General features: G+C 40.9%; 1 protein-coding gene, 1 long non-coding RNA gene and 2 pseudogenes across 3 annotated transcripts; all 4 read right to left on the bottom strand.

Annotated features, from left to right (window-relative positions):
• Positions 1–4,058: 4,058 nt before the first annotated feature.
• LOC141574850 (olfactory receptor 4C16-like) lies at positions 4,059–5,055 on the bottom strand (annotated as a pseudogene).
• A 9,972-nt stretch (positions 5,056–15,027) lies between these two features.
• On the bottom strand, positions 15,028–15,957 carry LOC105076402 (olfactory receptor 4C11). The gene is given in 3 exon segments (XM_010964501.2): positions 15,028–15,189; positions 15,191–15,441; positions 15,444–15,957. Coding segments are annotated over 3 exon segments (927 nt in total).
• Positions 15,958–46,237: 30,280 nt separating this feature from the next.
• Positions 46,238–105,289, bottom strand: LOC141574815 (anoctamin-6-like; annotated as a pseudogene).
• Positions 105,290–116,542: 11,253 nt separating this feature from the next.
• Positions 116,543–136,283, bottom strand: LOC141574788 (uncharacterized). 2 transcript variants are annotated; one of them, XR_012501936.1, is made up of 3 exons: positions 136,142–136,283; positions 134,454–134,704; positions 116,543–118,015 (listed from the first exon to the last, which is right to left on the bottom strand). It is a non-coding gene; the product is annotated as an uncharacterized LOC141574788 (long non-coding RNA). The 2 variants fall into 2 exon arrangements; XR_012501935.1 differs by having other exon boundaries at positions 136,096–136,279.
• Positions 136,284–144,179: the final 7,896 nt, after the last annotated feature.

The following is a 144,179-nucleotide window of genomic DNA, read 5'->3' as shown; positions in this document are numbered from 1 at the left end:
ATGCAGGTTATTTCCTTTCACATTCAGAGCTTCCTTTGCATTATGCTGATCTTTGAGTCATTTATTGGTCTGGAGATAATGAAGATTATGCCATCTAATTTTGAAAAGCAAACATCAATCTTTTGAGGATCCTGTTTCAGGTGAATTTCTTGTGTATTCTCCAGTCAAAGGGACACTATTATTTTGGAGCATGGGTAAGGGAATGACTCTCTCAGCCCAAAGGCTCAGAGAAGTGGAAGGTTCAAGATCTCAGGTTTTTACACCCTGAGGCACCTCAGTCAATGGGACTCCAGCAGCATGTAGGACATTTGTTCCCACTGGGCACCACTGTGCTCTGCACTTGGCTGCTGAAGCAGATGTCCATGGTGTTGCTCACAGGCCACTATTTCCAGATTAGAAACAAGTGGCCTTTTCTCATGCTACATGCTATTTGTTTCCCAATAATAAAATTTCTGAATCTTTCTGTATGAATTGTATAAATTAAATTATATAGCATAATGTTGATTATTTGAAATCTTAATCATGATAATTAGGAATTAAAAGTCACTCATGTATTGATTTTAATAGAATCAATTTGTGGGAAGGAAATTTTTATGATAGCTTCTATATGGTCTTTTATTCTGTAGAAATGATCACTAGATTTAGCATTTGTTTATTTTTAACAGCTTTATTGGTATATAATTTACATACTATGTAATTCACTCATTTAAAGTATAATATTTAATGGTGTTTTAGTATACATCAACATTATTTAATTTTGCAACATTATTGTCACCCCCAAAAGAAAGTCCCTACCCATTAGCAGTCACTCATTTTTCCTTTACACCACCATCACCAGCAACCTTAACCAAACAATCTATATAGATTTTCTTTTCTGGACATTTTGTGTAAAAGGAATCACCTACTTTTTCCACTTAGCATAATGTTCCTAAAGTTTCATCCCTGTTGTGTTAAGAATCAGTACTTCTTTCCTTTTTATCACAAGTAAGATTTCATTGTATGGATATGACATTTATCCGTTCATCGGTTGATTGATGTATGGATTGTTTCTCCATTTTGGCTATTATGAACAATGTTGCTATGAACATTGATGTGCAGGTATTTTTGTGAATATATACTTTCCTTTCTCTTGGGTAAATATCTCTTGGGTAAAGTGGACATGCAGGGTCATTGGTCATTATATTTTTATCCATTTGAGAAGCTGCCAAACCTTTTTCCAAAGTGACTGCATCATTTTACATTACCCCCAGCAATATAGAAAACTCCACTTTCTTTACATCTTCACCAACACTTATGATTGTCTGTAATTTTTTATTCTAGACATCCTAGTGGGTACAAGGTAGTATCTCATTATGGCTTACATTTACATTTCCTAATGAGTAAAGATGTTGACATCTTTTAATGTAGTTTTGGCCATTTGTATGTATTCTGTGGACATATGTTTATTCATATATTTTGCCAAATTTTTGATCAGGTTATCATCTTTTTATTATTAAGTGGTAGGAATTCTTTATATAGTCTGGAGACAAGTTCCTTATTAGGTATATGATTTGCAGTTATTTTCTCCAAAACTGTGGGATGGCTTTTTACTTTGTTGATAGCACAAATTTCAGCACAAAATTTTTCATTTTGATGAAGTCCAGTGTAACTATTAAAAGTTGTTATCATGTACCAATTTAAACATAGCTATACATATTTTATTCATGGGAATGAAATTCTTAATGACACTTGCTGTTCTGGTTTTTTTTTTTTTTTTCCTATAGAAATGATCACTAGATTTGATAAACATTTTTATTGGGACTTAGAGATAGTAATTTTATTTTGTATTACTTTTTCTGGGATAGATTTTACATACAATGTAATACAGAGATTTTAAGCATATGATTGATATTTATATTCATCAATATTGATAAATTCATATATTCATGTAACCATCAACAAATTCAAGATCCAGAATACTTTCAGTAACCCTGAAAGTTCTGCCATCCCAATATTCAGTCAATCCCCCAAGATGCAACCACAGCTCTTGTGTGTGTCACTGTTCAGTTTTGCCTGTTCTAGAACTGCATACAAATTGAATCACAGCACTTACTAATTTGTATAGTCTGTTTCTGAGAGTAATCATGTTGATGTGTTATCATTAGTCCACTACTTTTCTTTGCTGAAGATTATCCTATTATATCTAGTCTGACAACTTCTGTCTTTTAATGTCATGTATTTTCATTTAATGCAATTGTTAAAATTTTTGGATTTAAAATTCTTATTGCAGTTTACATTTTCTTTGTCCCCTTTATGACTTATTTTCTTTCTTTCCTGTGTTCTTTTAAGCTGAGTAGATGATTTTTGTTTAGTATTAAATTTTATCTTCTCTATTGACATTTTTTAAAACTTTATATTTTTAGAGCAGTTTTAGGTTCACAGCAAAATTTAACAGAAGATATAGAGGTATCCCATGTACCCCCTGTCCCACTCATGCATTGCCTTCTCCATTGTTAATGTCCCACAGGAGTGGTACATTTGTTCAATTGATAAAGCTACCCTGGCACTTCATTATCACTGGAAGTCCAGAGTTTACATTAGAGTTCACTCTTGGAGTCGTATGTCATACAGATACAGACAAATATATAATGGCATGCATCCACCATTGCAGTACCACACAGAGTAGTTTCATGGTTCTAGAAGTCCTTTGTTCTCCACCTATTGATTCTTCCTTCCACTTTAACTCTTGGCAAAAACTGAACTTTCTGCTGTCTCCATAGTTTTGTCGTTTGCAGAATGTTACATAATTGCAATCATACCGTATGTAACCTTTTCAGATTGGCTTCTTTGACTTAATAACATGCGTCTAAGTTTTCATCATGTTTTTTTATGGCTTGATAGCTCATTTCTTTTTAGCACTGAATAATATTCATATGGATATACCAGTTTATCTATTCACCCACTAAAGGATATCTTGATTATTTCTAAGTTTCAGAAATTAAGAATAAAGCTGTTATAAATGTGAGTGCAGATTTTTATGTGGACATAAGATTTCAACTTCTTTTGGTAAATACCAAGAAGTGTGACTGCTGAATGGAGTTTATAATTCATATTCATCATATAAATATTAGTGTTTCAAAGCATAAGATCCTCCTCTATTTCATTATTTGTTTTAATCTATCAATATGTTAATATTCATCAACGTCAACTGCTTACAGTCTCTACTTCTGGACCATATCAATATATCACCCTTAATTTGGGCCATCAGTTTTACAGTTACAATAAATCAACATTGAAACAAAATACTAACATTTGTATAATTCAAGAGAAAATATATACCTCCTAAATTTAGAAGGAGTCAAATTAGAAACATACATTTTTCCAAAGGAATATCATTATAAGTATAAACTCAGTAGTCAAAGCCTTCCTATGGTCAAAGAAGTTCTTCAAAGGTGGACTTTTATCTCCATATTCTGTAGCTGTTAGAAGGATCTCAGTAAACACATGGTAGGAATTCAAAGTATAACACCAAGAAATGAAAGGGAGACTATCTAGATTTTATACTATTCTTACTATTCTTTATAACATTACAATTCTGTATTATTTGAATCTAGTGCTTTCTGCTGAGTCAGGAAGAGCCACCAAGTTGAAGGTCTATGATGAGGCAGATGTGACTAAAATATTTAATAAAACCATTTAAAAGAGGGAAAGTCTGCCAGGCTGTGGATATGAGCATTTAAATGTATAACTATACACAGAGGAGACCAGAAGTTAGAATGAAGGAGGGCATGGAAAATATTAAATAAATAGCAATGTAATATTAGGCAGGCAACAGAGGCAGAAACAAAGCAGTGGAAAACATCTGTGGCAATGGACCTTGTATACATGTTTACAGCTGGTGCTGTCTCATCTTGTACATAACACTGACTGAACACTAATCAGTGTATGTGTTTACTATGCTTATTTTCCTGAATTAAACTAATGCTAATGCCCTATGACAGGATTACATTAATGCCACAATAAGAGATAATATTCTCTAGGGGCTTCTTCTAGATCAATCTAAACTATGAAGCTTCCATTTATCTTTTGTCATCTGAGATCAACTTCTTTCTCCATAACATCCTCATGGCATTTTTTGCTTCTGCATTCCTTAGTGTATAAATCAAAGGGTTAAGAAAAGGTGCCCCAATTGTATAAAACACAGCTATCATCTTATCCATGGGGAAGGTGGTTGCAGGGCATGTGTATATAAATATATAAGGACCAAAGAACAGGATGACCATGATGATGTGGGAGATGCAGGTGGAGAGGGCTTTTCTCCTCCCGTCAGCACTGTGGTTTCTCAGAGAATGCAGGATAACAACAGAGGAGACCATCAGCACAAAAAAGCTCCCTGTGCATATGGCCCCACTGTTGGACACCAGGAGTAGGTTGGTCACATAGGTGTCTGTACAGGCAAACTTTAACAAAGGCTGCAGGTCACAAAAATAATGATCAATCACATTGGGACCACAGAAAGGCAAACTTAAGGACAGAAAAATCTGAGCTGAAGAATGCACACAGGCCCCCACCCAGGCCAGGGCCATCAGCCCACCACAGACTCAATGGCTCATGTTGGTCATGTAGTGAAGGGGCTTACAGACAGCCACATAGCAGTCAACAGCCATGAGGATAAGGATGAAGATCTCCAGGCAGCCAAAGAAATGGGATGAAAAGTCTTGAATCATGCACTCACTGAAAGAGATTGTGGTCTTCTTCAAAAGGGCATCCACATTCACTCTAGGGGCTGTTGAAGTAGAGAGAAAGGTATCAGATAAGGATAAGTGGAAAAGGAAGAAGTACATTGGACTCCCAAGTGCTTGGCTGGTCTTGATAGTAGTAATAATCAGAAAGTTACCCAACAGTGTCCCCAGATATAAAAGCAAGAAAGTGACAAATACTATTTTCTTCCTTCCAGGATTCTGGGTCATCCCAAGCAGAATAAACTCAGTCACATTATTCTTCAACTTCATGATTTCATGAATGAGAAGATGGGATGAGTGTAAAATGGATTATCTGAAAAAGTAAAGAAATTAATATATGGTGTGTTATTTGATATTATGGAATATTTTAAGTAAAAATAAGTACTGCTTATCAGGGATGTTCCAGCTGGAGTTTCCTAATAATGTATATTATATGTTGGTTTCTTAGTAATAACACTTTGTTTTCAATTTGCAATGATGACTTCATAGGATCATTATGAGTCTCATATAAGCTTGTGAATGTTAAACTTTCCTATAAAATTCTTCAAATATAATACCTTGATAGATGTGATGTGATTCTGACTAAATTTATGAATATATAGTTAATATATAGACTCCATTTTGTTACTTCCTTTGTTATTTTTGGCCATATTTAATATGGCTTTGATTTGCATGTTTGACATTGTGTATTACTCATAATTACAGATATATTTGACTGCCCTTGGTGGTTTATGATATAAATATAAAGTCATACAGCACACTTAACATCTTAAAGAATATCATATTTGCCCATGCATTTCTACTTCTCATATTTGTTATACATATTTATAAAAAGTATTTTATTTATAAATTTATATAATTTCATATAAATATGTATACTCATACATTCAGCACAAACTCTCTGCAGGATTCTCCAGTCTGTAAAATGAAATGTTGCCTTTAAATAATCTGTTGCAAACTTCAAGCATGTTTATATTTAGTCCTTGACATATGTGATGAACAGAATGAATGTTCTCAGTTATTTAATGTCTCAAAAGTGCCCATTACTATTTTTTCTTTCTCCAATGTGAAAAGCACATTTTAGAGTACTCAGATTTCTTTGTTACATTTCTAAATGAAAGGAACTTTGCTTATTTATTAATAAATAGTTCATGTTTTCTAAATTCAAGGTTTTACTTAAGAATGTTAGATCTGGGCTGGTTTTTTGGGGGGGGAAGATGTCACTCAGCAGTTGGTATAGGACCTGATCATGGTTATATTCCCAGGAGAGTTTGTAATATTCAAGTATTTGAAAACCCCACATACACAGAACAGAGCAGAAAGTCAGAAAAGGGAGGCCAATGTAGGTTTCAAAAAGAATCATAGAAGATAGTAACTGACTTCTTCATTTAATTTGTTTTTGTCCTGGCAAATAATTATTCAACTTGAAATAATGATAATTTCTTTCAATGAAGGCTTTTTCTCCCCTCTCACATTTGGAAAGAAATATTATCATGGGGTTATTCCAACAAACAAACTTTTTCTTTAGTTCTTTCTTGTGAGAATGATGCTGGCAGTGGTGCTATATACAAGTAAAAATATAAACTGAAATGTAATGCATTTAAATATAAGCTGAAAGACTTACTTATTCCATTGTATTTCTCCTAAATGCCATCTAGTCTTCAGTACATTGCCTTGAAAGTTGTAAGCAGCCAGAGCACAGATTATGATTGATCACATGGGCACAAGGTTTCCCTTCAATATGTTTTCCTCTCCTGTGGTGAATTGTCTTCCCTTCAACAGAGATGAAATATCCTTCATTTCTGCAAACAAACAAAAACTCTTGAGCAAACATCTAGTGAATTTTTCAGTTTGGGTTTCCAAGTATTAAAAAATAAAATCTCTAGATTTGTGCATAATCCTAATCTATAAGGAAACTGAGTCTTATTAATCATCACAATGAGATCCTTTCATTTATTAATTTAAAAGAGTGATGTATTATAAAGTATTGACACTTGAAAATATGCCAGGCATTGGAAGCAATTTGATGTAAAAGTCTGTGTCACTTCAGTATTTCATGATGTTGGCCACTGCATTGAGTGTACAGTTTTGGTTTGTATGTTATCAAGTCTAATTTCCTATCACTTTCCAGGACAAACTTACTTTTTTTTTAATTTTGGACTTTCAGATTTAAGATAAATTAAGAATTATAAACACATATGGTCATATTGGCTCATTAATAATTGTGTGTCCTTATCAAATATTTAATCAGTGGGTTCAAAAATACATTAAATGTCTCCACCCAAATCTGCAGCCATAAAGCCCATTTTTATGTATTGATGTTCCAAATAATTCAGACTACTTTAGTATTAAGTAATTTATTTGAAAAACATTTCCTGTGCCCTCAAGTACATTTCAGGGATGCACATTGTATTTTGAAAGAGGGGTTATTAACCTATTTTGTAATCTGCAGTACTTCACAATCTAGAAAAGGAAGACTGTAGTTCTCAAGTGAACCATGTGGAAGTCTTTGTGTAACCAGGGTGTGTTCATGATGCCATGTGAGCATGTAAAGATTAGCAGGTGTATTAGGTGGGGTCTCCATGATGGAAGTAATGTTGTAGCCAGGGATTAAAAATAAATACATGCAGAGTATCCAAACTCAGCCTGCCTTCTTCTTTCTTCCTGAAATGCCTTTCCATATCTAGTTGATTCAACCTTCCAGGAAATTGAGAACCACACTTCTAAGAAATGTCCTCTGGATGGCTTTCAGTTATTGCCTATGAGAAATTAAATTCACACCTCTGCTCTCTAAAGTCTTTCTCTGTAACTTTTCTTATAGTAGTCTGTATTGTTGTTTATAACAAGAATGTGTATGCTTCTTTTAGCTTCTTTTTTGGAATAAGTATGTCAGAAAACTATGTGCTATTCAGATGTTATTCTCCACAGTTCCAACCCAATGCCTTGTACAGTGTAGATGCTCAGTAAAATCTTTTAACTTAAATATTTCCTGTAACCCCATAAAAGGTAATATTTATCTCACTTTTTTAGCATTATGCTGACTATAATCCACATTAGTATCATTAATTTACTGGGATCTCCTATCCATAGTGCACGGTAAGTAGACAAATATGCCCCAATTTCATATAGCCAAAATAAAAAAAATATAAAGATGAAAATAATCTATTACTTACTGTTAGAAGACTCTCTGAATTAGCATCAAGTCTGCCTATCCTTTTTTGTTACTAGCTTTCATACAGAACACTGGGGAAAAAAACAGATTCCTTTTTGCATTCCAAAGGGAATATTTTAAGACTTAATGCTGTAAGGTACTAGCATAATAGAAAGTTAATTCCCCAAAGTTTCTCCCTAGTTAGCTTCATCCCAGATGTAATAACTCAACTTCTATTTGTCCAGTTAGCCTGTAAGAATAGCAAGTTAATCCATCACATACTCAGGAACCAGATACAAAGATTTTGTTTGTAATTACTATTTTCCTCTGTCTGAAAAAAAAAGTATCAGGGAAAAAGGAAAAAGAGAGGTGGAGAATAGGAAGAAGAAAAAATTATATCACTGGTAGAGGAGAAAATAGATCACCAAGAAACTATTATGCTTCCACCCAGGGCCCTAAGTTATGCACCCCTGCATTAGGAAAAAAACTTTTCAGGCCTTTATATCTTTGTCTTCCTAGTTCCAATTTTTTTTGTGCAGGTACAATCCAGAGATGGCACTATGATGTCTAAAACCTGAGACATCCCCCACCAAGGAACAATAGATGAATAGCAACTGGTCTGATGATTAATATGTATATCAAGCTATTTTTGCAAACTGAATATATATCTTATATTTTTCAAGTTTATTTTTATGTTAGTAAAAAGACATATTAAAGGAAATAACTTATTGAAATAATTGTTTTCATCAAATATTTATTGACTAGCTTTCGTAAAATAGGCCTTGTGTTGTTTTCATATGCTGAGTATTGTAAATAATGCCACAATAAAAATAAGAATATAGCTAACTCTTTGCATTCCCGGTATCAATGCAATTGTATATACAGACCCAGAGATGGAAAGTTGAATCATATGCTAATATTATTTTTCAATTTTTGGAGGAACCACCATACTGTTTTTCTTAATGTTGTATTATTTTACATTGCCACCAGCAGTGTACAAGGGTTCTGGTTTTTTGACATGTGTGCCAACACTTGATCTTTGTTATTTTGATACATCCATACTACTACAAGTGAGGTGATATTTCATTGTAGTTTGGATTGCATTTCCCTGACAATTAATTATGTTGACTATGTATTCATATACCAGTTGGCAGTTTTTTGTGTCTTCTTTGGAGAATAGTCTATTCAAGTTCTCTGTTCATTTATTAATTCATTTGTTAATTCTTTGCTGTTGAGTTGTGGGATTTTTTGGGTATATTTTCAGTTTTAATCTGTTATTGTGTATGTGATTTACAAATAGTGTCCCCCATCCTGTAGGCTGATTTTCCGCCGGGCTTGTGGTTTCCTTTATGATGGTTAGTGATACCTCACTTGCCTAAATTTGACTTTGTTCCTTTTGCTTTTGTGTCTTTTCCAGAAATGACTGCCAAGCCTAATGTCATGAAGGTTTTCACCTCTGTTTTCCTCGGGGAGTTTTGTGGTTCCAGTTCCTACATTGGAGTCTTTAATCCACTTTGAATATGGTGTAACATAAGGATTCAATTTCTTTCATATGATTTCCTTATCCAGTTTCTCAGTGAATTTGTTAAAGAGATTCTCCTTTCCCCAGTGTGTATTCTTAGCTTACTTGTCAAAGAGCTGTTTATGGTGTATGCTTGGGTTTTTGGGTATCTATTGTGTGCCATTGGTTTGTGCATTTGTTTTTATGCCTCTATCATACTGCTTTAATTGTTGTAGCTTTTTAATAAATTTTGAAATCAGGAAACATGATAGCTCTATTTTTATTTTTTCCTCAATGCAGCATTGGCCAACTGGGGACATTGGTAGTTTCATATGATTTTTAGGGTTTTTTTAATTTCTATGAAAAATGGCATCAAAATGTTGATAGGGAGTGCATTAACTCTGCAGATCAGTTTGGAAAGCACAGGCATTTTAACAATAGTAAGTCTTCCAAAGTATGAGCACATGTGCCTATTTATTTTGTCTTTTTATTTCATTATTTATTTTATTTCATTAATTATTTTCATTAATGACTTGCTGTTTTCAGTGTAATAATAATAATATTTTACCTTGTTTGACAGGTTTATTTTTTAAGTGTTATTTCCATGCTATTGTAATGGGATTGTTTTCTTAACTTCATTTTCAGAAAATTTGCTGTCAGTGTATATCAAAGCAATTATTATTTTTTATATTGATTTTAAATATAAAAATTGTTGTATTCTTTAGTAGTTCCAATAATTGTTTCTTGTAGAATGTTTTGGATTTTCTGCATATGAGATCATGTCATCTGTAAGCAGGTGTAATTTTTTTCTTCTTTGGTGGTTAAGAAGCCTTTTATTTCTTGCCTAATTGCTCTGGTTTGGACTTATAGTACTATATTGAATGAAAGTAGTGAACATGGGAACCTTGGCCTTATTCCTGATCTTGGAAGAAAAGGTCTCAGTTTTTCACCATTGAGTATGATGTGAGCTATGGGCTTTTAATTTATGACCTTCACTGTAGCAAGTTCAGTTCTTACTATTCCTATTTTGGTGAGAATTTTTATCATAAAGTTAATGTTGAATATTATCAATTATTATTGCTACATCTGTTTAGATGATAATGAGGTCTTTAACTTCTATTCTGTTAACGTGCTGTAACACACTAATTAATTGGCCTGTGATGAACCAATCTTACATTCCAGGGATTAGTTCCAATCGGTCATGGGGTATACTCTCAGTGTGCTGTGTCTTTCAGCTAGCTAGTGATTTGTTTAGGATTTTGTGCCTACTTTCACCAGGGATATAGGTCTGTAATTTTCCTTTCTTATGATGCCTTTGTCTGCCTTTGGAAACAGGGTGATATTGGCCTCATAAAGAAGAGTTTGCAATTGTTTCCTCTATTTTTGGAAGAATTGTATTAATTCTTCTTTAAGTGTTTGGTAGAATTCACCTGTGAAGCTATCTAGTTCTGGGCTTTTCTCTGTTGAAAGGTTTTGATTCACTAATTCAATTGATTCACAAATTCAATGTCCAATTGTTATTGTTTTGTTGTCTTCTTATTTCTTCTTTATTTAGTTTCGGTAAGTTGCTATCATCTAGAGAATTAGACATTTCTTCTGGATTATTTACTGGTTAGTAGTTGTTCACAGTAGCCTTGTGATCTTTTTTTTTTTTTAATTTCTGTGGCATTGGCTGTAACATCGCTTCTTCCTTTTATTTTTTTTATCTGATTTGATTTTTCTTTTTAAATTTGTTAATCTCTTTAAGGGTCTGTTGATTTGTCTGACTTTTCAAAGAATCAACTCTCTTTTTTTGGGGGGGTTGTAATGCTCTGAAAATATCCACCAAATCTAGTTTTTCTATTGTATTATTTAATTTCTCTGTTGCCTTGTTTATCTTCTGCCTGGAAGATCTTTCTAGTGATGTTAATGCCGTGTTAAAATCTCTAACTATGATTGTATTCCCATCAATATCCCCCTTTATCTCTGTTAGTAATTCTTGTATGTACTTAGGTGCTCCTATATTGGGTGCATATATATTAATGAGTGTAATATCATTATAAAATTTCCTTCTTTATCTTTCTTTATGGCCTTTGCTTTAAAGTCTATTTTGTCTGAAATCAGTACTGCAACACCTGCTTTTTTGGCTTTTCCATTTGCATGGAATATCCTTTTCCATCCTTTCACTCTCAATCTATATGTGTCCTTCTCCCTAAAGTGGGTCTCTTGTATGCAGCATATTGAAGGTTCTTCCTTTATTAACCAGTCTGCCACTCTATGTCTTTTGACTGGAGCATTTAGTCCATTAACATTTAGAGTAGTTAATGATAGATGTGTGTTTATTGTCATTTTGAACTTATCTTTGCAGTTGAATTGGTATATCCTCTTTGTTCCTTTCTTCTTCCTTTTGTGGTTTGTTATTTTCCTTTGTATTATCATGGGTTTTATTTAATTTTTGTGAATCCCTTGTAAGTTTTTGGCTTATGGTTACCTTTTTTTGTAAATCTATTAGCCCATTACTATAACTATCACCACTCCTATTCAACATAGTCCTGGAAGTCCTAGCCACAGCAATCAGGCAAGAGAAAGAAATAAAAGGGATCCAAATTGGAAAAGAAGAGGTAAAAGTGTCACTATATGCTGATGACATGTTACTATATATAGAAAACCCTAAAAGGTCCACACAAAAGCTACTAGAACTGATTGAAGAATTCAGCAAGGTAGCAGGTTACAAAATTAACATTCAAAAATCAGTTGCATTTCTTTACACTAATGATGAATCAACAGAAAAAGAAAGTAAAGAAACAATCCCCTTTAAAATAGCACCCAAAGTAATAAAACATCTGGGAGTAAATCTAACCAAGGAGGTGAAAGAATTATACACAGAAAACTATAAACCATTGATGAAGGAAATTAAAGAAGACTTTAAAAAATGGAAAGATATCCCAAGCTCTTGGATTGGAAGAATCAATATTGTTAAAATGGTCACACTGCCCACAGCAATCTACAGATTTAATGCAATCCCTATCCAATTACCCAGGACATATTTCACAGAACTAGAACAAATCATAATAAAATTTATATGGAACCATCAAAGACCTAGAATTGCCAAAGCATTACTGAAGAGAAAGAAAGAGGCTGGAGGAATAACTCTCCCAGACTTCAGATAATACTTTAGAGCTACAGTCATCAAGACAGCATGGTATTGGTACAAAAACAGACATATAGACCAATGGAACAGAATAGAGAGCCCAGAAATGAACCCACACACTTCTGGTCAACTCATCTTCGACAAAGGAGGCAAGAATATACAATGGAATAAAGACAGTCTCTTCAGCAAATGGTGTTGGGAAAACTGGACAGCAGCATGTAAAGCAATGAAGCTAGAACACTCCCTTACACCATATACAAAAATCAAGTCAAAATGGATCAAAGACTTAGACATAAGACAAGATACAATAAACCTCCTAGAGGAAAACATAGGCAAAACATTATCTGACATACATTTCAAAAATTTTCTAGAAGAAATAAAAGCAAAAATAAACAAATGGGACCCAATGAAACTTACAAGCTTCTACACAGCAAAGCAAACCAGAAGTAATAGAAGAAGAAAACCTACAGAATGGGAGAAAATTTTTACAAATGAAACTGACAAAGGCTTGATCTCCATAATATATAAGCAGCTCATTTGACTCAATAAGAAAAAAATAAACAACCCATTCCAAAATTGGGCAGAAGACCTAAACAAGCAATTCTCTAAGGAAGACATACAAATGATCAAAAAGTACATGAAAAAAATGCTCAATATCACTAATTATCAGAGAAATGCAAATCAAAACTACAATGAGGTATCACCTCACACCAGTCAGAATGGCCATCATTCAAAAATCCACAAATGACAAATGCTGGAGAGGCTGTGGAGAAAGGGGAACCCTCCTACACTGCTGGTGGGAATGCAGTTTGGTGCAGCCACTATGAAAAACAGTGTGGAGATTCCTCAAAAGACTAGGAATAGACTTACCATATGACCCAGGAATCTCACTCCTGGGCTTGTATCCAGAAGGAACCCTACTTCAGGATGACACCTGCACCCCAATGTTCATAGCAGCACTGTTTACAATAGCCAAAACATGGAAACAGCCTAAATGTCCATCAACAGGTTACTGGATAAAGAAGAGGTGGTATATTTATACAATGGAATACTACTCAGCTATAAAAACTGACCACATAATGGCATTTGCAGCAACATGGATGCTCCTGGAGAATGTCATTCTAAGTGAAGTAAGCCAGAAAGAGAAAGAAAAATACCATATGAGGTCGCTCATATGTGGAATCTAAAAAACAAAAACAAACAAAAACAGCATAAATACAGGGCAAAAATAGACTCATAGACAGAGAATACAGACTTGTGGTTGCCACGGGGGTGGAGGGTGGGAAGGGATAGACTGGGATTTCAAAATTGTAGAATAGATAAAGAAGATTATACTGTATAGCACAGGGAAATATACACAAAATGTTATGATAACTCACAGAGAAAAAAATGAGACAATGAGTGTGTATTTGTCCATGAATGAATGAAAAATTGTACTGAACACTGGAATTTGACACAACATTGTAAAAAGATTATAAATCAATAAAAAATGTTAAAAAAAAGAAAGCAGCTTCTTGCTGCAGAAATGGGTCTTTTCTAAGTCCACTAACTAGAGACAAGCACAGTGAGTATTTCCAGAATGCCTTGTGTGCTTTCTTATATTTAACCGATATAACCCAACTTTAAATAAAATAACATAATACACTTTTTTCTTCATACCATGTTCTACCTTTCAGTACTTCAGTTTCAGAAAATATGTTGCATGTTCCCTATATTTTTAAGTTTTTTTAGTCGACATAAATTATTTTACTTTTTAGCCTCATTGAGTTATAAACTTCTATTATTGTAGTTTATTTTCAGATGTATGATCATCCATAAATAAAATGTGGCTAGTGTTCTATAATTTGTGTCATATCAGTCACATAATTTATAAAGATCTCAAGGTGTTTGTAACACTATGTTTATAGATACATAAGTATATTCATATATATATATATATATATATATATATATATATATATATATGTATAGTCTCAGTTATCTTAATAACCAAAGGAAACAATAAGAAAATTATTTTAAAATGCCATTATATATAAAATAGCATTTGATTCAATAATATTCAATATTTCAAAAATAAAATGATGTCATAATGAAGTTGATTGATACATAAAGTTAATTTTCTTGCTCTGGAAGTATTCAAGAGAAAACAAGAGACCTAATTTGAAATGCATGATAGTGGGGATTGCAAATTATAGAGTACTAGCTACATTTTCTTTGTGGATGATCATGTGTTTGCAAGGTTGTGATTATATAAATGTATTTTTTCTTATCAAGCATAGTGTAGACCGTGTTGTGAGTTGTATTTTACAACCAGTCATGCCAGAACTCTCAGGCAATGCAAGAGTCAGGCTGAAAATGTGAGGGAAGCTACTAATCTGAGGACAGAGGTACAAAAAGAAGTAAGAAAATCTGGTGCAGTGTAAAAGATTGTATGGAGGAGTGACGAGATACACTATTATGTTTTTTTATCTGTACAGATTCAGCCAAACTATGACTTAATAACTAATCAAACAAAGCCCTCAATTCATCTTTTTCTTTCTGATGTGATTTTGACATGCCATAACTTTCTCATGGCGCTTTTCACTTCTGCATTCCTCAGTGTGTAGATGATCGAATTGAGAAAGGGTGTTCCGATAGTATAAAATACTGCCACCATCTTGTCCATGGGGAAAGTGGTTGGGGGGGCGTGTATACATAAATATACGTGGACCAAAGAATAAGATGACTGCAATGATGTGTGAAGTGCAATTGGAGAGAGCTTTCTTCCTCTCTTCTGCACTGTGGTTTTGCAGGGAATGCAGAATAAGAATGTAAGAGGTCATCAGAATTACAAAACTGCTGGAGCAAATGGCCCCACTGTTAGTTGCCAACAGCAGATTGATCACATAGGTGTCCATGCAGGCAAGTTTCAACAAAGGCTGCAAGTCACAGCAATAGCGATCAGATTGGGTCCACAGAAGGGCAGTCTCAAGGCCAAGACAATCTGAGCCATGGAATGTATAAAAGACCCTATCCATGCAAGAGTGATCAGGATAATGCAGACCTGGCGGCTCATGATAGTTGTGTAACGCAAGGGTTTGCAGATGGCCATGTAACGGGCAACAGCCACGAGGATGAGAACAAAGATCTCCATGCAGCCAAAGAAATGTAGTGCAAAGCCTTGGGTCATGCACTCATTGTAAGATATGACTTTTTTGGCAGACAGGGCATCCACAATTAGTCCGGGGGCTGTGGAAGTTGAAAAGCAGTTATCAGCCAAGGACAAATAAAATAGGAAGAAGTACGTGGGGCTCCCAAGTATCTGGCTGGACTTGATGGTCACGATAATAAACAAATTCCCCACCAAGGTTCCCACATAGAAAATGAAGAAGATTACAGACACCATTTTCTGCCTCATAGGATCTGGTGTCAATCCTAAGAGTATGAACTCAGTTACACTGTTATTTGGCTGCATTGTTTCAATCAAAGTGGAGAAAGTACAGATTAAAAGTAATAAATCTGCAAAGGAAAAAAAATTAAGACATGAATACTATAGTTGGAGGTCAAATGCATGTGCTCATTCATGGAACTGCCACTTTCCAGTGGGTAATCACTTACTTTCCATGTTGTTTATTCCTGAATAAAATGAAAATCATGACATTTATTCTGTCTACTTAACTGATTGCTTATGAAAACAGTGATACATTTAAATAATGAGAAAATAAATGATTCTTCAGGTATAATAAACATGACTTTAGGGGATTTGGCATGTGGATAATTTCCTGGGCAGAATTTTTTTTCCCAGTTTTCAGCAAAGACCTAGTAAGATAACATGTTGCAAAAAAAGGGAAAATTTATGCATGACTTACCCTAATATGCTTTCGCATTACTTGAACCTGCTAGGCCATTTATAAAATAACTTCTAGTAAATATTCTGAACATTCAAAGAATTATGTTTTAATATTTGATAGTTGATTAAGCTTCCTTAATTAAACCTGAAGATACACACTCACATACACACACACACACACACACACACACAAGTGGGTGGAGGGGGCGAGAGGGAGAAGTAAGTGAACGGAAGAGAAACATAGTTTTAGCAATGAACACTCAGTTGGTTCAGCACATCTTGCAATTTACTTTAATCTTTTGCCTTTGACTAAGCTGATTTCTTTTTACTTTACCTCTCAAACATTTCCAGTTGTTTACTGTTACAAATTCAGCTTTTATCATTAAACTTTGTACTTTTAAAATCATACTGTTTTGTTCAAAGTTAAATTCTTCCCCTTATTCATTATTTTTCTGAGTCTGTCAACATTTTCTTAAAACAAAAGGAGATGCTACGGCACAAAGATGAATAAAGTGAGAACATTTGTCATACATCTGAATAGTTTTTCAACTTTTATTCCTGTTAAGCACCAGAAAATATGGAAAATTAGCTCAGGATGCCCCAAGTTATAGAAACTTCAATAGAATTGTTTGGATCTATATTCTTGAGTGTCCCAAACCCTGACTTCAGTAAGAGAAGATAGAAAAAGGAAAGAAATTATTATTTATTCATATATACCAAATGATGGGCAAATGTTTTTATGTACTTCATCACAAATGTTTTCCAAATAATAGTGCAGTTAAGAGCATAGCATAAGTGTCAAACTGGTAAAATATATTTATGGCATAAATACCAGAAAAAAGCATAATTTACTCAAATATAAGTGAATTTCAGAGATCAGTCTTTTAAAACACAGCACACGTGAATTAAAGCAAAATAACTAATTTCAAAAGAAACATTATTAAAAATAATTAAGCATATGAAAATATGCTCAACTTCATTCTAGTTAAATAAGTTCAAATTTAAATCCCAAACAGATATCTTTCTACACATTGAACTAGCAAAATGATCCTCTAATAAGAGTCTTTTAAATAGTGCTGAAAATGATGTGGAAAAAATCTCAAGACTTTTTTGCTAGATATTTAAGTGGGAGCAGTCTTTATGAAGTGATTTCCAACATTGATGATATTACAACTGTATACAGTCATAGGTCTAGTGATTCTATTTGCTATAGATAACCTCATTCACAGGCACAAAGGTAATCACTGCAGCCGCTTTTGTGGTAGCAAAAGATAGGAAACAACTTCAGTGCCTATCAGAAGTGAGCTGAATAAATCAGGGACCAACTCATCGCTGAATCAATCATCAACCAAAATGAAGCAGATATATATGCAACAGTTTCTAAAATACACTGTAAAGTGGAAGAGTTCAAAACTGTGCTTAGGATGGTAATATTTGTATCAACAGCAGAATAATGTAGATCACATACAGATACATTCATATAAATTACTTTTAGTTAGGAGCGCATCAAAATAGCATGAAATTTGTGGTCTCTGAATGGGAAAATTGCATCTTGGTATCAAAGTTGGGGGATGACCCACCTTTTAAAATATTCCCTTTGGTAATATTTTAATACATGTCATAATTATGCTGCATTAAAAATAAAACTTTCAAAAACTTTATCTTAGTAAATAATTTGTTTATATTTGCATATTACTACAACAGCTATCTTCTAATGTAGGCAGTAGGGATAGTGAAATTCTTAGAGCAATATTAAGATCTAGGAATTTGAATGAGAGATGGTGAGTCAGCTCAACAAATTTCAAAAAGTTTTCAAAATACGTGTTTTTCACAACTCTTCAGCAATCAGAAATGAAAACTAGTTTGCAGTTTCTAACAACTATTATGCCGTAATTGTCTTTATATTTATCCATATATCTATCTGTATCCAGATACAGATGGACACTGACACACTTGTATATTTAACTAACTTATATGTATATGAATGATAATGTAAGAATGGCATAACTTAGAATGAAGTAACACAAGGAAAGAGAGTTTTATCTCTTTACTGCCAAATTTAAGATTTTACAAAAAAGTAGGTGTTTAATAGTAAATATTTGTTGCGTGAATGAATTGAGAATTTCCCATAGATACAATTCAATCGTGTTTGACACCATTCTGTACTCAGTTACCCACTGATAAAGGAGAATTCTGTTCTGCTATATATACAGCAAAATCATCATATTCATGGAGCATTTCCTGAAACGCTCAAGTAGCAATATTTCTATTTGGTTATCTCTCACACCACGTCTACCAGTAGTAGTGCCTATTTCCATCAGGTGCTGTGTGCACCTTTTTATTCCCATCTGCTCATTCGAGATTGTAAAACACTTTTAGGTTCCCTAAAACTACACGTCTGCAAGTGCCTTAGAAAACTTACCAGTTATGATAAGAGCTTATGTAGAAGTTAGGATGTTCACTGGGAGCCAGGATCTCTATGATCTCACAAAGGGGCTTAGCTTCTGACCTGCATGCCAATCTGAGTTGATCCCAGATTCATTGCAAACTTTCTGAAATCCACTCTCACACGAGATTTTGACTGAAAAAAAAAATGCTTCTCTTTTGTATTCCCTGAAGGACTATTTAAGTATGAATGATGCAAAATATAGGAGTCTGGGGAAAGTCATTCCCTAAAGTGTGCCTCCCATTCCAATTGAAAAACAGATGTTATAAAGAACTTAACATTTATTATACATTATTAGATTATGAAAAAATAAAGGTGGACTATGCTTGCAGTCAAAGATGTTCATTTGTGCCATAAATGACATCTTTTGACTAAAATCAAAAACAATTGTCTTCTAGTACCCAGGTCTTGTTTCCTAATACTGTCCTCCAATAAAATAAACTAGGACCTCTTAAAGAAATGGCTGATTCTAGGTCTGGGGTAGTGAATGGACAAGATGACATGGAGCATCTTGTAGTGCTAGACAGTAAGGAATAATGAAAAGACACAAACAGTGATGAGAATATGCCAGTGTGACACAGGAGCTGAGTGAATGTACCTCCAGTGGACAAAGATAGAAAGATAATTCAGCAGCAAAATAACAATGAATTGAACTGTAACTCACAGTATAAAAGTCCATGAGTTCATAATGACATAAATAATTGAATAAATAACTAAATGATAGGGGAGTATAGACAAATCTCACATCAAAAATAATTCCTAATAATTATGTAGATACTCTGCTCTCAAAGAGTCATCTCTTTTTTTATGGATGGTACATAGTGACTAATTTCTAAAAGGTAGAGTGTGGAATGTGGGGAAAAAGTAACTATGGAGGAGAAACATGACAAACACTGTCTCAGCCAGGTGATCAAGGTTAGCAACAGTGGTGGTAAGTCACACTGAGAGTATGTAGCTACTGGTGTGTGGTGAAAAGAGTGATTTACCCCTGCAGTTTTTCTCCCAATAACCTATAACGCCGGTGTGATCTTGAATAAAATATCAAACCCCAATGTAAGATTTCTGTATAAAATGTATGATTAGTATTTCTCAAAACTGTCAAGATCGTCAAAGATAAGAAAAGTCAGAGAAACTGTCACCGTTTGGAGCAGCTGAAGGAAATATGACAACTAAAAGTAATGTGGTATCCTGGATAGATTCTGGAGAAGAAAAACAGAATTATTAGTTGAAATTTATATTTTTTACTTTTAATACAATACTTTTTAAATACTTTTAATGTATTTAATGTACAAATGTGTTGACATCAATGAATTAGGTGTGACAAATATACCATATGATGCAAGATTATATATATTATATATTACATATATATATATATCACATTTTTTAATCCATTGGCTGATACTTAGGTTGTTTCCATATCTTGACTATTTTGAACAGTGCTGTAATCAACATGGCAGTGCAGATATTCATTTAATTTCCTTGGATATACACCCTGAACTTGATAACTGTATCATATTGCAGTTGAAGTTTTAATTCCTTGAGGAAACTACATACTATTTTTAAAAGTGGCTGCATCCACTTACATTCCCACCAACAGTGCACATGGACGGGGCTACCTTTTCTCTGTATCTTCACCAACACCTGTTACTGCTTGTCTTCTTGAAGATAGACGTTCTAACAGGTGTGAGGTGGAATCTTATTTTAATTTGCATTTTCCTGATTATTGAGGTTGAACATCTGTTTTACCTGCATGTTGGCCATTTTGATGCCTTCCTTGGAAGAAATATCTTTTCAGGTCCTCTGCTCAGTCTTTAATTGGTTTGTTTGTTTGTTATTGAGTTTCTGTCTTTATATATTTTGGATACAAACCTCTTATCAGATACATGGTTTGTAAATATTTTCTCCCATTTTATAGGTTTTCTTTTCATTCTTTTTATTGTTTCTCTTGCTGTGCATAAGCTTTTTAGTGGATATATTCCCTATTGTTTATTTTCACTTTTGCTGCTTGTGTTTTAATATATCCAAAAAATCATTCTCAGGACCAATGTCCAGGGGCCTCTTTCCTATGTTCACTTCTAGGAGTTTATGGTGATTTGCCTTATGTTTAAATGTCTGGTCTATTTTGAGTTAATATTTGTGAGTAGTGTGGGTTGGGTGAAGGCAAATTTATTTTTCTGCCTGTGGTTAACCAGTTTTCCCAATACCATATATTGAAGAGACATTAATTTCCCAAGTAAGCATTCTTGACTTCCTAAATGTGATATACCACATTTATATAATAAAATATAAAAATGATGTTATCAGATCAATAAATGCAGAAAAGACATTTGACAAAATACAACATCCTTTCATGAAAAGAAAAAAACCACTTAGAATATAGGGTGTAGAAAGCACATACCTCAACATAAGAAAAGTACTGTTAGTATGTATATATAAGATGGCTGTTATTATAAAAATACAAATTTCAGTAAATATTCATGAAAATGCATTTTCTAATGAAAATACATAGCACATGCTATGTTGTCTCATTTATTCAACGTTCTTTATGTGTGCCATCATTTTTAACCTCATGACAAGCCAATGAAATATGGATTATTTTCATTTCTAATTTGCACAGAAAAATTGAGGGCCAAAATTTCATCTGTATTTCCTGATGTTACAGGGCTACAAGGTTGCAGAGCCAAGATTTGGATCCATCCAGTCTGAGTCTAGAGCTCATATTCTTAATCTTTATGTTCTGCTACCCATCTTGAAGCTAAAACAAGGACAGTGATCACTGCATCAATTCCTGTGATATTTGTGATCACTGCATCAATTCTTAAAGTTTCCTGTGTTTTAGGCCATTTTGCAGATGTTTGAATTATGGGATAAAGTCGAGTAGAGGTGTATATTACTGACTTGGAAGACATATGGAAGTGGTTTAAAACCTTGCTTTGGTACTTAGCAAAATAACCTCAAAGATTCATTTACTTCTCTGGACTTTGGAGTTTTAATCTGTATACTTTCAATAGATGTACCTAACTTTGTCCTTTTTTTTTTTTTTTTTTTTGAGTTGAAAGCATGATAACAAAAAAGCACTTGACACATATCAGTTACTCTACTTCTTCCTAAAATGAAAAGATATTTAGAATTTATAGTTTCTCTTTTAGGTAAATCACTTTGGAACATAAGTGATAACTGCAAAATTATACATTGGATGGACATTGTGTCCCAGATATTTTTAAAAAATCATGTAATGCTCCCAGTTTTAATTTGATTTCAAGTACTTTGAACCACACAAACTCCTAGGTTTTCTTTACCTTTATGACTTCTTCTTACTCTATTATTTTAATTTTATATATACAATAACAGATTAGCTTATTTTATTTTCTTCTATGTATCTTACCTTCATTCATTCATTTCTCTGGAATGCAAATAATCATAAACCACTGTATTGTGTGTGTGTGCATGTGGTGTAATGGAGGTATAGTTAAATGAATTTATGACCAAATCATGGTATGTCCATTCTTTTTTATATATTTGACTCTACATATGCATGACATGCCAATTTTGTGACACCAGTTTGACACTGAACTTTGTAATGTCCCAGAAGGAAAAAAGAATTGATAATAAGAAAATTTAATGCCATTTTTCTGAATTTATTTGAATAAACTTTGACTGGAGACACAGTTTGAATTGGTAAGTTTGGGCCACTTAAAGTATAAGAAGACTTACACAACATTATAAACTGAGTATAACTCCATAAAATTTTTTTAAAAAAAGGAAAAAAGTAACTATAAGAAGACTTGTCATTCATTTTGCATGTAGACTCAAAAAGATAACAACTCACAATCATATATGATTATATGTCCTTCCCACAATAATCAGACACCCTCATGTTTGATATCTGTACAGATTCAGTCAAACTATGTTTCAATTCATCTTTTGTTTTCTGATGAAATTTTGATATGCCATAACTTTCTCATGGCATTTTTCACTTCTGCATTCCTTAGCGTGTAGATGAGTGAATGAGAAAGGATGTTGCAATAGTATAAAATATTGCCACCATCTTTCCTGTGGGGAATGTGGTTGGGGGAGTGGATATATATAAATGTACATGGACCAAAAATAAGACAACTACAGTGATGTGGGACGTGCAAGTGGAGAGAGCTTTTATCCTCCCTTCTGCACTGTGGTTTTGCACTAAATGCAAGATAACTGTGTATTAAATTATCAGAATTACAAAATTGCTTGTGCAAATGACCCCACTGTTAAACACCACCAACAGTTTCATCACATAAATATCCATGCCTGCAAGTTTATACAAGGGCTGCATATCACAGAATTCATCAATCAAATTGGGCCCACAAAAAGGTAATCTCAAGACCAGGTTAATCTGAGTCATGGAATGTGTAAAAGACCCTATCCATACAAGAACAATCAGGATGATGCAGACCTGGAAGCTCATGATACCTGGGTAACACAAGGGCTTGCAGATGGGTAAATAGTGATCCATGGCCATGAGGAGGAGAACAAAGACCTCCATGATGCCAAATAAATGCAGTGAAAAGACTTAAGTCATGCACTCATTGTAGGACATGATTTTCTTTGCAGATGTCATCCACAATTAGTTTGGGGTCTGAGGAAGTTGAAAAGCAGGTATCAATCAAAGACAAAATAGGAAGAAGTACATGAGGAATCCCAAGTGTCCAGCTGGACTTGCTGGTCACAGTAATAAGCAAATTTCCCACCATGGTTCCCACATAGAAAATGAAGATTACAAACACCATTTTTTGCTTCTTAGAATCCTATTCACATTCATAAAATGAAGAAATCTGGCTAAGAGCAGGGAGAATATCAAAGCAACCAATTTGTTCATATGATGACATCCTCAGTTTCAATTTCTTTCTTATTCATACTTTAAGCAGGAGGTGAAACAAATTGTGGTTTCTCAAAGAAATATAGCTAGAATTCTTCTTAGAGTCTGAAAAAGATAAAGGTAGAAAAAGTGTCCTAGTCTCCAGCAGTAATTTTTTGCTCTGTATTTTTTTAAATTGAGGTCTCATCAGTATACAATGTGTCAATTTCTGGTGTACAGCATATTTCAATCATACATATACATATACATATATATATATATATTTGTTATCTTATTCTTTTTCATTATAGGTTACTGTAAGATATTGAATATAGTTCCTTGCTCTTAGACAGTAGAAACTTAACTTTATTTTTTATGTATTTATTAGTATCTGCAAATCTTGAACTCCCAATTTATCCCTTCTCACTGCCTTTCCTCCACTGGTAACCCTAAGTTTGTTTTCTGTATCTGTAGTCTGTTTCTGTTTTGTAAATAAGTTCATTTGTGTCTTTTTTCTTTTTTTTAGATTCCATATATGAGTGACATCATATGGTATTTTTCTTTCTCTATCTTACTTAGAATGTATTTTATTAAATTTGTTCATCATGCATTATATCTGCCTTTGTTAATTCAGCATTTTTTGTGAACCAGACATTGTGCTACTTGTAGAAACTACTATTATCAAGTAGGTAAGTACTTTATGGAGTATGACTATTTATTTATGTTATAAATTTAAATTCATGCCTGGTATTAAAATATTATTTTATTGAATCACTACTTTTTCTGATGGGTTATCAGCATAAGATGGTGAAACGAGTGATAGAAAATGATTCTGAATGCTACAAAGAAATTTGGAAATGTGGTGTAATATGCTTTACTACCCCTTGGAGGTTAAATGGTCCATTGCATTTATACTCCTAAAGTGGTTACAGTCAACACATGACTGTCAACTACAATATATTAAAATGGGCAAAGTTATTAATATAAAGTTTTAGAATTTAGTTATATGTAATAAATAATTTGTATATAATAGTATAATAATAATACATACAATTATATAACATATACATGCATACATTATATATTCCAGCACAGTCCTGTCTCAATAAATGGTAAATAGTATAATTGCACTACCTTTCTATCATATTGTCTGGCAGTGTATGACAGTGACATAAGAACATGGTCTGAGAGGTCGGTTAGATTCTGGTTACTGGTTCTTTAATATTTCTGTTCTGGAACTTTCCCCCTTGTGTTTGTTTCCTGACCTGCAAAATGTAGATAATAGCAGTGCCTACTTTGGATTGTTATAAAGATTATTGTTCAATAACAAGATGTTTTTATTTTATTTTATTACAATGAAAGCTTACTAATCAATGTACATTAAAGAAACAAGTAATATTAAGCCCCAATCTGCTAGAATGTTTCAAGCAAAGTTTAGTCCTGGGCTAGGTGTTTCTCCCTTTTCTTGCATCCATTTCTTATCCCCTCTGTGCGGAATCAATGATTTGTAGTGGTTAATTTTTGTCTTTATCTCATAGGTATTCTTTGCTGAAATCCCCAATAACATCCTTTTGATCTTTTCATCAGTTGAGTGAACATTGGACTCCACACACATTTTATTGATAACCTGAAATTACTTTCCTACTACATAATTTCCTAGTGGCATTTTACATCTGGCCATTTCTCAAGGTATAGATTAAGGGATTTAACATGGGAGTTATCATCGTGTAGAACACAGCAACTGCTTTATCAATAGGCAAAGTAGCTGCAGGTCTCAGATACACAAATATGCAGGGCACAAAAAAGAAGACAACTGCTGTGATGTGGGAGACAAAGGTAGAGAGGGCTTTGCATCTCGGCTCCAAGCTATTTGTACTTAGGGAGTACAGAATGACTACATAGGAACCAATCAAGAGAAGGAAGTTTCACAGACACATGAACCCACTGTTTGCAGCAATAAAGAGTCCTAAAACGTGGCTATAAAAGCAGATGAGATTGAACAAAGGATTCAAATCACATGTTCTGAACAAGCTAGCTAAAGGACTGTTTCCACACACATTCAGATCTCAGAAGTGAGCATGTGGAGAGGCGTTCATTCATCCAGCATAAATGGCCTGGGTACAACTAGAAACAGTGACTCTGATTTCTCAGCATGTTTCCTAGATCTGGTTTCCAAGTAAAGGCAGTTTGCATTGGAAAACCAAGTTGAAATGAGTGCCTCCCCATAGATATATAAGTAGTGTACTTCCCCTAACCCAGAAACTCTGCATTCCCAACAAGCCAGCTGAAGGATGGCTTCCACACACCTTCAGATCTCAGAAGTGAGAATGTGGAGAGGCATTTATTAATGCAGCATAAAGGGCCTGAGTACATCCAGAAACACTGACTGATTTCTCAGCATATTTCGTAGAACCGGTTTCCAAGTAAAGGCGATTTGCACTGCAAAACTGAGTTGGAGCAAGTGCCTCCCCATAGATATGTAAGTAGTGAAGTTCTCCTTACCCAGAAGCTCTGTGTTGCCAACAAGCTAGCTGAAAGATGGCTTCCACACACATTCTGTTCCAAGAATGGAACACTTGGAGAGGCATTCTTTTATCTAGCAGTAGGATCATGGGTACATCTATAAACAATTACTCTGATTTATCAGCCTGTTTCCTAGAGCCAGATTCAAAGGAAAGGCACTTTGGGCTGGAAAACCAACCTAGAGCCAGAGCCTCACCATAGATAGCTAAGTAGCATAGTTCCACCAACCCGGAAACTCTGTGTTGCCATAAATCTGGCTGAAGGATGGCTTCCACAAACATTTGGGTCCCAGAATGGAACAAGTGGAGAGGCGTTCTTTCATCTAGCATAAGGGACATGGGTACATCAAGAAATACTTACTCTTAATTATCAGCATGTTTCCTAAAGCCGATTTCAAGGGAAAGGCCCTTTGCACTGGGAAACTGAGCTGGAGCCAGTGCCTCCACGTAGATATGAAAGTAGAATATTACCCCAACACAGAAATTCTGTTGCCAACAATCTAGCTCAAGGACGGTGTCCACACACATTTGGATCCCGGAATGGAGCATGTGGATAGGTGTTCTTTCATCAAGCATAAGGGGCATGGGTACATCTAGAAGCAGTTACTTTGATTTCTCAGCAAGTTTCCTAGAGCCAGTTTCAAGGGAGAGGCCCTTTATGCTGGAAAATATAGCTGGAGCATCTGCCACCCAATAGATATATAAGTATCAAAGTTCCCTTAACCCAGAAGCTCTGTGTTGCCAAGTTAGCTGAAGGACGGCTTCCACACACATTCAGGTCAAAGAATGGAGCACGTGGAGAGGCATTCTTTCATCTAGCATAAAGAACCTGAGTATATCTATAAACAATTATTCTGACACCTCACCATATTACCTAGAGCTGGTTTTATGGGAAAGGCACGTTGCACTGGAAAATCAAGCTGGAGCAACTGCATCCTCATAGATATGAAAGTAGCGTAGTGCCCCTTACCAAGAAACTTTGTGTTGTTAACAAGCTAGCTAGGAGAGTTTCCACACACATTTGGATCCCAGAATGCAGCATGTGGAGAGGCGTTCTTTCATCTTTTATAATGGCATGTGTACATATAGAAAAACTTAATCTGATTTCTCAGCATGTTTTCTAGAACCCATTTGACGGGAAAGGCACTTTGCTTGGGAAAACGGGACTGGAATGAGTGCTTCCACACATATATGTAAGTAGCGTATTTCTCCTAACCCGGAAACTCTGGGTTGCCATTACATGTCTATGGGGAGGCACTCGCTCCAACTGGGTTTTCCAGCGCAAACTGCCTTTATTTTGAAACTGGACCTAGGAACCATGCTGAGAAATCAGAGTAAGTGTCCCTAGGTGAAACCAAGCTCTTTATGATGTATGAAAGAATGCCTCTCCACGTGACCACATCTGAGATATGAATGTGTGTGGAAGCCGTCATGCATGTAGCCTGTTGGGAACACAAAGTTTCGTGGTGAGGGGAACTACGTTACTTCCATGTCTATGGGGAGGCACTAAACCAACTGGGTTTTCAAGCACAAACTGCATTTATTTCAAAACTGGCTCAAGGAATCGTGCTGAGAAATCAGAGTAAGGGTTCCTAGATGTAAGCAAGCCCTATATGATGGATGAAAGAACGCCTCTCCACATGCTCACAGCTGAGATCTTAATGTGTGTGGAAGCCATCATGCACGTAGTGTGTTGGGAACACAGTTTCATTGTGAGGTGAACTATGCTACTTCCATGTCTATGGGGAGGCACAGGCTTCAACTGGGTTTTCCAGCACAAACTTCCTTTATTTGGAAACTGAGTCAAGGAACCATGTTGGGAAATCAGAGTAACTATTCCTAGATGTAACATTACACTTTATGATGGATGAAAGAATGCCTCTCCACATACTCACATCTCAGATCTGAATGTGTGTGGAAGCAGTCATGCATGTTGTTTGATGGGAACACAGAGTTTCATGGTGAGGGGAACTAAACTACTTATATGTCTATGGGGAGGCACACTTCCAACTGGGTTTTCCAGCAGAAACTCCCTGTATTTTGAAACTGATTCTAGGAACCATGCCGAGAAATCTGTATAAGTGTTCCTAGGTGTAAGCATGCTTTTTATGATGGATGGAAGAACGGCTTTCCATGTGACAACATCTCACATCTGAATGTTTGTCGAAGCTGTCATGCATGTGGTGTGATGGGAACAGAGTTTGGTGGTGAGGGTACTATGCTACTTACATGTTTATGAGGAGAGACTCACTCCAACTGGCTTTTCCAGCACAAACTGCCTTTATTTCAAACCTGGCTCTAGGAACCATGCTAAGAAATCAAAGTGTTCCTAGGTAAAACCATCTCCTTTATGCTGGATGGAAATTCGTCTATCCACATACTTACATCTCAGATCTGAATGTGTGTCGAAACCATCATGCATGTAACATGTGGGAACACACTGTTTCGTGTTGAGGGTAACTGTGGAACTAACATGTTCATGGGAAAGCACTCCCTCCAACTGGGTATTCCAGTGCTAACTGCCTTTATTCCAAAAGTGGCTCTAGGAACCATGCTGAGAAATCAGCATAAGTATTCCTAGGTATAAACATACTATTTATGCTGGATGAGAAAACAGCTCTCCACATGCTCACATCTGGGATCTGAATGTGTGTCGGTGCCATCACGCATGTGGTGTGTTGGGTACACAGAGTTTCATGGTGAGGGGTACTATTACATGTCCTTGTGGAAGCACTCCCTCTAACTTGGTATTCCAGCACAAACTGCCTTTATTTTGAAAGTGGCTTTAGAAAAAATGCTGAGAAATCAGAGCAAGTGTTCCTAGTTTTAGCCATGGCTTTATGTTGGATGAAAGAACAGCTCTCAACATGCTCACATCTCAGATCTGATTGTGTGTTGAAGCCATCATGCATGTAGCATGTTGGGAACAGAATTTTGTGGAGAGGGGTAGTATCAAAATTAGATGTCTATGGCGAAGCAGTTGTTCCAACTGTGTATTTCAGCACAAAGTGCCTTAATTTCATAACTGACTCTAGGAACCATGCTGAGAAATCAGATTAAGAGTTCCTAGGTGTAACCATGCCCTTTATGCTGGATGGGAGAACGGCTTTCCAAATGCTCACATCTCAGATCTGAATGCACTTGGAAGCCAACATGGATGTAGTGTATTGTGAACACAGATTTTCATGGTGAGGGGAACTATGCTACTAAAATGTCTAAGGGAAGACACTCAGTGCAAATGTGTTTTCCAGCACTAAATGCCTATTACTTGGAAACTGGCTCTAAGAACCATGTTGAGAAATCAGAGTAAGTGTTCCCAGGTATAACCATGCCCTTTATGCTGAATGAAAGAATGGCTCGCCACATGCTCATATCAGATATGAATGTGTGTTGAAGCAGTCATGTATGTGGCGTGTAAGGAACACAGAGTTTCATGGTGACAAGTACTATGTAACTTACATGTCCATGGGGAAGCACTTCCTCCAACTAGGTATTCTAGTTCAAACTGCTTTTATTTCAAAACTGGCTATAGGTTTCATCCTGAGGAATTAAAGTGATCCTAGTTGTAACCATGTCCTTTATGCTGGATGAAAGAATGGCTCTCCACATGCTCACATCTCAGACCTGAATCTCTGTCAAAGCTGTCATGAATGAGGCCTGTTGGGAACACAGATTTTCATGGTGTGTGGTTCTGTGTAATATACATGTCTATGGGGAAGCACTCGCTCCAACTATGTATTCTAGGACAAAGTGCCTTAATTTCAAAGCTGACTCTAGGAACCATGCTGAGAAATCAGTGTAAGAGTTCCTAGGTTTAACCATGCCCTTTGTACTGGATGAAAGAACGACTCTCCACATGCTCACATCTCAGATCTGAATGGGTATGGAAGCTGTCATGCATGTAGCGTGTTGGGAAAACAGAGTTTCATTGTGAGGGAAACAATGTAGCTTACTTGTCTATGGGGAAGCACTCCCTCCAACTGGGTATTCCAGCACAAACTACCTTTATTTCAAAACTGGCTCTGGGAAACATGCTGAGAAACAATACTAAGTGTTCCTTCATATAACCGTGCCATTTATTCTGGATGAAAGAACGGCTCTCCATATGATCACATCTTAGATCTGAATGTTTGTCTAATTAGTCATGCATGTGGCGTATTGGGTACACAGAATTTCGTGGCAATGGGTACTATGTAACTTACAAGTCCTGGAGGAAGCACTCCCTCTAACTGGGCATACCAGTTAAAACTTCCTTTATTTGAAAGTGGCTCTAGGAAACATGCTGAGATATCAGTGTAAGTGTTCCTAGGTATAAACAAGCCATTTATTCTGGATGAAAATAACAGTTCTCTGCATGCTGACATCTTAGATCTGAATTGTATCGAAGCCATCATGCATGTAGCGTGTTGGGAACAGAGTTTCATGGAGAGGAGTAATATGAAAATTACATTTCTTTGGGGCAGCACTCCCTCCAACTGGGTATTCCAGTGCAAGCTGCCTTTATGCCGCAATTGGCTCTAGGAACCATGCTGAGAAATTAAAGTAAGTGTTCTTTGGGGTAACCATGCCCTTTATGCTGGATGAAAGAATGGCTCTCCACATGCTTGCATTTGAGATCTGAATGTGTGTGGAAGCGGTAATTCATGTAGCATGTTGGGAACACAGAGTTTCGTGGTGAGGGTACTACGCTACTTACATGTCTATGGGGAGGCATTCACTCCAACTGGGTTTTCCTGTGCAAACTGCCTTTATTTCAAAAGTGGCTCTAGGGACTATGCTGAGAATTCAGTGTAAGTGTTCCTATGCGTAACCATTCCCTTTATGATGGATGAAAGAACACCTGTCCACATACATCTGAGACCTTAATGTGTGTGGAAACCATCATGCATGTAGCGTGTTGGAAACACAGAGTTTGTGGTGAAGGGTACTAGCTACTTACATGTGTAAGGGGAGGCACTCGCTCCAACTTGGTTTTCCAGTGCAAACTGAATTTATTTGAAATCTGGCTCTGGGAAACATGCTGAGATATCAGAGTCAGTGTTTCTAGATGTACCCAGGCCCTTTATGCTGGATGAATGAACGGATCTCCACATGCTTCTGAGTTCTGAATGTGTGTTGAAGCCATCCTTCAGCTAGCTTGTTGGGAACATAGATTTTCTGGCTTAGAGGAAGTATGCTACCTACATATCTATGGAGAGGCACTTGTTCCAACTCGGTTTTCCAGCACAAACTGCCTTTAGTTCGAAACCGGCTCTAGGAAGCATGCTGAGAAATCAGAGTCAGTGTTTCTAGGTGTGCCCACACCCTTTATGCTTGATGAATGCACGCCTCTCCACATGCTCACTTCTGAGATCTGAATGTGTGTGCAAGCTGTCCTTCAGCTAGCTTGCTGGGAATACAGAGTTTCTGACTAAGAGGAACAACGCTACTTACAATTCAATGCAGAGGCACTCACTCCAACTCCATTTTATGGCGCAAACTCCCTTGGAAACTGGCTCTAGGAAACATGCTGAAAAATCAAAGTAGATGTTTCTGTATGTACCCAAGCCCTTTATGCTGGATGTATGCACTCCTCTCCACATGCTCACTTCTGAGGTCTGAATGTGTATGGAAGTCGTTCTTCAGCTAGATTTTTGAGAACACAGAGTTTCTGGCTTTGGAGATCTACGTTAGTTATATATCTATGTGAAGGCACTCACTCCAACATGGTTTTCCACACAAACTGCCTTTACTTGGAAACCGGCTCTAGAAAGCATGCTAAGAAATCAGTGTAAGTGTTTTTAGATGTACCCAGGTCGTTTTTACTGGCTGAATGAATGTCTCTCCACATGCTCACTTCTCAGATGTGAATCTGTGTGGAAGCTGTCCTTCAGCTAGCTTGTTGGGAACATAGAGTTCTGGCTTAGTGGAACTATGCTACTTATATATCTACGGGGAGGCAGTCCCTTCAACTTGGTTTTCCAGTGCAAACTGCCTTTACTTGGAAACCGGCTCTAGGAAACCTGCTGAGAATTGAGTCAGTGTTTCTAGATTTCCAGCGGCCCTTTATGCTGGATAAAAGAACGCCTGTACACATGGTCACTTCTGAGTTCTGAATGTGTATGGAAGCCGTACTTCAGTTGGCTTGTTGGGAACACAGAGTTTCTGACTTAGAGGAACTATGCTACTTAGATATGTATGGAGAGGCTCTCGCCTCTCTGTGGTTTTCCACGCCAAACTGCCATTACTTGGAAACTGGCTCTAGGAAACACGCTGAGAAATCAAAGACAGTGTTTCTACATGTACTCAGCCCGTTTATGCTGGATGAATGAACGCCTCTCCACATGCTCACTTCTGCGATCTGAATATGTGTGGAAGCAATCCTTCAGCTAGGTTGTTGGGAACAGAGACTTTCTGACTTAGGGGACCTACGCTACTTACATATATATGGGGAGGCCCTTGCTCCAACTCAGTTTTCTAGAGCAAACTGCATTTACTTGGAATCCGGCTCTTGGAAACATGCTGAGAAGTCAGAGACAGTGTTTCTAGATGCAACCAGGCCCTTTATGCTGGACGAATGAATGCCTCTCCACATGCTCACTTCTGAGATCTGAATGTGCGTGGAAGCCGTCCTTCAGCTAGCTTGTTGGTAACAGAGTTTCTGGCTTAGGGGATCTATGCTACTTACATATCTATGGGGAGGTACTCTCTCCAACTAGGTTTTCCATTGCAAAAGTCCTTTACCTTGAACAGGCTCTAGGATCCATGCTCTGAAATCAAGATTACTGTGTCTAGATGTACCCTGGCCATTTGTGTTATATGAAAGTACGCTTCTCCACATATTCCATTCTGGAATCTGAATGTGTGTGGAAGCTCTTCTTCAACTACTTTGTTGGGAACACAAACTTTCCGGATTAGGGGCCCTATAAAACTATATATATAAGGGGAGGCCCTCTTTCCAACTCGGTTTTTAAGCGCAAGCTATCTTTATCTTGAAACTGTCTTTAGGAAACATACTGAGAAATCAGGGTAAATGTTTCTAGATATACCCTTGATCTTTGTTCTAGGTGAATGTACGCTTCTCCACATATTTCACTATATGATCCAAATGTATGTGCAAGCAGGTCTTCACCTACCTTGTGGGGAACAGAGTTACTGGGTTAGGGACACTGGCCTACCTATATATATTTAAGGAGAGGACTCACTCCAACTCGATTTTCCAGCACAAAATGCCTTTACCATGAAACCTGTCATAGAAAATATATTGAGAAATCAGGGTAAGTGTTTCTAGATGTATCTTTGACCTTTGTCCTAGATCAATAAATGCTTCTCCACGTGTTCCATTTTGGGATCCGAATATGTGTGTAAGCCAATCTTCACCTGCCTTGTTGGGAACACAGAGTTCCTGGCTTAGGGGCATGGTCCTTCCTATATATATTAGGGGTGGCACTCACTCCAAATCAGTTTTGCTGTGCAAACTTCCTTTACCTTGAAAGCGGCTCCATGATACATGCTGAGAAATCAGTGTGTTTCTATATGTACCATTTACCTTTGTGCTAGATGAATGAATGCTTTTCCAGATGTTTCATTCTGGGATCCAAGTTTGTGTGGAAGCCATCCTTCATGTACATTGTTGGAAACACGGAGTTTTTGGGTTAGTGGCACTGGCCTACCTTTACATATAAGGGGAGGCACTCACTCAAACTCGGTTTTACAGAGCAATCTGGCTTTATTTTGAAAGCGGGTCTAGGAAACTTGCTGCGAAATCAAGGTAATTGTTTCTAGATGTACCCACGTGCTTTGGGCTAGATGAATGAAAGCTTCTCCACATGTTACTTTCTGGGTTCCGAATGTGTGTGGAGACAGTCCTTCACATACTTGGTTGGGAACATGGAGTTTCTAGGTTAGGGTCATTGGCCTACCTGTATACATAAAGGGAAGCAATTGCTCCAAGTAAGATTTCCAGCATAAAATGCCTTTACCATGAAACCTGTTCCAGGAATCATGCTGAGCAATCAGGATAAGGGTTTCACTTGCCCCTTGTGCTAGATGAATGAATGCTTATCCACTTGTTCCATTCAGGAATTTGAATGTGTGTGAAAGCCGTCCTTACCTACCTTGTTGGGAACACGGAGTTTCTAGGTTAGGGGCACTGGGCTACCTATATATATAAGGGGAGGTACTCACTCCACCTAGGTTTTCCAGCACAAAGTGCTTTTACCTTGAGAGCAGGTCTAGAAAACTTGCTTACAAATTAGGATAAGTGTTCCTAGATGTACTCTAGCTTTTTGTGCTAAATCAATGAAAGCTTCTGCACATGTTCCATTCTGGGATCCAAATGTGTGTGGAAATGGTCCTTCACTTACCTTGTTGGGAACAAAGAGTTTCTAGGTTAGGGGCACTACCTACCTATATATATAAGTGAAGGCACTTGCTCCAACTCAGTTTTTTAGTGCAAACTTTTGTTACCTTGAAACAGGATGTAGAAAACATGCTAAGAAATCAGGGTAAGTATTTCAAGATGTAAACTTGTCCTTTGTGCTAGATGAATGAAAGCTTTTGCACATATTCCATTCTTGGATCTGAATGTGTGTGGAAGCCATCCTTCATCTACCTTGTTGGAAACACAGTTTCTGGGTTAGGGGCACTGAGCTACCTGTATATATAAGTTGAGGCACTGGCCCCAACTCGGTTTTTCAGAGCAAACTGCCTTTACCTTGAAACCGGCATGAGGAAACATGCTGACAAAACAGGGTAAGGGTTTCTAGATATAACACTGACCATTCTGTTGATTAAGGAACCCTTCTGCACATGTTCCTTTCGAGGATCCGAATGTGTGTGGAAGCCTACCTTCCACTACCTTGTTGGGAATACAGAGTTTCTGGGTTAGTGGCACTGGCCTGTTTATATATATATATGGGGAGGCACTCATTCCAACTTGGTTTTCCAAAGCATTCTGCCTTTACCTTGAAACCGGCTCTAGGAAACATGCTGAGAAATCAGGGTAAGTGTTGCTAGATTTACATTACCCTTTGTGCTAGATGAATGAACGCTTCTGCACATTAGCTATTCTGGGATCTGAATGTGTGTGGAAGCCGTCCTTCATCTACCTTGATGGCAACAGAGTTTCTGGGTAAGTGGCACTGGCCTACCTATATATATAAGTTGAGGCACTGGCCCCAACTCGGTTTTCTGGAGCAAACTGCCTTTACCTTGAAACCGGCTCTAGGAAACATGCTGAGAAAACAGGGTAAATGTTTCTAAATTGCCCTTTCTGCTTGATTAAGGAACGCTTCCTCAGATGTTCCATTCTGGGATCCAAATATGTGTGGAAGCTGTCCATCAACTACCCTGTTGGGAATACAGAGTTTCTGGATTAGTGGCACTGGCTTACTTATATATATATAAGAGGAGGCACTAGCTCCAACTCGGTTTTCTAGCACAAACAGCCTTTACCTTGAAACCAGCTCTAGGAAACATGCAGAGAAATCAGGGTATGTGTTGCTAGATGTATATTACCCTTTGTGTTAGATGATTGAACACTTCTTCACATTATCCATTCTGGGATCCAAATGTGTTTGGAAGCAGTCCTTCACCTACCTTGTTAACACAGAGTTTCTGGGATAGGGGCACTGGCCAACCTGTATATATAAGGGAAGTCTCTCGATCCAACTCGATTTACAGCACAAACTGCTTTTACATTGAAACCGGCTCAAAGAAACATTCTGAGAAAAGAGGGTATGTATTTCAAGATATATCTTTCCCCTTTGAGCTAGATTAGAGAACGCTTCTCATCATGTTCCATTCTGGGATCCGAATGTTTGTGTAAGCCAACCTTCACAAACCTTGTTGTGAACACAGAGTTACTGGGTTAGAGTCACTGGCCTACCTATATATATTAGGGGCGATCCTCGCTCCAAGTCATTTATTAGCACAAACTGCCTTTACCTTGAAACTGACTATAGGAAACATGCTGAGAAATCAGGGTAATTGTTTCTAGATGTACACTTTCTCTTTGTGCTAAATAAATGAATGTTTCTCCACACTTTCCATTATAAGATCCAAATGTGTGTGCAAGCCATCCTCACCTACTTTGTTCAGATAACAGAGTTTGTTTGTTAGGAGCACTGGCCTAGCTATATAAAAGGGGAGGCACTCGCTCCAACTCAGTTTTCCAGAGCAAACTGCCTTTACCTTGAAACCGGCTCTAGGAAACATGCTTAGAAATCAGGCTAAGTGTTTCTAAATGTACCATTGTGCATTGTGCTATATGAGTGAATGCTTTTCCAAATGTTCCATTCTAAGTCTGAGTGTGTGTATAAGCCACCCTTCACCTACCTTGTTGGGAACACAGAGTTTCTGGGTTAGGGTCAGTGCCCTACCTATATACATAAGGAAAGACACCTGCTCCAAATCGCTTTTCCATCACAAACTGGCTTCACCTTGCAACTGGTTGCAGGAAACATGCTGAGAAATCAGGGTGTTTCTAGATGTATCTTTGCCCTTTGTGCTAGATGAATGAATGCTTTTCCACATGCTCCATTGTGGGATCAGAATGTTTGTTGAATCTGCCCTACACCTACCTTGTTGGGAACACAGAATTTTGGGTTAGAGGCACTAGCCCACCTATATATATAAGGGAAGGCACCCACTCAAACTTGGTTTTCCAGCACAAACTGCCTTTACCTTGAAACTGACTCTAGGAAAAATGCTTAAAAATCAGGCTGTTTCTAGATGTGCCCTTGCCATTTGTACTAAATGAATGAACTCTTCTCCAATGTTCAATTCTTGGACTGACAGACTGTGGAAGTTGTCCTTCTCCTACTTTGTTGGTAGAACAGTGTTTCTGGGTTAGTGACACTGGCCTACCTATATATATATATATATAATGGGAGGCACTCTCTCCAACTCGGTTTTTTAGCATAAACTGCCTTTAAGTTGAAATTGATGCAAGAAAACATGCTGAGAAATCTCGGTAAGTATTTCTGAAGTACCATTGCCCTTTCTTCTACATAAATGAATTCTACACATGGTCCATTCTGGACGTGAATGGGTGTGACAGCTTCTTTCACCTACCTTGTTCAGAACACAGAGTTTCTGTGTTAAGGGCACTGGGCTACCTACATATATATAAGGGGAGGCACTCACTCCAACTCAGTTTTCCAGCACAAACAGCCTCTAGCTTGAAACAAGCTCAATGAAACATGCTGAGAAATCAGGGAAAGTATTTCCATGTGTACCCTTGCCCACTCTGCTAGATGAAAGAATGCTTCAGCAGATGTTCCATTCTGTGATCCTAATGTGTGTGGAAACCATCATTTACCTACCTTGTTCCAAACACAGAGTTTCTGGTTTAGGGGAACTGGCCTACCTATATATATTAGGGGATGTACTCACTCCAACATGTTTTATTAGCACAAACTGCCTTTTCCTTGAAACCAGCAGTAGGAAACATGCTGAGTAATCAGGGTAATTCTTTCTAGATGTATCCCTGCTCTTTGTGCTAGAAGAATGAAAGCTTTTTCACATGTTCAATTCTGGGATCTGAATGTGTGTAGCAACCATTCTTCAACTGCATTGTTGGGAACACAGAGTTTCTGGGTTAGGGGCACTTGCCTAACTGTATGTAAGTTCAGGCACTGGCCACAACTTGGTTTTCCAGTGAAAACTGCCTTTACCTTAAACCTGCTCTAAGAAACATGTTGAAAAATCAGAATAAGTGTTTCTAAATGCACCCTTGCCCATTATGCTAGATGAATGAATGCTTCTCCAAATGTTCCATTCTGGAATCCGAATGTGTAAGCAAGCAGTCCTTCCCCTTCCTTGTTGGGAACACAGAGATTATGGATTACGGGAACTTGCCTATCTATACATATAATAGGAGGCACTCTCTCCAAATCAGTTTTCCAGAGCAAACATCTTTTACCTTGAAACCGGCTCTAGGTAACATGTTGTGATATGAGGGTTCGTGTTCCTAGATGTACCCTTGCTCTTTGTGCTAAATGAATGAACGCTTCTGCACATGTTCAATTCTGGGATCTGAATGTGTGTATAAGCCATCCTTCACATACAATGTTAGGAACATGGAGTTTCTGGGTTGGGGGTCCTGGCCTACCAATATATATATTAGGGGAGGCTCTCACTACAGCTCAGTTTTCCAAAGCATTTTATCTTTACCTTGAAACTGGCTCTATGAAACATGCTGAGAAATCAGGGTAAGTGTTGATAGATGTACACTGCCCTTTGTGCTAGGTGAATGAAAGCTTCTCCATATTTTCCGTTCTGGGATCCGAATGTGTGTGGAAGCCCTCTTTCACCTACCTTGCTGGGAACACAGAGTTTGTGGGTTAGGGACACTGGCCTACCTATATATATTAGGGGACCCACTTGCTCCAACTCAGTTTTTTAATGCAAATTGCCTTTACCTTTAAACTGGCTCTAGGAAACATGCTGAGATATCAGAGTACGTGTTTCTAGATGTACCCTTGCCCATTGTGCTAGATGAATGAACACTTCTCCACAAGTTCCATTCTGGGATTCAAATGTGTGTGGAACGCATCCTACCCTTATGTTGCTGGTAACACAGAGTTTCTGGGTATAGGTCACTCCTATATAAATAGAGAGAGAGGCACTCCCTACAACTTGATATTCCAGTGAAAACTGCCTTTATGTTGAAACCACACTAGGAAACATACTGAGAAATCAGAATAAGTGTTTATAGATTTACCATTGCCCTTTCTTCTAGATAATTGATCATTTCTGCACATGTTCCATTCTGGGATCCGAATGTGTGTGGAAGCCATTGTTCACCTATTTTGTTTGTAGCACAGAGTTTTTCGGTTAGTGGCACTGGCCTACCTATATACGTAAGGGGAGGCAATCGCTCCAACTCGGTTTTCCAGTGCAAAAGCCTTTACCTTAAAAGCTGCTCTAGGAAATATGTTGAAAAATCAGGGTTAGTATTTCAAGAAGTATCCTTGCTCTTTGTGCTAGCTCAATGAACGCTTCTCCACCTTTCACATTCTGGGATCTGAATATGTGTGTAAGCCACCCTTCACCTACCTTGTTGGGAACACAGAGTTTCTGGGTTAGGGGTAATGGTCTACCTGTAATAAAAGTGGAGTAAATTGCTCCAAATCAGTTTTCCAGCACAAACTGCTTTTAACTTGAAACCGGCTCTAGGAAGCATGCTGAGAAACCAGGGTAAGTGTTTCTAGGGAGTGTCTTTTTCCAGCCTAATTCACATAAATATTTCCTTTCTGAAATCCATAAGACCAGCACCATTTACTGTAGAGGAATTCAGTAACATTATCTCATGTATCACCTTTCTGTGAAACTTTAAATACATAATTCCTTGATATATCTCCCATGTAATACCTTATTCTCTTAAAGATGTAAAAAACTTACTTTTTATAAACTTGTCAAGTTTCCTCTTGATATTTATGGCAAAAGAAGAAGAGTGACTGTATTACTTAATTCCTAAGACCTAACAGATTGCATGCAGTGGCTACTTATTAATGTCACTGGACTATCACCTTATTCTTTGAATACCCTAGGTGACTTAGCTTGTGAATACCCTAAGGTTCTTACAAGAAAAATCTCCAGTGGGCAATATGTTTACCTAGAAGCTAGTTTGTGACTGTCTGCTTTACCTTCCACTTCTAGATTCACTCTCAAGTAGCTGGCATAAAATTTGACTAATTAGGCAACTTAGGACCATAAAGAAGTGGAATAAAAATATTGGTCAGGAAAAACAGTGTATAAATAAATAAATCAAGAACCACGCTGTATCTGCAGCTAGTATTCCATGGGACAAAATCTTTCCAATGTTAGTATGTTCCTACTCTTCTTACTTACTTACAGAGTAATAAGAATTTTTATTCTGGAAATTGGAAATTGGATTATTTTCCATTGTATCTTTAGCACAGAGAATCCAGCACATACAGGCACTCAATGAAGTAGAAAAGTAAATTCAAAGTGATATTTTAGACACACAAACATACACCAAACAAGTGAGCTATAGTCACTTTTGTGAAAGACACATCAAGTTTATTGAAGTAAACCTGGAGGTAAACTTAGAGGTAACTTAGACTACTTAAAAAAAGAAAAAGAAAAGAAAAGAAAGAAAGAAACCTCTGAATTTAATGATTGGGTAAATTGGCTTGATTCACGTCCAAAACTCTTAGGCTCCCAAAATGCACATTTTTCAACTCTCATCTGTGGACCTATGATTTTATTGAAAACCTTAGCATCTCTCCTTCTTGTGCCACTCTTTACTTCCAACCTTAGAACATTGCTCTGCATTCAGTAGTATCTTTTATCTCAATACTTATTGACAGGCAAACTATTCTCATCCAATTCGAATAGTTCTGTCAACAAAATATTTCTGTGCAGGGCTGCTGATCTGCTTGACTCCTGCATAAAACTGCCTGGCCAAAAGAGCTGGAAATCTAGTGTCTTGGTGGTCGCAGGGAGCCTCAGCATCCCTCTAACCAATCACCCTCCTCTCCTCCTGTTGTGACTTCTCTCCCACACTGACCAGCACAGCCGCCTCAGCTGAATTCTGTAACTTATTTGCTCAGTTGACTCCCACAGACTTGGACCTTTTTCCATATTTCTTTGTTCAAAAACTTAAGAAAGATTTCCAGTTTCTAGTTCCACATGCCAGGAGACTGGAAGTAACTACTTCATTCTAACAATAAGTAAAAAGTTTAATGGATTGAAAAATCAGCAACTCTTCTAGGATCCATAAGAAAAGAGAGGACACATGGCAAGCTGCTACCTCCAAGTTTGGAGAGACATACAGGGAAATATAGGGAGACATGGCTCACTAGAGCAGAGACACATCAGCAGAAACTGCCACAGGAACCAGTGCTGGAGCAAGAAAATGTGGTCTGTAATGGATAGATATTAACCCAGCTATATCAGAGATCACTTTGAACATCAATATTCTAAGTGCATCCGTTCAGGCTGGGGGACATAGCTCAGTGATTCAGCACGTTCTTAGCATGCATGAGGTCCCAGGTTCAATTCCCAGTCCCTCCATTTGAAAAAAAAATCGAATAATGACTGAAAATATAAATCCATCACTAGGGGCAGTACTGTTTTGTTTTTAATTTACAAACAACATTCTTTTCAGTCATCTCAGGAGTAAATAAAAGAAGTGTCTTAATGGGGACCCATCCCTATCTTTCACAAATTTCCCTGGCATTTTGTTTTAGATAAGACCAGAGACTGTCCCAAAGACAGTTTCTTATCTACCTAGCGCCAAGTTAGGATAAGTTTTGTGATCTTTTTGTTTTCTAAAAAGTGCATCATTAATTTCACATTTTAAAGAAGACACTGAGCCCTAGTGGTTATGAATATAATTAAGTGTATTTTCAAAGACTCAAATTTCAGGAACTGAGCCCAAGGTAAATTCATTCTTCTGGATCATTGTTGAATATTTCCACTATGTAATTTTCCCAACTCTGTTGTTATGCCTTAAAAAAAAAAGTATATCTGGTGGATGAGCCAGTGCATTTGGATTATTTTATTTTCTTTTAAAAAAGAATCATAATATCTGGATCACATTGTGGACAAGAAGTTCGAGTTTAGCTTCATCAATATGTTTTATGTGTTTCTCTTTCTGTACATTTCTAGCAATATTTGAGCCTTCTTAAAGTTTTACACACTTGCAAACTTTCTATAATGTATAATCCACTGATTAAAGGGATTAATTATAAATAGCAATCATGAATTTCACTGTCATTGTATCTAATTTAAAAATATGTTCATTGTGCAAATCTCAACATCTGTAAAGTTAAAATAGAAAATTCTCTTTCCTTCTCTCCAATTTTACATGCAAGAGATAACCATGGGTAACATTTTGACATGTATCTTTTCAGATTTTATTTTCCTATTCACATAGAAATATGCATGTACATATATTTTAATTTAGTTTAATCTTTATTGTAGAAAATTTCAAAGTTGTGGAAATTAGAATATTATAATGAGCCAATATATACCTTTCAGCCAACTTGAACTCTTTCAATTTTTCCACAGTCTTGCTTCATCCACACTCCCACACACTTTCTTCCATCCCTCACTGGGTTATTTAAAAAAGGCATAATATTTTATTAGACAATACTTTAGTATTTGTTTATCTCTAAAACATAAGACATTTAAAAACCATTACCATATGTAAAATTTTCTAAGTAAATAACTTCAAATAAAATGAAATACTGTTCAAGTATTCCTAAATAACTGAAAAAATATATAAACTATGTACATATATATAACAGAACTATACTAGATATAATGCTAGTTTATTGCAGAAAAATTTAAACTTTAAAAGAAAATGGTAGATGAAAGAACATTATTGGGATCCATTGGGATCTTTGAGCTTATGTTTTACACTCCTATTAATTTATGAAATTCTATCTGAGGTCAGGCTTAAAGCTCACTTCCTCCATAAATGGCTACTAATATAACCTATCTTTAAATCTGTGTGTTTTCCAATCCTATATCATTAGTGAAATGCCTTTTAATGCCTTTTGCCCATTTTTTGAATTGAATTGTCTTTATTTCTTTATTTGACTTTGGAGTTTTGATATGGACTTAAGAGATGAATCCTTGGTCAGATGTGTGGTTATCAAATATTTTCTCCCTTGCTCTAGCTTGTCTTTTTATCCTCTCAACAGGCTCTTTCATATAGCAAAAAAAATTTCATTTTGATGAAGTCCAATATGCTGATTTCTTTTCCTTTATAGGTCATGCTTTTGGTGTCAAGTCTAAGAAGTCACCACTCAGCATCAGCTCCCCATGTTTTCTCCTATGAAATCATCTAAAAGTTTTGTAGTTTATGTTTTACATGAAGGTCTATGATTCATTTTGAGTTAATTTTTGCTTAAGGTGTAAGACTTAGGTCAAGGTTCACTTTTTTCTATGCATATCCAATTGTCCCAGTACCATTGTTTGAAAAGACTTTTCAAAAATTGCTTTTTGTATATTTGTCAAAAATCAGTTGTCTGTTCTTGGGTGGGGGCTATTTCTGGCTTTTCTATTCTGTTCCATTAACTTATGTGTCTATTGACAAATATAAATCTTATGTAATGGTTCTAAATATTTCCTACTATACAATCTAGTCACCTGTCTACTTTAGTCTCCTGCTCATTGTTGTCCTCAACCAGGGACACTTATCATTATTTTCCTGGTGTAAGCTTTTTGTTTTGGGGGTGTTTTTTTTTGGTCTATAAAGAAGATATAGAGAATCTTGAATATTATTCTATATAACGGTATTTTGTGAATTTCCTTGTGAAGAATTTAGTTTTTTTATTAACCTTTCTTAGAGGGAAAGCTCTCAGCTTCACCACTGAGTATGTTAGCTGTGAGCTTTTCATATGTAGCATTTATTATGTTGAAGTAGTTATCTTTTATTCCTAGTTTGTTGAGGGTTTACATCATTAAAAGTTGTTAAATTATGTCAAATGCTCTTTCTGCATAAATTGAGATGATCATGGGTTCCCTTCACCTTTATTCTGCTACTGTGGTATATTAAATTGATTAATATTTGTATGTTGAACCATTCTTGCATTCCAATAATAAATTCCACTTGTTCACAGTGTATAATACTTAAATGTGCTGTTAAATTCTGTCTGCTGATACTTTCTTGAGAATTTTCATCAGGGATATTGGTCTGCAATTTTTATAGTGTCCTTGTCAGGATTTGGTATCAGTGTAATGCTGACAACATAAAATGAATCTGGAAATGTTCCCTCCTCTTCAATTTTTTGGAAGAGTTTGGGGGAGAATTAGTGTTAATTCTTCTGTAAATGTTTGGTAGACCTCACAAGTGAAGTCTTCTGCTCCTGAGCTTTTATTTGTTGAAAGATTTTGATGACTGATTCAATCTCCTAACCAATTTTGGATGTTTAGATTTTCTATTTCTTTATGGTTCAGTCTTGGTAGGTTTTGTGATTCTAGGAATTTGTCCATTTCATCTGAGATATGCTATTTGTTGGTGTACAATTTTTCATAATGCTCTAATAATACTTTTTATTTCTGTAAAATTTATTGTAATATCCCTTCTTTCATTTATGATTTTAGTTATTTGAGTCTGTCTCTTTTTTCCATAGTCAATCTAGCAAAACGTTTGTCAATTTTGTTTATGTGTTAAATAAAGCAACTCTTAGTTTTATTGATTTTTCTCTGTAGCTTTTCTTTTCTCATTTTGAATATCTCTGCTTGAATCTTTATTAACTTCCTGCCACTAGTTTTGCATTTAGTTTTTTCTTTTTTAGTTCTTTAATGTGTGAATTGTTGAGTTGGGAATCTTTCTTTTTTTAATATAAGCATTTGCAGGTATAAATTTCCTTCTTAGTACTACTTTTACAGAATCCCTAAGTTTTATATGCTAGGTTTTCATTTTCATTTGACTCAGTTTTCCTAAATTTTCTTATGATTCTTTCTCTGGCTCATGGGTTGTTTAAGGGTGTTAATTCCTCACATTAGTGTATCTTCCTGGGTTTTTTTTTTTTCTGCTATTGATATCTAGTTTCATTCCATTTTGATTTAAAAGATTATTTGCATGATTTCAATCTTTTTAAATTTATTGAGACATTTTTGTGGCCTGACATATAGTGTAACCTGGAGAATATTCCATATGTACTAGAGAAAAATGTGTTTTGCTGTTGTGAAGTGGAGTTTTCTATATATATCTCTTAAGTTCAACTGATCTGTAATGTTGTTCAAGCCCCCTATTTCCTAATTGACCATCTGTCTTGTTCTACCTGTTATTGAAAGTGTGTTATTGATGTCTCCTACTATTATTGTAGAGCTGTCTACTTCTCCCTTCAATTGTGTCAATGTTTGCTTCATATATTTAGGAGCTTTAATGTCTGCTACATATATCATTATAAACTATATTTGCATAAAAACTCAAGTGAAAAATAGGCAGGAGACCTGAATAGACATTTTGCCAAATAAGACATACAGATGGACAACAAGCACATGAAAAGATGCTCAACATCACTAATAATCAGAGAAATGCAAATCAAACCCACAATGAGGCATCACCTCACACCTGTCAGAATGGTCATCTAAAAGAACACAAATAACAAATGTTGGCAGGGATATGGAGAAAAGGAATCCCTCATATGCTGTTGGTGAGAATGTAAATTGGTGTAGCCACTGTAGAAAACAGTATGGAGGTTCCTCAAAAAGCTAAAAATGGAACTACCATATGATCCTTGGTGTATATCTATATATATATATATACAAATATACACGCACACATACATACAATGGAATACTAATCAGGCATAAAAAATGAAAATTTGCCATTTACAACAACATGGATGGACTCGCAGGGTATTATGCTTGGTGAAATAAGTCAGACAAAGACAAATACTGTATGATATCACTTGTATGTGGAATCTAAAAATTACAACAAATTATAAACTGGTGAATATAACAAAAAAGAAACAGACTTATAGAGAACAAACTAGTGGTTACCAGGTTACATTGTCTTTGTGTTGCTTTGTTAAGTGACTGTGCTAGTTTGTCATCATTCAGGATCATCAGGGTGTGCTTAAATAACACATTACTCATATCAACTGAATTATCTTACTTTTTGGAACTCTTAAGAGTTTCTTCATTTCTAACATATGAGAGTTTTCTCCTGCATGGTGAAAAAAAAAAAAAGTGAAAATGAATATACGTATGTTCATGTATAACTGAAAAAATTGTGTTCTATACTGGAATTTGACACAACATTGTAAAACAACTATTACTCAATAAAAAATTTAAAAAGAGAAAAAGAAGAAAAAAAGAAACATTTTTAACACAAAGTAAAGCACTCAGATATAAAACAGAAAAAAAAAATAGAGTTTTCTCCTGGATCCATCTCAATGTACCCACTTGAAACTCTCATTATAAAATGTTGCTTTATGGTTTGGTTTGAAGATTCTAACCCTAGTCTCTATTAACTTTTATATCTTTTCCTTTTTTAAGTTTAATTGAAAAGAAAACTAGGAAAAAAAAAAAACACTTCTGGCAGCTGTGATACCAAACAGAATTATATTACAATAAACATCCTATAAATGATGAAATGCATTTTTAAACACCTGTAAACAGAATTTACCTGCATGAGGTATGGTTATGAAGCCTAATGTATGGATGTTCCTTGCTTCTGCTTTTGAAGTCCATGATGCTGAACTAGCAGAGGGTTTTGTTGATGTGTCCCTCCATGGTGTCATGCAGGTGGACCCCTAGGGTGGGACGAAGAAGGACCAGTAATACACCAGGCAGGATATTGTGCCTGGTGTGAAAGCGGTGATCATGGCCTATGCTGGGAGGAAAACAGTAAGGGGAGCATTAATTTACAGCCTTTATAGTTATGGTCAACAGACATGACAGAACTTCATTTTCAGCAGTAGATTTTTTTTTTTTTTTAAGATTCAGAAAACTTAATTCTTTCCTGTAAACTGGATATAGATATTGAATGTCTTAAAATCTTTGAGCAACTGCTTTAAAGTAGAATAGTTACTTTGCTTTTGGTCTTTAACCTAACGGAATATCTAGGAGTCCAGTGGCAGTTCAAAAGCAAGGGTCTGATCCTTGCCTATTACATTTTTTAAGTACAGTAAGGTTAACTGTATACTAGGTCACTGTGGATAACTCAAGAGTTGCTTGGATATGTTATATGTAAGTTATATTTTCAAAAATTAGAAATATCATGAAAATCAATCAACCTTGGAGATCTATTTGGTATAATTTAATCTTTAATAATGTAGATTTAGATAGACCTTTTGTATATGTAACACTTATGAAAATAAGTTGGCATTATATAACTCCTTTGTAGATAAATGATTAAAAAATTTTTATCATTTGCTTCTTAAAAATAGAATATTAATTGCATAAAATATATTTTCCTTCAAATTCATACTTTTTTCCCTATACTATCTTGACTTGTTTAGATAAGTCAACCCATAGTCTGATTTATTTGAAACACTCAGTATTGCTTTTGTCTTTTGCTTTATTAGAGAACAAGAATTCTTTATTATTTTTAATAAAATACACTAGCAGGAAGCTATACTGGGATTGTTCCATTCACAGAGTCAAGCAATGATACCTGCTTTGTTAGATCAAGTGTCTAAGCCTCTCAACTTCCAAAAGATTACATGGACAAAGTTAAAAACGTCATAAATGATTGACTAACAAAGTTTAGTGTGTTCCTTGATTAAAAGTATAAATATGGGTCAGTCTTAAATTCAGAAGTAAAGCTCTTATGAATTATATGAGTTTTCTCCAAAATTCTTTAATTTGGGCTTTAAACCCTCCAGTAAAAAACTGGTTTGAAGGAAGAAGAAAGTCGAGAATAGATTCAATCCAAATTCTATGGGAATAAACAAAGCTAAATATTTCAGTCATTTTTTGAAGCAGAACAGGTATGTTTTCTGCACCATATGATTTTAATAGTATTCATCTGAATACACAGTTTAGACACCGTGAGACCACAAGCCAACAAACGAAATCTCAGGCAAAGCAAGAAAAACAGCTAAGGGGATTTTTTATTGCAAAACTTCCCCAAATGGAAGTGTAATAGAGGAGAACAAATCTGACGCCATATTGGATCTGTTCATTTACTTTTAAGCACTGTGTCCTGTTTTCCAGGCTTAATCTTGATGGCTCTGCCCCTTTTGTAAAACAACGTTGCCTTTAGCCTGAAGGCTACAGGAGAGCATATTCTCGGGTCTCTGACCTTTAAGGATGTTAGCACTTCTGCACTTATGCAGAGATGGCAAGTTGCAAAATAGAGAATAACCTTTGTTTTGTTGGAGGTTTACAGGGACACCATAGCCTGACCCACATGGATGGCTGCAAGTACAAAGAATGCCTGCAGCAAAAAGTCTGCACAACCAACCACACCCCCTCCCCTTTTTAGTTTAAAAGGAGCCTGAATTCTGACTTGGGCAAGATGGTTCTCCAGGACATTAGTCCCCCATCTTCTTGGTCTGCCAGCTTTCTGAATAAAGTTACTATTCCTTGCCCCAAAACCTTGTCTCCTGATTTATTTATGTATCACTGTTGTGCGGTGAGCAGAACAAGTTTGGCCTCGGTAATAGAACCAGCTTTGTCATCCCCTCTGATGTGAAATCTCTCTGGGTGTTCACGTGCTTGCCTGGTGGTGGTGGTTGTGGTGGTGGTGGTAGGCAAAACTATTTCACTTCTCCTAGATTTCAATAGGCTAAAATTTTCTGCTATTTAAGTCAACTCTAGACTTTTACAGAATCACCTGCAGATGTGCTTCTGGAAACTACAAAAATTCCAACAATGAAAATAAGTCTGTTGTCTCCTGACAAGATAGTTTTTCTCAAAACTGAGCAGCTCTGAGAAACACTTCAGGAGTACAGATAGATGCAATGTGCTTCATTTCCCATGCTGTTCTGACACAATTTTCCACTTATATCAAAGTAAGTTAAAATCGGTCTTCAATAGCAGATGCTCTGGCATGATACAACAATGTCAATTCCACTTATTTATTGAGCCAGAGCAGCTTTATAATAAATGATTTTATACCAAACTCCTGCTTGATGTCCTGTCTTCTCCCTGGTGGCTAATTCCTTCTTCTTTCTTCCTAAAAGTTCTCTTGTTATGGGAAGTTAGCCTTTACTGTGCACATTCAATTGTGAAGGCACAAATTAACTATGTGAGGGGATGACATACATATTTAATTCTTACTTATACATATATGCTAGCACACAGGACCTGTGTCTTGGAAGATGTCACTTCCTAATGTGGGCAAGAGGATGGTCTATAGTTCAATCAATGATCTAAAAGCAGTTTTCTAGGGTATAATAAAGCAATGCCTGAGTTATAAGACAGAACAACTCCTGGATATGAATCAGTGGCACCAATCAGTGGGTGCACATGTGTGCACGCACATGCCCATGCACACGGAGCAGCCTTGGAGACACTCCATCTGTGCTGATGAGCAAAGTCATGCTGGGGAGATGAGGAAAAAGTGCCTAATACTCTCAAACCAGGACACCTGAGTAATGGGTAATAGGAGTCAACTGAATTTTCTGGTTAGCTGAAGGTCAAACAAAAACACTTTTAGTTTTGAACATCGTTGCTAAAAATTTCCTTAAAGCACAGGAGCCTGTTTTCTTGCCTTGCTTAGTGTCATATGACTTATTAAACATGACAGATTCATACTTCTCTGACTGTGGAACGGGAAAGGCCTTGCTGTCATATTTCTGAACATTAGTCTATGTTTTGCAGCACAGTGGATACTGAAAATGGGGCAATTTGAGTGGATGGGAATGGACATAACCTAGCAGTCATTGACTGTGTGTGATTTGCCAACTTTCTCCAAAAAGTAGGGGTAGAAGGAAATCAGATAAATTGAGGGTTCTTGGGGTGGGGAGTCGGGTGGGCTGACAGCTGGGTGGTCCCAGGTAGCTTGTTTTACTGTGTAAAATTGTGACTATGATCCAGACAGTGACACATTGTCAAATTCTTGTGCCTGCAGCTTTGATACCTGGGCAAGTCTGTGCAGCCAATTTTATCAATGGTTCATAATGAAGATAACTAACATTCCCTGAGGACCAGGCTGTGTGACTTCCATGTATTGACTCACTGAATTCCCTAAGCACCCTTTGTGGTACATAACAGTCTTAAAATATGCAGCATGGAATTATTCTGTTTGCAGATGATAAAATGAAGCTCTGAACTGTTGAAGCCTGGCCCGAAATCATGCAGATGGGAAGACGCCGTGCTGGGAGCTAAGCTCGGGCCAGACTGCAGAACCTGAAGGACCCAGCAAGTCCCCTCACCCAGGAACCTGGCCAGCAGCCACTGCCAGGCCCTGTTCTGTCTCTATGAGTGCTCATAGGAAAATGCCAGGTACTCAGGGTCAATGTGACTTGGTTAAGAAATTCAAACTGGGATAGCCTTTTGTTGGGGACTGTAACCTGGGAGTGAAACTGGCAGTGAAGTGAGGGAGGAAGCAGCCCTGGTTGTAAGAATATTTCTAGGGAAGAAGGTGCCCTGATGGGCTGGCATGGGAATCGCTGTGGTTGTGAGCCCCCTGTTGCCCTGTGGGGATGGGGGCAGGGAAGGAGAGAGACTGTTCAGACTGATCATAGTCAATACAGTTTGTAAACAGCTGAGTTCTGTTCCCTCACAGCTCAGACACATGCAGGGAATGAGGATTCTTAGATAATGACCAACAGTGGGTAGCAAAGGCCGAGTGGGGTGGGGAGGAGAGATGGGACAACCTTCTGGAAGAACCTCTGCCCCAGGGGACCAGGAAGGTAATGAATGATTGGGGAGGCACAAAGTGTTTATATGGCCTCATCAGGTAGTTCCTACTTTAAGCTGATAGTGTGAAATATATGGTAAAATACGGTGGAATGACTGCTCTTATTTTAGGTTCTACAAACTCTTAAACGGGTAGATTTCTATCTCCATTATACAAGCACTGCTGGGTGACATTTATAGTCATGTGAGGATCAAAAGGGTGGGTACTTATTAATGCTATTACCATGCTTCTACTGAATTAACACTTCAGCAACAGTACAATGGCCACGCTTCTTAACAACTGTCTCTGTAAGAGCCCTTGTAAGTCACAAATAATAATTATAAAGAAAATATATTAAAAATAATAACAAATACAGTTACAACAACTATGTTGTTTATAATGATGATAGTGTTAGCAACTCCCTCTCATATTAAACAGTACCCAACACTGGGTTCCTTAGGAAGCAACGCCAATGCATTTTTGGACTTTTCAAGGTCTTCAGCCCGTGAAGCCTTTTTACTCACATTGGTCACCACAGCCAGAATTGCTGTTCCTTGCATGGTTGGCTGCCACGCTGCGATGTTCTGGGCTTTTTCTGGCACCATGCAGCTATACTGGTTAGTCAAGTTTCCACGTATCCACTCTGATTTCCAATATATTGTTCCCCAGAGCCAACAGAAGGGCCACTGGAAAAGAGACCACAAATAAGGTGGTAACCCAAACTGCATACCTGTTGAAGTAATGGACACACATCATGGAGTGGTGGATGGATGGAAGGACAACATATATTCTTTTATCCTGTAAAGAGAGGCAAATGGTGAACTAAATCCCAAAGAGAAAAGACATTCATGGTAATAATAATGTTCAACAGTGAAAGAATCCAAACAAAAGACAAATATAAAATCTCTGGGAAGAAGAATAATTACAACCTGTTTCTTTCATGTATATACCCTTAGTAGGAATAACATACTTAAAAATCTTTAACCAACCATAGTTATTTGCTGGTGATAAACCTGGGAATCTTGAAGCATATTATTCACTCTCAGTGTTGAAATAATATAATCTTGGAAGATGGTTTGTAATTGAGGATTAAAAAAAGAATATTGTGGATGTATCTAACAAGTTAAATGTAAATAAGAAATGTACCTTTGGGAAAGCTATGCATAGAGAATGTTGGAGGAAATACACTGAAAATAGGCAAGTGAGCAAGCTCCCTTGAGTCTGGGAAGGTGAGTGCAGCACATTCAGCGGGTCTATGAAGTTATTACAAGTCACAGAAAGCTATGCAATTAAAGTGCCTTCATAAGCAAAATATCCTTCTTCAGGAATTTTTATCTTGACATTTCTATGGTCTGTGCCACTTGTTGTCTGGGTTACCTGGGGTGGTCCCCGAAATATCCTTTCCCACCAAAATATGGGCCTCCCCCCCAAAATAGTATCTTCCATTCTGCTGCCAGAATAACCAGATCTTCTTCAACATAAATATTATGCAATTCTCTTGCTTACAAATATTCCAATATATCCCTGTTTCTTTAAGGATACATTCAAGTCTAAGCACACAAGGCCCATCGTGACAGAGGCCTTGTGCACCTGATATTCCCACCTATGGATCCTTTGTTCTAGCCCTACTTGTTCTTCAGTCTGGCCAAGCTGCTTCATGCCATGTGCTCTTATATGTCTCTACCTCTCTGCATAAAGTGTCCACTCCCTCTGCCACATATTAGAGAGCTAACTTCCTTTCTCCTTTCAAGATTCAGTTCAAATATTTCCAGCTCTAGGAAGTCCAATTTGTGTTCACCTGCTGAGCAATTCATCAACTACTCGCCAAGTCTCGCCTGGCCTGTGGAGTGCAGACACCAAGTCTTACCTGTCTTCGTCTCCCCAGCAGTTGATACAGTGTTTGGCATAGCAGGTGCTCAGTGTTTGTTGGATGGATAAACGAATGAATCAGTAAAGAGATAAAAGGTCTACAATCCCCCCCAGTTACTCAGCTGTCATTTTGGGAAGTTCATTCTGCGGAGATAAGGAAATGTCGTGCAGGTGGTGGGCAGACAGAACAGAGATGAGGGCGTGGGGGAGTCAGACCTGGTCCTGTAAAGCACAGGAGCGGCGTGGGTGGGATTGCACTGGACAGAGAGGGAATGAAGGGGGCGGGTGCAAGGAGATGTTGAAGAACAACTGATATTAAATGCAGTGAATTAAATGGAGGATATAATATATGAAGGGAAGATCAAGTTAACACAGCAAGGGTGGAAGAGGCAGTACCAGAGACGAAGAGCTCTCACTTCATCACTCACTGCTTTTCACTTACGGCACCCGCCCTCTGGGAAGGCAGTGCCAAATTCTTGAGAGACTGGTGTTCGTGCTGTGGGTGCTCTAAGTACAAAATGGTATCTATGGCTTCCAGATTTTAAGACTGATAGATCATTTCTCTTATGTCCCATGTCTGAGTTCTCAGACAGCAGGATCACTCACTGGTGGGGGGAGAGCTATTGTGGTTAACAACTCAGGGTTACTCTAATAATCTCAAAGGACAGTGGGGAATTCACTAAAAGAAATAAAAGAGAAATTTCACTCAGAAAAAAACATATGCCATATAGAACCTTGTGGGGGCCTTAGGGGCAATGTTACCGCCAACTCATCTAGCAGTTGTATGTAAGTGTGTTGAAACTCCAAGCTCAAGTCACTTAAACACGTATGAGAACCAGGGTCCAGGCTGTGGTGCTCCAGACATGGACGGGAAGGTGAAAAGCCTGACTAATGCCTCCGTCAGGATCAGTCCAGCCGGGGAGCACAATGGACACGGACACAATCACGCACCATGAAGACAAGAATCAACTGCAATTCATGCCTAGAGAGGAGAGCAGAAAATCTCTAAAAAGTGGAGGGTTTCCTGCCAAGGCTTGGCAAGAGTCCTTCCAGGCAGAAAAGCAGAGAAAGGTACTTCAGGCGAAGGAGACTAGGGTTGGTGGCTGGGTGCGAGGCATAACGAAGCACGGGTGGAGGGCTCCAGGGTCATCTGTCAGAAGCTGTTCCCCTTCAGCAGCTAAGAGGCATAACTAAAAAGGCAGGTGGGGTGTCATTAATGATCATGGGGAAAACTGGGAGGAGGAAACTGAGGTCAGGGGATCACCACCAAAGGCATTTTATTTTAGAGGAACAAAAATAATTCAAAAAGCACTTGGAAATTCTATCTCCCATGAACGAAAAGAACACAAAATAAATTTCAGTCCAGTGTTGAATACAGAATAACAGACTGCCTACTCTCAGAAATGGATTGAATTTTCTAATTCGTTAGGGATTATTTAGATAATAGGAAAATGAATAAATCTGAAAAATCTCTCTAGAATAGCTGTTATTCCATCCTGTTTTGCAGGGTAGGGGGAGGCTGAATTATTTGGTATTTTAATGAGACTATAAAGTTCTAAAAGTCCTATCAATTTCTCCCGAAATTGTACAACTTTTCCTTTCAATGACCTTTATTTGACTTAACTAGAACAATAACTTTTTTCCAAGGCTTTTTCCATGTGTGTTAAAATACCAAATGATATGCTGTCCCCAGAATGTTGTTGTTATTATTAATGTTGATAATAGCCCCAATAAGACATATTTGCAATTATGACTCATTTTGTAATAGTAGGTCATTAGCTTATAGTCCTTTTGAAAATAAGCAGAATAAACGAACATAACTTCTACACCAGGGACTGCAGCTGCACCCGTTAAGGAAACCGGTCATGAAACACAACAAAAGCAAAGATGAAACTCAAATCAGACACCAGGTCACAAAGCATAACTGACTGAAGATGCCACAAGATGACCTTTCACTCACCGAGGGAACCAGATGCGTTTCCATGTATAACGTATATTTTTAACAGCAATTATTTTATATATAGAATGTAATTTAGGAAAAAAAAAAACCTCCCTCTATCTGTAGACTTATAAACAGGAAGCACAAAGGGGTGCCTTTGCAGACATGAACATGCATGCATAAATGCAAAGCCTATTGACCAAAATCTTTTCCTGTCTCCTAAGCTTAAAAAAAAAAAAAAAAACTAATTTAAGGCAGTGGTGAGCTGAAAGGGCTTAGAAACAAAACGTGCACATCATCAGCCTTCTGGTAGATAAAAGTGCTCCATGCATAATAGAAAAGTTGATGTTTCCCATGGAAATCTATTTTGAGATGCAACCATTTAAAGGCAACCGAGAGCTCAAAACCAAGTTCAACCAAAGAGAAACAGAGCCCAAGCAAATGTACAGAAATGGACAAAGACATTGGAGAAGGAGGGGACCTGTGCTCAACCAATACCCCAGATCAGCAAATTCATCCTGAATTCAAGCCAGTGATGTGCTAGGTCACTCAAGGAACCAGGCAGAAACCATCAGCCAGAAGAAATAGGAACAATGTCAAAGGCAGGTGTGAGATGTGGAAGGGGTGACCCTGTGACCCTTGCTGCCATGAGGCAGGACGCTCTTGCGGGCTTTCTGCACAGGCTGGAGGGCTCACATGACTCTGTTTAGAAGGAGATCAGCCAACAGCTGTGCCACACGGGCTGCAGCCCTAGCTGACTCACATCTAGTAACGGTTCTGAGTTCATCCTTAGACGACACGACCAGAAGGATCTGAGAATCAATGGTGGAGATGTACCTGAATGAGTATTCCATTTCATTCCTTGGCAGTAAATCTTCAGCTTTGTACAACATAAACATTGATAAAGATACACACAGGCACCCTGTTCGAAAGCCTGACTGCATAATTGCATTGAATGGAGAAAAGCGGGATCTGTTTCGGTATGATAGGTCATTGTTTGGCTCGGTAACCGATGCTTCTGAGACCCAAAGCATATTCTAGTATAGCCGACAGCACCGAAATCTCCACTGATGACTTGCTCATTTCAAGGTATTCATAAAATAACCCCAGATTGCCCATGGGATACAGATGGTTGTCCCGTTCCCATCGTGGGGTGGTCTGTTCTGCTCCCAAAACTGTGGCACCATTAGATTCATGACCCAGCTGCCAAACAGATCAAATTATAAGGCAGGATATTATCAGACCAAGGTCATAAAAGTATTGTTGACATTTCAAGCTGGACACATCATCTTCCCAAGAATTTACTTTCTTGTTTTCAGGATACATTTCTTTTTATTGCTGCCTCCCTACCCCCAAATATTGTGAAAACTAGTCCTGAATACATACCTTGGGTTTACTAAAATTGTAACGACTGCTACTTTATCTCCTAACTCCTTTTCAGTGGGCATTTTAGCTTTTAGAAGATACCTTCCCTCATTTGTCCTTTTCCCCCCATTTCTCTGCTATTATCCACCATGGCCTTTCCAGTCTGAAAATCGTCAGAGAAAATAAGTAAAAGAAAGAAATACAGGGTCTGTGAGCTGGTGGTAAGTGCTGCGGGGAAAATAAAGGAGGGCGAGGAATGTGTGGGAGGGAGGAGTGGGGATGGGGCCGTGACCTTTGAATAAGGCAAAGACGGAGGGAAGGGCCAGGCAGAGGAGGGGCAGAGGGAACGGTGATCACAGGCCTGGAGGTCCCTCACGCTGGACAGACAGCATGGAGGCTGGTGTGGGCCAGAGTGAATAGGAAATAAGTGGTGGTTTTGGGGGTGGAGCCTAAGGGACTGCAGTGAGGATGTGGGCATTTTTCCCTCTGAAGGAATTGCGGAGCCATGGAGGGTCACCGAGCAGAAAAGTGATACTCTAACGTTAGATCAAACAGGTCCAAGACCCTAATTTAAGCTGAAGAAATCAAGGGCCAAAGAAGTGACATGCCGCCTCTAAGTCAGTGCAGAGCTTGAAAGAAACACAGCCTCGACTCGCAGCCCAGTGCTCTGCCCCCTCCTGGATGCTGTCCCACAGAGCTGTCTCTAAGGTTATCTTTTTTCCTCACTCAGAGGCTTGTGGGACAACTGAATGCTTCCCCCTTTTTCAAGTGGCAATTTGTCCTGAAAGGAATTCGGAGTTGGCAGTGAAACAAGGCATGGACCTGTAGCCTACAGTGCTGTTGTCCCTGAAAGCAACAGCTGGCGTGTGGCTTACTCGTGGAGCTCAGCAGAAGAGACAGAGCAACAACAGACAACTTAGCATCTGGCGGAGCTTCGGCTGACTGCACTGCACATTTGGATGGATTTCAAATTTGGACAGTGAGGCGGCTTCACACGAAAGGCAGGTGTATACATCATACATGCCCACACGTCTGTATGCACACACACGTGGACACACACAGAGTATATGGTGTGACTTGTAAAGAGCTGCCCTTGCTAGGTTTCCCACTGCCTCTGATCTCAGCATTAAGTTTCCCTGGCCATGCTCCCAGGTTTGCTACGAGATTTCTTTGCAATGGAACATGTCCTTCGCTTCACAAACTTTCCCCACTTCTTTCAATGACATTAGGGGAAGAGAGGGAGCTCTGGGAAGTGGTGGGGATAAGGAATCGAGATACCCCTGAGTCTGAATCCACGCTTCATGGCTTATTTGTTATTGAACTTTATTTACATTCAAAATGCAATTGTTGCAGATCTCAGAAGATGATTTACACTCACAGCTATGGCAGAATGTTGCGGTTAGTAGACCCACCACTGGATCTTCTTATTCAACACGTCCTTCCAATAATTCAGATATTACTGTATCACAAATGCCCATTTCTATATTTTGGTATCTGCTTTTCAGTATAATTATCTTCCTTCTTTATTCTCTAAATCTTATGATTTTAAATCATTTTTTCTGAGAAGGGGTCCACAGGCTCTTTACTTACGATAAATTGATAAAGAGATCCTGGAGACCAAAACCACATTTAAATCCTGAGATAAAACTCAACTCTGTCATATACATGGCTAGATTTAGTTTGCAAATACTTTGTTTAGAAATTTTTGCATCAAACAACAAGGTCCTACTGTATAGCACAGGGAACTACATTCAATACCTTGTAATAGCCTATAGTGAAAAAGAATATGAAAAGGAATATACATATATATATATATAACGGAATCACTATGCTGTACACCAAGAATTAACACAATATTGTAAAGCAACTATACTTTCAACAATAAAAGTTGAAATAAAATGGGGAGATGAAACTTCCACTGACCAGGCTGCTGTCAGGATGAAACGATTCAAAGCAGGCCAGGTATTAGCAACCCCCCCAACACATCAAAACCCAGTGTGGGATCTTCCTTTTGAGCAGCACAGGCTAACCACCTGTAAATAGGGCTAAAGTCACTTAGACCCTTGGCTCGGGGACACCATGGCCACAGGGGTGGGCATCAGTACAGCACCTACGAGAACGATGGGGACCACCTGCTGCTGAAGCCGCTCCCCAGGCCGCAGCCCGGAGCACTGCAGTCAGGTCTGAGGTCCGGCCGGGAGCGTGCAGCTCCACAGCCCCTCGGAGCCCTGTGGTGCGGGTGGAGCTGGGACCGCTCTCGTCCATCACCCTCCCTGGCACCCAGACTCGGGAGTCTCCTGGGGGAATTTTTCTCTGCCTCATACTTCCTGTCTCAGCCTCTTGTGGAATCCGGTCCATGCCCCAGGGAAGCAGGGCTTTTACCCTCCGGGACCCAAATCCATCACGGTTTGGATCCAGGATGGAATTTCCATGCTAACTCATCTGGCGCTCCCTTCTTGTGCTGAACTGCCCTCTCCCGCCAATGGCATTAGGTCGTATTAGCAGCCCCGATTGGCTTGACCTTCTTAGCTAAGACTCTGAGCCGCTTGCTCAGTCTTCCTGAGTGGAACCACTCATCTGTGGCAGAAAAGCTTGGGCTGTCGTCTACCCATCATTGTCCTCGGTCTTTTGGGTTTTCTGTTGGGTTATGGTTCTCCTGCAGGGATATCAATTTGCATATGAGAAGCAACTGTAGACATTTAAAAAAATACAGACATTGGATCCTCCCTCCTCCCCTGCCAAGGCTGGAAGCTTTCTCCCTCTAGCAGGGGTTACACAATCATTTGCTTGGGAATTGACCACACGTATTAGCATAATCTTAGTAAATTGCCCTTTACTCAGTGCTTGCCAACTGGCACTTTCTACCTCATGTTGTCTTTGTACCTTCATTATACATTTAATCTCTGCACTATAGATAATCACCATTTCTGTTGAGGACACTCCCACTTGCTAATCTTGAATACAAATACCTTTGATTCTCTGAATCCATTTCATTCCTGAGTTTCCTGTTCCTGGATTTAAAGAGTGAATGAGGAACACCTATATTTAAGATTCTATTATATGTCTCTGACTCATCCTCTAACCAAGTCATATCTGGAGAAGAGAGATTTTCTCTTTTAAACATTTGCTTTTTCTTATTATATAGTAGTGCATACCCACGGTGGAAAATGTAGAAAACATATAAAGTAAGAAAATTACAGCCATACATTATCTAAACACCAAAGGACAATCCTATGTCATTTTGGGCATTTAACTATTTTTCTTAATATTTTATCATAAAATTTCTCCAGGGCAAGTTGCTTAACCCTGGACTTGTACTAGCCTTTTGTCAAGTACAGAATAAAATTCACAGAAATGACCCCACTATCAAAATTGTATGTGAGGCTGGGAAGGCCATAGGGCTCTCAGTTATTCTCTGAGTCCTACAAACAATGCTGTTAATTCACTGATGTTATGCATTCGATGCCTGTGAGTCACTCACTCAGCTGGCTCGGACTGAGACCTACTATATACCAGGTGCCGATCCAAGTGCTGGGGAGACCCCAAAGGGAGCCTGGATCACAGCATCACTGTTCTTCATTTGCTTCCAGAATTCTACTCAAGAACCCCACATGGAATTGGGGGGTGGAGGCAGGTGAGTTATGGTGAAATTCATTTCATTATGTTCCTTTGGACATATTTAGATAGCATGAAAATAGTCGCTAACTTTGATAAGTTTTCTTTTCCCTCCCTATGTATTTTTGAGGATGGGTATAGTTTTGGTGCAGCAACAGTAACTGATAGATCTTTGGTATGTTAGGATTTTATATGAAAAAGTAAGAAGGAAACTGGCACCTTATACAAAGAGAAGAGGCAGTGAGGAAAACACAAGCCACTCTCGAACTTGGCTACCACTCAGCATTCCTGGTTTTCAAACAAGGGAAACATAATTCAAAACATATTCCTTAAATATTTTAGCCCAGAGTAGAAATACATGGAGGCAAAGTTCAGCTCACTGGAACCTACAACAATGTGCTTACTTAAGCGAAGGCATAAACAGACCACAGATACCATAATGCATCCTTTACTTTAAACTAGTTCATGTGAGCAAGGTTCATTTCACATGAATTGCTCAGTACCAATTTAGGAAATATATCCTTCTCCTTGATTGGTTAAAATAGCTCACTGACAACCAGATTCATCAAAATTTAGAGTTAAATAATTAACCTATTTCCTTCAGGAAATGTTTTTAACTAACCTGAGTTAAGTATCTCCTCTATCTGATCTATTTCCTTTCACAGAGAAAAATAGTATTATTTGCCCATGACCTACTTTTACTCCTCTGGAAAAATCTAGCTGTGAGCTCAGGGTAAGAGTTGTCTACTGCACAGTGGGGGAAAAAAATAAAGATTCATTTTACAGAGAAGATCAGAATCTTTTTGTGAGGAGCGTGGTATGCTGGGGGACAAGGGAAAAGCCTTTGTTTAGAGACAGACCCCAGTAATTCATACTGAAGCTGAAAGACGAAGCCATTGTGAAGAAATGTGGAAGGACACACTGACACCCAAAGGTGTTCACTCTGCAAAAACAGAAAGAAAGAGAAAAGAATTTAACTGCTCTATAAAGAGAATGGACAGAAACTTGGTAATAAGGGAGAAGGAAGTTTAGGGAAGGGATGAAAAACAATGAAAGGGAAGTTGGATGTGGTGGGCAGAACAGCAGGTTTCTGGAGCCTACAATGAAGGATGATAAGAAAAAAAATTAAGTTTTAAAAAGTAACAAAGTTTAAAATAGTTTAATAATTAAAAAATGAAGTTAAAGAAATAAATTTTTTATAGTGGCATGGAAGACTTTAAAATGATGGAGGTTTTTTATTTCAAAATTCAAGTTGTTTGAGTTTCTCCTCCATGCTCCATCAGTAAGAGAACAGAACAGAAACTCAAAGCCAGAAATTATCTTAAAAAGGTTAGTGTGGTAAACAGAAAAATGGTCCCCTGCCAAAGATGTCCATGTCCTAATCCCCAGAACATATGAAGAGGTCAGGTTCCCTGGCAAAGGGGGGCTATGTTTGCAGATGTGGTTAAGGTTGCTAACCAGCCGACTCTAAGAGAGACAAGCTGGATTATAGAGGTGGGACCAGTGTAATCACCAGGGTCGTTAAAGGAGGAAGAGGGAGGCAGAAGAGGGGAGAGAAGAGAGGAGATGTGACCACAGAATCAGATTCAGAGGCACACAACCATGCCAACCTTGAGAGAGAGAAAAGAGGTCACAGGCCAAGAGACGCAGGTGGCCTCTGGAAGCCAGAAGAGGCAAAGATACAGGTTCGCCTGGGGCCTTCAGAAACAGCCCTGCCAACACCTTGACTTCAGCAGACTTCTGCATTCAAGAAACTTACGAGGTTTAATATGTGTTGTTTAGTGGACACTTTTTCTTTTTTCTTCCTACTACCATGCCGTTTGGGGATACCTGTTACAGCAGCAACAGAAAGCGAATACAGTAAGCTTCTTGAAATGTGCAGAAATTGCAGATAAAACTGGACTGTCCACTTTGATATGGGATTGGGCTTATGTGAAAATCAAAATGACAGTGTGACCTTAGCTAACATCTGCTTTTCTCATTTTTAGGAAGAGAACAGTAAGTTAAAACCTCTGTAGTTATTATTTTAGACAAGTGTCTCTTAAAACATTATGTAACCCTGTGCCTTAGGACCCTGTGCCTCTGTTCTTAGAAGAACATGGATTCAGAGAGATAGGGTCTTATATCTGAGACCCACAGTGATCTCTTATTGGCAATGAGAACTTGGGCAAATCACTTACCCTCTTTAAGCCACAGAATCTTCATTTGCAAAAGGGAGATAAGAATAAGGATTGTTTGGGGGATTAAATTATATACAGACACACATGCACACACACACATATATGTACAACACTTAATACAGTGACTATCACATACTAGGCACTCAACAAATTCCTGTTATGGATTTTTAAATGCATGTATTAAAGGAGGAGAAAGTCGTGGGAAGTTGTGGGAAAACTTAGTTCACGGCCCCAACAAGGGCCATCTCTCAAAGGGCTCTGATCAGTCAGTCCCCAGTGATGGGCTAATAAGCAGAAACTATAGCACTTGGGGATTTAAGTTAAACATAAAAAGGAAGGTATTTAAGCATAATTATTAAACAGCAGGTACGTTTACACTGTTGGCTGGATCATCTTATCTGGAGACCTTTAATAAGCAGAGAGTCTCCCATGTTTTAGAGATGGGCACGCAGGAAAATGACGTGGATGGGTGGGCCGTTCTCACCCCAAGATCGCGTGACTTAGTACTTACGGAAGTAACACCTCTTGTATGTTATTCCAGATGGACTGTCCTCCCATGATTATTGTCAGCTGTGTCATCAGTTCAAGGAGACAGCCACCTGGGTCACAGTGGAATATTAGAAAGAATATCTCATTTAAATTTTAGATAGGTCTAACATGAAATAAAGTCATTATTTTATGGCTAAAAAAATCTAAGGAACAGAGAGTAAAGACACTCTTCATTGGGCAACTAAGAGAAAACATGAAACGGTTAGACTGTCAGAACACAAAGCTGTATTCACACGTCTTCATTTCTGTATTTTCACAGCCAATACACCGGATCTCCCGGATGAGTCACAAATCTGCCCTTAAAGAATGTGATGTAGAAACACGAGGAGTAGTAGTTGACAAACTGGAACAAGAACACCTTCATGGTTAGGCTGTTCTCATAGTCAGTCTGGTCCTTGGGGGCTCTGCAGCTAGAATAAAGAAAAGTTAAGTCTGTAAAACTGTGAACGGCGTTTAGATCCTAATCAAAGCCACAGATACATGAGTTAACACACCAAATATTTATACATATATACACAATTCACAGTGTTTCATTTAAGCTGTTTTGAATTCCTTAACATAGCTACTATGTTAATTCCAAGTGTACACACTATGGTAGGAGTTTCTCCCACTATGAACACAATATCCCACAAGGCAAAAAAATAGTCAGCAGTTCCTTAAAATTTATAGTCACAACAGTATCCAATGGGCAAGAACTGTCCTCTGTCAGGTGTAAGTTGACAGAAAACTACTTTTGAACATCCTGCTAAATGATATTCTCTTGTCTCCCTGAACGGCAGGAAGGTAGGACTATTGAAGAAAACAAACAAAACACCGGGCAACTTGCTAGAAGCATTTGGGGAACATAAAACGAGTCATCCTCCTAGTTCAGAATTTGAATTGGTCTTAGTGTTTTCAGAAGATGACCGCTGAGCAGACCACTGGGAGAACGACCCAGCCACATGCAGCGGGTCGGAAGCACTTAACTTGGGCAGCTAAGCCGCTGGCTGGGATAAAGCCAGACAGAAGAAACATTTGTTATAGAAGCCATAGATGATGTGAATGGAGCTACACTAACAGGAACAGCATGGGGGGAAGACACATAACACTGTGATTACTTGTCCTCTCCGTAACGCACGAGCAAATCTGCCACTGGGACCATGACCCTCTTCCACTTATTTGCAATAAAGAGACTATTTACTTTCAAAAATAGGGTACATGATCTAATGTAATTGAAAATATTGTTCAGCACTGTTTACATACAGCTTGGACATTCTAATGCTTGCTTTGTCCCTTTTACTAAAGCAAAGCTGGAGCTAATTCACTTCTCATATTGGCTAGAGAAAATACGTTTACACTTGAAGTTTTCTAAAGACTGTAATGTACTGGAATTGAAGTGCCTAAAAGATAAAGTCTCTGATTTGACCTGGTTCTAAAACTGGTGTAGAAATGACCTCAGCTGCAGAAGGAGCTTAACAGACTCAGTCATCTTGATTGCCACTTTCTCATATATGGCGTTCAGGGTAACGATGATGATAAAACTGATGAGGGAAGCAGTGATGGGCGTGGCCCACCTGCACAGTCAGGCACTTCTGGATTGGGTCTCTTCCATTCAGGTTCTCAGGAAGTTTTGCAGAAAATACAATGAACACTGAGAGTCTGTAGACAATTATCCCAATAACTGAAGCAATGGTCAACAGGACCTGACAACCCAAAAACCCAGCAGCATGAGACTCACTAATGATCGTATTTTTACACAGAAAACTTGCCCCCAACCCACGCTTAAACAGACAAATGCATGTGCTGTAAACCTCACATAAACGTGAGAAGTGATGTAAATCGCACGTAAATGCCACAAGAGACATGAATATCAGGCATGTTAAACTTTAGGGGAGGAGGAATGAAGGATGTCAAAAAGAATGAGTGCATCCACTAATGTAATATGCTGACAGCAGGAGCAGCTGTGTGCAGGTCATAGGGAGTATATGGGAAGTCCGTTTTCTGTGAATTTTTCTGTAAACATAAAACTGTACTAAAGAAGGAAGCCTGTTAAAGAATATCTTTAAATGGGGTAAAAATGGAGTAACTGGTGGCATGTTCTTTTGGAGGCAAGTCTGTGATAACAGAATCAATGAAAATATCCCTTCTACATCTATAGAATTACTTAAGTTACAAACTAGTTGTAACCCATGAAGGGGATATGCTTCCTTTCAAGGGAGAACCTATCACTGATTCAGGGGTCAGCAGGTGCTAGCTGTCGTCTTCATTCTGAATAGGACCAGTGAAGCTGTGGACATGCCCTGAGGGAAACACTGGAAGTGACAGCAGGTCTCTGCTGATGGAAGCTTCACATGCTTTTCATACTCCTTGAGATCTTAAAATGGCAGGTATTCCTACTCCCTGCATTTGCACAAGATTCATGTCCCTGATCCATTGTACTGACTGTGTGGACCCAAGGGCAACGGGGGTGTCTGAAGCATAATTTGCACGTGGCTGATAGGGTTTCAGTTCCCTACTAGGCAGGTTAATTTTCTGGCCTCCAAAGAATGTAGATTAAAGGTCCCATTTTTAAACTTTAAACTGTTTTCCTTCCATCTACCTTCTTGGTCATAGTCCAGAAGCATGTACTCAGTGTCCCTGGCTGCTCCTGATGGCTGCCCCAGAGAGAAAGCTACAAAGAATGTCAATTTCAAGACTAAGTGAACCACATCATGTTATTTACAGTAACAGCGGGAGGCTGGCTTGCACCTGCCGGGGAGAGCAGAGGGAGTGTTTACAAGCCCCTCCTGGAGCCACACTCCTGCATCTGGATCCCAGCTCCGATGCTAGCTGTGGGGCCTTGTGCAAATTTCTTAACCTCTAGGGGCTTCAATCTCCTCACCCATATAATGGGGGGACAATAATAGCAATTTATAGGATTATTGTGATGAGTCAATTATTTACTACAGTTGAAAAAATTTAGAACATTAACCACAGGCACGTGAAAAGTTCTACCTAAGTATTAGCTAAGAATATGGTGATCAAAGTCTTAAAAAGGTGTTTTTCTTAGTTTTTAAGCCATCACTTTGTAGAGAAAGCATTTTATTTCCTCCTCTACCCTCTTTCATTATCCTTTTCTTCACAGTTAAGGCTTCACTCTTGTGAAAGCAATAACTTTTTGGTATGTGTGTGATTAAATGTGAAAATTAGTTAAGGCTGAGAAAAATGTATTATAGAAGGTATATTGAGCCTTCCTCTCTTGTACAGCACATATAGGCCATTTAAATAGTATGCATTTTTAAAAAGTCTGCATAATAATTTTTAATTATGTATGAAGTAATCATAATAGTTAAGATTCTTTAAATGTTTACTATTACTTCAGCACACATCTGTTATTCTAAATCCTCACAATCACCCTGTGGGGAAGGTAATGTTATATCTCTTTTACAGATGAGGAAATAGAGCCACGTGGAGATGATGCAATTTGCCCCAAATGAAGCAACTATTAAGTGAAAAAACTGAAATACTCAAAGAGCCCAAAGACACACTAACTCTGTATAGTACTGCCTCCTACATGGTCTGTGAAATTAATTCTAATTCATTTCAGAACTTTTACAAACTTGACACATTTCCATTTTTCTTCCAAGCACTTAATGGGTTCAATATTTCTTAGGAAACAGGAAAGCTTTCCATTCTCCTTCCTCAAGTTTCTTCTTACATATCATCTATTCTGATCATAACTTTAATATTTGCTCATTAAAGAAGATTTGTAACTACTCAGTAGTGGACAGAACTGCTGTTCTGGATCTGTGCCCAGTCTTAGAAGAGGACCCAGGTTTTGCTTTAGGATAAATAACCTCCTTTCTGTTTTTAGTCCTGTGATTTAAGCTCGATTGACCCACTCTTTCTGAAGAACCAGAGGTAGATCTTAGTTGGTTTAAGACAAATAATGCCCCTCATTCTATTGGCCTCGCACATGATTTGAGAATTGACAGAGAACCCAGTAAGAGCCACTGTTATGTGAGGAGATACATGCTGGTGCCCATGTGAATGATGAGCTTCCTCTATCAAGAGAGGAAGTTGCCAAAAAATATCTCTCTTGGCTTGGATGGATGTGTGATCTGGGATGCTGAGTGCCTAGAAGCAGCATGCTGAGACACCCCTGGACACAGAATGAAGACAGGACAAAACCAGCCCTTGACATCATCTGGGCTACAGTATCTCTCCTTGACTGAAGCCAGACATCATACCTGAGGTTTTCATTTACAGGAACCAATAAATCCCATCCAACCCCATTTTTTGGTTGTTGTTTAAACCCATTGGAGATTGATTTTGTCACCAACAATCAAAAGACTCCAACTCTGAAAATGAATAAAAAATAAAATAAGAAAAATGCTTCTGCCTGTAGACATAATTCCTTCAGAACTGTGCATTGTTTGTATATTAAAAATCATTTTATATATTAATTTTATTCTCAAGCTTATCATAAGCATAACACTTTAACATATCATAAAATATTTTCATGGACACGCTTTTTCATGGCTGCATAATATTCTACTATGTGAAGGGTTGGAAGAATATTTTGGCTGAGATTTTATATATATATATATACATATAAAAGTATGTCTGTGACTTACATCCATACTGACTTTTCCATGCCATTTTGAAATACTTCCTGATTAAAAGTTTTTCAAAGCTGAATTAGTGGATTAAAGCATATGAATATTTTTGACTCTTGATATGAACTCCCAGGCTGCTTTCTAAGAAGGCTGGAGGAGTACACCAGAAACTGACACAGCATTGTAAATCAACCATACTTTACAAATACTATCCAATAGCCTAGACATGGGATTGGTGACCACTGGGACTTCATCCTCATAAACAGAGCTGTGTCACTTGATGTGCACTGACTGAATTACCACTGCGGCCTGACATCTATTTTTTTCCTTTGTAAATGTGTGTTCATCTTCTCTGCCTTCTACACTTCTGAGATTTTTTGGTGTTATCTTTGATGTGATCTGAACTCTGTATGTATTAAAGGAAGTAGCCCCTTGTCAGATTTGTTAACAAATAACATCTTCTGGTATTTTGTTTATACTTTGGATGCTTCTGATGCATGGAAATCTTTATATATTTTCCTCTGAAACTTATTGCATATCTAGATGTTGTATATTCATCAATATTTATTTCTAGATTTTTTCTAATTGTGTTAATTTTTTTAATGTTTCTGGAACTTATCACAATATATGGTTCACTGTATGATTTCAATCTTTTCTTTTCCCCCCAAGTAGCTAACAAATATTCCATTTATTGAATAACCTTTATTTATCTCCCTGATTTGTAATGCCTTCCATCTTGTATATTAAATTATTATTGATATCAGAGCCCATATCTGGATTTCCTGTCCTATTCTCTAATCTGGCTATTCTTGAGCTAGTAAAACTCTCATTATCTTATTATTATATTACTAATATAATTTTATTCACAATAAATCCCAAATCAATTTTATAAGTTCTGATATTTTGGAGATATGGTCTTTTAATCTAGAATCATGTGTTTAAAGCTTCTTTTATGTCTTTCAGTATGTTTTAATTTTGTTTTTGATAGTTCCTACTATCCTTTTGTTAGGCTATTCTTAGATATTTTACCTTGGTTTTTACTCTTGGAAAATTTTAGAATTCTTAATGCCTCCATCTGGTCTCTTAATCAGACCCTGGAGAATCCTAAACCACTGATCTGATTTGAACAAATAAGGTGAAAGGAATTGGGGGAAGCACCGTGAGCAGAAGACACTGTGGAACCTCCAGAGTGGCTCCCTGCGTTGGCTCAGATGTTCTCTGGAAACAGTTTTCTCTAAGAGACTACATAGTTCCCAGCTTGATTTTCAGTTGTCTCAGCATTTCAAGTTAGATTTTAAAAAGTCTGTGGCAGGTTCTTGCCCAGAAAAAGAGCACTTGCATAAAGGGTTATATGTATACACTTTCCCCAGGTGGTAAATGGAACACGCTCTTCTTCATAATTAAGAAAAGAAAAAAACAAGTTTAGTCAGTCTAGGGATTACACCAATGAAATGATTTTTCTCCTAACTGGTCACTAAATCCTAAGCATAAGTAAAAATTAATAATAATTTTCAGACATAGCCTCCTTATTCGTAACTGCATGGGTTTCTTTCCTTTTTTTTTTTTTTCTGTTAACGATGTCAGACACACAACAAAATACGTACAGTGTTTATTTTAATACTATTTTTAGAAAATGCACATGTGAACAGTAAACTGTTTCCCTGCCATTGTCTGAGCTTAGGGGTCTGGGTACCTGACGAGGCCAAGGTTTAAAGTTCTATTCCTTAGCTTGCCTTTGATTTCAGAAGTGAGTGTAGTGACAGCTTAGAGTCCATGCAGGATAGAAACTTTCACAGGTGTCCGCAGCTAACTGGTCTCCACTGTGTGTTTCTTGGTTGAGTTTTATGTAATAAGTAGCTACAACTATGAACTTTTAGAATTTCCATTTTAGACTTTATATTTAGATTTTTTTTAGAGATGAAATCAGTAAGACTCAAGATTTACCTGGATTATAAAAGCAGATGTAATGTAGTAATAGCTGTCACTAAGTACATGGCCCTTCCTCTGTGCCAGGCAGTATCCCAAGTAGATTCTGTACATTAATTCGACCTGTCCTTACCACAGCCATGAGGAAGCAACTCTCTTATTATTTTATAGGAAACTATGGCACAGAGAAGTTAAGTTGTCCAAGATCACTCAGGAAGCAAGCTGCTGTGTTCAAATATGAATTTAGGCAACTTCATTCCCAAGGTCTCACTATCACAACGTTGGCCTCTCTAAACAATGGAGCATGCATTCGCAATTAAAGTAAAATACTTCAATTAAAAAACTAAAACAAAATTTAAACAATTTTTTAAATAAGGAAGAACAATAAAGAGATATGAGTCTTCATCATCAATTTTTCAACAAGCATGTTGCAATGGAAATTTAAACTTATTAGTTGGCAATTTTAAATTTAAAATTGGCAGTTTAAATGACCAAAATGACTTTTCTTCAGTATTTTTTGTATGCTGCCAATATGATACATTTATGTTTCTCAGGACTTAAAAACATTATGAACATCTAAATTTGTCTAAGTTTCAGCTTTCATCTCTGAATGTACAGTCTTTCACCAACATATGCTTTGACCCCCATCTTCATTTGTAAACAATGGGAACTATTCATAGTGGAGATTATTAGAAGCTTATTACGTTGTAAAAGACAAATGTCACCTTCTATTAGTAGATGAACCTCATTTTTTTCCATTTGTAAAAAGAGGGCGTTGACCTGCTCCCTCCAGACATTTTCAGTGCCAACATTCTGTAAATCTGTGATTCAATTTATAAAGTTTATAATTGGAGACATTTTCAGATGCTCCTGGTAAAAGCATTTTCTTTCCAAGAGTTATTCATGCTCACAAACTACTGTCCTGCTGCTGCTGACTGCGAGTACCATCAGCTCTAAATTATCTCAGCTGATGGAAAGAAGCAATAATACAGATGACTCAAAAAATCATCTTTTCATAGTTCTGGAATGTTTATACAAAGATACATAGTTTTATTTTTTTAAATTTTGCAGCAGGATTGGCAGCAATAAATTTACATTTCCAATTATATAAAATGCCTAGCTCAGTGCCCAAACATTGATGGCACCTCAGCAAAGGTTTCCCTGCTTCCTCTACCCTTTCTCTGACTTTAAGATGAGAGACACGTTGCTTTGTGCACATCCCAACTGGAAGGGAGAGCAGTGACCAGGACTTAGTTCAAGACAAAGGGACACCTACTCTATGATGAAAAGGAGGCTGCAATATTGAAGGCACATGTGAAAAAATGGGAATCAACTATAAAAACCTATGTGTCTTTCCTTGTACATCTATGTAATAATGGCTAATATTTTTTCCATTTTTTTATTGGTCTTATGAAAGGACATAAATCAATGCCTCTTTTCTTACACATTTATACCAGTCTTTTTTTTTCTTTTTTTCCATTTTTACTGTTATTATGAAGGAAGGACCACAGTTCTCTTCTGTATCCACCATTCCGGGCAGTGCTCCTTCACCTTGGCTGCACATTAGAATAACCAGAGGAGCTTTAAAAACTTCCCTATGCCAGAATGCACCCCAGGCCACTAAGTACCATCAGAGTTTGCAGTGATGGAATCCAGGCACCAACATTTTTTAAGGTCCCCTGGTGATTCCAACATGCAGCCAAGGCTGACAAGCCCAGAAGTAAACAGACGAAAGCGCATCTAAACAGCACTCGCTTTTCCTGGGTAATCTCATCTGTCTCCACGTGGGGACGCCGCGCCTCCTATTCTGGCCGGACTTGTTCTTCCCGCTCAACCGTGTCCCAATTGTACTCAAGTTCTGCCTGGCGCCGCTTCCAGATCTCCAGAAGTAAGGTGACCAACAGAGAGAGAGAACAGCAGAATGTGGATCTTCAGTGATGACTGATGCTTCAGAAATCTGTACTTAATATTTATTACCCTTAACACTTTGGTTAATGGTTAATAAAATCACATTTTATTTATAGGCGATACTAAAGAGAAACATGAGTTAATGCCTTTTTTTAAGAAAAAAAGAAAATGTAGATAATTTATTGAACTTGTGAAAACAGACTATCTAGTTCTCTAGCTCAGGGGAAAGGGAGTAACGTGATGGTCAGGGGCAGGTGACTCTGTCTGATGCTAAAGCACCTGCTACCATCACATTATGCCCACTAAAAACACAAATATCAGGGGGGAGGGTGGGTACAGCTCAGTGGTAGAGCACGTGCTTAGCATATACAAGGTCCTGGGTTCAAGCCCCAGTACCTCCATTAAAAAAAAAAGGCAAAAAACCCCCCCAAAAAAACCAAATAACAGTCATAATTTAAAAGAAGTGCACGGTCCACCCTCTAAGACTTATCACATCTCTCTGTCTCTTCTGTCCAAAGGACCTGAGGGTGGGGGGGAGGAGATGAGAATGCTTTAGTAGTCCCTGCATTTCTATTTTCCACCACCCCAGTCACCCGAAATTAAAATAGTATTCTTAAATATGGAAAACTGCAATTTTTCTCAACCTTCGGTAAAGTAATTTTTAGAAATCATTATTCTGTTTTAAGACTCGTAACTTCAAATAGTAGACAAAAACAACATGAAATGTTAATTGAAAATGTGGTTTCAGATTAAATCCCCCAAGCCCTTCTTCCAACCAGACTGTTACCCCTAGAAACCACTTATAGACAAATTCCAGAATAACCACTGTTCCCTCCACCATTATACCCGAGTCTCTACCATGCTCTGAGAATAAAGAGAAAAAAGACACAGTCCCAGCTTCCAGAAGCTCCAAGTGCACAGGAGTCATTGTGAAGTGATGGCTAAGGAAGCCTGTTAAGAGGGCTTGGATAACAGTCAGCAGAGGGTGCTCGGGGCAGAGAGCCGGAACTGTAGCCAAGGCTCTCCCAGAGGAGGGAACCACTGTGGTGAGTTCTGAGATGCCCTAGAGGTGATCAGGTGAAGGTATAATGTTAAGGCCATTTCTCCCTGGGGAGCTGCATATGTAAAGGAGGGAGGCCAAAGAGAGCCAGGTCCCTTCCAGGAACTGCAAATACTCTAGAAGCGAGCACAGGTTGTGGGAGGCAGGTGAGGCAGCCAGGTGGAGAGATCACAGGTGCACATCACACAGGACTCTGTGTGCCTCCAAGGTGTAGGAGATATGTAAGGTGGTCAAGAAAGAGACTAGACAGAGGCAGGGAGACCTACTGGCAGGTACATGCAAGGCCTACTGAGGCCTGGCAAGGAGGAGAGAAGAAAGCATTTCAGCAGGTGGACACATTGGCCACAGGTGTGATGGAAGGGCAGGAAGAGGTCAAAGATGCCGGCCAGATTTCTGGCTTAGGTGCCATTCCCTAAAGTAAGAAGGGCAGGAAGAGGGGCAAGTCATGAGAGGAGACAACTGGTCCAGTTCTGACTGGGTGCCTGTGGGCTCCAGGAAAGATGTCCAGTAGGCAAATAAAGGTCTAGAAATTGGGAGAAAGTTCCAGGCTGAGACAAGTAGTTTTCCTGTTTCAAAAGGTTAACGGGTGTGAGTGGACAAGCTCGTGAGATGAGGTGTGGAGGGGTAGCTCTCACCCTCCTGAACATGGGAAGCATCTGGGAGCTTTTGAAAAACAGTGCACCCCAGAACCGCCCCCGCTGTTCTGATTTTACTGGCCTGGAGTCGGGTCTTTGTGCTGTTTTTTGCTTTTTAAATACTTCTTTCTTTTTTGTTGTTGGAGGGGTAATTAGCTTTATTTATTTGAATGGAGGTGCTGGGAGTTGAACCCAGGACCTCTTGCATGCTAAGCACGTGCTCAACCACTGAGCCGTACCCTCCCCACCTTTTTTTGTTTTTAGACATTAGCTCTACTGAGCAGTCAGGTTTGGGAATCAACCTGTAGAGAGCAGAGAGCCTTGGGGTAGAAATCAAGGAGAAACTGCCCGGAGCCCTGCAGACCCCACCAGGGGCAGCCGGAGACGCAGGGAGCCTCAGACAGGCTGTGAGAACGTGAACTCAACACTCCCCAATGACAAACATGTTTTAAGCACCCACTTCCCAGCAGTGTTTGTTCTGACTTTGCTAGTTTTCCAGTAATACTGAGTGAGAATGGAAATAATATGGACACAGAGATCAAATTCAAATGCTGGTTCTGACCATTCCTAGCTGCATGATTACTGATTAAAAGGTTACCCGTCTGCCAAGTGTAAAATGGGGGACCTAGAACCGTGCTCGTGGGCTGCTCCGAGCGTAATGAAATGACATCTATGAAGGCCATCCTGACTCTCAGAGGTAATTGCTACTATTGTCCCCATTTGGGGCACCAAGAAACAGAGGCACAGAAAGCTTCAAACATTTGCCCAAGATGAGGGTTGGGGTCAGGAATCAAGCCAATGACTTCTTGGCTCCAGAGCCCAGGATCTTCTTACGAACAACACGGCACTGACCAAGCTCCCTGCTCCAAAACCCACCTCCATTTGGCTGGGTTCCATGGCGTCTGCTCTGCACAGATGTCATCACTGCCTGCCTGCCCGCCCGGTGTCTGACCCCGGAACTCCTCCCTCCGTCCCACACACCGCTTCCTTGGGCACACCAACCCTCACGAGGCCATTGCTGTGGCTACTCGGATGTTTACACGGAAACGCAGGTGTCAGCCCAGCTTGTTGCTGTAGATGCTGCTGTCAGTGGAGGCAAAGAGTTCACAGTTGGTGGCGGAGGCCACTTCTGGTATCCTCCTTGGCTGGAGAGCTGGATGGAATCCAGTTTCCCTCTGCAACTTAGACATCAAGCATGAGAGTATGTAAGGCCATCTGGCCTCTCAATGTAGATATGATGCCCCCGCAGTTGTATTTAATATTGTAACCTCCTGGCTCCACCAGGGAGGAGAGGCCATGGCCTGTTGTCCACCAAGTTCCGTCTCCCTTCACGACACCTACAATGGGGTAAGTTAACACCAGATCAGGAACTCTGAAATTGCATATTATTTCCTGACACTTGCAGGTCACCCAAATACCCCAGATCCCCCAAGTAAACAACTAGTAAGAGGAACTGAGCTGGCTCGTCTGTCAGATCCCTGATGGCAGGACTGATTTGGCCTCTCCTGCTCTCGGGATGATCCGTTCCCCTTCTGTGTGCCCTTCCCCGAGTGAGAGAGACTGTTCTTTGTTTATGGGCTACGGAGTATTTGTGGCTGTCTGACCAGAACCTTCAAAACTAGAGCTCTTGGTGAGGATGGAAGCATGGCACCCATGTCTCATGAGCTCAGCTACCCAACAGCCTCATCTAGCGAAGACTGTGGCCAACACCAGGGGTCCACGCTGTTGAGTGTTGGGTCTGGAGAGTAATGCCTCCACCACTGAGAAGCTGCCCCGCCACTTGTGCCCTTGTCCCCATGCAGGGGGAGGTGATGCATCCATGGGATGAAAGCCTTGAGGGCACTAAGTGACTGTGGACCAAGCTGTGACTGGCCGGTCCTGCCCCCCATGTGACCCATGTTAGCCTCACATGCAGAAAATCCCCAAAAAGACCCCTGCTTCAGTGAATGGGTCACCTATAAGCCAACTGTCCTCAGGCCACCTAAGAAGCAACACAGTATACACAGTGAGCCACCCATTCACTGATGTCCCCAAGGCTCACCGCTCCCTAATGTGACACCAGGTACCCCCAGCAAACAGAAGACCCTTACTTTATAATTGACTTGAGAATTCTACTGCCAACACTGCCTTCCACCTTCCACTTATGAAGTTCTTTCCACTATATCCCCTGCTCTGCAATTGTGCAATCAGTCCAGAGCTCCTTCATGAGACAGGAGGGAAGGGGGCCAGACACAGCCATTGAGAATGGCACAGCCATTAGCACCAAGACGGTGGAGAAGTCAACTCCCAGGAGATCTTGAGCTTCAATACACACTCACCGAAATACAGCAGGATTCTAGATGGCACGCCCACAGGTGCCAGGACAGGTTCAAGGCTGACCATAAAAGGTCAAAGGGTGAGTGGTGGCCAAATTTCTGGGAATCCCAGCACCTTCCCCAAAGCGGTTGGAATATTCCTCCCACTTATTAGCATATGAAGATGCTGAGTGCACAAAAACTAACAATCCCACACCTCGTGGATGCTCTCTCTGCTGAGAGAGACAGCCCACACTCTGTCTGTGGACGGTGTATCTACTTTTACTTTAAACTGGAGTACCCAACCCCCACGCCTCATGGCCTGTCTCTTGCCTTCTGAAACAGCCCACTCTGTCTATGGAGTATATATCTGTCTGATTAAATCTACCTTTACTGAGCTGTGGCTCTCTCTTGAATTCATTTCTGTGCAAACCAAGGACCCACACTTGGCGAGGTGCATCCCAGGGATCCAAATAAGGCCTGGGATATGGCCATCCTCTCCCCCACATTTTCCTGTATCATACATTCCTTCCCAAAGGATCTCACCTTGTGCACTCCAAAATAGACAGCACTCATGTGTCCTGACCTGGATCTGCTTCTGTGTGTATCATTTCTCATGTCCACTAGAACGTCAACTTCATGAGGACAGGGATTTGGTTCTGTTCACAACGGAAGCACCAGCACATCACAGGGGCTGGAGAAGTATTAGCTGAATGAACGAGCTGTGGGAAGTCCTGGGAATTCCACCTGCAACTCCTAGCCACTTGGGTCCCAGCTGACTCCAGGTGCTCCCTGCTACTCATGGCTGACCTCTTGCCACCACTCTCTGCTCTGCCTTCACCTGAGCCGGGATGAGCTGAGATGGGCACACACCCCGGAGAGCATGGCGGCTGGTTCATGAGGTTGCAACACACTTGCCCTCTGACTGCCAGGGGTTACTTACGATGGACAAACTGAAGGCAGCCCCATGTGCACCGCCCTGCCCCACAACTCACTTGAAGCACCAGGACTGCACACAGGGGAAACGCTGGCCCTTTCCAACCTAAGGAGAGGGACTATGGGTGAGAAGAGGGTAGCTGTCAACTAACAGTCTCTTTACAAGCCCAGTCTTAGAAAATCTCTTTAAAGGCACTTTTGGTATCTTCCTTGTGTTTCTGTAATCCCTCTAGATTTTGTCATTTTCATCTACGCATCAGAAATACAGATGGTCTTGAAATCTCTATTGTTTTTCAATGAAGAAAATCCTCTATTTCCTTCTCTGCTAAGAAAATTACTGCACTTTATATTAAAAAAAAAAGCAGCTTCCTTTCATGAGTTTCTCTCTTCAAACACCTAATTTCACAAGAATCAGTGAAGCAGGGCAAGAAAATCATGCTGTGCTTTATCACCTACAGGTGGGCAGGGATGAAATGAATGAGGACTGATCTCATGAGATGGGAAGGCTGGGGCTGTCTTAATCCTGCTACAGATGGAAAGGTCCATATCTGTGAGGTTGAGGAAGGACCAAGGATGTGAAACCAAAATTTTCTAACCCATTTCTCTTTTTCAGAGTCCCAGACAAAACAGTGTCATTGTATCAACAAAAACAAGAACATCTGCACCCTTCTAAAAGCACGCTACAACTTTACTACTACACACGGCACTCTGTCACTGACCTAAAGGCTGATGACAGCCCAGAAATTTGCAGGGATCTTATTCTGTGCTCATCCCTTTTTGTCTTTGGAACCTCAGGAAATTTGTCTCCTCTCCATGAGTGTCATTTTCCTCATACTTCAAATGGGAGTGTAACAGTCATTCATTTGCTCAGTGTCTATTTGACAACAGGAGACGGCTTATGAAAACAACAACAAAAAAAAGCAAAATAACAATTCTGATCTATGGTGTCTTCCTCCTCCTCCCTGAACATGATCTTACAGGGTAAAATGGCATTTTTCACTAATTCCCGAACTTAAGGAGCAGTTCTGATAAGGAAGTCACAGGACTGCCATGTAACCGAGAAATGACCTGGTGAAAAAGAATGAATTAGCAGCAAATCCTCGAAACCCATAAGGGTGCAAACCCTGGGAGCTACAGGCATGGGTGGGAGTTCCTTAGTTCCCCATTTCACAAAGCTGAGAACATTGCAGGGTCCATGAAATACACAGATAGCCCAGTACAACCACACCATGTTTTGGAGCACACCGGGGCCACATCACTGCTGACCTGCACTGCTGTGTGTCCCAGAGCAAGAGCCCTGGGCGGGAGTGACTGTGTTTTAGGCTGGACAAGAACTTCCTGTTCTGTCTCTTTTGCTCTCTCTCTTCCTGCAATAAAACAACTTGTAGGGCTCTGGTGGGGAGCACTGCACCCACTTTCTCTGGCAAACCACACACCAGGCAGCTCTAGCTGATCTGAGAGAGGACTCTTCAATGAACATATATACACCAAAGTCAGGCAGAAGGCTGCCTGTGACCTTGGGAATCCAAACCAGCTTGTCCTGTTAATCAGGATATTACACATCTAAAGAAAGTGTGCACCAGATGAAGACGATGCCTTAGACAGCGTTGGTGGTTATGTCCAGCAGTGTCTAAGGACAAGTCATGCTCTGGTAGATGGGAGCATTTTGGTTGCTTTCAGAGTTTGCTACTGAAGGGCTGGGACATTTCACTGGGCCTTGAAACTCCAGACCTCTTTACTCACAAATGCAGACAAGTTAGGTGAGCCAGCTCAGCCTTTATTCCAACTTCCTAACCAAAAGGCTATGAGGTTGAAAATATATTTCTCAGACTGTTCTGCAGCAAGGGTTCCAGATGTGGCTTTAAAAATTCCCATCATAGATTGAGATTTGCAAATATTATCTACTATATATAAAAATAGCTAAAAAAATAAATTTCTTCTGTATAGCACATGGAACTATATTTAATATCTTGTAATAACCTTTAATGAAAAAGAATATGAAAAGGAATTCATATATATATGTGTGTATATGAATGACTGGAACATTGTGCTGTACATCAGAAATTGACACATTGTAACTGACTATACTTCAATTAAAAAAATATATATATATATAATGCCCATCAGCAGCATCTGAGTATCACTAAAAGCAGAAACCCAGATGAATGGAGGTAGAGGTGGTGGAGGAGCTACTTTATTTTGCTGGGGTGGATGCAGCCGGCATGGCAGAGATCTAGAAGGAATGGTCACAACAGCCACTCACTGATCTGCAATTGAGTTAGGGTAACAACTTCCTGAAATCCTCCCCACCCCTCCTGATGAACCAGGTGTCTGGCATTTCTCTGGTAATCACTAGGCGCAGCCTGGAACTCAAAGGTAAAAATTAAAAACTGCAGTCAGGCTGGGAAGAGACTGGCAGGATGCGTTGGTCAAAAGTAGATCAGAAACAACAAGGAATGGGGAGGGGATAGAACGTGTGCTGAGGCCCGTGACTTCAGTGGTGGATTGACTGTGTTGAGGACTCTGAGTCAGTATGAGTAGATGGATTGGTGTGGACTAAAGTGGTGGCCATTTTTCAGATAAGTGTGTGATTTGGACTATATTTATTAGAGGAGGGTTATTTTTTCCACTTCAACATTGATCATTTCTAGGGAGCAGAAAAATACTCTGCCACAAAACATCTAAGTGCAAAAGAGATGCTACGGGATGATGGTGGTATGAAAAATTTCAGTTCTGCATTTCGAAGCTTTCTTTAATGAGGTTCACAGGAGTAGATACTTAAAATAAAATAAGATAGTTAAAATAAAGACATCATCATATGTACATATCCTTAAAGCTACACATATGGAGCTATAAGTGGGCCTGAAATGTGTTCTGCATTCTAAAATCAGATGAAATAAAATCAGTAGCTCAATATGCCTGTCGGCTCTATAAACATGATGTAGCTAATGATCACAGAAAGCAAGATCAGCTAGGAAATATGAGATTTGTCTTTTCCAGTGTCAAATTTAATATTTTTGCTTTACTTAAAAAGCATCTTTTTAATTAGGGCTGTCAGCATCCATTGGTACACGGGGTTCAGTAGATGTGTTCAGATGTTCTAGACAGTGAATCAGAGCAAAGAGTGAGGTTTAGACAGTAGTTAAATGTCTCATCTGTGTGAACATCATCCACATACTGCTATACTGAAAATCCTTAAATGTGGGAACTTCATTAAAGCAACGAAAAAAGAGGGAAAAAAATAGCCACAGACTAGTGGAAGTTTTGTAACATGTAAAAATGACAAAGGGCTATTCCTGAGCATATTTTTAAAAACCCCTACACTTTAATAAGGAAAACAACAAACTGACAACAGGTTGCACACTGCTCCCTTTAGGAGAAGCCATGCAGATGGACTCTTATCTGAATGGGGCTGGAGCTGTAGAATTAGTTAGTCTTGCAAGTAACTCAGTTAAAAACAAATGCAAATGGGATACACTTCTAGAATATCTGAGTAAATATGTTGGAAAACTTACTCCTCTATGAAACAATGACAATGGCAAAATTTGTCAAAATTAACCTCTGCAGAACTCTGGAAATTAAACCAAGGCTTCCAGCAATCCGGGGAGTGTTTATTTGAGAAAAAACAAAACAGCAAAATCTCCATAAAGATAGTGAGTCTTGTGGCATTGTAACTTGATATACCCCCATCCCCGTATCCTCACCTAAATGGTGGCCTTTAAAAGCAACAGTCTCACAATCAAGGTAGGAGCAGATGTGATATGAAGTTACCTAAAAAATCCGTCCCCAGAGAGCTGTCAGTACTTGATCTATCTCAAACCCATGCTGTGCAAACAGCCTGTCCCCAGAGTGTTTGTAGAAAACAATCAGCAGTGAGTATTTAACATTACAACTGCCTGAGGCAGTGGTACCAGTAGAGGCTAACTACATGCTGACTAGGAAACTTTGAAAGGCAAAATTGAGTAATGAGACGTTCTGGGGGTGGAAGTAGGGTTAAAAAGCTCCAAAAACTTCCGTGAACTGTAGAAGGCCGTACACATATGTGGCACATGGCAAGGAAAGATCTGAGAAAATCTTAAGCCTTCAACTCTGGCTGAACTTGAGGTTCTGCCTAAGCAAGAACTAAAGGCTACGGAAGAGCTGCAGACTGCCTGCCGGTGCTGAGGGCCTCCCTCAGCACGCAGACACACAGCCACCTGGCAACAGCTCAAATGATTGGCTCCAGGCATTGAAAGAAATCACTGTCCATTTATTACAGTGATGACAACTAGGCTTTCTGCACACACACTGATCTCATGGCCATGCATGATAAAGAATACAGACTTTAAAGAATTTGTTCAGGAAAGTAACTAAATAAATAGCTGCAGCAGCAATGACAATGGAAGCAACGATAAGCCCTGGAAAAGAAGAAACTCTGGCTTTCAGATGAGCCACATTTTAATATTTTAAATGTCCAGTTTTCAACAGAAAATTAGAAGATGTACAAAGAAACAGAAAAGTTTGGCCATAACACAGGGGGAAAAGTAGTCAATAGAAACTCCCTGTGGAAACCCAGACACTGGACTTACTAGACAAAGACATAAATAAGCAATTACACATATGTTCAAAGAGCTAACAGAAACCATGCCTAAAGAATTAAATTATGTGAACATCTCATTGTACAGAGAATATCAATAGATAAAATTTATATTAAAAACCAACAAGAAATTCTAGTGATACAAATATAATGACTAAAATGGAAATTTCAATAAGAGGTTTCTCTGTAGATACGAACTTTTTGAAGAAAAAGTCAGTTAACTTAAAACTACTGAGATTATCCAGTCTGTGGAACAGAAAGAAAAAGGAATGAAAAAATAATGAACACTGTGTCAGAGATAGGTGGGACACCATCAACAATACCTATACACACATATTGGGAGCGCCAGAAGGAAGGAGAGAAAAAAAGGGGTAGAAAAAATATATAAAGAAATAATGGCTGAAAACTTCCCAAATTTGATGAAAACATTAATTTGTACATCCCAGCAGCTCAAAAAACTCCATATGGTATAAACATAGAGACATCTAAAATCTGCACATCAGACTCAGTGTGTCAAAAGACAAGAACAAAGAATCTTGACAGCAGAAAGAGAAAAGTGGCTCAACATATACAAAGGCTCCTCAGTAAGACAGTTGATTTCTCATCAAAAACCATGGAGGCCAGAAGTAGTGTGATGGTATTGTCAAAGTGATAAAAGGAAAAGACTGTCACCAAGTATTTTATAGCCAGCAAAATGATTCTTCAAAAAAGTTAAAGGAGAAATTAAGACACTCCTACAAAAACAAAATCTGAAAGAATCCATTGCTAACAGGCCTGTTCTAAAAGAAATATTAAGGATAGTCCAGCAGCTGTAAATGAAAGGACACTCACCTGAAAAATAATGAGTACTAGTAGAGGTAACTACATGAGTAAAAAAATAAAACAGTATAAATAGAGTATTACATGTAAGTGTTTTCTTCTAATTGATGTAAAAGACAACTGCATAAAACAATACATATGAAACTGTGTAGATGCACTTATAAATGCATAAAGGTGTAATTTGTATGACAGTGATAGCATGAGGAGGGGGAGGGAAAAGACTGATACCAAAGCAAATTTTTTGTGTACTATTGAAATTAAGTTGGCATTCATGTGAACTAGATTGCTTTAAAAAAAGATGTTAATTATAATCTCCAGGGCAATGGAGGGGAAGGAGGAGGAGGAAGAGGAAGAGGAGGAGGAGAAGAAAAAGATAAAATAAACAACAAATTAAAATGGCACACTTGAAAATGCCTACTTTGTCCAAAAAAGTGTAGTAATAGAGGAATGGGAAAAGTAAAAGACATATAGAAAGCAGATAACAGATGTAAGTTCAACCTGATAAGAAATTACATTAATGTAAATGAATTAAACATTCTAATCAAAATACTAAAGGCAGAAATAAATGGAATAGAGAATAGATGAACAAAAGAATAATCAACAAAAAGAAAAGTTGGTTCTTTGAAAAGATCAACAAAAGTGAGAAATTTTTACCTAGTACTGAAGAAAAAAAGAGAGAAGATTCAAATTACTAAAATGAGAAATGAAAGGAAGGATGTCACTACTGCCCTTACAAAAATAACAAGGAATATAAGGGAATAACATGAATAATTATATAGCCAATAAATGAGATAATCTAGATGAAATTGATAAATTCCTAGAAGGACATAAATGACTGAAGCTAACTCAAGGAGAATTAGAAAACTCAAATAAACCTACAATAAGTAGTGTCTGAAATTGTAATCCAAAACATTCCCACAAGGAAATGCTAGGCCCGAATGGCTTTGCTGGTGAATTCCATCAACTACTTAAAGAAAAAACAAAAACAAAAACAAACAAAAAAAATGCTTCACAAATTCGTCTGAAAATAAAGAGGTGGGCACACTTCCCAATTCATTCAATAAGACTAGTATCACACTGATACCAAAAACAGACAAAGGCATCACAAGAAAACTAAAGAGTATCTCTTATGAATATAAATGCAAAAATCCTCAAGAGAATACAAGCAAATCCAATCCAGTAACATATAAAATAGACCACAGTTAAGTGGGATGTATCCAGGTATGCAAAGGCAGTTCAACATACAAAAGTCAATTCATGTAATGTGCCATATTAATAGAATAATGGATAAAATCTAGGAATAGAAGAGAACTTCCTCAACTTGACAGACAACATCTATGAAAATCCTGCAGCAAAGAACATACATAATGGTTAAAGACTGAATTAATTCCTCCCAAAATCAACATTGTACTACAGGTTCTAGTCAAAGCAACCAGAAAAAGAAAATAAAGCCTCCAGTTTAGAAAGAAAGAAATAAAACTATTTCGATTCCAGATGACATGATATTATATATTGAAATCACAAGGAATCCACAAAGAAAAAAAAGAGAGAGAAAAGAAAAAAAAAACCTATTAGAATTAATAACCCAGTCTGACCAAAATTGTAAGACATAAATCAGTATATAAAAAAGTAATTATATTTCTATACAACAGCAGTGAATAATCAAAAAATAAAAAGAAGGAAACATTTTCATTAGCAATAGCATCAAAAAGAATAAAATACTTAGGAATATTAAGAAAAATATGTGGAATACTGAGAAAAATGTCTGAAACTTGTATATTGAAAACTAAAATACTACTGATAGAATTTAAAAATGACCTAAAATAAATGGAAAGCTCCTCTGTGTTCATGGATCAGAAGCTTTATTAATGTTAGGATGGCAATTGTCCTCAAAATGACCTATACATTCAATGCAACTCTGGCTTTTTGACAGAAATGAACAAGCTGATACTAAAACTAATATGGAAATGCAAGATACCCAGAATAGTCAAAACAATTTTGAAAAAGAACAAAGTTTTGAAGTTTCCAAATTCAAAACTCACTAACAAAAGTGTAATTCATACAGTGCGGTACTTGCATAAAGGACAGACAAATAGATTGAGAGAAAAGAACTGAGAGTCCATAAACAAACTCTTACATGTAGCCAGTTAATTTTTGACAAGGTGCCATGACAATCCAATGGGGAAAAAATAATCTTTACAAAAATGATGCTGTGACACCTGAACATACACCTGGAAAGAAAGAAAACTGAACTTTTATCTTAACACCATTTATGAAATTTAACTCAAGACAAATCACAGACATGAAACTATAAACCTTTTAGAAAATGAACAATGAGAAAATCTTCAGGACTTTGGATTACAAATACTTCTAATATATGACACTAAAAGCACAAACAACAAAAGAAAAAAATCAAGTAAACTGGAATTCAGTAAAATTAATAATTTCTGTGCTTCAAAGGACTTCATCAAGAAAGTAAGAAGACAATCCACAGAATGGGTGAAAATATTTCCAATATTTTCCCTGATAAGGGACTTTTATCCAGAATAGACAAAGAGGACTTAAAACGTGACAATACAAAGACAAATACAATTAAAATGGGCAAAGAATTTGAATAGATGTTTCTCCAAAGAAGACATACGAATGGGAAATAAGCACATAAAAAGATGTTCAACATCAGTAGGCATTAGGGAAACAGAGATCAAAAGCACAATGACATGCCACTTCATACCAACTAGGATGACAAATATATATGATATATGATATATAAATATGTATCTATAAACCCGGTAATAAAGTGTTGATGAGGATGTGGAGAAACTGGACTCCTCATACATTACTACTGGAAATATAAAATGGTGCAGTCACTTTAAAAGCTACTTTAGCAATTCCTGAAAATGTTAAAAGTAGAATACATCCCAGCAATTCCATTTTTGATATATCCTCAAGAGAACTGAAAATATGTGTTCACACAAAAACTTGTCCATGAGCATTTACAGCAGAATTATTCATCATCAACTGATGGATGGATAAGCAATGTGGTGTACTTATAACAATGGCATATTATTTGAACACAAAAAGGAATTTGGGTACCGAAATATGCTACACCATGGATGAGCCTTGACAATGTCACACTAAATGAAAGACGACAATCAAAAAAGGCAGAATACTGTATGGTTCTACTTATATGAAATGCCCAGAACAGGCAAATCCGTAGAGGCAGAAAGTAGAGTGGTGGCTGCTGGGGGCTAAGGGAAAGGAAGGTTAGGGAGTGACTTACTAAAGGGTACTGGTTCCTTTTGGGAGTGATGGCTACACAACCCTGAAATGTTCTTAAAACCCTAATGCACACTTTCAAAGGCTGCATTTTATGGTACATGAATTATATCTCCATAAAGCTGTTATTCTTGAAGTTGAGCCCACCTATGGAGCAACTGGTACAGCACTGACTGCAGCATCCGGAGTGGGAGTGACCCACCAGGCCACCGTGAAGGAAAGCAGCACCTGACCCAGTGTTGGAGGGGCATGATCTTCTTGCCGACCGACACTGTGAGCAGCACAGACGAGGGGGCCAACAGAGCAAGCTGAGTTCGTGAAACAGGGTGAAGACACAAAGACCTCTCAATAAAACCATTAAGAGTGCACAGTCTCTAGGAGAACATATCTTTGTTTTTTAAATCTTGTTATGTCTGTTTTGTTTTCTATTACCTTTTTAATCTTTACTTTTTAAACAGTTCTATATGTTTATAGTTCTCATTTCATTTTTAATTCTCTTGGTTTTGATCTGTATTGTTTATTCACAGGTTTCAAATATTGTGTTTTGATTTTTTTCTTCTTTTTATTAAGGTTTTTAAAAGACACCTCAACTCGATTCCTAATCTGCTTCAACTTGCTCTTCTATTATTGATTATACACTTTTTTCAAACTTTCTTTTCCTCCATTCTTTTAAAATTCTCTCTCTCTCTCGTTTTTAAGTTTTATTCCCACAAAGACTTTAGATAGATAAATAAACTCCTTTAAGGATCACAATAGATAACTGATACTCCTTAAGCCACAGTGCCAGAGAGTTATAAGCATTATGAAGAAGCAGAGGCAGTACTCCCAATTAAAAGTGCAAGAGAAATCCCCTGAAAGAACGATCAATGAAATAGACATTGATGGCCTACTAGATCAATATTTCAAAAAAGAAGTGATCAAATTACTGAAGGAACTAAAAGAGATAGTGTTTAGAGACATAAAATATGTCAAAAACAAAATAGAAGCTATAAAGAAGAGCCAAGTAGAATTGGTAAATTCATTGGCTGAAATGAGGTCAGAACTAAAGGCTGTACAAAGCAGGCTAGATAATGCAGAGGAATGAATAAGTGACCTAGAATACAGGACAACAGAAAGCACCCAATCAGAACAGCTGAGAGAAAAACAAATAAAAAACAATGAAAACAATATAAGGAACCTATGGGATAATATAAAGCATGCCAATCTATGTATAATAGGGGTTCCAGAAGGGGAAGAAAGAACAAAGGGGATGGAAAAGGTATTTAAAGAAATCATGACTGAAAACTTCCCAATCCTAAAGGAGGAATCAGACACCCTAGTACAGAAGGCTCAGAGGTTCCCAAACCGGAAGAGCCCAAAGAGACCCACACCAAGACATAGCATAATCAAGATGGCCAGACTGAAGGATAAAGAAATGATCCTAAAGGCAGCAAGATAAAAACAAAGAGTGAGTTACAAGAGAAGGCTCTCAGCTGATTTCTCTACAGAAACACTACAGGCCAGAAGGGAGTGGCAAGATATATTCAAAGTCCTGAATGAAAAAGAAGATGCAGCCTAGGTTACTTTCTCCAGCAAAGCTATCCTTTAGAATAGGTAAGATATAGAATTTCACAGAGAAGCAAAAACTAAAAGACTTTAGCAACACTAAACCCATGCTAAACGAAATATTGAAAGGTCTATTCTAAATAGAAAAGATGCACGATGCTACAGAAATGAGAACTCATAAGTGGAAAGGTGATAACTACCACGAATTACAAATAGAATAAACATGAAATTGTAAAAGAAGACATATAAATCATTGATGGGAGAGGGAAGCAAGAAAATATAGAGTATTATTTTCTTTCTTCTTCTGTTTTTTAAATTTTTTTGTTCTTGGTAGGATGGGTTTGAGATTACATTACTATCTGTTTAGTACACACAGTTACAGTAATTAGTTAACAGACTTACAAAAAAGTGTAACTACAAGACAAAAACTTACAAGTGAGTCACAAAAACTAAATACAATCCAAGATAATACAAAGGAAAATTACCATACCACAAAAGGAAGAAGAAAGGAAGAAGAAATACCAAATCAACTGCAAAAATAGGTTCAAAATAGCAATAAACACTCATCTATCATTAATTACTGTAAATGTTAATGGACTAAATGCTCCAGTCAAAAGACAGAGTGGCAGACTGGATAATAAAGCAAGAACCTTCAATACACTGCATACAAGAGACACACTTTAGGGAGAAGGACACATATAGATTGAGAGTGAATGGACGGAAAAGGAAACTCCATGCAAATGGAAATTCCAAAAAAGCAGGTGTAGCAGTTCTGATTTCAGACAAAATAGACTTTAAAACAAGGGCCATGAAGAAAGATAAATAAAGACATTTTATAATGATTAAAGGAGCAATACAAGATGAGGACATTACAATCATTAATATATATGCATCCAACATGAGCACCTAAGTACATAAAACAACTATTAACAGAGAAAAAGGGGGAAATTGATGGGAATACAATCATTGTCAGAAATATTCACACCACATTAACATCACTAGACAGACCTTCCAGACAGAAAATAAATAAGGCAAAAGAGAAATTAAATGATACAATAGAAAAATTAGATTTAGTGGAGATTTTCAGAGCATTACAACCACCCAAAATAGGGTATACATTCTTTTCAATTGCACGTGGAACATTTTCTAGGATTGATCATGTACTTGGTCACAAAAGAAGTCCCAACAATTTTAAGAAAATAGAAATTATCTCTAGCATCTTTACTGACCACAATGTCATTGAAACTAGAAATCAACTTCAGAGAAACAAAGGAGAAAAAAAGGAAAGCATAGAGATTAAACTATATGCTATTAAAAAAAACAATGGGTCAATGATGAAATCAAAGTTGAAATTAAGGAATACCTTGAGACAAATGAAAATGAAAACATAACCACACAAAACTTATGGGACACAGCAAAAGCAGTGCTAAGAGGAAAGTTTAGGGCGATACAGGCCTTACTCAAAAAAGAAGAACAATATCAAATAAACAATCTAACCCACCAGTTAAAAGAACTAGAAACAGAAGAGCAAAAACACCCAAAAGTCAGCAAAAGGAAGAAAATAATAAAGATCAGGGAGGAAATAAATAAAATAAAGATTAAAAAGAAATAGAGAAAATAACCAATCACACCAAAAGCAATTTTTTTGAAAGAGTAAATAAAATCAACAAACCTCTGGGAAAACTCACAAAGAATAAAAAAGAGAGAGCACAAATTTGCAAAATAAGAAAGGAAAATGGAGAAATTACAACAAATAACATAGAAATACTGAATATCATATGAGAATATCTTGAAAAACTACATGGAAAAAAATGGATAACCTAGAGGAGATGGACGTTTCTGGAAACATACAATCCACTAAGACTGAATCAAGAAGAAACTGACCACTTGAACAAACCGATCACTAGGAATGAAATTGAATTAAAAATAAAAAAACTTCCCTACAAATAAAAGTCCAGGACTGGACAGCTTCACCAGGGAATTTTACCACACATACAAAAAGAACTCATACCAGTCCTTCTCAAACTCTTCCAGAAGATTGAAAAGAAGGAATATTCCCAAACTCATTCTATGATGCCACCATCACCCTGATACCAAAACCAAGCCAAGACACCACCAATAAAGAGAATTACAGACGAATATCACAGATGAACACAGATGCAAAAAAGTCCTTACCAAAATACTAGCAAATAGAATCCTACACCACATAAAAAAGATTATACATCATGCTCAAATGGGGTTCATCTCAGGGATACAAGTGTGGTTCAACATATGCAAATCAATCAATGTAATACTTCACATCGACAAGAGAAAGGACTAAAACCATATGCTCATCTCAATAGATGCATAAAATCTTTTGATAAAATTCAACACCCATTTATGATAAAAATTCTCACCAAAGTGGGTATTGAGGGAATGTATCTCAACATCATAAAAGCTATATATGACAAACCTACAGCCAGTATAGCACTCAACGGTGAAAACCTCAAAAGCTTCCCACTAAAATCTGGGACAAGACAAGGATGCCCACTATCACCACTCCTATTCAACATAGTCTTGGAAGCGCTGGCCACCGCAATCAGGCAAGTAAGAGAAGTAAAATTTGTCTAAATTGGAAAAGAAGAGGTAAAAGTGTCACTATATGCAGATGACACGACACTATATATAGAAAACCCTAAAAGATACACACCAAAACTACTAGAGCTGATCGAAGAATTTAGCAAGGTAGCAGGTTACAAGATTAATGTTCAAAATCATTTTCATTTCTTTACAGTAATGATGAATCAACAGTAAAACAAAGTAAAGAAACAATCCCCTTTAAAATAGCACCCAAAGTAATAAAATATCTAGGAATAAATCTAACCACAGAGGTGAAAGAATTATACACAGAAAACTATAAACCATTGTTGAAGGAAATTAAAAAAGACTTTAAAAAATGGAAAGGTATACCATGCTGTTGAATTGCAAGAATCAATATTGTTAAAATGGTCACACTGCCCAAGGCAATCTACAGATATAATGCAATCCCTTTCAAATTACCCCAGACATATTTCATAGAACTAGAACAAATCACAATAAAATTTATATGGAACCATCAAAGACGTAGAATTTCCAGGGCATTACTGAAGAAAAAAAGAAAGAGGCTGGAGGAATAACTCTCCCAGACTTCAGACAATACTATAGAGTTACAGTCATCAAGACAGCATGGTATTGGTACAAAAACAGACATATAGACCAATGGAACAGAATAGAGAGCCCAGAAATGAACTCACAAACTTTTGGTCAACTAATCTTCGACAAAGGAGGCAAGAATATACAATGGAATAAATACAGTCTCTTCAGCAAGATAAACATAAGACAAAATACAATAAACCTCCTAGAAGAAAATACAGGCAAAATATCTGACATACATCTCAGAAATGTTCCCCTAGGGCAGTCTACCCAAGCAATAGAAATAAAAGCAAGAATAAACAAATGGGACCTAATGAAACTTACCAGCTTCTACAAAGCGAAGGACACCATAAGTAAAACAAAAAGACAACCTACAGAATGGGAGAACATTTTTGCAAATGAAACTGACAAAGGCTTGATCTCCAGAATATATAAGCAGCTCATATGACTTAATAAGAAACAACCAAATAACCCAATCCAAAAATGGGCAGGAGACCTAGAAAAGCAATTCTCCAAGGAAGACATACAAATCATCAATGGGCACATGAAAAAATGCTCAATATCACTAATTATCAGAGAAATGCAAATCAAAACTACAATGATGTATCACCTCAAACCAATCAGAATGGCCATCATTCAAAAATCCAAAAATGACAAAAGCTAGAGAGGCTGTGGAGAAAGGGGAACCTCCTACACTTCTGGTGGGAATGCAGTTTAGTGCAGCCACTGTGGAAAACAGTATTGAGTTTCCTCAAAAGACTAGGAATAGACTTGCCATATGACCCAGGAATCCCACTCCTGGGCAAATATCCTGAAGGAACCCTACTTCAGGATGACACCTGCACCCCAATATTCAGAGCAGCATTATTTACAATAGCCAAGACATGGAGACAGTCTAAATGTCCATCAACGGATGACTGGCTAAAGAAGTGGTATATTTATACAATGGAATACTACTTGGCCATAAAAACTGACAATATAGGGCCATTTGCAGCAACATGGATGCTCCTGGAGAATGTCATTCTAAGTTAAGTAAGCACGGTAACAAGGAATAAAGTTACCTCCAGGTACAGTTATTTTGATTAAAATATCCATACAGAAAGCAAGTCACCCCCATGACTGCTGCCAGTAGGAGGATCTGAGTGTAATAACTCAGCCAAGCAAATTAGATTCAGACCTTCTCTGCACAGAATTTCCTGCAGAAAGACAGAAGGTAGTTTCAGAAGACACACATAATCACTCTGTAGCTTCATCCTCATGTTAATCCCTTTTTTCTTTGTTTTTTGGGGGGGGCATAATTAGGTTTATTTATTTGTTTTTTTAATTGGAGGCATTGGGGATTGAACCCAGGACCTCATGCATGCTAGGCATGAACTCTACCACTGAGCTATACCCTCCCTCCATCATATTAATTTCTGATTCTAAATCAAGGGGGCTTTAAGTTTAAACCTCTGGCTCAATTCACACTTAAAACATATGCGTTTTCATAGCAGCCCCTGAAATCTACCATGAAATAAGAAGTATTTTATGCATCATAGAAGTACAGATCACTGGTTCACCTGCTGAAGAGAGATAAATGAGAACAGAGCAAAGGAGGGGACGAGGCCGACTCCGGAGCAGATGCAGGGGATCATCACCACTCACTGGACAGTCTGGCACATTCAACAAATCCCCCCAAATATCATTCTTAACAGGCTTGACACAAGTGGACGTCAACAACTTGCTCAGTCATCTGCTCCTGCCTTATCTTGGGAAGGTCCCTGGAGCAAATGCATCGTAAACCACAGATAATAAGGAAATGGCTGATAATGATAACAACTGGGAGTGCAATGTCTCTCTGACAAAATATTTATAAAACTCATTGTGGGAATGGGAGAGGGCAGGAGGCATGTGACTGAGGAAGATACTGCCCTGTATTCTTTGTATCTAGCACGTCTGTTGTTCCTAGGTTTTAAAAACTCTTCAATGTTTCCCAGTTAATCTGGAGCAGATGGAACAGGCCAGGGAGGCAAGATTAGAAGAAAGGAAGCAGGGCATGAAGCGGTGCCATGCTGGTCCTGAAAGGGAGACAGACACAGACAGGCAGGCACAGAGGGTTTAGGGATGAGGCGGAACAATGAGACGGCGGCTCAGGTGTGTCTTGCTGTTCCTGATACTTCCCTCAACTGGCTCACTGCTGACTCGGCAGTGCTGGGTAAAACCTGTGGATTTCCTCAGCTCTGAGTTCTCTCTGAGGCTTCCGGCTCAGTCTGGAGCTGAGATGAGCTCCGAGGGCTTAGCCTAGGGAGGACTCAGCTCTGAGAACAGCCTGGAGTCCTGGGAAACTTCACACAGGTACCCCCATGGGCTTGACCAGCGCTCACAGGGCTGCTGTGAGATCAGCTTCATCGTCAGAGACCTGGGCGTGGACCATTCCATGGGGGAAAGGGCTGAGCCCGATGCCAAATCAGATAGGAGGGACAAAGTGTGTTCATTCTCATGTGACTGGGCTTTGTGGCCTGGCTCACGGATGGCAGGCTCAGGATGGTGTCTGGCAGAGAAAACCCTGGCAATGGGTTTGAGATGTCTTGGACTCTTTCTTGTTAAGCTTTTTGTAATACATTCTTATCATCTTTCAGTCCTGAAAATGCCACATTCAAAACTGAAAGAATGTTAGATGTTGCCTGTTCTAACTGGCCAATGGTAAACACTCCCTGCTACAGTTAGAGAGCTGGTCAGGCAGCCTCTGCCTGGATTTTTACAGTGACGGGGAGTTCATTACTTCCAAATGTTACATGTCGGTAAAAATGTCAGAAAGAATTTCTGAAACTTAAACAGATGTCTGCCTCCTAATCCTTGCTGAAAGGCTAGGAATAATGAGGATCCCTTCAAATGTATTTTGTCTGATTCTTATATCTCTCTGTCAAAAACACCCCAATTCTTAACATCAATTTTTCAAAATTCAGCTTTGATTTCTTTTTATCAAAGTTATACCACACATTCATTAAAGAGTCAAACAGTTCTCAAACACCGATTGTAAAAAGGAGCAGTTGCCAACAACCGCCCCATTTCCTGGCCAGAAGCAACCAGTTCAGCTCCTACTGCTGACTCTTGGAATAATTACTCCCTTTCTCTGACTAATATCCATGTAACACAGCCTACTGACTTTTTCAGATTTATGTAACACCTATTTAACTTTCTATTTTGGAAAATGAGGATTAAGCTCTCTTTCAATCCCCATCTCATCTACATCCCAAAACTTCATTCTTCCAACCTTTTGATACAATTACATTATAATTTTGACCAGCTCAGTATCCTTACTTTAAGTTATTAGGACTCTGTACAGACTGTTCACAGCTGTAGCAAGTTGTCTGCTAGGCTTACTTTTTTCTTCCCTACTTTATTTTTCCTGGAGTTAATAATTGTCTTGGTGGTTCATAGCTTAGATTTCTGTGCACTTAACAATTCAACCCCAGGCCTTCCCCTAATGAATAACTTTCTCAATACTTCCCAATACATTGTTTACAAATTTCATCTCCTTGAATAAATCTCTTCAGATCTCTTTCAATCAGGATTAACGACATTCTAGACTTGTCACAGAGCTCAAGGGGCCACTAGTGGGAAGCAACAAAGGGAACACATGGACCAGGAGCAGGGAAAAGATCAACATATTTTCCTTAGCAAAACATACTTAAAATAGTGGGAAAATTATTTTCTTTACAAAAACACTCACAAACCCCAAAAGCCCATAAAGAATGATTAAAGAGCCATCAAACCCATTGCCCTGCCATCAAATACTGTATAAGAAAACAAAAATAACACAATGAAAATATCATATAAATATAAATCTTAAGGGAGATGGGATACACTCAGTGGCAGTGTATGTGCTCAGCATTCATAAGGTCCTAGATTCGATCTTCAGTACCCTCATTAAAAAAAAAAAATTAAAAAGAAAAGAAAAATGTATCAACTTTAAATGTTTACATATGTACAAACATCCTCTTTTAAAACTGTGTTCTACAGGATAACCCGGGTTAATGAGAAACTGCCTCTTCATGTCTGTGATCCTGCTGATAATTGAGGGAGGAAATTAGGGTATGACCACATGAAATAAAATCCCTTATGAAATAATGATCCCAGGTGACAATCATTATTGGCTGCTGTCATCACAAAAAAGAGAGTCAACTGGACATTATGTACCTTATGCTAGGAGTACAAAACTTCACATAACAAGTATTCTTGCACAAAGTTGAACCTCAATCAGATCAAGCTTTTAGGGGAGGATCAAATCACTTAGTTAAAGCAAATACATAGGATGGAGAAACAAGTCTTACACCACAGGAGAGAATGAAATCAGCCAGTCAGGAAATAGAGAAACCCCTCAGCAATTTCAAAGGAAAATGAGAAACAGGAAAATTATAGATTAGAACCCAGTTGAGAGATATGCTAGCAGAAATGTCTGAACCTAGTCTGGATCCTGATTTCAACCCCAAAACTACTTAAAAGTGTATTTTTGTGACAATCATGGAATTATTTTCTAACCCTAAAAAAAAAAAAAGGAATATTCCAATTGTATTTGAAAGAGACCTTGTCATTTCACTAATGAAAGTTTAAGTTATGTAGGATTGTCTTCAAAATGATCCCTTAGTGAGAGAGGGGAGGAGGTGGAGATGAAAGATGCAACAACAGTGACACTGAGTTGATAATTCTGGAGCTGGGTGACTGATACAGGCAGGCTGGCTGTGCTGTTCTCTCAACTTCTGTACGTGTTTGAATCTTTCCATAAAATGTGAAACAAACAAAAAGACTTCCGTGTTTAAAAACCCTCACTTGGAAGGTTAAGAGTTTTGCCCAAGTAGGTGGGCACCTGCATGGGGCGCTGAGATTAGGAAGATCAGGCACCTGGCTCCAGGCCGACCTGGGGCTACCTTGACCCTCTCTTCTCCTCACCATCCACAGCCAGCCCATAACTGCATCCTGTCAGCTCCACTCCCCAAACACGTTCTCCCTGGCTCCCACCATCTCTCATCTGGCACACTCCAAGAGCCTCCGACCAGGCCTCCCTGCTTCCTGGGTCCCTGCAATTCATTCTCCACATTATCTTTGCAAAATGTGAGAGAAAATTACTTTAGTGCTTAAACAATCTTGACTGCTTCTCACTGCACTTAGAGTCTACACTCCTTTCCGTGCTCCTGATGCCCTTCTAAACCTTGCGTCTCATCACTCTCACCAGCGCTGGCTCCAGTATCTCCTCAAACCTGCTGAGCACATTTATGCCTCGGGGCCAATGGACATGCTGCCTCTATTCCTGGGGTGACTTTTCCCAGATCCTCAAAGTCCAGCCTCCTTATCACCATCTCAGCTCACATGTCACCTACTCAAAGATAGCTTTCTTGACTCACTTCCCCCCAAGTCTCCCATCTCAACACTGTGTTACTTCCTTCATTTCAATCTGACATTGTTCCTTATTCGCCCGATTATTTTTGTTTGCTCGGTTGTCCTTGGCCTCCCTCCCCCCAGCAGCCTTGCCCAAGCAGCATAAGCTCCCGGGGAGCAGCCGGCACTGGTGCTCTGAGAAGACACATGCTGAGCGTGACATTACAGTCACGTGGTGTAGTGAAACGGTGTCGAACAGCAGATACAGCAAATCAGTGAGAATTTCTCTCTTATTTTATAATTTAAGTGAAACCTAACATTTACTCCTGTTTGATGAAGAATTTGGTAAGTCTTTGGTCCCAGTGCCTGGACGGCAACCCCTAAAGCCTTGAAATTTCCCAAGATAGGAGTGTCTCTGTTATTCATGGTGGACCCTTGGATGGCTTGTGCTCATGGGATGACTCAGGATGGGGACTGGCCAGCCAGAGACACCAACCATGTGATTAGAGGAGTGGGGCTTTGAGCTGTGTGACAGGTGAGTGACCACCAGGAGAGGAAGGGGCTCAAGGGTTAGGGCTAAGGAAAGGTCTGAGTTACAGTTAGGGTTTTGGTTAGCCATGTCTGTAGTGACTCAATCATGCCTTTGCAATAAAGCCTCCAGTAAAAACTTGGGGCAACAAAGCTCAGAGCTCCTGTGAGCTTCCTGGTTGTTAACACTCTTGGAGGACTGTCACACTCAGATGCCATGAGGGCAACCCTGAGCCCTTCCAACTGGAGTGCTCTCCACAACAGCTCACCTGATGAGATCTAAGGGCTGTGTCTTGTCTATGCTTCGAGGAGGAGCCCATTCCCTGTACAGAAGGCCCTGTTCGCTGGGGCAGCTGAGGTCCTCTGATGGAGGCTGAAGTTGCACTGGGAAGCAGAAGCAAACAGGTGAGCGTCACTGTCACCACGTGTTCACAAGTTCTGTTGATAAAATGTGATGCTAACACTTCATGGTCATTTGTAAATAAGGGGCCCTCACTTGCCAGAAGGGATGGAAGTACCATATAACTTTTCATAATTCTCACCCAGGACTAATACTAACCCCTTGAGGGTCATTTGCAAACGTGGATGGAAAGGACCACTTGGATGTTACAGTCCTGGGGCCACCGTGGGTACCTGGTGAGAGCCTTGCAGATGCTTAATGTCCTACAAGCAGGCCAGTCTTACATAGCAAAAAACTAGGCCACCCATGTGCCCAAACTGCTGCAGTGGAGGGACACCTGATGGTCTAGCCCCCCTCCTTGGACACCCAGAAGATCCTAGACTCTGGCAGGTTAGGGGCAGGGTTAATTCTAAAACCCAGGCTTTTTTGTCTCCACAATTCAGTAGTTATTCTGTGACAGCACATGGAATGTAAACAAGAAACTTGACATAATGTTATATATTTAGCTTACTCAAGAAACAAAATTTAAATCCAGTCATTCTTCTTCCCACCTGACCTACTTTCCTTCCTCCTTTACTAGAACCAGATTATCACCCGCCCAGCCTTAGCATGGGTCCTGACTCCACTTACCTCCCTTCCAAACACCGCATGAGATGATTCCTCAGCCTGGATGTGGGACCAGCAATTACAAGAGGCTTTAGTGGAAAAGAACTCATTGTGTGCAGATGCTAGCTACACACTATAGAATCCTGGTGTCCCACATTAGTAATCATGACAGCTGTTTGCAAGAGTCCCCAAAGTTCATTTCAGGATCTCACTGCTAATTTTGCTGGGGCATAAATATAAAACATGTGGACTGTCGGGCTGGATTGCTATGCTGGGTCTCTGAGCCAGGAATCTCAGTGTCTGCTCCCTGCACCCAGCTCCCTGTTCTGTTCATGCATGTGTACCAAGCAGCTGTTTAGTGTCCTCGTTTTAGTATCTTACACAGTACATTTCAGTATTGTCTTCATCCACAAATACGTGTACCACACAGTAGTAATTATCAATCTCAGTCTTTGCTTTCTTTGGTCTTAGAGAGTCAGATAAATGGATAGCAAAGATAACAAAGCCATAGAGCTCTATAATATAGTATTTCCTTTATTTCAATGACAGAATTTATTTAAAGAGATTAGATATAATATTCTTGCATTTATGGTATCATTAACCATCTGAAGCAGTCACATTTTAACAACTTCATTTCATGAGAGATGTTATCAGTTAGAGAAGTGCTCCTGAATTTGAGGATTTGCTGTCACCTCAGACAGAGTCCCTAAAAAAAGTCAACACTCTGTGGTATTGCCATCATGACAAGAAACCAGGCAGATGAATTTTGGATTGCTCTGTGACATTCTACATAGTGAACAGCTAGAAAATGGTATTTCAGAGGGAAAAAGCCTGAATTACAGAAAATGATAAATGAAATGGTCTAACATGCATTTCTCTTACAAGGAACTAATACTTCTTTGGTTGATAATAACATCTGTCATTTATTATGAAAAGAGATGACAGATGCATAGTACTTACTATTAGCCAGGGCTGTTCTAACATTGAAATGGATTCATTAATTCCCATAGCAACTCTACGAGAAGGGTACTCTTACTATCCCCATTTTATTGATGAGGAACTTGATAAACACAGAGGCTAAATGACTTTTACAAAGTCGACAGTGAGAAACCAGCACAGGTGTTCCAGCCTGAGTCTATGCTTTTCGCCGCTGCTTCCTTTTATCTTTTTCTTTTCTTTTTATGTGGGGGGGTGGGGAGGTAATAAGGTAATTCAGGTGGGGGTTGGGGAGGTAATTAGGATAATTTATCTATTTTAGAGGAGGTGCTGGGGGCTGAACCCAGGACCTTGTGCGTGCTAACCATGCACTCCATCACTTGATCTGTACCCTCCCCTCTAGAGTCTATGCTCTTAGCTGCTAATCCACACTGCCCCACACGGTAACTCTGGGGGAATTACAGTTCATTCATTCATTCACTCATTTAAACTCAGCCTTCCCTGTTCCTGGGATTCAGCAGTGAACAAGACAACATGGTTCCTGCTCTAAATGAGCTTGTAGCCTTCTGACATATTATCTTCATTTTACCCAGGAAGAAACAAATTCAAGAAGATTAGCTCTTTCTTGTTAACACCAGAGGATACATGAGGTGCTTTATTTCATTTCTGCCATTTGACTTACACCATGGAGAGGGAAAGCTGCCTTGCAGTTCCCAGAGCTCACAAGCCTGTTAATCCTGAATTTTTTAACATTGTCCCTTACTTGATACTTGATCTGAGAAAGGATGAAATAAACCTAAGAAGATTCTAAAAGAGATTGTGTGGTTTATACAGGGTAACTAACCAGCCAGTGTTTACTATCCTAACAGGAATCTGTAGGCATACTTCTTTTCTTTCTCTTTTTTCCTTTATTTTGGGGCAGTTTTTAAAAACCAAACAAAACCAACCAAACTAAGTCACTGATAATTCAACAACAGGTTCTAAATCACCCCCAAGACAGCAGCTAAATTTGGTTTAGACTTACAATGTAGCTTCCGGTGGCTGAATTGAAGAATGTGTCTCTATCCTGAATATAAGAGCCATTCATGCAGCTCTTCTCAAATGGGGCAGTGAAAAACTCTTGCTCTGGGTTGATACTTTCATCCACTTGGAGGACTTTCAAAAAACAGCTGAAATTATTGAAGTCTGAGGAACAGGTTTCCAGATCATTGGGTTTCAGAGGCAATTTTATGTGCAGTATCTCAGCGTATGTACACAGCATCTCCCACAGGGTGTGTACTTTTACAAATACAAGCTTGTCATCCAAAACTTATATTGGGAGAATGAAAACACAAAACAGGAAGCTATTTTTACATTTTTAATACACAGATTTTTCTTACCTTGATGGTAGTCAAAGCATGTGTGCAAACACACACACGTAGGACACTGGTAAAAGTAAAGATATAATAAAAATAGATTTGTAAACATCATACATTTTTGCCTTAAAGATAATTTCTTTGTTGAAATTACTGAAAAATTAATTAAAATCCTTACATTTCATTCACAGAATTGCCAATGTTTTAGATGAAGAAAAGCAAACTTGTTAATTTTTAGTCCAAATTAGTAACTAAAAAAAACAAAAAAACTAAAATATTTTTTGCAGTGGTATTGTAATCACAATTTTAAAATTTTCTTAAATCTAGAAGAGGACTATTCATATTTGTTCAATGTAGAGTTAAACAACCATTAAAAAGGATTTAAAAGTATTGTATTTATTGATATGGAATATATAATAAAAGGAAAAAGCAAAAAATTCTGAAATAATAATTTTCCTTTTTGGAAGGGAAAAATATCTACATTTGAGCAAAAAAAATTTTAGAATTTTTAAGATTCTTTATGGATAATTAAAGTATAGATGATTTTTAATTCCACTATTCTTACATTTTCAATTTTTTTGGGTAAATTTTTATGATAAAAAATCTTTAAAAAGGTTCTTGTATAAACACATTAATAGATATATTTATGACTACATTCTTTGGCTATTAAAAAAGATCTCCTAGCTTTGGATCTGAAACATACATTCCACAGTGCAGATTCTGCCTGACTCCCCTCACAGCCCACAGAGAAAGCGTGGCTGGGGTGAAATATTTCAGATGCCATTCCAGCAATCCGGGTAACATGCAGGCCCCCAGCCCATGGCTGCAAAGGGACTGACACTCACTGATCTGGTTGCTCCCAGCTGCAGACCATCACAGATGAGGTTAGATTCATAGGCTCATGTTTTTCTCTGTCAAAAGAAATCAGAAAAGTTTAGGCTTTTACTTTCACCAAGGGAACAAGAAGTTGTTTGATTGTTTTTATACAAAAAAGTAACAACAAACCAATTTGAACCTGATGAAAAGATATTTGCTCAAAACAGCACAGTAGCAATGAAGGTGCTCTGGCTGGCAGGGACTTGTTGGATTACTGTGAGTGCTGGACTCCTCACATGGAATTCTCTTGGCACTCCAGAAGGCCTGTGGTTGTCCCCATGAGCTTTTGGCCATTTGTGGTGCACAAAAGTCTCTGGCTTTGCCACAATTTCAAAGCCTTTTTTGGACTATGAAAGGTTTTGCACTCAAATGGAGTTTTTTTGAGTCCCACTCACTGATGTCATTTACCAGAATTATAGTCCAGGTCTGACATTCTAGACTTTTAAATTCTTGCAGACATTCAAATGGTTCAGGTTTGGATGTGTATTCACCTCTGCAAGCCAGGACCAAATTCGATAAAACCACCCAGACAAGTTAAGCAAAATGCAAAGAAATTTTTCTCTCTGCAAGACTGAAATGTCTGTGAAGCTATAAAAATTTCTACATCTAAAAAAATAGGGAACAAACTCATCAATAACATGTCTATCCATATTGCATGGCCATTTAAAAAATTACTGTATTTACTGCTATTAAATTCTATCTGGCTTTTGCCAAATTGTGTCCTAAACTGTAAGGAAAGTATATAAAGGAAGAGACTTTTTGATATTTTAAGAGAAAAAGGAACCCTCCTACACAGTTGGTGGGAATGTAAATTGGTGCAGCCACTATGGAGGACAGTATAGAGGTTCCTTAAAAAACTAAAAATGGACTTCTGTGTGATCCAGCAATCCCACTTATGGGCATAAGTCTGGAGAAAAATATAATTCAAAAAGACACATGCACCCCAATGTTCACAGCAGCACTATTTACAATAGCCAAGACACTGAAACAACCCAAATGTTCACTGACAGATGGCTAGATAAAGAAGGTGTGGTATATTATATATATATATATATATATATATATATATATATATATATATATATATATATATATATGTATACATATATATATATACACACACATATATACACATGCACACACACACAATGGAATACTGTTCAGCCATAAAAAATAAAATAATGCCATTTACAATAACATGGATGGACCTACAGGCTATTATGCTAAGTGAAATAAGTCAGAGAAAGAAAAACAAATATTCTATCTATTAACTTATATGTATATCTAAAAACTAAATCAAATTAATGACTATAACAAAACAGAAATAGACTCACAGGTACACAGAACAGACTGGTGTTTACCAATGGAGAGAAGGAGGAGAGGGGAGGCAGGATGGGTGTAGGGGATTGAGAGGTAAAAAGTACTACATATAAAATGGATAGTTTACAGGGATGTATCATACAGCACAGGGAAATATAACCATTATTTTATGGTGACTTTTAGTGGAATATAGCCTATAAAAATGTTGAGCCTCTGTGTTGTACACCTGAAACTAATATGATGTAAATCAACTACTCAATTACAAAATTTTTAATCAAAGTTTTCTTTTCATATTATTTGCAATAAGTTAGAAGCCAGCACTGTCCAATAAAAACATAATGCAAGTCACAATTTTCCAGTAATCCCATTTAGAAAATAAAAAGGAACAAGTGAAATTAATTCCAGTAATAATTATATTTATCCCAAAATATCCAATATACTATTATTTCAAAAGAGTGATTAACACTTTTAAAACTTATTAATAAATATTTTACATTATTTTTGTTGTACTAAGTCTTGAAAATCTATGATGTATTATCCACTTATAGAACATCTCAATTCACAATAGCCACATGTGGCTGGTGGCTACCATACTGGACAGAGCAGATTACACCATTCACACTTCTGATAAATTACCTGCTCTCTTACTTGCAGAAAAGGCTTTAGATATTCCCTATATCAAACAAAACAACCTTGACAGGTGGGGAGTATTTTCATTATAAAGTGAAAAATAAAGGTAAGAGAGCCATGGTTACATGTATGTTAATGTAACAATACCTTCTTAATTCATTCAGGACTTTACAATCTTATTTCATATGCTAAGGATTCACTGTCACTGGGCAATGTTTTTCAGTATTATCATCTTTGGAATTGAGAGGCTTCTGATGACCCTTCTTTGTGCATCTGTACATAAAAGAAAATAACAAAACAGAGAAAAAGATCTTATCAAAGATAATTTAGGGGGGAGGGTATAGCTCAAGTGAAAGATCATATTCTTAGCATGCACAAGGGCCTGGGTTCAATCCCCAGTACTTCTTCTAAAAATAAAATAAATAAAAACCTAATTACCACCCCCTGCAAAAAATTAATTACTTTAATTGAAAGTTAAAAAAAGATAACAGTGCAGGCTTATTAGGCTACAAGAGCTACAATGAATGCCCCCTCCATTCATTTAGAAGAAGTCTCACAGTATTTCCCAACATAAAGGCTAAAATATAATTCAAAACACTGTCTGATGGTCAGCATGATTTTAACAAAAAAGTAGATAATTACCTCCCTGGTGTCAAAGCTCTGTCAGAGATGTGCACAGAAAATTTAATAAAAATGCTTTTGCAACTACGTTTGAGAGAAATGCTGAGAAATGATCTTTTCTGTTGGAAATTAGCCTGCTTTTACATTCTGCAGTAGGCATACATATTTACAAACCAGGCAGGAATTGGACCATATTTTACACATACTTTAGAAACTGATTTGAATTTTGCTCTCTACCTGCAAGGCTTTTTATTGGGTAATAACATAAGCTGGCCACTATACTAAATTTTGTTTCCCTGTTTCTTTAATCCTCACAACAACTCTGTAAGCTGCTATTATTTCCCCCATATAACAGATAAAGAGCTTGAGGCAGAAAATAATTTGGGTAACTTGGTAAATGGTGAAGCTGGGTAAGACTGCAGCCAGTCTGACACTCAAGTCCATTCTCACTGATGTCTGATACTGCTACCTACATTCAGCAGTGACAGTTGATTTCATATTTAAGTGTGTCATTTCTAAAACTGCAAAGCTTTATTAGTACTGCTGTGTAAATTATTCTTTTGAGATGTGATTGGCAAAATAAATAAATAAATAAATAAATAAATAAATAAATAAATAAATAAATAAATAAATAAATAAAATCAGGGTGCCACTGGGCAGAGGGCAAACTGCATATGGAAGGACACAAGGGAGCTTTTTGAGGACACACTTGCACAACTTTAGAAATAGCTAAAATGGCTGACTTGTAAGATTATAATATGTGAATTTTATGGCCTGTAAATTATACCTTAATACAGCTATTAAATTAAGAACCTGGGATACCAAATTAAGCCTAAAACACGTATATATATCACACAAAGAACAACAGGCAAATATCATTATTTACTGCACCATTTTCTGTCATGTAGCTTCCTTTCCTCACCCGTTCCTGAAAGGATGCTTCATTTTTAAAATAGTCTTTTAATTTATTCAGCAAATAATTTTTGACTGACAACTATGTACCCAGAACTAGTCTAGGCACTTGGAATAGATCAAAAAACAAAACAAAATTCATGTCGTCACGAGCTTGGAGTCTAGCTGGGGTGGGGGGTGGAGATGACAATTCACACAACAGAGCAGCAGAGGAGGTGGCATGTTAGGAAAGAGGAACCATGGAAAAATGATAAAAGGGCAAGGTAAAGACAGTTAAGGGTATGGGATGAGGGTGATGTTGTATTAAATACCAGAGCAGGCCACACTGAGGACTGAGGTTAGAACTAGGACTAGGAGGTGAGAAGTCCCAGGTGGACGGAATAACCATCACCAAGACCAGCGTGCACCTTGCATGTTCCAGAATGGGGGCACGGCTGGAGCTGCGGAGAAGGGTCAGTGCAGATCCTGTACGGCCTTGGAGGACGTTGTAAAGACTGTGGCCTTTACCCGGAGTGAAATGAGGAGGCACTGCAGAAGGACGACACAATCTAACTTAGGTTTTCAAGTCTCACTTAACTGCCGGGTGAGAATAGTCGATACGGGTCAGAGATGAAAGGAGGGAAGCCACTGAGAAGGGCTGTGCAGGAGGAGAGGACAGTGGCTCAGGGCAGGGAAGCAGCAGTGGAGGCAGGAGCCATGGTGAGAAGTGGCTGGGTTCTGGATATGTTTTAAAGGCAGTGTTAAACCAGATCTGTTGACAGAATGCATGTGGTATGTCAGTGAAAGTCAGAATAACTCCAAGTTTTTTGACCCAAGCAGCTGGAAGGATTAAGTTTCCACTAACTGAATGGGGGAGGATGCAGAAAGAACCATTTAGGGGGGTAGGAGGACCAAGAGCTCAATTTTTACACATGTTGGTTTTAAGATATCAGAGTTCCAATTGAAGATGTCAAATCAGCAGAAGATTGTAAGAGTCCAGAGTTGGAGAGAAAAAGTCTAGCAGGAGACAGAAATGTGGGAATCACAGGTCACATAGGCGGTACAGGAAGCCATGAAACCCAGGTACTCAAACATTAAGATAACCTGGCATTAACCATAGAAGTTGTCCTTGAGGGCCTGCCTATTAGGTGTGGATATCAGTCCTATTTCCCGACCACTCGAGTTTTAAAAAGGAACTTACAAATGAATTCGTGCAAGACACTGCCTCCAGTGGGTGGGTCCAGAGCTGGAGTGGGAGAATGGGATGGTGCACGCTACTCCCTATGGCAGAATGTGTGTGTGTGTGTGTGTGTGTGTGTGTGTGTGTGTGTACACATGTGTGTGTGTGCAGGGGGATGAGATACACCTGGCTTAAGAAAAAGAACTAGTAAGTCTAGAAGCTGAAAGATGAAAGAACATCCAGATCTGGTAAAGGGAACAGGGGAAACACTGTGTACTGTAATGCCATTTCCCACCATCCTCTCATCAGGAACACAGTTGGAAAGGGGGGGATTATGTAGATACATGTGATGTACACAAACTTTCTGACCATGTAACACTGAATATCTACATATGTAACAAGTTAATGGCATTTATATCTGCTTCAAATTTAATAACAAGTTCACAACAGAGGGAAAATAAAATATTGAGGACTGGTAGAACTATCATAGAAGGATCAGAATGGAAGCAAAAGCAGCTCTGCTCACAAAGAATGTCATTAATGTCAATAATGTTTATATTTGCTTAAGAAATTGAGAATTACAACTTCCTGCTTTAAAGAATTAACTTAAGACAGATACAATACAATAAGCAACGTCTGTACTGGTGCTTTCTTAAAGCTATTTTTAGTTCCTGCTTTTTCTGATGTACTCCAGAAACTCTGCAATGAAAAGCTTCTACTCAAAGGCTTAAAGGAATAAAGAAGAAATAACACTGCATTTTTTTAAGCATTCTCTGTACTGAGAGTCACTTGCAAATGCAGCACCCTGCCACAGGTCTACATTTTTAACAATAAAGTCCTTTGCGCAATTTACCAATCGCTATGTGACTGTGTGTCAGTCTCTCACTCAGAAGCAGAATGGAGTACCAGAAAATGACACATCACGTCTAAAACTGCAGATGTGGGAGATGAAAGTACACCAGGAAACAGCCAAGTGGGAGCATAAGGTTTATCTTTTAAGTTACTGTAAGTGCAGTTACACCTTCTCCCTGCTTCCCCTGTGAAGAGTTAGTCTTATGCAGAAAATCTCTCATTCTGAGAACTGTCTTCTTTAAAATATTTGGAGATTCTTTTTTAATATTTTTATTTATTTATTATTGTATTATTTAATTATTTTTATTTTGGCAGGGCATAGGTAATTAAGTTTATTTATTTTTGGAGGAGGTACTGGGGATCGAACCCAGGACCTTGTGCATGCTAAGCATGAGCTCTACCATTTGAACTATACCCTCCCCAGGAGATTCTTTTTTAAGGTTCTTTTACTTTTAATTCTTTCCCAACTCTACATCCCATAACCAGTATTAAAATTATCCAATAGCCTATTGTTACAGAACATACTCTACAAGAGCTGAGGTTTCCCAGGGCTTGGATCCCAGAACTCTGCTACCAGATAATCCTAAAGCCTTCCTTCCATAACTGACTCTTCTGCCAATTCCCAGCTGCAGGCAAGGTCGGCTTCTCAGACCAGGTAACTTTCTAAATCTGTCTAAGAACACTCTACTGCTAATAATGGAACTCTCAGACAGGAAGCAAATAAACCCCTAAAGAGGGCTGCCTCCTTCAATCAAGATGCCATCACCAAGCAAAGATTTAAACCTACTGCAAAACTTCTGAAGACATCTTAGGAATAACATAGTTTCTTTAGATGCATACTATTTGCTCTGGACTACTGATTTCCAATGGAGGGAACAAAGGACCACATGACCCAAGCAATTTTTTTTTTTAAAACTGCACATAACCATCCCTCTTCATGTGAGGATTCAGGCAAGCCCTTCTTACAGGTCTAGGTATAACAGAATGACAGTACCTCTAGGGGTGGGGTGAAAGGCAGCTAGGAAGACTTTCAGTGAAAGTGGGTGATGTAATAGGCCCCATAGCCCACTTACCTCCCACCACAGGACAATCATCTCAGATCAAGAACAAACAATTTAGGAAACAGAGAGTTTTTTTTTTTTAAGGTTTTCTGGTGGAAATAATGCCCTGAGACATGTGAAGTTGTGGCTGCAAAATTGAACAGGGGACCAGATATTTTCACATTCAGAACACAAATACTCAGCCCCCAGGGGGCCACCATCTCTGCTCTCCCCTTTGCCTGTTCACCTCAAAAGCTGCAGGTCTCCCCTGCTTGCAGTGACACCCACCACTTCTCACAAATTCCTGCCAAGTTCACGTCAGCAGCTGGTGGTGTCAAAGTCACCTTTTGTACTGCTCTGAAGTCCCTCCATTACTTTATATCCCTTCTATTTTCTCTGTTGTCTTCCTTGCGACACTTGCATTCAGAAGCTGGTTACCACACTAACATTGCCTCTGTAATCAGCCCGGGATATAGGAAGCAGAGATTCAACTGTAACCAGTCCCAGAATACTTGTCATGCCACTCTAGTGTCCCAACAAAATACTCTGGCATCCCTCATCTCACCCAAAGAAGCACTGCATTACTCAGAGGTTGTAAAAGTAGAGGGCTTTCTCTACTGGGAAACACTGTGGCTTCTGGTAGAGTCGTGATTTCAGTTTTTGCAACTAGTTACAGGCAAAAAGACATGTTCTGCAAATTTTCTTCAAATGTTTGGAATTTAAACTTTTATTAGATACAGAACAGGTGGACTAACTGTAATCTATGAACATATGGTCATATTACTAAATAATGTTCATGTCTGCCTTACAGACATGTAAGAACTTGAATTACACATGCAGCCTGTAGGCCTTTAGAATTGGATGTGAGGCATCCTGTGAGACAAAAAACCTCCTATCCCGTCACAGAACACCTTACAGACAACATCACATTAATGCCACTGAATACATTAGTATAGTCCATGTATGGCTAAAAGTTACATTTCCAATTTCTCAGAGCTGGAAAGGAGATGTCTAGAAAAGCAGGAAATGCCCAATTACCAAAACATCTCAACAGTTAAAGCAGATTCCTGCACCTTCCAGAGTGGAGGCCAGAGGGGGCGTTACCCAGCACCCTATCCTCCCCCAGGACCTGGTGTGTGGGGAAGCAGGCAGGAGGGGGTGGCTGGGGCTCAGAGGTGGAGAGGTGATGAAAGCAGGAGTGGAACTGCTCTGGTCCTAGAACAACAGAGCTGTAAAAAGCTCAGCTCCAATTCAACCTGCTCCCTCTCCCACTTTCCCTCCCATCTACGTGACAAACAGCACAGTCAGGCACGTTCTGTCCCTGACCGGGACTACTAGCAGGAAAGGGAACAGGGTAAAAGCATGTCCTATAAAAGATCAGTCTCATTTTAAAGACTATGTTATAAACAATGAATAGCACTGTCAGAGTGGGACACTTGTGAGGCGCTCAAATAGGGAGGAGGAGGTTAAGGATCCATTTCCAGCACTTTCATATCTTTTATCACTCCTATTTCTGACCTTTCTTTTGCCACTTTTCGTAGCATTGCCATCACAGGCAGGTAAGTGGGCAGCAATGTGACTTGGCCGTTTGGCTGATGGGGCTACATTTCCCAGCACTGGAATGAAAAGGCACTGGAAGAGGAGAAGCTGGAAGATGTGAACCACGGTCCTGGCCTGTGCCCAACACTAACCAGGTGACCCTGGGTTAGGCTCTTAGTCTCTCTGGGCTTCTGGCTGTTTACTTATAAAAGAAGGTTTTGTCATTGCACAAATATATCCAATATGAAATGTAACGTGAAAGTCAAGCATAATGACATCTCACCTGCTAGCCTCAGGGAACGGTGCAAGCACTGAACACTATGTGAATATAAACGAAAAATTAAGAAAACTGTTGAGGTAAAGCACTAAACTGAACATGGAGATAAATTTTTATGGATTTTCTTGGCTTTCTTTTCTAATTGCAACACTAAATTAATAGTTATTAGCTATACTCCACACCATCACCCCGTGAATAAATAAAGTAGGTAAGCACTGCCTGGATGCCTGCTATTGCCCGATGCTAAGCAGGGTGAGGGGTATAAAGGAGGCTGAACAAGGGAGTCTTCTCCAGTTACGAGCTAAGTGAGGAGACACATTGGAAACCACCCGGGAATGGTACCAAGTCAGTACTCAAAGCCAAGATAACAGGCTACCGATCATAAACAGTGCGGGAATACAAAGAGGAGCTAGAAGAATTTGGAGTAAATAGGGAAGACTCTATGAAGGGGATGGGGCTTCAAGTAGTTCTTGGGGCAATTCTAAGCTATTGTAACTGAGGACTGGATAGGAAAATGCTGGAGACTCCTGGCTTTTGATAAGGCACAAGTTACCATAGAAGCCTAAGGCACATAATGATTGGAACACATAACGTAAGGCCAAAATGAAGGAGGGCCGCTACTACCTGGCTGAGAGATCTGGTTGCGGTAAGTCTATGACTTGACTCTAGATGTTGGAGGGTCAAAACTGTAGGTGGACTGGAAGGTGGGGACAGAATATCCAAGAGTTCAACAGAAGGAAACATTCAAGTATCAGGGATGAAAGCTCTTCATCAGAGTATCGGCAATCAGAATAGACACTTGAAACCAAAACATAGTTCCAGAAACTGACAAAATGTGGAGGGTGGTGAGAGAAAGATGAATCAAAGACCATTCCAAGCCTTTGGGTATTCAAGACCGGAAGAATGATTATCCCACTGAATAAGTGGAGATGCTGCAAGAAAAAGATTATGAAACCAGCTTTAGACATGTTGAATCTGACATATGAGCTAAGAGTAGGTGTTCTCTAAGAAGCTCAAAATTCAAAACTGAAGCACAGATCTAGAGTACAGTTTTAAGATGTAGATAGACAAGACACGATAAATCTCCTAAAAGAAAACATAGGTAAAACATTATCTGACTTAAATCTTATCAATGTTTTCCTAGGGCAATCTACCCAAGCAATGGAAATAAGAGCAAAAGTAAGCAAATGGGATGTAATTAAACTCATAAGTTTCTGCACAGCAAAGGCAACCATAAGTAAAACAAAACAACAATCTATGAATGGGAGAAAATATTTGCAAATGATACGACTAACAAAGGCTTAATTTCCAGAATATATAAACAGTTCATAAAACTTAATAACAAAAAAATAAACAACTCAATCCAAAAATGGGTAGAAGACCTAAACAAGCATTTCTCCAATGTAGACACACAAATGGCTAATAGGCAGATGAAAAAATGCTCAATATCACTAATTAACAGAGAAATGCAAATCAAAACTACAATGATGTATCAGCTCACACCGGTCAGAATGGCCATCACTCAGAAGTTCATGAATGATAAATGCTAGAGGCTGTGGAGAAAAGGGAACCCTCTTACACTGCTGGTGAGAATGCAGTTTGGTGTAGTCATTATGGAAATCATGGAAATCCCTCAGAAAGCTAAAAGTAGACTTACCCTATGATCCAGCAATTCCACTTCTGGGTATATAACTGGAGGGAACTCCAATGTGAAAAGTTACCTGCACCCCAGTATTCATAGCACCACTGTATACAATAACCGAGACATGGAGGCAAACTAAATGTAGCAACTGATGACTGGATAAAGAAGTTGTGGTATATTTATACAATGGAAGACTACTCTACCATGAAAAGGACAAAAGAACACCTTTTGCAGCAACATGATGGACCTAGAGATCGTCATTCTAAGTGAAAGGAGCCAGAAACAGAAAAATGTCAAATGATATATCACTCATATGCACAACCTAAAAAAAGAAAAGAAAAAAAAAAAAAGACACAGTGAACTCATCTAAAAAACAGAAACAGACTTGCAGACTTAGTAAACAATCTTAAGGTTACCAAGGAAAGGGTGTGGGAAGGGATAAATTTGGCAATTTGAGATTTACAAATGTTAGCCACTATATATAAAAATAGATTTTAAATAAAATTTCTTCTGTATAGCACAGAAACCTATATTCACTATCCAGCAATAACCTACAATGAAAAAGCCGATACAGCCACCAATTGAGGAAGCAAGAGAAGAAAGGAGAGTTAGTTATGCTGGGCTAGAGCCCACTTCTAAAGTCCTTGTCAGCCACTGAGGCTGCCCCGAGTACACTGAGCCCTCCTCCCAGGAACAGGCTGACATGACATGCATCCTGCGAACATGGGGCAGCAGAGGCCTTTCCCAGGACTGGCCCTGGGGGAGATGGGAGCAAGTCCACCTGCTCCCCCTGGGGCAGAACACCTCCCCGCAGCCCCCGCCTCCTGACCACATTGCACCTGCCTCCCAGGAGCCCACTGACTTGGAAACAAGTGATCCACAAACCTGGGGCAGAGGTTGGGAGACGGGTAGCAACCTGGCAAGCTGGTCGCTTTGCCCTCATCTCCCCCGCCGCCTGTCCAGGGCTCAGCCTCTTCTGCCCTAGGCATGGTCCCCAGGTCAGCCTGCTCCCTGGAGGAGGGCACGGTGTGGTCGAAGGCAGTGGCGTGTTATGGGGTCTGCCCATGAGAGCCTGTGGATTTGCTTCAAACTCCCCAGCTCATGGCGTGAGCTTGGCCTCTGCTGCCCCAGGTTCGTGGAACTCAGGTTACAGTTCAGCCTGTTCCTGGAAGGCGGGCGCTGTGCTGTCAGGGGATGGTGGCGGCTGTGATGACTGGATTGCGGCTGCCTTGTGAGAGCGCGGGGGTTGCGACCATTTCCTGCTGCTGCTGCAGCCACCCCGGCACACTGATCGCACCGCGCCCACCTCCCAGGAGCAGCCTGACCTGTAACCTGAGTCCCGCGAACCGGGGGCTTTAGAGGCCACCCCCAAGGTCAGGCCGCGGGGAAGATGGGAGCAAATCCAGGGGCTCTCACGTGGCAGCCCCCGACCTCAATGCCCCTGCCTCCTGGGAGCAGGCCATGGTCTGAGGGCCAGTTGGAGATGCTCCGGGGCTGTCCGGCACCCTCCTACCTCCCGGGGCTGTTCCTGCTCTCCTAAACCCGGGTATAAGAGGCGGGAAAAACGCGGGGTTCAGGAACTACTAATAGCGGGGTTACCACGAACCACAGCGGCGGCTGGGACCCGCCTCAGGGTCCTAACGGGACGCGCGGCCGGGACCTCACCTCCGCACCCCTCCCTGTGCTCCTCCCCAGCCGCACAGCCCAGGCGTCACCCGCCGGCTCCCTGAGCAGCGCGCCCCCAGCAGCGCCCCCTTAACTGCCCGGCAGCGGCAGCCAAACCGAGGGCAAGCAGTGGCCCAGACCCCAAGCCGTGTTCCTCTTCCAGGAGCTGGTCCAGGAGCAACCGGGTCCCGCCAGCTTCCACGCGTTCTGGGCGGGTTCTGGCGTCTGCGTGTCTGTCCGTCTGAGCGTGCGAGCCCCTCCTCCTCCCGCCTGCAGCGCAAATTGCCCGGGTGGGTCTCCTGCTTTACCGGCCCAGGCCACTGGGGCCGGGAGGAGCCAGGTGGGGCCCCTCCTGCTCGTCCCGCTGGGTCTCCGTCCCCAGAGCCTTCACCCCGCCACTGACTGGGTCCTGGCACTGAACTAGAACCAAGACTGCCCTGAGCCAGGCCACACCCCACCAGCCCCACTTCCCCTGCTCACCCTCCCCTCCCTGTTACTACCCTCCCACCCCTGGCCAGGCCCAGTCTCCCACCAGACCTTGAAGACAGGGCTCCTTCTCCTCACACCGAGGTCCCTGCCCTGACACTCCAACCCGCTAGGTCCTAACCTATGGCCCCTACACCCCCAAGCTTACCCCTCATGCCTCACCACAGGACGCCCAACATCCTGAAATTGTCCCCCTCACCTCTCAGCCAGGTCAGTTCCATTCTAAGCGGGCCCCACACCCCACAACCTGTGCCCCCTCACCATGGGATCCCCTTCACTCTGAGTGCACCCCTACCCTGAGCTCACTCCCTCACCCCTCACCCTGTGGTTGGGGTGGGGAAATCCGGGCTCCAGTAATGATGACTACTGCCACCAGTGGGGGATCCAGCCTATTGTACACCTTCATATTTAATGTCTGAGGCTACAGGGTGAGGCAGGCTGGGCTGAAGGCGGTTCCAATTCCTGCCCTGGCACCCTGATCCCCGCACCCTTTTCCTCAACTGACCCGATGGGTCAGGGTGATCCCAGGCTGCCAGCCACTGGCCTGTGGGCCTTGGGTGGTTGATGGTCCTGATGGTGGTCTGGACCCCTAGGGCGGAGGCACTGGGCAAGCGGACCTTTGGTGTGGGGGAGTTCAGAGGGTGCACTTGAGCCCAGGGGTAGACAGCAGATGGTGGGCTGTGTGCATAGGACTGTGTGCGTGGCCTGGCCTCAGCCCAGTTGGGTGCAGGTATCTTGTTCATTCACACCAGGCCAGAGGGAAGAGGGACGGGAGATTTTGAATGGTCAAAGTTAGGAAGCCAAGGCTGGAGAGCAAAGTAGGAAGGTGCACTGGCCAGGCCACCATGGAGCCCGCCGCGACACTGGTCCCTTGCATCAGGGAAGACTGACAGTTGACTGGCCAATGGGACATCCCCTGCTGTGGTATAGTTTACAGGCAATTGAAGGGAATTTGACAGGTAATTTTAATCCAATAATTGTCACTTTCTCTGTGGGAGATCAGGTCCAAAGTCATGGTGAATCTGGCAGGGATCCTGCCTGAACTCCATCCTGGGACAGTAGAGGACCCACCCAGAAATCATTCTCTTAGCTCTCACCCAAAGGCACTGTAATAGAGAAGAACAAATCTGACTCCATATTGGATCTGTGCCTTTTCCTTTAACCCTCTGCCGTGTTTTCTAGGCTTAGTCTTGCTAGCTCTGCACCTTTTGTAAAACAATGTTGCCTTTAGCCTGAAATAAACAGGAGAGCCTTTTCTCAAAACTCTGACCTTTAAGGATATTAACACTTTTGCACTCCTATAAAGATAACAAGTTGCAGAATAGAAAAAGTTTGTTTTGTTGCAGGTTTTACAGGAACACCATGATCTGACCCATGTGGACAGCTGCAAAGGATTCCAAGAACAAAGAAATCCTACACCAACAAGTTTGCAACAACCAACCACAGCCCCTCCCCTATTTACTAGAAAAGGAGCCTAAAGTCTGACTTGGGGAAGATGCTTCTCCAAGATATTAGTCTGCCATTATCTTGGTCTGCAGCTGTCTACATAGACCAGGTCATAGTGCCTCTGTAAATCCTCTAACAAAACAAAAGTTATTTTCTATTCTGCAACTTGTCGTCTTTATATAAGTGCAAAAGTGTTAATATCCTTAAAGATCAGAGCCTTGAAAACAGGCTCTCCTGTATATTTCAGGCTAAAGGCAACATTATTTTACAAAAGGTGCAGAACTAGTAAGATTAAGCCTAGAAAAGAGGGCACAGGGTTAAAGCCAAAAGGACAGATCTTCTATGGAGTCAGATTTTTTTCTTTTCTATTATACTATATTCTATTTTTGTTTTAAGTTTATAAGAATAAAGTTTAGCCTTTTCCCATTTTAAATTGTGCAATTTTAAGGAGCATTAAGTGCATTCACAATGCTGTGAGACCAACACCACTGGTTTAGACAATTGACTTCCTCAAATTAAAGCTTGTATACAAAGCGCACCCCACATCCTACCTCCCCTAGCCCAGGAGAAGCCCTAATCCCCTTTCTCTCTCTATGTCTTTACCTATCCTGGAGGTTCCCTATCAATGAAATCATATAAAAGTTGGCTTTTTTTTTCTCGCTGCCCACATATCTTAAGTAGGGACGAGTGAATTTTTTGTTTGTTTGTTTTCACGTGAATTAGCATTTTTGTATTTTGAGAGGGAAATCCAGATGGATTAAAGATGAGACGTACCAACTGAAGCCCTTTTGGTAACTCTGTGCATAATCTTGTGGTAGGCACTGCTGTTCTAAGTGTGAAACCAGAGCCAGAAGGGAGATTCTTAGCTCTTCTTGTGGCAAAATAAAACCAAACTAAAGCAGAAAACAAAGGCCAAGAAAGACAGCTGGAAAGAAAAACCACAGCCTGGAAAAAGCTTTCCTCATGACCCAAGGTCAGAGAAAAGCTTCACATCCCTGTGGTGCAAAAACCTCTTGAAGCCCAGTGTTCTGAAAAGAAACAAAACACACACAGGCAGTTCCAACTAGAGGCAGTGCAGGTGCCCAGTGTGTGCTAGAGATGCTCGACCTGTAAGTTGAGGACACAGGCAGATGGACAGACTGCAGAGACAGCATTGGCCACCATCACACTGGCAGGTCTTTAGCCCGGTGACAACCAGCCCTGGTGACAACATGAGCAGGCAGAGGCCCCAGGATGTCCCCTGGAGGGAAGAGCAAATGGACTCTCCTCTCCAGCAGAACAAGGTACAGGATACATCAAAGTGCCACAGGAACATCACTTCCCTAGTAGTGCTGATCCTTAGAGCAGATCCCACCAAAGTGCTTGCACAATTTTCAAAGATAATTTTTCTTTAGTAACATGAATTCAAAATAATCAATATATCATCAAGGGATTTTCAGAAGTGACCTGCCCTGGGCCCGAACAATACACAAACATAAATACACACATATACACACAAATATATACACACATACATACAGGAAAAGAGACAGACAGACTGAAACACAGAGAAGCAGGGGAGACAGAGAAACAGAGAGAGAGACAAGACAGAGAGAGAGGCACTGAGAAACAGAAACAGAGAGAAGGAATACTGGAGCTGGGAAGGAGTGGAACTCACGCACATTTTCACAAGTCAGTCTGCATGTCAGAACCTGGTCCCAAACTCCATCCACCCTCCAGGGGAGGGTGTGGGGATCACACAAGGGCGTGGGAACAGAAGGCAAAAAATATGAAGCCATTGTGGGGCAGCCCACCACAGAGGCCGAGATGGGACACTGGGCCTGTATGTCAACATGACAGAATGATCTAGGAGGTTGTATGCCAGAGCGGACGATGTCAGGGTTGTATTTAAATTTAGTTGCACGACTGGGAGCTGGGAAGCAAGCAATAAGGAAAGTGACTTTCTCCAGACCTCAGGGCAGACCCAGGGCTGTGTGGCATCTGCTCTGCACTCCGCCAGCCCTCTGTGGGGTCCTTCATTTGCTAAGTCTGTGCACGAGCTCCCTGTGATGCCAGCCCATGGGGGTGACAGATGCAATAGGTGTTTCTAGGTCTAGAGACAGGATGGCTTCTCTAGGAAGCAGGGGCCAGAATGATCCCCACTGTGCTGATGGGAGATTGGGGAGACCCTGAGAGGCACGTGGCTTTTCCATGGTGATAGCACTGCTGAGTAGGGGGAGCCATGTCTGAACCCAGCTGTGTCTTCAGAGCTGCAGCACTTGCTGCATCCAGGCCTCCCCAGGGCTATGAGGGGGGCTGAGTTGGTGTCACTGTGTGTGGACATGGCATGGAGTGAGAAATGAGAGATCAGCAGCCCAGAAAGGCCCTTGGGGAGCTTTGTGTCAGGAGGAAGCTTGGATAAGTGGACCCCAGGAAGTGACCTCACTTCCCTGGCAATAGAGCCCAACAGAACATGGAACCAAAGTCACCAGGCACCCACTCTGTAGAGAAGTCCCTACTCAGCTCACTTGATTGGAGACAGAGGCATGTTCTGCTGCATCCCAATATCCTGAGGCCGCAGACCCCGGAAAGCCCGCAGCGAGGGGCTGTACCAACGCTGCCGGCGCTGGGTTAGGTCTCACCCAAGGCGCCTCTGGACTTTTGGCCAGAGTGACCCAAAGGTAACACAGGGAGGCCCAGGGCAGGCCTGCCCAGGCCGGGCCACCACTCAGATCCCACCCAGGTAGCCCCACGGCCCCGTCCTGGCTGGTGGAGGTGGAGCAGTCATGTTGGGGATGGGTTTCTGCCTCAAACAAGAGCAGGTCAGAGGCCTAGGGGACCGGTCACATCCACAGACCAGGTCAAAGCTGGCTGGCTGGGATGTGGAGAGCCCGGGAAGGGTCCTGCTGCCCAAGGTGGAGCCCATGCATTCTGGGTATGTCTTTTCCCTCCCGGGTGTCTGAGCTGAACAAGGTCTCGGTCTGATCTGGCAGCAGAGGGTCGAGTGGACAGAAGCAGGAGTGTTCCTGGCCGGGCAGGGCTCTGAGACTTCCAGGCCGGGTCAGATGCTGGTCACTGTCATTGCAGAGCCAGATACCACATATTGAACAGCAGCTGATGAATAAGAACACCAACGCCCCCTCCCCAAGTGAAGGGCTGATGTGCCACTCTTCTGAGGGCCAGCGCAGGATCCAGGTGGGTCTGGATATGGCGGGGTCCCCTCCACCATGGCCCACAAATCAGTGGGGCATGCCTCTGACCCAGAGATCACCCAGGGATCTCCCCAGGTACCTGCCCGGGCATGATGGGTTGCTCAGCACACCCGGCTCTGACATGGAGCACAGTGCCCACCTCACTGCAAGTCAGGTGGAGGACCAGGAGCCCCCAAAACAGAGCCCAAAGTTCAGGAAGGCAGGGCTGATGCATGTGTGTTGGTGAGGGAGGGGCGAGGGCTGGGCCACACAAGGAGGTGTCCCCAGAGGCTACTGTTGGGACCAGAGCAAAAAATGGCCTCAGACCACCTGTCTGGAAGAATTCAGTCACAGAACACATCCTGTGGGCACTTTCTGGGTGGGAGCTGTCTGGAAAGCTCTGGGAAGTTTTCTGTCCTTGAAGAGGCACATGGAAAAGGAGGCAGTTGTGTAAATTTTTCCTCTCCCACAGCATGAGCTCTTCCACAAGACTTAAAACTCTCTCCACATCCAATAGTTACAGAGGAGACAGGGGCAGGGGAAGATGTCAGAGACCAAAAAAAGGACGATCTGGATCCAGCAGGAGACCCCGAGCTCCCTCCAGCCGCTCCTGCAGCCATTCCTGAACTTGCATCTGCAGCTGGACTGCTGGGCAACGGAGAACCAGTTCAGGCATCACCACGCCCTGGGGCAAAGCCCCCTCTGCACCCATCCACACCTTCTTCTCCAAAATGTTCTCCAAAATCCCACCATCAGTCCCCTCCCCTCCCCCTCCCAAACTTTAAGACCCTTCCTCTGGAGATGTTTTTGTTTGGTTTTCTTTAGTTTCCTTTGTTTGTTTCACGTCATTTATGGCATGCTTTATTTTTCTTTTTAGAGTTTCATTAATAAAATATAGACTTTTCCCCTTTTAAATTGTGCAATTCAGGAGCATTAGGGGCATTCACAATGTTGTGCGACCATCACTACTATCTAGTTTCACACTATTTCTTTCATCAAAGTGAAACCTTGGATCCAGAGCGCGCACTCCCCTCCCTCCTCACACAGCTCCTGACAACCACAAGTCCTCTTTCTGTCTGCATGTCTTTACCTCTTCTTGGTGTTCCCTGTCAATGAAACTTTAAAAAAGGTTTCTTTTGTCCCTGCCCACTTGTTTTCAGCTGGGGCTGGTGATTTTTTTGTTTTGTTTTGTTTTCACTTGAAACAGCAATTTATTATTTTTTTAAAGGGGATAACCAGGATGATTAAATATGTGATGTACAAAATGAAGCACTTTTAGTAACTCTGTGCATAATCTCAGGGTAGACACTGCTCTTCCCCCTGTGACACCACAGCCAGAAGACATAAGGGAGATGCTTAGCTCTTCCTGTGGCAGAAACAAAATCAAACAAATCAAAAAATTAGCAAAAGCCCAGAAAACCTGCTTGAAAGACAAACCACAACCTGGAAAATACATTCCTCATAACCCAAGGTTGGAGAAAGGATTCCCATCCCTGTAGTCCAAAACCCTTTTGAAACGCAGTGTTCTAAACAGAAACAGAACAGGCATGGGCAGTTCCAATGAGAGGCAATGCAGGTGGCCAGTTTGTGTTAGAGATGCTTGACCTCTCAGGTGAAAACACAGGCAGATGGAAACACTGCAGAGAGAGCACCGGTCACCATCACACTGGCGGGTCTTTAGTCAGGTGACAACCAGCCCTGGTGACAATGTAAGCAGGCAGAGGCTCCAGCAGATGCCCTGGAGGGAAGAAAGAAGGGACGCTCCTCTTCAGGACAAGAGGGTGCAGGACACATCAAAGGGCCACAGACGCAGCTCTTCCCCAGAAGTTCTGATCCTTACAGTTCATCCCACTAAAATCCTTACACACCTATTCAAAGATGCCTTTTCAAGGGTGTTCATCACAGCACTGGTTGAAACAGTCGGAATTAAAGCAACACTAATGTTGATGGATAGGGGATGGGGTCCATTCATTCTGGTTCATGTGGATGAATGAATGCTGTGCAGTTGGAAAAGTGGGTGTCTGGTCTCAACCCAATGTCAAGGGAGGCCTCAGGGTGGAAGTATGCAGACCCACTGTCTGTACCCAGGATCCCATCTGCACTACCACATATGTGTGAAATCAATATAGATGTAAATTGATCTGATTGTGAGTGTGTGAGAGACAGAGATGGAGAGAGACATACTGAGAAACACAGAGACTAAGACATAAGCAACAAATCATTCATGACAGTCACCTCTGTGGGTGGAAATTACAAATCTCTTCTCTTTTAGGCAATATTTCAATTTTTTGTACTGCGTCTGTATTACTCTACTAATTTTAAAAGGATTAAAATCCTATCTTAATGTGACCCATTCATTACTCATCTATGGAGTAATTAAAGTACATTAATCCTATTTTTAAAAGAATTTAAAGTCTTCTCAGGACGCAGTTCCATGTCAGCTTCGTGGCAGCAGAGGTTCTCCAGGAGGTCGTGTCTCTTCTGAGTCAGCATCCAATAGAGGTGAGGAAGAAGTACCAGACTTGGACACTGAAGACTACAGTAGATGAGAGATTCTGTTGAAAGAAAATAAGACCTACATTCACAGAGAGTAATCCCATATTCATGGAGCAGAAGGCTTCATTCTACTAAGATGACAATAGTCCACGAATAGATCTAAGGATTCAAAGAATGCCTACCCAAATCCCAGGTGGTGTTTTGCAGAAATTGACAATCAATCTAAAATTCACGTGGAAAATCCAGGGGCTCAGAATACATGAGTGAATCTTGAAAAGGAAAACAAACTTCGAAGAATGGAAAGTCAGATGGAACCCATGGTTAATACAAAAGCACTTTAAGCTGAAGACACCTGAGATTCAATAGATGTAGAAGAAAACCTGTCATGGAAGCCAATTCTCTCCTATCCCTTTGCCCTGTTAAGTTAGGTTGATAAAAAAGCCTTTAACTTTCACCATTTAACATGGTAGTTACTTTTCTGGTTGGCTCCTGCGTGCGTATAAATAAACCATTTCTCTCGTTCATCTCCTCTTTACTTCTGTGGGCACTTTGGGAGGGACTCTGGATGCTGGGGACCTCCTCTTTTCTCACCTTCTTTAGTGACATCTTTTGTCCCTGGTGAAGTGCTTAAAAAAAAAAGGCTCATTGGTTTTGGGTCAGATTTGGAACATGTATACCTTTGGAGACCCCCTGGAGGAACAAGGGGGTTCAATACTGCTGGGAGAATTTACTTGTCCAAATGCCTAACAAGACGCTATTTGCAAGTTTGTTTTTTTTTTTTAAAGATTCTTACCCTAAAACAAATACCCTATCTAAACCTCTTGGATGATCAAATAGAAAGAAAAAAGGAGAATCATGTCTGGCCTAAGAACACTTCCTTAACAAAACGGAAGGACAGAATCAGATTCAGAGCAAAAATTAAAATCCATTTATACCATCAATCCTCCCACTTTTTTGTACACTGTCCTCATGTAATCTGCCAGATGGTGCCCTGGAGATGGCCCTTTGCCCGGAACTTGTGCTCATTTTCAGAGCTCGGCCAAGCGGGAGGTTGGTCCCCAGGGCCTGAGAGGGGCTATTTGTGAAATCTTCTCTGCTGAGACCCAGCGGACTGAAGGGAACTGTGTGCTCTGAGGGAGAGAGAGCACACATAGCCTCTGTGGAGGCATCTCTGAGATCATCCCAAAGGCACACAGCTCTAACTCTGGACAGGGGAATTTTTGATTGGCATCTTAGTTGGAAATCTCCTCCTGGATAGAAAGAAGCAGTTTCAAAATGTTGCAATTGGATGGGCAGGTCGGCCTCACGAATTTGTCGATGAGAAGGACACGCAATTCACTGCAGAATTAGGAACAGCCATCCCTGCTCTGCTGACTTCATCTACAGAGAAACAGAGATGCGGCTCTAGGGGGAATTAAACACCGACCAACCCTTCTTACCGACGTCAACGTCCCCACTTTATTCTCCTGTCAGGTCTCTGCACAAAAACTGTGGCTCAGCCCCAAATATCACATACCAATCACCCTGAACCACTCTGTGTCTGTGTCCAACTCGAGCATTAAGGCCTGTGACCGTTACTGTCAAATCGTGTCCCCTCTCAGCCCGTCTCCCGCCATCATCCCATCCCAACCTCGGTTTCTCTCTCCAGGTCAGCAAGACTCTTCCCACTGGCTTCCCATCAGCTTACCTTGCCCTGCTTCCATTGCTTATTCCCCATATATTACCCACAATGTTCTGATTAAAGTATGAATTGGATCAAGTTGTTCTGCTTTGCAAAATAATCTCATGACTTTCCATTGTATTCAGAAGGATATCCAGAGTCCCTACCAAGGCCCTGTGTGATGCGGTCCCTCACCCGTCTCTGCAGCCTCAGTTCTCACCGTTCTGCTCCAGCCCATCTTCACCGCCCAGATGGTCCCCACCAGGACAGCGGTGTTTGTAACTCCAAGTCTCGTACTTACACTTCTCCTGGTCTGGGAGGCTTTTCTTGTCAGTTACCTACGTGGCTTATTCTTTTGCTTCATTCAGGACTTTGTTCAAATTATTTTACCCTCAGAGAGGACTTATCTGACCACATTATTTAAAATAGCATGCACATATTTCCTATTCAATCATTTTCTCTCCTAATATGCTCTATGTTTCTTTGTGGCAATTATTAGTCCCTTGCAGTACGTCATACATTTATTTGCTTACTAGTTTATTGTCTGTCTTTCTTACTAGACCCATATTCATGGAACCACAAATACCTCTTTTAACCAGTAACTTTCAAACTGCCTTTAAATGAATTCTTTTATAAGATGAGAATTTCAGATGCTTCCACGGGTTGCTTAGGGGAAAAAAGAGAAAGGATTCAGGTTGAACTAGGTTATTAAGGACCTGGGAGTTGGTTATTTATTTTATACATAGTAGTGTGTATCTGTTAATCCCAAACTCCTAATCTAGCAAAAGACCGAGCTGACTACTATTTTTAAAAGATATTTTTTCTTTTTAAACTTGGGTTGTTTGAGAACTCTTTTCTTATTTGTTATTTTTCTTTTATTTTAAAGACTTTTTCTTATTATTTTTTTACATTGAGGTACTGCGAATTGAACCCAGCACGTACTCTACCCCTTGAACTATACCATCCCCTCCAAAGAAAATTATATTTATACTTTGACAATACCATATTGAATTAAGATTTTTTGTTCCATTTTCCCTTCATAGAGTTTATAACTGAGGGAGAGAGTCAGAGGAAGCCCTGGGCCATCCCTTCCTTCTCAGCAGGTCACTACACAGCAGAGGAGCTTTGCTGTCACCAGGCCCAGCTCACCTTTCTGCTCTGAGGGCCGACTCAGGCCACTTCTCTAAACAGCAGCGTGTAAGAAGCAGCAGAAAACCAACTAGCAAGCAACGATGACAAAACTGACCCACCTGCAGTTGGACATCATCTGCTCTGAAACGAACCTCTTAAAGCTCTTCTTCCTATTAGTGGGTGGTTTTCAAAAATATTCCCAAGGACATGAATCTCACTCTATTTTTCTGGATTTCTTGGGCCTTCTATGACTTTAACTGCAGGGTTGATTTTCTGCAGAACGTCTGCAGGGAAGCCAGGCAGAACACGTGAACAGACCCTGCAGGCCACGGCTGAGGTCTCCCGTCAAAACATCCTTGTTGTGCAGAGCCTATGTTCATTGGGCCATTTTCATGACTGCTGTAATTAGTTCTCATCCAAGTGTCCCACCGACAATGTTTCTAGGAAGAATGTGGCCTGACGCAGATGAGCAGTGGGGATGTGGGATGCAGATGGAAGACAGACTGGAAGGAGAGACAGGAAATGTTTCTTCAGGCTTCAGTTTGGAAGATTTCTGATTTTTATATGGACATTAAACTTGTTCAGGCTGAAGCACCATTTGCTGTAATACGGGGTGATGTACACGTATCCCTACAACTTCTAAAAAATATGTTGAAACTGGTCATGCCAGCCTAGGGGACAGACAGCTTAGAGTGACACCTCCGTTCCAGGATGCCTATGATCTCGGGCTCACAAAGAGGAAAAGAATACACATATTTTGCCTGTGTAGTTCTATGTGAAATTATTTGGACCCTTGCTGGATGGTGTAAGATCAGAGATCATGTAGTCTATCTTACGTCACAAAGATGACAATTCTTGATGAGTCAGCAGACTGTTTCCGATGGCCCGGGGTCTGTGCCAGACATTAGCTGTCTAGACAAATACCAGACAGCCCCCCATCCCTCAAGGAGATCACAGTGTGTCGTGGAAGAGACAAATTTAAATAGGTTTTCAAAACAATGTGGTAAGAGGCCCTTGGCATCATGTATACTGTATGTTCAGAGGGGCTCTTGCACTGCCTGGGGCAGGGTTCTGGAAGGTAGGGAAGGTGTCAGAGAGGAAATGCTTTCTGCACTGACATCTGAAGGATTCCAGCAAATCTCTAGACCAGGAGAGTGCGTGCTGGGCACGGGATTCTCGGCAGCTTGCATGTCTCATGCAGATGCCTGGTCGTGTCTAAGAGCACTTGGCACTTAGGGAAGGAAGGTCAGTGAGGCTAGAGGCTGTGGGGAACTAACGGAAGCTGAGGCTGAAAAAAGCAGCAACTAGGTGATGAGAAGGTGTGACGTTAAATCAGGAAGTGTAGACTTCCTCACATAAGTAGCAGGGAATTCTTTGGGGTTTTAAGGAGGAGAGTTACACAGATTAGTCATTAAAAGTGAGCAAAGTGGATTGTTCACTCTAAATAACAGCACTGGGGAGACTAGCAATTGGTGTGAATTAATGCAGTGGGGAGTGAGGGGCAGGGACTTAGTTGGGGGATATTAAGTTATAGAATTGTAGTACTGACGGGGGTGAGGGAGTGGAAAAGTAAAGAAAAACTCCCAGATGTATGTCACGGAAAACAGATGGGATAGTGATGCCATTGTTTGAAGAAGTAAACCTAGATCTGAGCGAGTGTAAATTCAAACATACAGAGCTTGAGATTTTTATGGGCTAATCAATTGGGAATGTCTACTTGTCAATTATAAGTATATTTCTGGGACTGAAATGAGATGTCCTTGCTGGAAAAGATTTGACAGTTAATCAGTGGACAGAGAGCAGTTGAAGCCACGGGAATAAATGCAACCCACTGACAGTTTACCAAAGAAAAGGGAAGCAGGGCACTTCTGGTTCAGAAAATATGGCAGACCAGACACTTGAAGACCCACTCACTGAAGACACATAAAAACGCAGGACACAATGCCGCCAAACTTTTCTGGTTTTTTTACAGGCACCTTTATTGTGGTATGATTCCTGTACAGTAAATTACACATATTTCACATGTACTATTTGATGAATTTGATAAATGTCTACACCCAGAAAACCATCACCACTATCAAGATAGCTAACATTTCCATCACTCCCCAAGAGGGGCACTATTCGAATACCCATATTTATCCCTTCCCATCCCCTTCTCTCCCTGGTAACCATAAGTTTGTTTCTGTATGTCTGTGGGTCTGTTTCTCCTTTGTAGTTAAGTTTATTTGTGCCTTTTTTTAGATTCCACATAGAAGTGATATCATATGGCATTTTTCTCTTTTTCTGGCTTACTTCACTTAGAATGACTATCTCTACATCCATCGATGTTGCTGCAAATGACATTATTTTGTTTTTATTCATGGCTGAGTAGTATTCCATTGTATAAATATACTATTACTTCTTTATCCAGTCAGCTGTCGATGGACATTTGGGTTGTTGCCATGTCCTGGCTTTTATAAATGGTGCTGCTGTAAGCATTGAGGTGAATGTGACTTTTTGAATTAGAGTTTTCTTCTGATATATGCCCAGGAGTGGGAAGGCTGGATCATGAGTTAAGTCCATTTTCACTTTTTAAAGGAACCTCCACACTGTCTTCTCTAGTGACAATGCAGCCCATTTTGTGAAAGCAGAGCTATGCTCAGAAAGTAACGGGTATTTCTAGGGGCCGGACATGAAGCACAGTGAGTGTGGCATGTTCAAGAATCAGAGGGCAGTCTGCCGGCTGGAGGAGAGTGACAAGGGAAGTGTGGTACAGGTAGGATTCAGACAACGTGGGGACATGACAGGCTGGGATAAGGAGCCTGGACCTCCAGTCATCCCTTGTTAACCATGGGGCACTGGTTCTAGGACTCCCCACAGACGTCAACATCCATGGATGCTGACGCCTCTTGTATAAAATGACACAGAACTTGCATGGAACTCATGTACATCCTCCCTTCTACTTTTTTTATATATAGAAACTTTTTTTACTGAGATATAGTCATTTTACAACGTTGTATCAAATTCCAGCATACAGCACATGTTTTCAGTTATACATGAATATACACATATATTTGTTGTCACTTTCTTTTTTGCTGTGTCCTCCTGTGTACTTTAAATTATCTCTGGATTACTTATGGTATCTAATACAACATGAATGCTATGTAAGTAGTTGCCAGTGTATGGCAAATTCAAGTGTTGCTTTTTGAAACTTTCTGTTTTTTCCCGAATATTTTCAATCCACAGTTAGTTGAATCTGCTGGATAGGGAGCCCCTAAATACGGAGAACCCCCAAGCTCCTACTTCCCACCTCCTAAATTTCCGCTGAAAGCACTGAAGGGGTCCAAACATAGAAGAGCCCCATCTACCTGCTGGAAACCCTGAGGAATTCCGTCAGCGTATGTAGCACAGGAGAGAAGGCTTAGGGCCAACTAGTGGGAAAGGAGGGCCTGCCTGGAGAGGAAGGAGGAAGGACCGCAGTGGAAGCCAGCTCGTACCCTTACTGGAACTAGCTGATAGCAGTGAGGGTCGCCGAGGAACTGGGGACACGTCGCGTGGGGGGCAATCCTGGCCGCCAGGCACAGGGTTCACATAGCTGGGACCCAGTTTGCAAGATCAAAATAACAAGGAGGGAGAGGGGCTGCCTCAGCCCCGGGATCCTGACAACGGCCAGAGCGCCATGACCCCAGCTAATGCGGCTCCCCTAGTAAGCCAGAAAAAGGAAACTCTGAGCCAAGATATTGCAGATTCCACCGCAGCCACACGGATAACTAGATCTCTAACCTGACAAAATGTAACTACCAGAAACAGGAATCTTTCCTTTTCTCTTCCTTTGGACCTTTATAGGGAGCCAAACATCTTTGACGGAACCACCTTTAATCCGATAGAGAGCTCAATTTTTCAGGAATAAGCACGGAGAAAAAGAGTGGGGTGATGGTTTAAAGCCGAAGTCAAAGTGGAAGCCCATCTGAGAAATGGTAAAAACATGCTTCTCAATGAATTCGAGTTATGGCAAAAAGAAGGAGGAAGGTTAAGGAAATCTCTATTAATATCCATTCAGCATACAAGACTAGCCAGCCATAAAAAGACAGCACATTAAGTTAAGATTTTTTTTTTTTTTTTTTTTTGGTGATGAAAAACAATGCCTTAATTTAAAATAAGGTTTGGGCTATGAACAACACACTGAGAGTTGTTGATGAGGAGAACATAAATCTGCATATGGATATGTAAGTGTTCCAAGTCCACCACTAGAAAAAAATTAGCCAATCATGTGTCTAGTTGATTGGGAAATCCCGATAAGTAAATAACTCAAAAGTGGGAAAGATATGGGATTAAATAGGGGTAGTGAGCAATGAAATCCAAGATGTTTATACCTATATTTTCTTTGTTAATGTAACAAACTTAAAGCAACTGTCTAAAAAGTAACAACTGGAGCACACAAACACACACACACACACAATTTGGAACAGCAGAGAGGTAAAATATGCTAAAATTTTCATTATTGAGGAACAGGATCTAATTGATTATTTCATTTTTGAGACTCTTATAGGAATAATGTTCCAATTGCATATAAAGTTACGAACTTAGAAGAGATGATTTATAAAAATTTAGAGAGAATTTTCATTAAGAGGTAATATAGCTTCCAAATCACTGAAGAGAAAATTAACAATAAAAAATTAATTAATCCAGGTAATATGGAGTAACACTGACCATATTTACCACCCTACAGTAAACCACAAAATGGATAAAATATATGAAGCAATGATTTTTAAGACACGTGAAAACGATCATCCACTAGGACCTTGTCCTGCCACCTCTATACCAAGGCTGCTAGCCCTCCTACTGCCATCACCAATGATGTCCACCAGGAGGTGACATTTCCTTCCTCTGCTCCTACTGCAGAGCCAGTCCTGAGTAGTCCTTTTCCAGGTTTTTGGCAGGCAGCTCCCAGAAGTGCTCTCGTGGGCCTTGGTCCCTTTTAGCCACCAGCAAAGGGATCAAGGATGAGCAGTGAGACTCCTTCCTCATCCAAGACCTAGGAACCTATCTGACTTCTGAGCAGCCCTTCACTCTTGTCTGCTGTCTGGTACTCTCCACCCGGCTTCCCGAGTCCCCGGCTTGGGCAGTCTGCACGCTGGCCAGAGACCATCAGAATCTGTTCCCCCGCCAAGAGGCCACGCATGATCTTGAGCAGGGCTCCAGGCCTCTGGAGCAGCACTGCTTGGACTGCGTCCTGGTCCTGGGCTCGTGAGCTCCATGCCCCTGGCTGAGTCAGTTAACATCTCTAAGCTACAGTTTCCTCATCAGTAAAATTAAGACATAATATGGAAAAAAAAAATCAGAATCTGAGGGGGATTAAATTTCTGGTGATTGAAGATTATTTTAATTTTGAATTATACAGCAAAGGACATCATACAATTTTTACTACTTCAGAATTCTAAAGGACAGCTTCTACTATTAAAACTAATACATGCATGTACACACAAACACACTTGCAGACACACTGGCTCTGCTCCACATACATCCCCACGGGCACACACACATGGATTCAATTAACACACACACACACACCCATAACATACACACAACCACACACGTCTTCAGGCCCACACACATACATAACATTCAGAACCACATACATCCCCAGGCATGCGCGCACGCACACACACACACAGTCATGTACCACACACGTCCCCAGGTGTGCGCATGTGCACACACACATCTTACACACTTTGGCGTTATTCTAAATCAATTTACAATTGAGGGTCACAGTGTCCATTGTTTTACCCACTCAGAAGATCCTGACTTTGGGGCGTGAAGCTGGAGTCCCTCCTCTCTGGAGATGATCTTTACCACTTACAGTCTCAGTAGAGCCAACATAACTGCTCTGGACCTTTGGAAGTGCGGGGCCAGAGCATACCTGGGAGCTCACATCCTATACATGTAAACATGTTTAGTGCAGTAGGTTCTAAACTCCTGCCTTTACAAATATACATTCATTACAAGGGGGAAGGCCAGGTTCAAATTTAGAATTCCCAGACACAGGGGAGTCCTGCAAAGAAAGTGAGCGTGTGGGGAGAGCTGATCCCCAGACTCTGATCACTAGCCTGATCCTTTTCTTCCCAATGCTGGGTCCATCCCTTGCCACAAGGGGCCTTGGATGTGCACAGGGGGACACTCAGACCTTACGTCCGGGCTCTGCTCGTACCCTCCATGCAAACAGCTGCCCTTTGGCCTCTCTGTGAGTCCTAGGAATCTGAACTCCGGGGAGAGCCGGTGCAGGCACTAGAAATGGGTCAGGGGCTGCTGAGACAGGGCATTTGGGGTCCTGGGTTTCTAGAGCACGGGATGGAGCCAATGACCATGTCCCCTTGGCCCTGCTAACTCCACCCCATGGAGGGCATGGCCAGAGGAAGTGTCAGGGCCATAGGGACCCTCTGTAGTGCAGGACTCAAGGCAGCGGGCCCCCTTGCCAGGGTCTAAGGGCAGAAGCCCTAAGGAACGGTCTGAGGAGGATGTAAGGTATCTTCATTCCCATTAATTAAAAAAAAAAATAAAAGCATACCACAGGCGTGGGTGGAAAGGGTTTTGTTAGAACAAGGGAAGGCACTTGCCAAGGTCTGGCCATAGAGGGCTGGTGGGTTTGCCAGGTTGATGAGGAACCAACAGGCCGTTAGTCTCCACTGGGTCTAAACACCTCCTGAATTCCTATGGGTGACACTGAAATGCAGTGAGACATGGAACCCTCTTAAGTTGTTAAAATCTTCATGGTGAGATATTCAACTCTCTCCTCATTCTTGGCTACAAAAGCACGATAAACACAGGCAAGAAACTCATTAGCCTGTTTGTTCTTTCACTATTCGTCTGGCGCTCCCTCTTGTAGGGGTCTTTATCACATCACCCAGGGCTGACCAAGCTCAGGATTATAGCTGATTTTCCGCAGGTGGCATCACTTGCTGGTGACACGAAGCAGGCACGTTAGCCACCTCCCAAACACTAAGTCTCCTCCTGGGGGGAGCCTGCAGACCCCCAGTCTAGACTCTGCACCACGATGCTCCTTAGTGCCACTCCCATGTTGCTCTCCTGGCCTCTAGCTCTGACCAGAACCTCGCTGGATTGTCGATAAATGTCACCCATATACCACGTCTAAGCTTGGGGTCCAGATGTGACCATGCTTCTTATTTTCTTCCCATCGATTGATTGATCTTTGTGTAATCGTTTTGGCAGGAAGGCCAGTACCGCCCTCTTGAGGCCTCCCCAAGCCTCCTATGTCTATAACTGTCATAGCGCCCCAGGGGATTAGGTCTGAAGCCTGTCACTCAGACCCGATGGCACCTGGAGTGACAGGAATCCACTCCTGCTGTGGCTCGATGTGGCCATACAAACGGATCCCACAGGCCCTGACGTCACTTGACTCGCTGCAGGGATGCTCCCACACTGCCCCGTTCCCCCCAGAGACAGAGGGCTTTCTGCTTGTTCCCGAAGGCCCCAGCTCCGTGGGGGCACCGGGTCCAGTGGAGCGTCCAGCCTGGTTCCCCGCCAGCCCTTAGGGCCTTGGTGGGGCCTGGAACATCAACTGCCCTCCCCTTAGGGGCCCGTTTGTCCTTTCCAGCCAACAGACCTAGGTCATAAGCACTTTAACTCACCTGAGGGTGTTTTCCTCACTTCAGGGGCAGTGAGGACGGGGCTTCTTCACACTCCAAGTGCCCCAGGTCTGGATGCAGACAGCCTGGCTCTCCCCCCAGTCCTGCAGTTCCCGGCCACACCTGCTGCTGGTCACAGTCTGTGCTGTGTTCTCTTCCAGGAAAAGGGGTGCACTCTGCCCCCTGCCCCGCCCCCACCAGTGGTGGCAGAGGCGGCGGACAGGCAGGTGAGCTGGAGCCTGAGACCGTCCCCGGAAATCAGTGCCCCAGAGGCCGCTGGTGACTAGAGGGACCACAGGGCAGAAGGCAGCATCGGATGGGAGGAGGAGGAAGGTTCAGGACAAGGAGATGAAAGGGGGAACAGATAGCACTGTGAGGACCTCGGCCATGAAAGGGAAGAGAAAAGACAGTGACAGCTGTAGCGGTGTTGGTGTTAAAAGCTGCGGGCTTTTTCATTTAATTTTATTAATTACCATTTCATATAGTGGCATATTTTTATTTGATTAAAGATTAGGTGCCATGTCATATAACAGGATATAGTATGTTATTATTTATTAAATAATACATAATAGTAATATATACTAGCATATTATGTTCTGTTTATTTATTATCAGATAGTATATAATATATATGTAGGTATTTATATACATTATATATAATTCATGCATCTATATAATATATAACACATAACAATGTAGGATTATGATTAATATATTTTATAACAAGATTACATAACAATAATGATGTAATATTGCCCATTGTATGTCTTGGTTCATGACATATTCTCACCTTAGGTGCCTGTCAGAAATATTAATGTATTAAACTTAATATTATAAGAAACAGTTGTGAACCTATCACTCAACATCATAACAGGACTATTGACAGTGACATACTGTGTCTTATCCTGCTCTTGGCCTCTTCTCACAGGAAGTAACCAGCATCCCGAGTCCTGGCTTCCCCTTGCCTTGTGTTACTTTCACATACACAACATTTAAGATCAGTTAAAACAAGTGAACTGCAGGTACATGCAATGAAGTGGGTGAATCACACACTCCATGTTAAATTGAAAAAGTAAGCCCTAGAATGTAGCCAATAGTGTGCTATGCTTTTAACTGTGTATATATGTCAACTAAACTCACTGAATTAAGAACAACTACAGCTAGAGTCCAGGTGGGAGAGGGACAGATAAAAGGTGAGGTGAGCAGGTTTGCTGCAGGTGAGCGAGTTCCTTTCCAGTGACATGCCATTCTCTCTGAAGCAGGAGGCAAGGCCATCTGCTGGGAGTCAGGGAAGAGACAGAGGGAAGGTTAGAGGTGTGCAGAGAGCAGAGAATGTTGACACCACTGAGTGGTAAGTGGGGAAATGTGCTCACTAGAGAAATCCTGGAGGATTGCCTGGCAGTGGCAACATGGTGGGCATTGATTTGTAGTCTTAGAAACCTGTGCTGGGAGAGCCTGCTGCCTGCAGGCTCAGAACAAGTAGAGCTGGGTGAACCGAGATGGAAGTCGGCCTGGTGAGGAACTGAAAAGGTCAAGGCTCAAGGGGGTTTTGTCTGTCATAAAGAGAGTGCTGACTGTGGATGCAGAGCTGGAAGGTGGGGAAGTGGAAGTAAGAGGAACGTGGACAGGCAGGAAAGCAGAGGAGTCAGCGCATGATGCCCCAGTGAGGGTGAAGGGGGGCCAGGGAGGCTGGTGGAGAAGCAGCTGGACGGCTAGAGGAGGGCACTTAAAGGGGAGAGGCTGGACCTGGGGTGGAGACACGCCCGGGTATGAGCCCGTGGGTAGGGTGAATGGGGGATGGCTGGCTCAGGCTGACGGTGAAGAAGACCCTAAAATGAACACGCTGGTGGAGGGAGAATGAACTTTGAAGTCTTGATGGTAGGAGGCGAGGCAATACAGAGCTGGTGGTCCAGGTGCTCCTGACTGAGGCAGATGAGCAGGGAAGCCAGGGGGGCAGGCACTGCTAGGAATGGATCTGGGTTTTCCAGGTGCTCCCACGAGGGGAGGAGCAATCATCTGAAGGGGGAAAGTGAGCACAAGGAGGCCAACCCAGGCTCCTGATCAAACGGGGGTTGTGAGGGGGAAAAGTGTCAACTACAGAGATGGTGGCCCAGGAAACAAGGACCACGGGTGAAGTGAGGGGACACTCAGAGAATAGAGGGAGAAGAGTCTTCTGGGTGTAGTGGGAAGAGAGGCCCCAGGACAAAGGAGCACAGAGGCACAGTGATGAGGATGGACCGGCTCTATGGTGACACTGCAGGGATGGCTGGATCTCTGTCCTGAGGGCTTAGTTTGGGGGGGCTACTGGCCTCATGAGGACCCCCCTTTCAGCAGCCTCGACAGACGCTCCTGTTCCTGAGAGCTGTGTGGCCAACACTGTTCTCGGAGGGGCTCTGCCTCCATCTTCTATCATACTTCCCTGCCCAGCCCCCGACCGCCAGCGAGGGAGCCTGGGCCTCGCAGCTGCTTCCCATGGAGGGAGACAGGCTCCTTGGAGAAGCAGGCTGATCTTACTTTTCTCCGTAACCCAGGTCCTAGCAAAGCGCCAGCGTGGCCCATTCAGAGGCTCAGATACTTACTAAATTAACTTAAAACAGTAGAATAGCAGAGCTGGAGGAAGTGACCACTGAGCTCACAGAGTTCACTGCCCAAACCTCCATTCTACAGATGAGGAAACAGAGACCAAGCAGTGAAGCAGCCTTGGCCAAGGTCACGCTGCTCCTTAATGCTGGCCTGTGTGGGGCATGCCAAGTGATGAGCTGCAGTGAAGGGCCTGAGAGGGGGCTCTGGGGCAGACAGCTTGGGTTCAAGTCCCAGCTCTGCCACTTACTAGCTGTGTGATTAATGACTGTCCTTCCTGTAAAGTGCCACCTCATTGGGTTGTCGTGAACACAGAGTTCCTGGAACAGCACGACAGAGTTCTGTAAGGGTTTGCTGTTGCTTTGGTTACTATTATTATCACCAAGTGAACCCTGAAATGAAGAACAAAGACAGCAAGAATTTTTATTTTAAAGGATTCTAAAATCTGATGATGAATGTTTGATTTAGTCTATTCAAGTCTGCATTTGACCCTTATTAACAACTACACAATGGATGACTTTTGAGGAAATGTTGCTTCATGACTTTAATTCTCACTAACGACACAGGCTATTCAAAAGGAAGCAGCTTTTTTCCAGGAAGAGGGACAAAAAGTTAACAATATCTCGGTACCTCTCAGTCCCCAGTGAATTGGTTGTGACCTGTCAACCCAACTCTGGGGAACTGCCCACTCCTCCTGGGCTTGCTGCACTGCCCCGCGGCCTCCAGGGGGCGCTGTACCCCCACACGAATCCAGTCTCTTGGTTCATATCTTTGCTTCAGATCCCTCAAGGACTGCCCAAGTCCCAGGGCCCCATCTGCCCCGCCAGCCTCGCCTGCTGGACTCCAGGACACCATCCTGGGTCTCAACCATCCTCTACTCCTATGCCCGCCCCACTACTCTTCACTTTGTCCTTCAAATGTGGGCTCCTGTGGCTCTCCACCCAGCAGGGGTCTCCCCGTCCTCCACCTCGGGTAACTGCATCGTCCTGCACGGTGCCTAGCAAACCCATGTGGAGTCAGGAAGAATACAGAACAACAGGTGCTCAGAGGGGCTGCCTTTCCCACTGCAGGGGCCCTGGAGAGCTTTCTCCCGGCTGGTTATTCACAGGCGCTGAAGCTGTAGAATCTCGATCTCACCAATTTAAAGGGCATCATCACTAATTACAAAAGCAATCATTTTTTCAGTAGCAAAAGGACAAAAGACTTTGTGCCCCGCACCTCCAACTTTCTTCTTCTGCCTTCAGAGGTGATTCTCACTCTCTGGGCAAGGGTAGAAAGCAACACACAGAATATTATTTTTCAATGTTTTCTTTCCCACTCTGAAGGTTGCTTTCCCAGAACCGATGAAGGCAAGGATGGTTTGGCTTCCCTGGACTGAGGATTCAGAGACGCAGGGGGGGGAGATAATTCAGCATTATTGAACCAAACAGAGACATTAAAAGGTTCTACTCTAAACAGAAAGGAAGCAGGATGCTATACAAACGGGAAACCATAGTTGGAAATGCAATAACGAGTTACAAGACAATAAACATGAAGATGTAAAAAAGAAAAAGTACATCAAAATACAAAAAGGTGGTAATGGGAGACGGTAGCAAGAAAAGATAGATTTTTTTCTCTTTCTTTCTTTTTTTTTCTCATTATTCTTAGCATGTGTTGGAGCCTACGTGATTATCAGTCTAAAGGAAATAGATATAGTAATGGATTGATATACCTGAAAAAAAAGATAACCACAAATCGAAAGCATACAATAGAGTCGCAAAAAAAAAAAAAAAAAAAAAAGAAACAAACTCAAAATGGCTTAAAGACTTAAACATTAGACAAGACGCTATAAACCTCTCAGAAGAAAACATAGGCAAAATATTATTTGATATATATCTCAGCAATGTTTTCCTAGGGCAATCCACCCAAGCAACAGAAATAAAATACAAAATAAACAAATGGTACCTGATTACACTTATCAGCTTTTTCACAGCAACAGAAACCATAAGCAAAACAAAAAGACAACCTATGGAATGGAAGAAAACTTTTGCAAAAGATGAGACTGAGCATGGCTTAAATTCTAGACTATATAAATAGTTTATACAACTTAATAAGAAAAAAAAATAAACAACCCAATCCAAAAATGGGCAGAACAACTAAACAAGCAATTCTCCAATGAAGATATACAAATGACCAATAGGAATATGAAAAAAAGGTTCAATATTGCTAATTATCAGAGAAATGCAAATCAAAACTACAATAAGTTATCATCTCACACTAGTCAGAATGGCCACCATTCAAACATCCACAAACCACAAATGCTGGAGAGGCTGTGGAGAAAAGGGAACCCTCCTACATTGTTGGTGGGAATGTAGTTTGGTGCAGCCACTGTGGAAAACAGTATGGAGAGTCCTCAAAAGACTAAAAAAAGACTTATCATTTGATCCAGCAATCCCATTCCTGGGCATATATCCAGAAGGAACCTTAATTCCAAAAGACACCTGCACCCCAATGTTCACAGCAGCAATGTTTACAATGGCCAAGACATAGAAGCAAACTAAACACCCACTGACAGATGACTGGATAAAGATGTAGTATTTAGATATAGAAGAATATTACTCAGTCATAACAAAGAAGGAAATAATGCCATTTACATCAACATGGATGGACCTGGAGATTATCACACTAAAGTGAAATAACTCAGACAGAGAAAGACAAGTATCATATGATATCACTTGTATGTGGAATTTTTAAAAATGATACAAATGAACTTATTTACAAAACAAAAACACACTCACAGACTTAGCTAAATTAGGAGTTTGGGATTAACAATTACAAACTACTATATGTAAAATAGATAAACAACAAAGATTCACTGCAGAACACAGGGGAATATATTCAGTATCTTGCAACCTATAATGGAAAAGAACCTGAAAAAGAATAGACTATGTATATGTGCAACTGAATCACTATGCTGTATACCTGAAACTAACAAAACAGCTGTATATCTGAAACTAACAAAACATTGTAAATCAACCACATTTCAATTAAAAAAAAGATAAGCTCTAAATACCTTTATTCAAAGAAAATCTTCAACTCTTACCTCTTACAGAAAGTAAAATGGGAAGCTTGAGCAGGACCAAATTATACTGAATGAGAGGTTACATACCTTCTCCAGCACGTGGCCCATGCTACACCCTCACATAGTGTTTTCCTTCAGCTAAGAATGGCCCTTACTGCCCAGGGAGCGAGTCCTCCTGGGACAAGGCCTGTGTGGCAGTGGCCTTCTTGTCACCGCTCCATCTTACCAGGAGGCCAGGATTTTCAGAGGGGAGGGAACACAGAGCTCATACACTTCAGATCTATTTCCTGAGAAAAACTATGGAAAGACCAAATTCACCTGCAGTGTGGGAAACATGAGCAGGACCCCTTAGCAGACTGACAAGCCCGAAGCAAGACGGCCCGATGTTCACATCGGAACCAGAACAACAACCGTCTGGCCCCAGTTAAATGATCACCATCTCACCTGCAATGAACTGTTCGTACTCAGTGTCAGGGATGTTTCTGTTGAGACTTGAGAGATCAAAAAAGTCAGACCAGGGGATCCGGACCTGGTGGATGTCCAGGCTCTGTCAATGGTAGAGGCGGCCCCAAGGGGGTATCACCAGCACCGACTCCTCCATTTTCAGCAGGGTCTTCAGGAGGAAGGCGATGTGGATACAGACGCTCCTACGGAGGCTGAAGCCCTCTGGAGGGTTGACGTCACACAGAAGGTACCTGGCAGGGAGCAAAGGAGAGCGGGTCTTCAGGGCCAGGCCTCTGCACATGAATCCCGGCTTAGATAGAACAGATTCAATGGGAATCCCTGCACAGCACATGGTCTAGACTCAAGACACGTTCACCAGCTTCTGGTTTGTATAGTGGAGGCACTGCCCACCCGTCTCCATGTGACCAATTACTTCGAGTCCGGGAGCACATGCAGAAGACATCTTGGCATCTGTCTAACAACGCTAAGCACCTGACTAGTACCTGAGCACCTGTTCTCCAGGGGCTCTCAAGCTTCTTGGCCTACAGACCCCTGTACCCTCTTAATTACTGAGGACTCCGAAAGGCTGCTGTTTATGTGGGTTAAATCTATCAATAGTTCCTGTGTTAGAATTTAAATAAGAACTTTAAAAAATGCTTATGAGTTCACTTAAAAATAATAACAACCTACTACATGTTACCATTAATACTCTTAAGCAAAAAATAAGTATATTTTTCTAAACAAAAATTATTAATGAGAAAAATAGCAGTAATTTTAATTTCTGCAAATCTCTTTTGGACTGGTGAGAGCTGAATTCTATCTGCCTCTACATTCCCTGTTTTGTGATATCACAGACCAGGTTTTCCCTGGAAATCCCCACAGGAAACTCGGGAGTGCAAGAGTGTGCAAAAGGCAGGTGACATACCGGCATTTCTACGAAAATAGTCTTGCATCTCAGGGGCCTCAGACACACTTTGATAACTGCTGCCCTACCCTAGGCGAGACTCTCCTACACAAGAGCCAGGCAAGGGTCCTGGCTTCTTTAATGAGTTACCGCAGCCACACTCCTCCCTTCTCTGTGTTAATGTTTCCCACAACCTCCATTACCGCAGATGAGGATGTAATCCTCAACTGGGGCCTCTAATCCCAGAAGACTGCCAACTTTGAGAGGGAAGGCCCATCTACCATCCCTGCACCCCGCACAGTCTATTTTGAGTCAAGCCCTAGATAACTGCTAATCGGCACTGACCCTTGTCTTATTCCTGAGGTTTACTGAAGGAGCCAACATCTGGATGGAACTGAAATTTCCCTGCAGATAAACAAGGCTGATAAACCACCGCATTCCAACATCTGATTCTGGGGCTCTTCAAAACCCGGATAAGGCCCCGCTTCATAAAAGACAGGTCCTCCGCCTGCCTTTCCTTGGGGTTTTTGGAGGCCACGGCCAAGCAGGGCTACCCGGACTCGCGGTCCCAGCCCCAGTGCCCGAGGGGGAGGAAAGCCCTAGGCTGTACCCCAGCCCTGTCCTCCCCGCCCCAACCCGCTCCCCGGCACCACAGCTCCTCCCCGGCAGCCACACCAACCCGGATCCCACCCCGGTCCATGTCCACTGGCCCCGCCAACGGCGCGGCCGTACGTTTACCGTCTGTGGGACCCCGCCCCAGACAGGATGTCGGCCGCCGACTGACCAGGCCAGAACTAGTCGCCCAGGCGAGCAAGCCGCCAGCCCCAGCAGCAAGCACCGCCATGGTCCCGGGCAGCTGCACACTTCCGGATCCCGCTGCCCGCCCCAGAAGCGCACACCGGCCCGCGCAGAGCGCGGCGCATGTAGCCATGGCAACGCCGCGGGGCCCTCCCCTAGCGCTTGCGTCTGTGTCCTCCCGAGGCTAGACGTGAGAGGGCAGAAATTGCGGAGCCAATGGGAGCCAGGGCTCGGCCAGGACGGGGGCTGGGGGGGGCTTATGGGGCAGTTGGGCGGGGCCGGGGCGGGCGGGGCCGAGCAGACGTCCTCACCTGCAGTTGGCGCCGACCGGAGGCTGGGGCGGTGCTGCCACCAGTGGGCGGGCCGGCGGGGCGGCGGGGCAGCGGGGCGGGGTCACCCTCACCTGTCCGTGTGTGGCTCAGCCTGGGATCCGGGGCCTCCCCTTGCACCGGACGTGGACCCAGGCTTCCGTTGGGCAAGATAGAGGACTGAGCCAAGGCACAAACAGCTGGCCAGTTAGGGCACCTGAAGTGCAGATCCGCCAGGCCCGCTCCTGGCCTTGAATTCGAGCTGCTGGGCAGTTTCCAAGGAGACGGGATCTGTCCCAAGAAGGGAGTTAGGGCAGGGGTGCCAGATGCCGGGTTAGGTGCGGTCTTACAGACGAGCCACGGTGAGAGGGTTCAGAGAAGACCCTGTGTTGGCGGGCCTAGGAATTTGGCGTATGGGGTGGGGATGGTGTGTGCCATGCTCTGTGGCCTCCCCAAGAACTCTCACCCCCAAGCAAGGGACCCTGCTCCCTCCACCATTCACTGCATCCCCTGCCTTCCCCAGCACCACTGCCCCTGCCCCCGGAGTGTCCCATGACCTCTCCCCACACTGGGCACTGTCCCTGTTACAGGTACTGAGGTCCTGGTGGTTCCAGCCATAGGGTGGGGGCTGTATCTGACCAGTTAGGATGCCTGGAGCCTTGTATGAAACCTCAGAGCATAATGCAGACGTGCACAGAGGCCCCTCAAACAGGATTCCCTGCATGGCCCTCCCACCATGGACCCACAGCGCAGCTGCCACACCAGGCCAAGCCTGCTGGAAGACCGCTGGTCCCTCTCATCCTGTTCCTGATCAAGAGTGCACCACCCACACTGCTGGGTATTTAGGGGGCCTTAGAAGAGCAGCTGGTATTTTCATGGGCAAATATTTGCTCTTTTCTGAAGATTTCAGTGCAAAGGGACGTAGGATATGCTTTTTCTGTTGCCCTGAAACTGGTGACTAGGATGCAAACTTAAGTCAAAAGAGGTTTTAGAGAGAGCTGCAAAATATATAACCCAAAGATCACTGTTCCCCAGCAAATGCAACACCACCTGGCCGGTGGGGTCCTGGTCCCTCTTTCTGGAGGTTGGGGTTTGCACCCTCCAGCTGGGACAGAGCCCAAAACAGCTCTGAACACGCTCCAACAGGCTTTCCCAGCACAAAATGCCTTTATTTTGAATCTGGGTGAAGGAACCAGCTGAGAAATCTGAGTAAATCTTCCTGGGTGTAACCATGCCTTTTATGCTGAATGAAAGAGCGGCTCTCCACATGCTAACATCTTAGAACTGAATGTTTGTCGAAGCCTTCATGCATGTAGCATGTTGGGAACAGCGTTTCATGGTGAGGGGGACTATATAACTTACATGTGTATGGGGAAGCCCTCACTCCAACAGGCTTTTCCCACGCAAACTGCCTTTATTTCGAAATTGGCTGTTGCTGAGAAATCTTGGTAAGCGTTCCTAGGTATAACCATGCCCATTATGCTGGATGAAAGAGCGGCTCTACACTTGTTCACATCTCAGAAATGAATGTGTGTTGAAGCCGTCATTCACGTAGCGTGTTGGGAACACAGTGTTTCGTGGTGAGAAGAACTATGTAAATTACATGTCTGTGATGAAGCAATTGCTCGAAATGGGTATTCCAGCGCATACTGCCTTTATTTTGAAACTGGCTTCTCAGAAGACCTGTGGTCTCCACTGCAGGTCTGTCTCCAAGCCCTGGGCCAGCATGGTGACTCTGCTCCCCCTGTCTATTCTGGGAGGTCTAGGTGTCCTCCATGGCCCTTCCACCATTGTTTCTTTTGGAAACACCCCGCAGATGAAATGGGCCTGAGAACAGGAGAGCTGGATGCCAGCAGCCACTGCCCAGTTTGTGGCTCCTGGGAGGGGCATCTCCTCTCTGTGGGCTCTGATCTCCCCTCCCCTCTCCCCTACCCCCACCCCTCTCCTCCTGCATTTCCCGATTGATCCCTGGATAATGGTCCATACCAGGAATGACCTGGGAGAGGTTTTATGAGTCTTTAAGGGAAAAAAAAAAAGAAATCTTTAAACAAATTACTGAAAGTAACTTCCAGCTTTCCCGGGAAAGCCCTCTTTCCAATGTTTAAGGCTAGTTGACAAGGTGTCAAATTGCCTAACCACTCACATCTGAGCAACTGCTAACTCTCTCCAGTTCCCCGCAGCATCCACCTCTGGCTACTTGGCCACAAAAGGGCAAGAAAGCTCTTTCCCCACGCCAGCGCAAGCGTGGCTTTGGAGGCAGTGGAGGCTGAGAGAAAGGGCCCCGCCCTGAAGTTTGGGGGGCCTCCAGCCACAGCCAGAGGAGCGGGGGTTTTCAGAGTGCCCCAGCAGGGAAACCAGGCAAGGCTGCCTGGCCCAAGTCTTCCCTGCCCAGAGAGCCCCATGAACTGCTTTGGGCCCCACTCCCCATTTGGGCCCCCTGCAAAAAGGTACCACGGGATCCACACATGAGAAGGCAGAAGGACGGCCCTTTGGCCTGGGGTCCCAGCAGGTGTGTCCTGTGAGACCTGTGGCCACATAACTTCCTTGTCTCTACAGGTCAGTGAAGGGCCTGTGCTGGGCACCTTGGTGCTCAGGAACATGGGAACAACTCTAAACTCAGAAGAAGGACAGAGAGACTCTGCCTGGAAGCAAGGATTCCAGGGAGACACCTTGCCCAGAACTGGGGGACTGTGTGCTGAGTAGACCCCTGGGAGGCAATGTGGGGCTGTGGGGTCCTCTTCAGAGAAGGGAGCAGGTGTGCTTTCCGGGGGTGGGGCCCTGCTTTGTCCAGTCATGTCCTTGTGCAAGACTCATTTACAAACACCTTCCAGTCCACCTAGGGGTGGCCTCAGGGTTGGGGGTAGAGGAGGAGAGTGAAGGGTGCAGACTTAGGGACCCCTGACCCACCCAGGGAGCCAAGGGTCAGTGGGAACATCGTGGGAGTCTAGTGCAGGGGTGGAGGACGAGCACTAAGAACATGCCAAGTCATGCAATAAAGTGACCCGTGATCACGAGACACAGGTGGCTGTACACCAAAGGAGGGAGATAGAAATTTAGACCCAAGCTCTGAGAACCTTGAGAGGGGCTGGAGGGTCCCAGGAGCCCTGAGGAACAGCTCTTCTAGGGGCAAATATATCCCAATACACACATTTCTCATGGATGCTTTTTGGGGTGCAGAGTGAGTTACCATGATCCTGAACTTAGTATGCAATCCCACCCCCTTGTTCATCACGATTCCTGGCAATAAATTGCTGTCATTTGTCCCTGGACATGCACAGGGGAGGTGACTGCTGTGGGGGTCACTGCAGTTCTAGAATCTTCTGGTGTGGGCTCTGTGACCACAGAAACCCAGGGGGATTTCTTAACGGGAGCACATGGAGACCATGCCTGCAAGGACCACCCTCATGGGATGGCCAATGAGCCCGTGGTACCCAGGTCACTAAGTGACGAATTTGTGAGGTTGCCTGGGGTAACCTGGGGGCATGTAGGTTTCTGTGGTCAGCACGTGGGCCCAGCACTGCGGGATGGTCTTCACAAAGAGGGGCCTGCCATCCTGATGATGGCTTCTAACACCTGCAGGGAAAGCTCCCTGGGCTCCTGGAGGTCCATATTGAGAACGTCCTGCCAGCCATGTGGGATCACCTTCCCCTGATGCAGAGGCAGACCTCTCCCCCTTGAGGCCTAGGGGACACCTGGCTCAGGTCCCAACTGTGTGCCCTGGACACGCAGAGCCCCAGATCTCTGGCACAGCCTGGGGTGTGGTTGTGTCAGTGCAGGAAAGGCCCAGGGAAGGGGCTCATTCAGGGACAGAGGCCACTCTGAAGGGATGCTGGACCTGGCAGCGAAACACTGCTTCAGAACTTACCTGGGCTGGGTTTTCAAACTGTGGGATGGAAGGGCCTCTCCTTCCTGCGGTGCAGTGGGGGGAACTAGATCCATCGTCAATGTCAGCCCTGAAAATGGAGGCTGCCCTACATCCATTCCTGGAAAGAAAAATCAGGCCCCTCCAGCCCAGGTGACTCAGAAATTCATTCAGCAATGTTCGGGGCCCCCAGTTTAGGTTTTTAATTAGAGCTGAGCGGCTCAGGAGGCCAGATCCCTGTCCGTGGCTCCAGGAGTAGGCTTTCTGCTGGGGGCAGGATTCTCACAAACACCTGTCTTTGTGGGACAATCCTCTCTGACCAGCTGGGAGGCAGGCTGCAGTTGTGGGAAATCGTGTTTCCATGAGCAGAGGGCCACCAAGTGGTGGGGGCATAGGAGACTGTGAGAATGAGTCCCACAAAATTTCTGGAATCAAAAAACTTGCAAATGTGAAAAAGTGCATAATTTGTTTTATTGAACAGGCTGCTTATGTACGTTTGGAGGGCCAGGTTCAAGGACTCTGCATCCATCCAGGACAATAGCCTCAAGAGAAGAACAGACAGAGCAGGAGGAGATCTGCGGTTTCCCCCAGGAATGAGGTGGAACAGGGATTTCTGCAGATTTGCAAGGAGTCCCCTACCACTGAGCATGGGTTTACAACCCCACGTGACCACCGTCGTGTTTGGCTTGGGCTCTGGGTCTGGGCTGCTCATGTATTCTTCCAGCTGAGTTCCAGAAACTAAGAGGGTAGAGTTAGAGGGACTGCGTTTGGAACCTAGTGAGGAACTGGATGGTCCTTTATATTGAGTCCCTTCAGCCTAATCACCGTAGCTGAATCCCAACACCCCCAGGCACCCAGGGTGGCTGTGGAGGGAGAGAAAGCCTGGCAGGCGACCTAGGGGTCCCACTGCTGTGTCCCTCCCTTGTCTTCATTCCCTTTCACCACAGAAGGTGTGATTGTCTCGTGTCATGGTGGCCACCGTAGTGTCCCTCCCAGCAATCTCTCTTCTCCATCAGGTGGGGTTCCCACCCCCGCTCAGCCTTCTCTCTGCATGGATGCTGAAGGACCAGGCCCACCTGAATTTCTGAGCTTGAGCAGTAAGGTGGAAACAAGAAACCAATGGAAACAAAGAAGCAAGTCATTGTGGCAAAACTGCCCACCACAGAGAAGCTGCCCTGAGTGGAAGGGAGGGTGTGGGCATGCCCATTTGTTTCCTGTCTCCCAGTGCTCTTAGCTTTCTTATTGCAGACCTGCAGGGTTACAACAAAATGATCTGCAAAACTGAAAATATTTACTCTCTCGCTTTTACAGAAAAGGCTGGCCAGCCTCTGGTCCAGTACCAGGCAAGTGATTGGAGTCCCTTTCCAGTTTGGAAACATCTGGGCAGGCCCAGGTTTGCAAAAGTCTTTAAGAGTAGTTACGGAGTTTTGCTTCTAAAATTCTTTGCGGCTGTATATACTTCTGAGATGCGGTTGTGCTGTGTAATTCTGAGCCAGGATTTTCTCAAACTGTTTCTCACTTCTTATACCAGACATTCCTAAATTCCAAGGGGAACTGCATATTAAGGAAGACATGGAATTTAGGAAAAGGATACAGATCTCATTTCCTTTTAAGCATCAGTGTACATCCATCATGGCAGTATTGGTTATGAGTTATTGATAGAGGAATTAAATAGTAACCAGATTAATAGAAAATAGTGGATTTTAGGTACACAGGTTCATCTTTTCAACATTTTTTGTAATACTTGCAGTTTAAGATGGCCATTCCTGAGAAACAGGTAGCCTCTTAGAATGAAATAGCATTTCCACTGAACCATACTTAGTTTTTATTTTGTAGACAGCAGGAAGGGTAATCCCACATCACACATTTGGGGACGTTAAAGAGAAAATGTAACTTTCTGGGAGCACACTGCCCCGTCTCCCCCTGCTCTTTTCACTGTCCCATTCTCCCTGGAAGGCTCTTTCTTATCTTCTTCTCATGGCTCCAGTAACTCTTTCTTCCTCCTCGTCCCTCAGCTGGTAAGGTTACTTTTCTACTTTGAACAAGCAAACAAGCCAACAGAAGAGAAGTTTCACAAGCAACTCCCAGCACATCCGCTCACCTACTGTTGTCTGTGACCTCACTCTCGGTGCCCCACCTCTTATTACAGGTGACATCGAAAGCCAATTCCTCGAAAAGTCCCCAGGGCCCCATCCCTCCCATCTTCTCTGGGTTGTCACTCCCAAAACCATCCTCTCTTTCACTAACTCATCTATTTTGTTCTCCTGCTAGTTGGCTCCCATCAGTATATAAACGTCCGTCTTCTTAAAAGAAACAAACAGCACTCCTTGACCCTAATTCGCCCCCACCAATTGCCACCCTGTGTCTTTGCAGCAAATCTTTAAGGAGTTGTTTAAACTCACTGTCTGCATCTTCTCTTGAGCCATCCCCTTTTACACCCACTCTGGCCCTTCCCCTGATCCCTCGCTCTATGGAAACTGCCCTGTCAAGGCCATCAGTGACCACATGTTGCTAAATATAGCGGTCAATTTTCAGTCCTCATCATGCGTAACCCCTCAGCAGCATTTGACCCAGCTCTTCCATCCCTCCTCCCCCGTGTTCCTGCTTCACTCAAACTCCAGCCCATCACTCTGTCTGCTTTCTGCTTTTGGTCTACTGGCTGGTCCTTTGCCAATGTCTCCTCTTTTCCCAAACATACACTGTGGGTGTGCCCCAGGGTTGGCTCCTGGGCCTCTCATCTCTCTCTCTGCTATTTTTTTGGTGGAAGCAACCCAGCCTTGGAAATTGGCATGCCATCAATTTCTCGATTTCTCCAAAACTCCCTGATTTGCCCTTTCCATCTGGACCTTTATCCCTGAGACTCACATTCTTTTTTTTTCATTAATCTTGCTTTCACATTCATACATATGTTCTACTATGTAATGACTTTTCCAAATTTTGTATCAGTAAATATATATATCATGTAAAATGCTCAAATCTGTATTATTTCCACTAAGGTGCTTATTCTACCTTAGAACCTTTCTGCATTTCTGTATTTATGTGAAAAAAGCGAATAGTATTTCTACAAGCCTCATAGTTACACAGTGTGTTTGTTTGGGGCTATTATGTAACATGAAATAATGATACATCAACATAATCCTTTTTCATTTATTTTTATGTAACACCAAGATGATGTTTTTGCACTGAAGACTGGTTTTATTGAAATTTTACCTACGTTATGGACAGTCAGTTTATGTGAAAGCCCTCATTTCTCCCCTTTTCTGATATATTTTCCATTTGGCTATATATAACATATACCTTGGCATGAAACAAACTTCCCAAATCATTCACATAATACAATTAATACATTTAAATTATATTTTTTAAATGTTAAAAAGAAAAAGAAAACAGACTCCTCTACCTATTAGGCATTTCTGTGGCAATATGTAATACACCCCTTAACCATGACATTGAAGAACTGAGCTGATACTATCCCCTTTCCACCTGCTCAGCCCCACCTTGTCCCATCCCTTGTGGATGGAGAGGACATCCCTCCCATTGTCCAGGTCCAGATGTTGGAACAATGTTCTTTCTCTCTTTCTCTTACACACACAGACAGCAAATCCAGCTTGTTAGAAAATTCTGGTTACTCTGTCTTCATTAACCACCTGCTCCCTGCTCCCCGCCCTCCTAAGAGCCACCTTCAGCCCTTCCTGGACACCAATAGCCTCCTGTTTCCATCTTTGCTTTCCTACAATCTCTCATCCACACAGGGTCAGAGGAAGCCTGCAAAAGCATACATTGAGGGGGTGGGTGTAGTTCAGTGGTAGGGCGCATGCTTAGCATGCAAGAGATCCTGGGTTCAAAAATGATTA

The sequence above is a fragment of the Camelus bactrianus genome, chromosome 23 (genome assembly GCF_048773025.1).
Source record: "Camelus bactrianus isolate YW-2024 breed Bactrian camel chromosome 23, ASM4877302v1, whole genome shotgun sequence".
Lineage (NCBI taxonomy): Eukaryota > Metazoa > Chordata > Mammalia > Artiodactyla > Camelidae > Camelus > Camelus bactrianus.
Note: the sequence above shows the minus strand (reverse complement) of the source record. Positions and strands in the feature narration are given on the sequence as shown.